Below are 143,879 nucleotides of genomic sequence, written 5' to 3'. Positions count from 1 at the left end.
CAAGCAATTAAGTAATCTGTGTTTGTCCAATGCCTGAATCAACAATGTAATGGCGCATAGAGACAGATAAATCATAACTACAATTCAATGCGATAAGTGTATACAGTAGTACAGAGTATGAGACTCTCATGAACTTTCCTGTCCAGACTGGCTTAGATTTGTGATCCTCAGATCTCATCCTCCTGAGTAGCTAGTATTATAGGCATGAGCCACCAGTGCCTGACTCCAAGAAGTGATTTCTGTACACCTATCACATTGAAGGCATCTACCTAGGTGGTAGAGCACTAATCTTGAGTGAAAAAAGCTAAGGGACAGCATCTAGGTCCTGAGTTCAAGCCCCAGTACTGGTGTATACACACACACACACACACACACACACACACACACACACACACATACACACATACATCACTTCTTTTTTCTTTTTGGTCTGAGACTAAAATTCATTACCTGATGCTTTTACTCATTTACTAGCACTCTTCCAACTGAGCCACATCTCCAATCCCCAGTAATTACTTCTTGAGGAAGGAAGAAGCCAGCTTTTAGCGATGTCAAGCTGGCTTTGGCTGACCTTATGGAATGCTAGACAAGCAAGGCATGGAGAGAGCAGTGCAGCTTTGTGATGGTGTCTCAGGTGCTCAGGTAATCTGTATCTCTCTATTTTGTCAGTCCCCTGAGAAACAAGTATTTCTACTATGTTGGGACAAACTAGGTAGTTGAGTACTGGTTGTTGGGTGTTAGATATGATGGTGACTCAGTTCACAAGGGATTAGGCCAGCACCAAGGAAAAGTTCCTGGGCCTTGGGATTCACAGTTGTCTTTGTTCCTCAGTATTCTCCTTTCTAGGAGTAGGACTGAAAGCACTGACTGGTCCTGGAATTCTGGAACAGTTCTGTACCTTTTGGGTGGGGTAAAACCTGCTCTCAGGAATAAGAGAGTGTTGCCCTCTAGTGGTAATAATAATGATGATGACGATAATGATCATTAGTGGCTATGGCCCTTGCTAGGATGAGCAACCTTTGCAGTTTACCTAGGATTGCTTTAGTACCAAAAGTCCTCCATCCCCAGAAACCTGAGTCCCAGGAAAACCACTGGTCAGCCTACCTCTTGATGGTGTTTGACACACTGTGTAAACACATGATCTCACTAGATGGCTCCTGGTTCCCAAGATGGAGACTCAGGATTGCCGTTTGCACAGATCTACAGAGCTGTTAGAGATCCAACTGATTTGTTTTCCAGATGAAGACATAAAGAGAAAGAAAAGAACTTCTTTGTTCAACATCATATTACCAAATAAACAGCCGAGCCATGATCCACACATAGGTATCCACAACCACAGCCTCTTGTTCTTTGCTCCTGCCTGGCACCTCCTCAGCTACTTAGGCTGTCTTCTTGCATCTTCCTGGAAGCCTTTTCTAAACCACCCACCCCCTTCAGCCTTTCAGAAAGCTCCCCCCACCCCCCTTGTAAGCCTGAAACATTCATTTGGCACTTAGCGTGTGCTACAGGTACTGTTTTTTTAATCCTTAAATGTATGGGGAAAGGAGGAAGGGGGGAGAAGAGATAATCCTTGGTTTCCAACCCTCATCATCAGAGATACAGAGGAGGAGCCCAGCTTCTGCTAGAGTGTCAGGTGAGTTCGCTTGTTCAGGGCCCTAAGGAGGGGTATCTGGAACTGGAGAGCAAGGAGAGAAGCTTCTGTGGTCACCAGGTGGGATAGATTTGAGAACCTGGAGCTAAGGAGAGGTGAGAAGGTAAGCCCTGTAGCAGCAGGAAGAAAGGAGAGAGGTGCCAGACTTCCTCGCCCCAGGGAGAGCCTCGGGAAGTGAATTCTCCTCTCCTAGGTGCCTACATTTACAGTGTCCTTCTCTGTTCTTCTGGTCCCTGACAAGGATCCCCCCCTCCCTATATCAGCTCTTGCCTCTCCCCTCCTCTGAGACAAATTTGCAAACTCCCACATCTCTGTGGAAACGGCAGAGAGCAGGAGAGAAGAAAAAAAAAAAGAAAGAAAAATCCACCCACATGCCAACAAACTGGAAAAAAAATAACCCAGGCCTTGTCTCACTCAGCTGTTGGCTTGCCGCTCCCTCCCACTGTGGCGGCTGCTCCTGCCTCCTGGACAGGGACCTACATCTGTTCAGGTCTTCGTTCCATCCTCAGCTGGCTTTCGTCAGTGTCCCCTGCAGCCACCCTACTCCAGCTACCAGAAGGACGACTGTAGTCCTGGAGTCCAGGTGCAAGAAAATGAGGAGGACTGCCAGAGCCAACAAATCCTTGTGGTCAACCACACACTGCATCCACCACTGTACCCCCAAAGTATGCATGGGATGGGACAATCACAGGGAAATAGAGACATGGGACAACTCTCACAGGCTTTCCTTGCCCAGGCTGCTTTTCCCTTGGAGGCTGTTCCCAGCCTCTTCTCTTCTCCCTCCCCCACAACTCTCCTCCTCTCCACCTTTTCCTAGCTCTCTTTTCAGTTAACCTCTCTGCTTCCATCTTTTTGTGTCCTTGCCTTTCTTCATTGTCTACCCAATTCTGCCATATATAAATATATATTTATATATTCCAAAACAATATATATAAATATATTTATATATTCCAAAACAAAATAGAGTCAGGTGTAGTGATGCATATGTGAAATCCCAGAACTCAGGAGACTGAAGCAGGAGTCTTCTGAGCTTGAGGGTAGACAGCTAGTGCCTGTATCAACAACCAAAGCAAAATAATGCAAATGGACTGTGTTGCTAGGAGAGGAGCGATCTGGAAATCATCACTCTTAGGAACTATTGAGGGCCAAGTGGTGGTGGCTCACAACTGTAATCTTAACTACTCAGGAGGCTGAGATCTGAGGATTGCTGTTTGAAGGGCAGAAAAGTCCATAAGACTCTTACCTCCAATTAGCCAGCAAGAAACCAAAGTAGAGCTGTGGCTCAAGTGATAGAGTACTAGCCTTGAGCAAAAAAGCTCAGGCACAGCCCCCAGACCCTGAGTTCAAGCCCCAGTGCTGGTACTCGCATATATACCAAGAGAAAAAAGAAAAACAGAGAGAGAAAAAAGAACCATTGAGGAAAATGGAAATACTTAGCTTGTAAAAAAGAGACTATAATCTGAGAGAAGCACAGAAAGACAGAGCCACAAATTTTTGGAGATAACTTTGTCTTACAAATGAAGTGATTAAGGGCCCAGAGAAGGGCTATTATGCAGAAGATTGTAAACTCTGTTTTGAGAACCTCCAGAAAACAGGAGCAAGGGAACAATGGAAGGCAGCAGATTTAAATGGCAATTTTGTTTCTTCCAAGTCCCTTTTCCCATTACTTTGTTTCCTTGTCTTACTGTATGGGCCCTCCACTTCTGACAATGGAAGCAGACCCAAATTTTATTCTAGGTATCGTGAATAAAAGGGACAAAGTGAGCATCCTTGTCTGATCATTCATCTAGAATAGACAGATGCTACTAGGAAGCTGAGAACTGAGGATCCCAGTTCAAAGCTGGCCTGGATAGACAAATCTGACAGACTTATCTCCAATTAACCAGGAAAAAGCTGGAGGTGAATGTGTGGCTCAAGTGGTAAACCTCCAGCCTTGAGCGAAAAAGCCAAGCAAGAGCATGACACTTAGCCGGGCACCGGTGGCTCACGCCTGTACTCCTAGCTACTCAGGAGGCTGGGATCTGAGGATCACTGTTCAAAGCCAGCCCGGGCAGAAAATTCCTTGAGACTCTTATCTCCAATAAGCCACTAGAAAACCGGAAGTGGCGCTGTGGCTCATGAGGTAGAGAGCTGGCCTTGAGCTGAAGAGTGCAGGGACAGCGCCCAAGCCCAGAGTTCAAGCCCCATGACCGACACAAAAAAAAGACACTTTGAGTCAAACTCCAGTATCAGAACAAATAATAATAATAATAACTTCAAAAAAGAAAGATGTCATTTTATAGGATTTTGGAGGATACTTTTTACCAGGTTAAGCAAGTTTCTTCTTTTTTTGGGGGGGGGGGGGAGGTGGGATCCGGTCGTGGAGCCTGAACTCTGGGCCTGGGCACTGTCCCTCAGCTCTTCAGCTCAAGGCTAGCACTCTACCATTTGAGCCACAGCGCCACTTCCGGCTTTTTTCTTTTTGCTTATGTGGTGCTGAGGAATGGAACCCAGTGCCTCATGCATGCAAGGCAAGTGCTCTACCACATTCTAGGTCATAAAGCACACCTTGACAAATTTAAAAGACCATCAATTATGCAAAGTATGTTTTCCCATCACAATGGAATTAAAATATAAATCAAAGTTGGACACAATGTCGCACGTTTTTAATCTTAATACTCAGGAGGCTGAAGCAGGAGGATCATGAGTTTGAGGGCAGCCTGGGCTATAGAGCATAATCTTTTTTTTTTTTTTTTTTTGGGGTCCGGTCGTGGGGCCTGAACTCTGGGACTGGGCGCTGTCCCTCAGCTCTTCAGCTCAAGCGCTCTACCACTTGAGCCACAGCGCCACTTCCGGCTTTTTTCTTTTTGCTTATGTGGTGCTGAGGAATCGAACCCACGGCCTCAGGCAGGCAAGGCAAGTGCTTTACCACTGAGCCAACTTCCCAGCCCCTATAGAGCATAATCTTATCTCAAAATAAAATAAATAAGATAGAAATCTGAAACAGAAAGATTGCTGGGTAATCTCCAAATATTTTGAAATTAAACAACACACTTTTAACTAACACTGGAACCAAAAAAGATGTCTCGAAAGAAATTATATGATACTAAATTAAAATGAAAATCGAATTTATCAAAAATTTGTGGATGATAGAAAATTCTCAGTTTACAAAAAAATCAAATTAAAACAAAACCTCTAGGAACTAATAAGACATAGACCATTATCATTACAAAGACTGGAGGCATAGCTAAAGATTGCCAGTCAGAAGCAAAGAAGCCAAAAGGTACCAGGCACCAGTGGCTCACTCCTGAAATCTGTGCTATTCAGGAGGCTGAGATCTGAGAATCACTGTTCAAAGCCAGCTGAGGCAGGAAAGTCCATGAGACTATTATCTTCAATTAACCACCAAAAAACCTCTGCCTGGTACCAGCAGCCCATGCCTGTGATTTTAGCTACTAAGGAGGCTGAGATCTGAGGATCCCTGTTCAAAACCAGCAGGAGAGGTAAACTCTGTGAGATTCTTATCTCCAAGTAGCCACCAAAAAAAGCCAAAAGTGGAGCTATGGCTCAAATGTTAAGCAGAAAAGCTCAGGGACAGTACTCGGGCCCTGACTTCAAGCCCCAAGACCAGTATACACACACACACACACACACACACACACACACACACACACACACACACACGACAAGAGGCCCTAAGTTCAAGCTCCAGTACCAACAAACATATTTAACAGAAAGATAGCAGGATACAAAGTCAATATGCAAAACATTAGTTGCTTTCCTGTATACCAGCAATAAATAATTAGAATTTAGATTTTAAGAAAGCCACTATTGTCAATAGCAGCAATGAAATACTTAGGTATAATTAGAAAAAATCTGAACAGGAGATCTGAGTGGAAAAAAAACAGAACACTGATAAAAGAAATCAAAGAAATATAAAGGAAGAAGTATTAAGTGTTTATGGATAAGAAGATTGGATATTGTTAAGGAGGTCAATTCTTTCCAATTCAATGTCACTTTAGTCAAATTCCCATTAAGCTATAATTGTGGGCACCGACAAAACTCTAAAGTCTCTATGGAAAGGCAAAACAAAGGCATAACCAAAACAATACTGACGAACAAAATTTGAGGACTCACTCTAGTTGATTTTAAGACAGCTACAATAAACAAGGGAGTGCAATATTAAAGAAAGAAGGCACAAATACATCAATACAACAGAATGAAACATATTTGTGCCAGTACTGGGGCTTGAACTCAGGGCCTTTTCTACTCATGACTGGCACTCTACCACTTGAGCCACAACTCCAGTTCTGGCTTTTTGCTGCTTCACTGGAGTAAGTATCTCATAGACTTTTCTTCCCGGGAGGACTTCGAACCTTGATCCTCAGAGCTCAGCCTACTAAGTGGCTAGGATTACAGGCATGAGCCATCTGTGCCAAGCTTGGAATATATTTTGAGATACAGAACTTGTTGGAAATATGGGTTGAGGAAAAGAAAGAAGCAAGGACCATCTGTAAGAAATAGAAGGAAAATTCAGGATAAGAACTTAAAATTTGTTCCAAACTTTCATTTTTACAAAGGATTATAAGAGCTATAATAATATTTTGATCTACTTGCACATAATTCTCACACTCCAGCTATTCTTGGTGTTGGGGTCTCGCTACTTACTAATACCACACCTGAAAGCTGGTGCCTCCATCCCTCTTTCTTCCTCTATGGAAGAGTGCTGGGGATGCTGCCAGTGGCAACTAATAAGCAAGGTAAATGCTATCTTGGTTTTAAGAGGCTTCAAGCTTTGTGTGTCAAAAGATCTTCTTACCTTATAATTAGTGTATTAATAAACATAATATAGAAGTTGAGGGAGGCTCACACCTGCTACTCAGGTGACTGAGATCTGAGGATCACTGTTCAAAGCCAGCCAGGGCAGGAAAGTCCATGAGACTCTTATCTCCAATTAACCACCAGAAAACTGGAAGTAGAGATGTGGCTCAAGTGGAAGTGCGGTAACTTTGAGTGAAAAAAGGTAAGAGACAGCACCCAGGGCCTGAGTTCAACCACCAGGATTGGCAAACACACACACACACACACACACACACACACACACACACACACAAGTTGAGAAAGGGAAAGAGGATGAATGAAAAAGAAAAGGGAAAGATGAAGAGAAAAAGATGAGGGAGGGAAGGAAAAGGAACAGGAGAAATGATCTGCTGACAGAAAGGGGGTCCCCAAGGTCAGGAGTCCCTTAGAGCAGAGTGCACCTAGCAATGGTAGTTTTAGTCTGTAGTCTCAGCAAGATCTCCTCCTGATTTGCAACCAAAGGAGAGCAGAAAGACTGTTCTAAGAAGAAATAGTCTGTGTAGTGGCTACATTTGGTCAGAGTGGGAGGGTGGATAGAGGCAAAAAAAATGATGTATTTAGAAAATGGTTCTTAACTTTCTGTTGAGTCATCATGATTCTGCAAATAATGATCAAGGCTATGGTCTGCACACCCTCCCCAGAAAAAAAGCTACTCACACATCACACCAAATTTTTATATACAATTTGTCATATTGGGCTATGCTCTGAAAGCTTCCAAGATCCATAAGTACGGCTTGCATAGAATTGGAATTAGAAAATTGAAATCAACCTAAGTGGGGGCACAATGGCAAATGCTTGTAACCCTAGTGACTCAGGAGGTTGAGGCAAGAGGATGGTTTGACCTAGGAGTTCACCACTAGCCTGAGCAGCATAGTGGCAAACCATTGCAATGAAAAAAGAAGCCAATGGGCTGAGAATATGGCTTGGTGGTAGAGTGCTTGCCTAGCATGCATGAAGCCAGTGGGTTTGATTCCTCAGTACCACATACACAGAAAAAGCCACAAGTGGTGTTGTGGCTCAAGAAGCTCAGGGACAGTGCCCAGGCCCTGAGTTCAAGCTCCAGGACTAGCTATATATGTATATAAAGCCAAGTCGGGCACCACTGGCTCATGCCTATGATCACAGCTATTTGGGAGGCTGAGATCTGAGGACCAAGGTTCAAATCTAGCCCAGGCAAGAAAGTCCACGAAACTTTTTTTTGGCAGTTTTAGGGCTTGAACTCAGGGCCTAGGCATTGTTCCTGAGCTCTTTTACTCAAGAATAGTACTGTACCACTTTGTGCCACAGTTCTGATTTTTGAGTGGTTAATTGGAGATAAGAGTCTCACAGTGACTTTTCTGCTTAGACTGGCTTCGAACCACGATCCTCAAAGCTCAGTCTCCTGAGTAGCTAGGATTACAGGCATGAGCCACCAGCACCTGGCTTCATGAAACTCTTATCTCCAATTAATCACATACACAAAATAAAACCACAAATAAAGCTATAGTTCAAGTGGAGGAGCATGAGCCTTGAGCACAAAAGCTTAGGAACAACATCCAGGCCCTGAGTTCAAGCCCCAGAATGGGTATTTAAAACACACACACACACACACACACAGAGGCACACAAATATCCATGAGCCAATATCTCATAATTATAATCCTAGCTGCTCAGGCGGCTGAAATCTGAGGCTTGCAAGTCAAAGCCAGCCTCAGTAGGAAAGTCCCTAAAACTCTTATCTCCAATCAACCAGAAAACAACAGGAAGTGAAGGTATGGCTCAAGCAGTAGAGCATAAATCTTGGGCAAAATCCAAGCAAGAGTATGAGGTCTTGATTTCAAGTCTCAGTACCAGCACACACAAAAAGACCAGTATGACCAGTGACTAGGGAGTGTTGTATGCAGTGGTTAACATCTGGGTGGGTAATTGGAACCATTCACCTAAAAAGGAATAGATTCTGGGGAAAAACACTGTGTGCCCATTGTAGCTCCTAAGGGGAGATAGCTAGGAGGCATAGATCTGAAGTTCAGGAAAGAAATGTAAGCTGGAGCTAGAGTAGGTATCTACCAGATAGTTATTAAGTCCATAGCAATAGATAGAGCATGCACTAAGAGTACACAGTAAGATAATGAATACACAAACAGGCAATGGGTCAGACCATATATAAAAATAGAATTATGCCAGGCCCTGGTGGCTCACACCTGTAATCCTAGCTACTCAGGAGGCTGAGAGCTGAGGATTGTGATTCGAACTCATCCCAGGAAGATAAATCCATGAGACTCTTATATTCCAATTAGCCAGCAAAATGCCAGAAGTGAGCTGTGGCTCAAGTGGTAGAGTACCAGCCTTGAGCAAAAAAGCTAAGGGAGAGCACAAGATCTTGAGTTCAAGCCCTAAGCATCAGCACACACACACACACACACACACACACACACACACACACACACATCACCGCCACCACCACCACCACCAAAACCAACAAAAACCTCTGACCCACAATTTTCAGCAACTTGGCCAGGAAATGAATCTTTTGTCAACAATAAACTGCCAAGGAGCCAGTCTGCTGTAAGTGAGACTTGGAGGAAGCCAGATTGTTCTCTTTTTAGAAGCTAAATAACAACTTCTGTAGTAACCAGCCCCAAATAACCAGGACTTGATCAGACAGTTTCACAAACTTTCGCCCCTGCTTCCACAGGAAAGCAAACATGCACCCCTAATCAATGACATAAAGATATCCTGCTTTTATGCCAGGCCCTGGTGTGATCACCAGGGCTACTTGGGAAGCTAAGAAGCTAAGTTCTGAGGATCTTGGTTCGAAACCAGCCTGGGCAGGAAAGTATATGCAACTCCTATTTCCAATTAACCTCTAAAAAGTAGGAAGTAGAGGTGACTCTTAAGTGGTAGAGCACTAGCCTTGAGGGAAAAAAAAAGCACAGGGACAGCATTCAGGCTCTGAGTTCAAGTCATAGGATGCGCACACACACACACACACACACACACACACACACACACACACACACACACACACACACACACACACACACACACACACACACCTGTTTTTAGTTAGCTGTTTCCAGCCTCCCCAGGCCAATGGCTTTCAATGGCCTCTAATTGGAGCAGACCTGAATCCCTCCCAACAGCTATGGAGCTCCCGCCACCCCCACCCCCACCCCCGCCTCCTTCTGAGTCTCTGCCAAAACACATGCAATGTGACAGTGACCAATTCCCTTGCTATATAACAAGCTCTAAATAAATAGCCTTTTGCTGTTTTCATTTTGGTTAGTCTTTGTATATTTCCATCAGAATGAGAGGAGACGAAGGCTCGAACATAGCATTATCTAACAAAACCATCGAAGAAAAGGGCAGAGAAAGATGGGCTCACAAGTGACTGAGAAATGGGGGGCCAAAGATGTACAGAGAAAATCCAAACCAAGGGCAAATTCTGTTCCACATGGAGGGAGTGGTCCACAGTACCAAATGTTACGCAAAACAAGGTCTGAAAAGCAGCCACCAGATTTAGCAACAAGATCGCTGGCATTCTGCAGACAGCAGTTTCCATGGAGTAGTGGGAGTGGAAGGCAAATTACAATGGGGCAAGAAGGAAGGAATGGAAGGCAAAATACAGTGGGTTAAGAGGTGAGGTAGGAGAAAGGACTGAAAGGAAAAGGAGAGATAAGAAGTGGACAGTGAGTAGAAAGACAGGGCAGAAGCTAGAGAGCAGAGAGGCACTAAGGCAGTCTGTGTGTATGTGTGTCTGTCTCTGTGTGTGTCTGTGTTTGTGTCTGGGTGTCTGTCTGCCTGTCTGTACTGGGGTTTGAACTCAGGACCTGGATGCTGTCCAAGACAGCATCAAGAGTGGTGCTCTACCACTTGAACCATAGCTTAATTTGTGGCTTTTTGAGACAAGTCACAGATTTTCCTGTCTGAGCTGGTTTTGAATTGCAATCCTCAGATCTCAGCCTCCTGAGAAGCTAAGATTACAGGCGTGAGCCACCTACATCTGGCTGGATTATTTTGAGTCACAGCTTTTGTTTTTAATTTTTAAAAATAAAATCCAATTGTTCCCTCCCTCTTTCCTTCCTTCCTTCCTTCTTTCCTTCCTTCTTTCCTTGCTCTTTGACTCCTATTCTGTCACCTGCTCCTTGCAGTTTTGGGATTGAACTGCATATCAGACAAGTGTCGTACTACTGAACTGTTTCCATGCCCCAAATCCATTTTTTTGTTGATTGTGCTTTTTGTGTTATATATGAGAATATACTACCAATGGGCTAGGAAGGTGGCTCAGTGGTAGAGTGTTCACCTAGCATGCATGAAGCCCTGGGTTTGATTCCTCAGTACCACATACACAGAAAAGGCCAGAAGTGGCACTGTGGCTCAAATGGTAGAATGCCAACCTTGAGCAAAAGAGCCTCAGGGACAGTGCCCAGGCCCTGATTTCAAGCCTTAGGATTTGCATAAAAAACAAGAATGTACTACCAAATTTTAGTTCATGAAAACTTACCCCTCTGGTTTCTTCTAACTCCTTGCTTCAGTTTTGTTTTGTTTTTTTTTTTTCATTTAAGTTTGATCCATTTTTAATTAAGTTTGTATGTGGTGTGAGGTAGAGGCCCAAATTTGTTCTTTTATGTATTATCTATTTGTTCCAGCTCCATAGTTGAAGAGACTATGCTTTCTCTCATTAAAAAAAAGATCATTATACAGGTGATGAACAGAGGGGTTACAGTTACATAAGTCAGGGAATGAGTACATTTCTTTTTAGACAATGTCATCTCTTCAATTGCTCTATGTTTTCTCCATTAAATGGCCTTGACATTCTTGTTGAAAATCAGCAATTGATTTATAGGTCTGTCTTTATACCAATACTACAATTTTATTAGTGTCAATTTATAGTATGTTTTAAAACTGGGACATGTGATTTCTCCAACTATGTTGGATTTTTTTTCTTTTCAAAATTGTTTCAAGCTTTGGGCTGGGAAGGTGGCTTAGTGGTAGAGCGCTTGCCTTGCATGCTTGAGGCCCTGGGTTTGATTCCTCAGCACCACATAAACAAAAAGTAAAAAGCTGGAAGTGGCGCTGTGGCTCAAGTGGTAGAGCGCTAGCCTTGAGCTGAAGAGCTGAGGGACAGCGCCCAGGCCCAGAGTTCAGGCCCCATGACCAGACCCCCCCCAAAAAAAATTGTTTCAAGCTGGGTGCCAGTTGTTCATGCCTGTAATCCTAGTTACTCAGGAGGCTTGAGACCCAGAGGATTGTAGCTCAAAGTCAGACAAGGTAGAAAAGTATGAGAGAGTCCATCTCAAAAACAAACAAAAAAAGGGCTGGGAAGGTGGCTCAGTGGTAAGAGCGCTTGCCTTGCATGCATGAGGCCCTGGGTTCGATTCCTCAGCACCACATAAGCAGGAAAAAAAAGCCAGAAATGGCACTGTGGCTCAAGTGGTAGAACACTAGTCTTGAGCTGGAGAGCTGAGGGACAGCACCCAGGCCCAGAGTTCAGGCCCATGACCGGACCCAAAAAAAAAAAAAAAAACCACTCAAAAAACTAGCAAAAACAGTCCTGAAGCTCTTTTGCTCAAGGTTAGCACTCTACCACTTGAGTCACAGTGCCACTTCTGGCCTTTTCTGTGTATGTGGTACTGAGGAATCAAACCCAGGGCTTCATGTATGCTAGGTGAACACTCTGCCACTGAGCCACCTTCTTAGCCCATTAGTAGTATATTCTCATATATGACACAAAAAGCACAATCAACAAAAAAAAATGGGTTTGGGGCATGGGAACAGTTCAGTAGTACGACACTTGTCTGATATGCAGTTCAAGTGGCAGACCACCAGCCAAGCAAGTGTGAATCTCTGAGTTCACAAAAAGAGATTGGTTTTTGTCTACTTAGGGTAGCCAAGGGGTTTTGCATTTCATATGAATTTTAGGTTCAGCTTTTCAAGTAATTGAAAAGAAGGGAAACCGGGATTTTCATATGGGTTGCATTCAATCTGTAGATCACCGTGGGTAGCACTGCCATCTTAACAATGCTATATCTTGCAATCTATAAACATAGGATGTCTTTCCATTTATTTGGGTCTTCTTTAATTTCTTACTGTGATGTTTTATAATTTTTTTTTCTTGGGGGGGTCTGGTTGTGGGGCCTGAACTCTGGGCCTGGGCGCTGTCCCTCAGCTCTTCAGCTCAAGGCTAGCGCTCTACCACTTGAGCCACAGCGCCACTTCTGGCTTTTTTCTTTTTGCTTATGTGGTACTGAGGAATCGAACCCAGGGCCTCGGGCATGCAAGGCAAGTGCTCTACCACTGAGCCACCTTCCCAGCACTTTTATAATTTTTAGTATGTAAGTGTTGCATCGACTTGGCAAAAAATGATTCCTGAGTAGTTTATTCTTTTTGATGTTATCATAAACATGGCAAAGTTTGTTTAAAGAGACTTGAGGATTTGGAGTCGTGGTTCAGGTAGTAAAGCACCAGCGAATGAGCAAAAAAAGGCATCAGATAGAGTTTGAGTCTCAATCTTGGACAAAAACAATAGAGAGGGCTGGCTAGGTGTCTGAGTGGTAGAGTGCTTGCCTTGCATGCATGAAGCCCTGGGTTTGATTCTTCAGCACCACATAAGCAGAAAAAGCCGGAAGTGGCGCTGTGGCTCAAGTGGTAGAGTGCTAGCCTTGAGCTGAAGAGCTGAGGGTCAGCGCCCAGGCCCAGAGTTCAGGCCCCACGACCAACAAAAATAGAGAGATAGACTTGAGACATGAGGGAGGGAGAGAGCGAGAGAGAGCAAGAGGAGGGGGAGGACCAAAGATTGCAGGAGCATGAGAGGAAATTGATAGACCAGGGCTCCTAAGGGAGCAATGGGATAATGGAGAATATGGAAAATGTGACACAGCATCAGTGGATGGATTAGTCATCAGGAAAAAGGGCACAGGTGAGAAGAATGAATAGAAAATAGGCAGAGATGTTTGTGAGTCTGTATGCACTTTATGGCAAGAAAGTATGGACTTTTTTGGAAGATGGAATGTTGGAGTCTTTTCTTTTTCAGTCATTGGACTTGAACTCTGGGCCTGGGCGCTGTCCCTCAGCTCTCCAGCTCAAGACTAGCACTCTACCACTTGAGCCACAGCACTACTTTCTGTTTTGTGGTGGTTTATTGGAGATAAGAGTCTCATGGACTTTCCTGCCCAGGGTGAACCATGATCCTCAGATCTCAGGCCCCTGAGTAGCTAGTATTACAAGCATGAGCCACCAGCGCCTGGCTATTAGAGTCTTTATTACACAGTTAGCGGGCTGCATACAGCAAGTTGTTACAAAGGCTTTCAGTCCCCAAATACACATAACACAGTTAGGACACAGGCCAGAGAGAAAAGAAAGAACAAAAACAATACCAACAAACCAATTCAGCTCCAATGGAGAGCTGAATTGGGATGCCATGATGACTGGAGACGAGCCAGGAGACAGGACATGAGACAGGATCATGGAGACACATGTGGCATAGTGTCCAGTGTGGACATTTTTTACCATGATCTTCTATGTTAGGTGCACTACTAGGTAAAGGAAGATGTAGGAGAGTTGAGGAAATGGGAAGTTCTCAAACCTGTTGTGAAAACTTGGAGAACTGTCAGGGAAATGAATTGCCCTAAACAGAATAGAGGTAGAGAGTGGGCAACAGAGAATGGAAGTGGGGGGGGGCATGAGATTTTTAGTAGCTTCCATCTAAGAAATTGTATGGGTTCCGGATTGACATAGCGCTGTGATAGAAGAACGACTCAATATATGAATTGAGGAATAATATTGGCTAGAAAATAGTGAGGAAATATTAGGAGGAAAGGTAGAGGAGATGGGAAAGAATGAAGGAAGGGTGATTCTGATCGAGGAGCACTGGATACATAAATAGAAATGTTCAACTGTAAACCCCTTGTACAATCATTTTAAATTTAAAGATTTATATTTGAAAAAAAAAATTTAAAGGGCTGGGGATGTGGCTTAGTGTAGAGTGTTTGCCTAGCATGCATGAAGCCCTGGGTTCCATTCCTCAGTACCACATAAACAGAATAAGCCAGAGTAGGCACTATGACTCAAGTAGTAGAGTGCTAGCCTTGAGCAAAAGAAGCTCAGGGACAATATCCAGGCCCTGAGATATTGTCAGGGCCTGGCAGGACTGGCAAAAAAAAAAAAAAAAAAGACAGAAATTTGAAGATTAGACAGATTTTTCTCTTTTCAGGCAGGGGCATGTTTCCCTTAAACTAGTGAAGGAGAGGTAGAATGGCGTGGACAATAGACTGCTCAGTGTTCAAACACGTTTTTTTTGGTTCTTGTTGGTCATGGGGCACTGCCCCTGGCGTTTTTTGCTCAAGGCTAGCACTCGACCACTTTGAGCCACAGCTCTACTTTCAGTTTTCTGGTGGTTAGTTAAAGATAAGAGTCTCACAGACTTTCCTACCCTGTCTGGTTTTGAACCATGATCCTCAAATCTCAGCCTCTTGCTAGCCACTGGGGCTCAGCTTGAAACATTCTTTTTATTTGGCAAGAATCCCAAGCGAGCTTAGAGGTCAAAACTAGGGAGATGACATGTATTCCTTTTCCCTCTTCCCAGGGTTGGAGGTGTATCTCAGTGGTAGAGAGTCTGCTTAGTGTGAGGCCCTAAATTCAATTCTCAGTATCAATCCAAAAAGGTAAAAAAAGGACTTTCTTTTATCCCCTAGTGGCTGGTGAATTGGCATGTAGACTGAGCATGGTCACTCACATGACCCTGCCTAGAATTTTTTTTTTTTTTTTTTTTTGGCCAGCCCTGGGGCTTGAATTCAGGGCCTGATCACTGTCCCTGAACCTCTTTTGTTTAAGGCTAGCATTCTACCACTTGAGCAACAGTGCCACTTCTGGCTTTTCCTGTTTATGTGGTACTGAGGAATCAAACCCAGGGCTTCAAGCATGCTAGGAAAGCACTGTACCACTAAGCCACACTCTCAGCCCTGCCTAGAACTTTTAAATGTTGGGGAAATCACACACACATACACACACACACAAACACAAACACACACTCACACAAAACTGTATGCTTTCTTTAAGTGATTTTTTCAAGGTACCTACGACAGAGTCAAGAATCTGATAGGGAGATATGACTCAAGTGGTAGAGTGCCTAGCTAGCAAGTGAAAATCCTAAATTCAAGCCTCAGTACTGCCAAGAGAAAATCTAATAATACAGTGATTAAATAGAGTTCAGTCTATACAGGTAAGTAAGTATTCATTTGACCATTGGAAGAAAGGGGGAATTATCCTTGTTAGTATTATGCTCACCTTTGGTCCTCAGCTCCACCCACACCTGGGCCCCCTCCCATTCTTGGAGTTCTGGCCATACAGCTGGCCCCTCCCTCTCTGCCCAGATTCACCTGAACTCTCCCTCAGACCCTCCTACTACCTGGATGGTGGCAGAGGCCATGTGCTCCCTCTTGGGGGAAATATGGCTCCTCTAATAAACCTTTTAATAATCTTTCTCCTGTGCCTGCCTGCCTCTGTGTGGTCCCCTGGGAGGGATATGTGGGATCCTTCAATCCTATGAAACCATTCCTAGAGCAAAATCTTAGCTGTCATTTGTCCCTTAGGGTTTTGTTATGCCCTTACTGGTTTATGACCCTTCCTGGTTTTTCAGGCATCTCAGGAATCCCAGGGATTATCTGACATACGTTTCTATTAGTCAGGATATGCTGGCTTATGTTTTGGTAATTTAAAAAATTTATAGGCTGGGAATGTGGCTTAGTGGTAGAGTGGTCACCTAGCATGCATCAAACCCTGGGTTCAATTCCTCAGCACCACATAAACAGAAAAAGCCAGAAGTGGTGCTATGGCTCAAGTGGTAGAGTGCTAGCCTTGAGCACAAAGGAACACAGAGACAGAGCCCAGGCCCTGAGTTCAAGCCCCATGACCAGCAAAAAAAAAAAAGTTATGATGACTTGATGTGTCCAAGCATTTTTCTTTTCTCTCTTCCTCCCTCCCTCCCTCCCTTCCTTCCTTCCTTCCTTCCTTCCTTCCTTCCTTCCTTCCTTCCTTCCTTCCTTCCTTCCTTCCTTCCTTCCTTCCTTCCTTCCTTTCTCCTGATTTTTTACCTTCCATCCTTTTCTCTTGAGACAGGGTCTCACTATGTAACCCAGGCTAGCCCCAAACTCCCACGTTGTCAGTGGGAAGATAGCTATGCACCATCATGCTTGGCTATTGGCAGTCTACTGAGTTACTTTGCTTATACAAAATCTACTGCAGGTCTAGCAGTTTTTCTGCATCGTTCCATTCCAAATAGTAACTCTGGGATCCAGACTGATAGAAGCTCCGCCATCCTGTGGGCTGCCACAGGAAGAGAGATTATGATTAAGCACTAGCCCTTAAATGCACTGTCCAGTGATCAGAATCACTCAAATGGCTTCCTCTAACGCCTTTACAAGGACTTTAAATACTACATGATTCTGCCACATTTTGCAATCATTCCAATTCCAATTTCTAATAATGAAATTCCAATAATTTCATTTTCTGATACAGTTAACCAGAATCTTGGCTGATCCATTTAGAATCAAGAACCATGACGGAGCTAGATGCTAGTGGTTCATAACTGTAATCTTAGCTACTCAGGAGATTGAGATCTGAGGATCTCAGTTCAAAGTTAGCCTGGACAGGAAAGTCTGTGAGACTCTTACCTCTAATTAACCATAAAAAGAAGAAGGAGGGGCTGGGAAGGTGGCTCAGTGGTAGAGCACTTGCCTTGCAAGCATGAGGCCCTGGGTTCGATTCCTCAGCAACACATAAGCCAAAAGAAAAAAGCTGGAAGTGGCGCTGTGGCTCAAGTGATAGAGTGCTAGCCTTGAGCTGAAGAGCTGAGGGACAGCGCCCAGGCCCAGAGTTCAGGCCCCACGACCAGACCCCCCCGCCAAAAAAAAAGAAGAAGGAGGAGGAGGAGGAGGAGGAGGAGGAGGAGGAGGAGGAAATGGAGCTGTAGCTCAAGTGGAAGAACACTAGCCTTGAACACAAAAGCTCAGGGACAGAGCCCAGGCCCAGAGCCCAAAGCTGCAAGAGTGGAAAAAAGAAAGGCAAAACGAAAAGAAAAAGAAAAGAATCATGACTAGCTGGGCACCAGCGGCTCACACCTGTAATCCTAGTTACTCAAGAGATTGAGATCTGAGGATTGTGGTTAGAAGCCAACTGGGGCAGAAAAGTCCATGAGACTCATCTACAATAAAGTACCAAAAAAACAACCCCCCCAAACAAAACCCCAAACCAAAAGTGGAGCTGTGGCTCAAGTGGTAGAGTGCTATCTTTGAGCAAAAGAAGCTCAGGGACAGTACCCTGAGTTCAAACTCCAGAACTGGCCGGGGGGTGAGGGGGGAGCGGAAAGGGTGGGGTATAGGGGGGAGAAAAGAACCACAACCAGTAATGGATAATGGATATAGGAATGAGAATATTTTAGAGCATATATCTTTGGGTTTTCTGATAATGAAAGTGATACATATTTTTAAAAAATTGAACATTATATTATTCAATGAAGAGAATGGAATAATTATTCCTAAGATAATTAGTAGTTTGTTACATATGCTTTTTGTGTGGCAGAACTGGGCTTTGGAACTGGCTAGGCTGGAGCTCTACATTTGAGCCATGACTCTAGCTCTAGTTTTGTGCCAGTCCAGGGGCTTGAATTCAGGGCCTGGGCGCTGTCCCTGAGCTGTTTTGCTCAAGGTTGGTGCTCTACCAGTAGAGCTACTGCCCCACTTTTTGATGGTTCATTAAAGATAAGAGTTTCCTGGGCTTTCCTGCCTAGGCTGGCTTTGAACTACGATCTTCCTGAGTAGCTAGGATTACAGGCATGAGCCACTAACACCTGACTTCTAGCTCTGTTCTTGCTAGTTTTTTTTTTTTTGGTTGTTTGTTTATTTAGGGTTTGTTTTTCAGAGTTGAGGACTGAACTCAGGATATTCCAGGCAAGTGTTTTTCCACTGGGCTAAATCTTCAACACTTTTGCTGGTTATGTTTGACACAGTCTCAATTCCCACCTGAGGGCATGATTGACCTGCAATCCTCCTACTGTAGGCTTCCATTATTTTTGCTGAGAAGATATGCATGCCACCATGTCACCACATCCAGCTTCCCTTTGTAGAGATGAAGTCTCAGACTTTTTTGCCTGGGCTGGCCTTGAACAGAGACCCTCCCTCCCAATCTCAGCTTCCCACATAGCTTGGAATGGCAGGCTTGTGTCACCTCACCCAGCTATAGATTGAGAAGGGGTATAATAAATGTTTTTGCTTAGACTGGCCTTAAACAGAGATTCTCTTGTTCTTAGCCTCTCAGGTAGCTAGGGTTCCAGATGTGAGCCAACAGCTTCTTCTTTCTCTCTGTATTTTTCTATGCTAACAGTAGTTACTTTATATAAATAAAAGACATACTACATATTGTTTTGCAAGTGTCTTGTTTACTTAATACTATATATTTCATATAGTTCCATGAATATGACATAACTTACTTTTCTACCAATGACCACCAGCCTTTCTTTCTTTCCTTTCTTTCTTTCTTCCTTTCTTTCTTCTCTTTCTTTCTTTCCTTCCTTCCTTCCCTCCTTCCCTCCCTCCCTCCCTCCCTCCCTCCCTCCCTTCCTCCTTCCTTTCCTTCCTTCCTTCCTTCCTTCCTTCCTTCCTTCCTTCCTTCCTTCCTTCCTTCCTTCCTTCCTTCCTTCCTTCCTTTTTTGGTGTGGTCCTAGGGCTTGAACTCAGGGCCAGGGCACTGTCCTTGAGCTATTTTGCTCAAGACATTTTTTGTTTGGTTAATTGGAGATAAGAGTCTCACAGACTTTCTTGCCCAGGCTGGCTTGCAGAAGGAGGGGGCAGTGGAGGCGGGGGGGGGGGGGCGCGTGAGTTGTACTCAGAGCCCTGTGCTTGCTAGGCAGGCATTCTACCATTTGAAGTACACCTTCAACCCATCTTTTCATTTTTAATGTGAGTTGCACATGAACATTTTCCAAGTTGTTTTTTGAAACCATGCCTCTACTTCTGGTTTCCACTGTTTTTTGAATTAGATTTATAAAGAACCTTTTGGACCTTTCTGCCCAGACTGACTTTGAACTGTGATCTTCAGACTTCAGTCTTCTGTGTAGCTTGAATTATAGATGTGGGCCCCTAGCACCTGGCTGTAAATACCATTTTATCCTTTATAGTTTCTGAATTCTGAGCTACATGATAAAGGCCTTCCACAATTTAGACTATAAAAATATCTATTCGTATTTTCTTCTAAACCTGAGTGATGTTGTAACTAATAATAGTAATCACAGTTTTGTATTGAGGTATAATTTACACACAACAAAATGTTCTGCTCTTAAGTGAAAAGTTCAGGTTTGACAAAAGCATGAACCCACGTCACCTACATCTCTATCATGATACAGAACACTTCCATCATCGTAATGACCTTTCAACATCAATCTTCTCTCAAAAGTACCACTGCTCTGACTTCCATCAGTTTTATACTTTTATGTGGCTTTACCTGTTCATGAATAGCATCAAAGTGGAACAATATAGGATGTTCTGAGTTTTGTCTGGTTCATTCATTTGGTATAATGATTTCAAAATTCATCTGACCTGTTGCTTGTATTTCTGGGTAGTCCTCCCATGTGTGGCTGTTCCACAATTTGTTTCTCCATTCACCTGCTGATGTACACTTGGCTTTTCCTCCTTCTTTAGTGACTATAACTAAAAATATGAATGACTTCTGAATATTTATATCTTTGAAACATCCTAATCTATTTTAATGTAAACATGGAAATAGAGATGCAACTTGATTTTTGCAAATCATATGCCAAGTATCCCAATATCTCGTTTTTGTTAAATCTACTTTTTTACTAATCATCACCAATGTACTAAATTCTCCCCAGACTTAAGTTTTTTTCTGAATAGTCTATGGTATTCCATTGATTTAATTGTTAGCTTTCATATTGTACCACTGTGTTTGTTGCTAGTACCAGTGCTTAAACTCAGGGCCTTGTACTCTCCTTAGCTTTTTGTCTCAAGGCTGGCACTCTTCTACTTGAGCCATACTTCCACTCCTGGCACTTTGTTGATTGATTGTAGATAAGGGTCTCTCAGATTTGTCTGCTAGGGCTGGCCTCAAACCCAGATTCTCGGATCTTTGCCTCCTTAGTAGGATTATAGGTATGAGCCACCAGCACTTGGCTTCCTTCTTTCCTTCCTTCCTTCCTTCCTTCCTTCCTTCCTTCCTTCCTTCCTTCCTTCCTTCCTTCCTTCCTCCCTTCCTTCCTTCCTTCCTTCCTTCCTCCCTCCCTCCCTCCTTCCCTCACGCCTGCCTTTTTTCCTTCCTTTGTTTCTTCTTTCTTCTTAGCTTATACTATTATGCAGAGGGTGGATTCTATTGTATTGTTACATTTCCACACATGTCTACAATATATTCCAACCAATTTCACATCCTCTATCATTCTCCCTTCTTCCCTTTCCCACTTCCCAAAACAATAAAAATGTTTTGGAGGAAGTGGGGCAATATAAGGTTGGTTCAAGGGAGAGAAAATGAAGTTGTATGAAATAAAGGTGAGAACAAATGATTAGCGAAGCATACATAAAAAGATGATTACTGTATTTGTTAGCTAATACTGAGTAACAAGCAATCACAAATTTAGTGAATTAAACCAATATTTATTTATCTCATAGTTTCTATGGGCCAATAATCTAAGCACTTTTAGCTCAGTCCTCTGCTTCAGAGTCTCTCACAAGGTTTCAATCAAAGTGTTAGCCATTGGTCTCTTCAGAAGGCTTGACAGAGGTTTTATTGACTGGCTACCTCACTTTCAAGATCATCTGGTTATTAGCAGATTTTCCATTTCTCAAAGACTGTTGGATAAAGGGCCTCAGTTTCTGGTACACAGACCTCAACTACCATGGCTATTTGTTTCATCCAAGGAGGCTGAGAGTAATTCAGAGTTAAAGCACATGCCTAGCACACACACACATACACACACACACACACACACACACACACACACACACACACACACAGAGGCACACACCCATGTACATGCATCTGCCAACAAAGGAAATAATTATGTCTAGCAAGGTAGAAGTTAGTCTTTGTAGCCTAATTAAGTGAAATCTTATCACCTTTACCGCATCCTATTGGTTGGAAACAAGATCATAGATTAGCCCATACTTAAGGAAAAAAAAATCACAGAAGAAGATGAACACTAAAAGTAAGAATCCCTGGCTGGGGGCGGAGGGGTCATCTTAGAGGCTACCTATTACCAAGGTAAAGTAAATAACTCAAAATTTGCCAAAAGATTGTCCTAGAAAAGTGCACAAGAAAAAGAAAAGGCATAGGTCATTTCTATAACCTAGATCAACTATGATTGGTAGCATTAGCTAATTCAAAAGTTACCAAAGGAAGCAGGGCGCCTATAATCCTAGATATTCAAGAGGCTGAGATCTGAGGATTGCAGTTCAAAGCCAGTCTGGGCAGGAAAATCTGTGAGACTCTTATCTCCAATTAACCACCAGAAAACTGGAAATGGAGCTGTGGCTCAAGTGGTAGGGTGCTAGCCTTGAGCTGAAGAGCTCAGGGACAGTTCCAAGGCCCAGAGTTCAAGCCCCATGACTGACCAAAAAAAAGTTATCAAAGGGGCCAAGGTCATGCCTGTATCCTGGCTACTTAGGAGGCTGAAATCTGAGAATTACAACCCAGATAGAAAAGTCCATAGGAGGGGCTGGGAAGGTGGCTCAGTGGTAGAGCGCTTGCCTTGAATGCCTGAGGCCCTGGGTTAGATTCTTCAGCACCCACATAAGCAAAAAGAAAAAAGACGGGGCTGGGAAGGTGGCTCAGTGGTAGAGCGCTTGCTTTGCATACCTGAGGCCCTGGGTTCTAATCCTCAGCACCATATAAGCAGAAAAAGCCGGAAGTGGTGCTGTGGCTCAAGTGGTAGAGCGCTAGCCTTGAGCTGAAGAGCTGAGGGAGAGCGCCCAGGCCCAGAGTTCAGGGCCCAGAACAGACAAAAATGAAAGAAAGAAAAAAGAAAAAAGACCGATGTGGCGCTGTGGTTCAAGTGATAGAGTGCTAGCCTTGAACTGAAGAGCTGAGGGACAGCGCCCAGGCCCAGAGTTCAGGCCCCACGACCGGACCCAAAAAAAAAAAAAATTTAAAAAAAAAAAAGAAAAGTCCAAAGTCCATGGGAGGGCTGGGAAGGTGTCTCAGTGGTAGAGCGCTTGCCTTGCATGCATGAGGCCCTGGGTTCGATTCCTCAGCACCACATAAGCAAAAAGAAAAAAGCCGGAAGTGGTGCTGTGGCTCAAGTGGTAGAGCGCTAGCCTTGAGCTGAAGAGCTGAGGGACAGCACCCAGGCCCAGAGTTCAGGCCCCACGACTGGACCCAAAACAAAAACAAAAACAAAAACAAAAACAAAAACAAAAAAAAGTCCATGGGACTCTACCTCCAATTAATCAGCAAAAAGCCAAAAGTTGAGACATAGTTCAAGTGGTAGCGCACCAGCCATGAGCCAAAAAGACCAAGTGAATGTGAGGCCCTAAGTTCAAGATCCAGTACTAGCACACAGATAAAAAAAAAAAAATCTACCAAAGGTGGATTGCCAAAGGCTCAGTGTTAGAGCACTCATCTACTCTGTACAAGACTCTGGGTTGGGGGCTGGGAAGGTGGCTCAGAGTTAGAGCGCTTGCCTTGCATGCATGAGGCCCTGGGTCCGATTCCTCAGCACCACATAAGCAAAAAGAAAAAAGCCGGAAGTGGTGCTGTGGCTCAAGTGGTAGAGTGCTAGCCTTGAGCTGAAGAGCTGAGGGACAGCACCCAAGCCCAGACTTCAGGCCCCACAACTGGACACAAAAAAAAAAAAAAAAAAAAAAAAGACTCTGGGTTGGAGTCATTAGCACTACAATAAAACCAAATGCAACTTGCTAAAAGAATGTCCTAGAAATGCTCTGGTACATGTTGAAAAGATAGGAACTCTTGAGGCCTCCTGAAACTTAGATCAATTGCATTTATTTTTAAATTTTTTTATTATAAAGATAAGGTACAGAGGGGTTATAGTTACATAAGTCAGGTACATAGTACATTTCTTTTTGGACAATGCCACCCCTTCCCTTACTCTCTCCCAGCCAATTGCATTTCTAAGAGAAATATGGGCCCTGGTCAGAGAGAACACTCCCGGTTCCTGAGTAACTATTTACATTTTTATAGCACTTCAGGGCTAACAAATCTGCTCTTGGTATTATTATTATTTAATTTGATTCTCAAATCAACCCTAAGAGGTAGCCAGAGAATATGTGGCTATCCCAGATCTCATTGGTTGGCAGATCTGGGACAATGATCTCTTCTTCAAAGTCCTAGAAAATTACACCAGAGTGCCTGCTCCAAAAGCCAGAGAAAAGTTACTTTCAATAGTCTCTCCCATCATCTTCCTTCCTCTCTGGGTTCTTATCCTAGCTCAGTTATTAATAACCATCTTCCAGAATTACTTTAGGAATCAGAGAAAATGTAAAGTTCCAAGTGCACTATCTGATAGACAGTGAGTTCTTACTAAATAGAGCTTCTAAGTTGTTATTATCCTTTCAACTGTTCCAACCCAGTCTTGTGACCAATCATTTTCAGTACTTAGCCTTTTCCTTTACCTTTCTGATGACATCAATGTCCAATACCCTCTAAAGGCAAACATTGGCCATGTGCCAGCACTTCCAACAAAGGATGGATATTTTTTAGATTAAAAAAAACTGTTAAGAATTACTATAACACCCAAATCTTTAATTCTAAATTCCACTGTCTCCTAAAAATAGTTAAGGGTTCTTGTGTATGGGGGGCAGGGGACTGATGATTTCACAGCTGAGTCAGAGAAATGATAAGAGGGATGAAAAACTTGTGGGACCAGGAAGTAAGAAACTTTTCAAAGAAAGATGGAGTCACAGTGACTAAAAGGACACAGGAACCAGCCTAGAGGAAATGATAGTTAAATTTAAGTGCCAATTTAACTGAATTATAAGATGCCTAGAGCCGGGCACTAATAGCTCATGCCTATAATCCTAGCTAATCAGAAGGCTGAGATTTGTAGTTTGGAGGAAATGTCTATAAAATGCTTATCTTTAATTAACCACCACAATGTCAGAAGTGATGCTATGGTTCAAGTGGTAGAGTACCAGCCTTGAGTGAAAAAGCTGAAGGAGAGTGTCCAGGCTCTGAGTATAGACACACACACACACACACACACACACACACACACACACACACACCACACACACACACACACACACACACACACATACACACAATGATGCCTAGAGAAGTCATTATTTGTAGATGTGTCCAAAGGTCTTTCCAGAGAAGATTGGCTATAAGACAGAACACTGAGTGGGGGGAGGGGCAAAGGAGGGGGGAAATGGGAGGGCAGGGATGGTAAGGGGAAACAGGAGGAGGCAACAATGCTTGATAAGATACGTACTCATTACCTTGCCCATGTAATTGTAACCCCTCTGTATGGTACTTTCACAATAAAAAAAACTTATTAATAAAAAAAAAGAAAGTCCCACAATTGTAGACTCAACCCACTATGATTGAAAATATTTCAGGAAAGAAATTGCATCTGTTATGAATATATAGACATTTTTTTCTTGTCAAGATTCTTCAAACAATAAAGTTTAACAACTAAAAAAAAACTGAGTGGGGAAAACTGACTGAATGTGACCAGGCACCAATCAGATAGAATGGAAAGAAGAGGGAAGCACTGTATCTTGCTGCCTCTCTCTTCTGGAGTGGGTATATATTCTGCTGTCCTTTGACATCAATCAGACTTCAGGTCCTTTGGACTCTAATCCTTTAGATTAGAGGGACTTGCACAAGCAGCATTTGGTAGGCTCTTGGGCCTTTGGCCTTGGGCAAAGGCTGGATCATGGGCCTCTTGTGTTTTGAGGCTTTCAGATCTCTAGCTTACAGATAGCCATTATGGAACTTATAGACCAAACTAATAACTTCCCACATATACACATAATATGAACACTTATTTATATGAGTATATTTTATTTGTTCTGTTTCTTTGATGGTTTTACTAGTCAAATATGAGATGTTTAAATGTCAAAATATTAGCCTGGTGCTGGTGGTGATCCTAGCTACTCAAGAGGCTGAAATCTGAGTATTGCAGTTTGAAGCCAACCTGGACAAATCTGAGACAACAATCAGCAAAAAATCCAGAAGTGGAGATGTGGTTCAAGTGGTGGAGTGCCAGCTTTGAGCAAAAAAGCCAAGTGAGAATGCAAGACCATGGGTTCAAGCTCTATACCAGCGCACACATACAAAATAAATGTATGTCAAAATAAGGAATAATATTAATGTTACAAGTCATTGAGTAAAATAAAAACTATTAGTCTACAAGGATATAAAAAATAGATTCAGGAGGAAGTAAGTTCTTCTTTGTATTAGAAAACCAATGAATACATGTTGAAAGAATGAAGGTGGGCTGGGAAGGTGGCTCAGTGGTAGAGTACTTGTCTTGCATGCATGAGGCCCTGGGTTCGATTCCTCAGCACCACATAAACAGAAACAGCCAGAAGTGGTGCTGTGGCTCAAGTGGTAGAGCACTAGCCTTGAGCTGAAGAGCTGAGGGGCAGTGCCCAGGCCCAGAGTTCAGACCACACGACCAAAAAAAAAAAAAATGGAAGCATCTGAAAATCACTAATGTCACATTTGGTGACATCATCAATAATAATTGCCTCAGGTAATAATCATCAATGGATGTGAAATCTGTTGGGTTCAAGAAACTTACTAATTACATAACTAAATAGTAAGTGGAGAAACCTGGTGGATATTACTTTAATCAAATTATCATCATTAAAGGGACAAATAAACTATCATAGGTCTCTTGATACGATGCTGAAAAGGTCACAGCATCAATTCTGTAAGATTCCCACCAAATGCATAACCCAGATTGAATTGAGGGACAAATTGAGGGACAGTATAAAAATAATTGGACTCTACTTTCCATAATTGTCACTGTCAAGAAATACAAAGATCCTGAGGGCTGGGGGCTCATGCCTGTAATCCTAGCTGCTCAGGAGGCTGAGATCTGAGGATCATGGCTTGAAGCTAACCTGTGCAGGAAAGTCCATGAGATACTTAGCTCCAATTAACCACACACACACAAAAAGCCAGAAGTGGAAATGTGGCTTAAGCCTTGAGCAACAAAGCTCAGGAACAGTGCCCAGGCTCTGAATTTAAGCCCTAAGACTGGCATATATATATATATATACACACACACAGATACAGAGTGAGAGTGAGAGTGAGAGTGAGAGACAGAGACAGAGAGACAGAGAGAGAGAAACAAAAAGAAACACTAAGGAACTCTCTATACTTAAAGAATTAAAAGAAAAGCTATGGAAAGGAGGTGAGTTTACAATATGTTTGTTTGAAAGCAAATAGGACACTGAGACTGAGGAGGCCGTTCTGGTTGACAGTAGGATTCAGTCATGGCTGCACCCATGGTGATATGCACTTTCTTTAAGAACGAGACTTTTTACTGGTTGGTGAATGTTCCTTTGGTCTGCATAGGTTTTCACAAGTCCATTATGATTTTGTGAAGATAAAATTGATCCTGAATTGGAAAAAATCCTGAAAAATGAATAAAATACCTTTAGAGTCAGAGTATGAGGACTCTCCTTTTGAAGACTAGAAGAATATTTGAGGGCTCAGACCTTGGGAAGATGTTGATCTCTTCCAAAGACAAACTTGAAAAAAACTAAGACTACCTGATAATGGTCATTTTTTTTTACCAACTGGAAAAAAAGAACCTAAAGTGATATAATAATCAAATGAACATTATTCATAGGATTCTTTTGCTATAAAAGACAGGGTTGACTCTATACATCACCTTTATAATAAATTTCTTTTGGTCAGTCATGGGGCTTGAAATCTGGGCCTGGGTGCTGTCCCTCAGTTCTTCAGCTCAAGGCTAGCACTCTACCACTTGAGCTACAGTGCCACTTCTGGTTTTCTGGTGGTTTATTGGAGATAAGAGTCTCATGGACTTTCCAGTCCAGACTGTCTTTGAATGGTGATCCTCAGATCTCAGCCTCCTGAGTAGCTAAGATTACAGGTGTGAGCCACTGGCACCCAGCACAACAAAAAAATTTTTAAACCAAAAATTAAAAAGACAGTGTCGAAGTAATTGGTTTTGAATAAACTTTTTTTGAGTAGTCTTTAGATTAAATATATAATACTATTATATCAATATGAATGTACTGATTTTTGATAATTGTCCTATGGTTATGGAAGATAACTCCATATTTTAGGAAATTTACACTGGATATTTATGAATAAAAAGGCATTATAGGGGCTAGGAAGGTGGCTCAGTGGTAGAGTGCTTGCCTTGCAAGCGTGAGGCCCTGGGTTCGAGTCCTCAGCACCATATAAGCAGAAAAAGCTGGAAGTGGCTCTGTGGCTAAAGTGGTAGAGCACTAGCCTTGAGCTGAAGAGCTGAGGAACAGCACCCAGGCCCAGAGTTCAGGCCCCATGAGCAACAACAACAAAAAAAAAGGCATGGTAGGGCTGGGAATGTGGCTTAGTGGTAGAGTGCTTGCCTAGCATGCATGAAGCCCTGGGTTCGATTCCTCAGTACCACAAAAACAGAAAAGGCCAGAAGTGGCCCTGTGGCTCAAGTGTATCTGCAATTGTAATCAATAAAGACAAAAAGGAAATAAAATAGCATAAACAAATATGATAAACTGTTAACATTTGAGGATCTAGATGAAGAGTATATAACAATTCTTCGTTCTATTCATGAAAATTTTCTTTAAGTTTGGAATTGTCAGAATAAAAATTTTTAAAGAAAATTTCTAGGAAAAAGAACGTGGAAAAGAAAAGAAAGCTGAGCACTAGTGGCTCATGCCTGTAATCCTCAGTAATCAGGAGGGCTGAGATCTGAGGATCACAATTGGAAGCCAGATTGAGCAGGAAAATAGGTGAGACTTGTCTTCAATTAACTACCAAAAAGGTTTCTTTTTTACCCAAATGGTTTCTTAGATAGCACCAATGAACAGTTAGAATTTGAAATAAAAATAATAGTCTATTATGTTAATTAGCACCAAGAAAGGAAATATATTGGTATAAATTTAACAAAATACATACAAAACCTATATGAGGAAAACTACAAAACTCTGATTAAAAAAAAAAAACCACAAATCAAGAATATATTGGGTACCAGTGGCTCATACCTGTAATCTTAGTAATTCAGGAGGCTGCTATCTGAGGACCAAGGTTCAAAGCCAGCCCATGCAGGAAAGTCCATGAGACTTTTTTTAAAAATATAATTATGCCGGGCACCAGTGGCTCATGCCTGTAATCCTAGCTACTCAAGGAGGCTGAGATCTGTGGATCAAGGTTCAAAGCTAGCCTGGGCAAGAAAGTCTGTGAGACTCTTATCTCCAATTAACCACCAAAAAACCAGAAGTGGCACTGCGGCTCAAGTGGTAGAGTGCTAGCTTTGAGCTGAAGAGCTGAGGGACAGCTCCCAGGCCCAGAGTTCAAGCCCCACAACAACAACAAAAAAATAAAAATAAAAATATAATTGTATTGTTATTATTAAGTGTTGTACAGAGGGGTTACCATTTCACAATTCAGGTAATATGTACATTTCTCTTTTGAACAATATCACCCCTTCCTTCGTTTTCCATGATTCTTATCTTCAATTAACCACCAAAAAAAGCCAGAAGTGGAACTGTGGCTCAAGTGGTAGAGAGAGCACTAGCCTTGAGCAGAAAAGCTCATGAACAATGCCCAGGCTCTGAGTTCAAGCTTTGGGACCAGCACAAAAAAGGAAAGAAAGGAAGAAAAGAAAAAGAGAGAAAGAGAGAGAAGAAAGAAAGAAATGAAGGAAGGAAGGAAGAAAGAAAGAAAGAGGGAGAGAGAGAGAAAGGAAGGAAGGAAGGAAGGAAGGAAGGAAGGGAGGAAGGAAGGGAGGAAGGAAGGAAGGAAGGAAGGAAGGAAGGAAGGAAGGAAGGAAGGAAGGAAGGGAGGGAGGAAGGAAGGAAGGAAGGAATAGTGTAAACAAATGAGATATCCCATATACTTGAATAGGAAGACTCAAGCATATGAATATGACAGTTCTCTAACTATGGGGCTATTTAGGGATACAGGGGAGAGAGGAGAAAGAAGAGAAATGATGGAAGATAATTTCGAAATGCATTTCAACCATATGTGAAGAATTTACTTGCTTATTTATTTAGGTGTCAGTACTGGGGCTTGAACTCAGGGCTTCAAGTTCTTCCCTAGCTTTTTCTCAAGGTTAGCAATTTGTTACTTGAGCCACATCTCCACTTCTGTCATTTTGATAGTTAATTGGAGATAAGAGTCTTGAGGAAAGCTGGGCGCTGGTGGCTCATGCCTGTAATCCTAGATACTCAGGAGGATGAGATCTGGTGATGGCGGTTCAAAGCCAGCCCAGGCAGGAAAGTCCTTGAGACTCCTATCTCCAATAAAACACTAGAAAACCGGAAGTGGCGCTGTGCCTCAAGCGGTAGAACACTCACCTTGAGCTGAAGAGCTGAGGGATAGCACCCAGGCCCAGAGTTCAAGCCCCACAACCGACACACACACACACACACACACACACACACACAAAAAGTCTTGAGGATTTTTCTGTCTGGGCTGGTTTTGAACCATGATATTCAGATCTCAGCCACCTGAGTAGGTAGGTTTATGGGCATAAGTTACTGCTGCCCAGCATTGAAGAATGTATAAGTAATCTCAATGAAAGCTTTTGATCAATGGGGGATTGGAAGGGACAGGCAAAGAGAAACAATATAAAGGGTACTCAGAGCAAAATATAATATATGTATATCTGAAACACTTCAGTGAAACCCCTTTATGCAATTAATACACACTAAAATGAATGATAGGAAAATAAACCAGGTTCTGTTGGAGGGTAGTGCCAGCAGGAGTATGGAGGGTTAAGAAATAGGAGTACAGTTGAAGTGGTTTGTTCACATGTATTTAATAGGAGCAATGAAACCTACTAAATTTGTTTTAAGATCAGAGGAAGAATAGAGTGATGGAGGGGATGAGGTTGATTGGAATATATATATATATATATAGGCAGAAATGTCTCAAAGCAACTACCTTTATATTACTAACGCATCGTAATAAAATCAACCAACCACATAGCGCCAGTGCCTCATGCCTGTAATCCTAGCTGCTCAGGAGGCTGACATCTGAGAATCCTGGCTCAAAGCCAGCCAGGGCAGAAAGCCTGTGAGGCTCTTATCTCTAATCACAGATAAAGCTGGAAGTGGTGCTGTGGCTCCAGTGGTAGAGTACTAGCCTTGAGCAAAAAGCTCAGGGACAATGCCCAGCCCCAGAGGTTAAGCACCAAGACCAGCAAATAAACAAAACAACAACAACAAAACCAGTCAACTGAACAACAACAACAAAAAAGGTGTTAGTTCCCTCTAGATAATTCATTGAACATCAACAAACTGGTTCAGAAATTTATCTGGAAAGATAAAGTATTTAAGGAAAAAAGCAGTGAAGACTAATTCTACCTTCCTTCAAAACTTACTATAGCTGAGCAATGGTGGCTCACGCCTGTAATCCTAGCTACTCAGGAGGCTGAGATCTGAGAATCGCGGTTCAAAGCCAGCCTGGGCAGGAAAGTCTGTAAGACTCTTATCTCCAATAAACTGCTCAAAAAACTGGAAGTGGTGCTGTGGCTCAAGTGGTAGAGTGCTAGCCTTGAGCTGAAGAGCTGAGGGACAGTGCCCAGGCCCAGAGTTCAAGCCCCACGACCGACAAAACACAAACAAAAAGAAACCTCATCAATCAGCCCAGTGCCAGTGGCTCATGAGTGCAATCCTAGCTACTCAGGAGGCTGAAATCTAAGGTTGGAGATTCTTCCAGAGCAGGAAAGTCCATAAGATTCTTACTTCCAGCTAACCATCAAAAAGGCTGAAGTGAATCTGTGGCTCAAATGAGAGAGCCTAGGCCTGAGCAAAAAAGCTCAGGGACAGTGCCCAGATCCCAAGTTCAAGCTCCAGGATGAGCATACATGCACATATGTGTGAGTGTGTTCACATACACACAAAACCAACTCAACAATAAGAAGGCCAACAGACCAATTTCAAAATTGGCAACAGATCTGAACAGACACCTCATCAAAGAACACACACAGACAGCAAAAGAAGCATATTAAAAGATGGTCAACATCATGTGTCATTAAGCAACTGCAAATTAAAATGAGATACCAACACACACTTATTAGAATGGCGACATTCCAAACACTGACAGCACCAAATGTCAATAAGAATGTGAATATACACGATTTCTCATTAACTGATCATGGCAATGCAAAAATTGAACAACCATTTTGGAATACAGTTTGGCAGTTTCTTACAAAAATAAACACACTCTTACCATATCCAGCAATTGTGCTTCTGGGTACTTAACTAAATGAAATATATGTGTGTGTGTGTATGTGTGTACACATATATATGTATACACGCATATATAAAAATATATACATATATAAAAACCTTTAGCCAGACACAGGTGGCTCATACCTATAATCCTATAATCCTAGTTACTCAGAGCACTAATCTTGAGCTAAAAACCTAAGGGAGAACATCGAGGCACTGTTAAAATGCCAAGACTAAAAAAAAAATCCCAAGACTGATACACACACACACACACACACACACACACACACACAAAACACAAACCTACCTTACATCCACACAAAATTCTGGAAATGAGTGTTTATAGCACATTTTATCCTTTTATTTCTTTTTGCCAGTGTGGGGCTCGAACTCAGGGCCTGGGCACTGGCCCTGAGCCTCTTTTGCTCAAGGCTAGCACTCTACCACTTGAACCACAGTTCTACTTCCGGCTTTTTCAGTTCATGTGGTACTGAGGATTTGGACCCAGGGTTTCATGCTAGGCAAGCACTCTACCACTAAGCCACATTCCCAGTCCAAGTTTTTTGTTTTTGTTGTTGGTGGTGGTGGTTGTGGGGCTTGAACTCAGGGCCTGGGTGCTGTCCCTGAGCTTTTTTTTTTTGGGGGGGGGGTCCAGTCATGGGGCCTGAACTCTGGGCCTGGGTGCTGTCCCTCAGCTCTTCAGCTCAAGGCTAGCACTCTACCACTTGAGCTACAGGGTCCCTGAGCTTTTTCCGCTCACGGATAGTACTCTACCTCTTTGAGCCACAGCTCCACTTCTCATTTTCTGGTGGTTAATTCGAGATAAAAGTCTCACAGGGGCTGGGAAGGTGGCTCAGTGGTAGAGTGCTTGCCTTGCATTCATGAGGCTTTGGGTTTGATTCCTCAGCACCACATAAGCAAAAAAGAAAAAAGCCAGAAGTGGCTCTGTGGCTCAAGTGGTAGAGTGCTAGCCTTGAGCTGAAGAGCTGAGGGACAGTGCCCAGGCCCAGAGTTCAGGCCCCACGACTGGACACCCCCCCCAAAAAAAAGTCTCACAGACTTTCCTGCCCAGGCTGGCTTCAAATGCAGTCCTCAGATCTCAGCCTCTTGAGTATCTAAGATTACAGGTGTGAGCCACCAGCACCCAACTAGGAGATTTTTATCGTAATTACTCAAACTTGGAAGCAATCAAGATGTACTTCAGTAAGGATAAACATACTGGTATATCTATACAATGGAATATTATTCAGCAGTGCAAGAGAATGAGTGAGCAAGCCACCAAAAGGCATGGACAAACCTGAAATGCATTTTTATTGCTAAGTGAAGGAAGTCAAGCTAAAAATAAGATACTGCATGATTCCAACTATTCTGGAAAAGACAAAACTATGAATATAGCAAAAATACCAGTGGTTGCCGGGGTATGATGGTCACATTTTGTATGATTCCATTTATATGAACTGTTAAGAATATGCAGATATAAATACAGAAAGTAGATTACTGGTTGCCTAGGGATGTGGACATGGAGATACTGATGGGTGACAGCTGAGAGGTGTAGGATTTCATTCTGGAGAAATAGAAATATTCTAAAATTGATTGCAGTGAGCAGTGCACACTGTATGGATATACTAGAATCCACTGTATTATATGGCACGTGAATTATATCTCAATTAAGACATTTAAAAGCTGACTAGGGCTATAATCCTAGACACTCAGAAGGCTGAGATCTGAGGATCTCATTTTTTTTTTTAATATACCAATCCTGGAACTTAAACTCAGGGCCTGGGAACTGTCCCTGAGATTTTTTTGCTCAAGTCTAGTGCTCTACCACTTGAGCCATGGTGCCACTTCTGGCTTTTTTGGTAGTTAATTGGAAATAATAGTCTCATGGACTTTCTTTCCTAGGCTAGATTTGAACCACAATGCTCAGATCTCAGCCTCTTGTATAGCTAGGATTATAGGTGTGAGCCACTGGCACCTGGCAGAGGATCTTGATTTGAAGCCAGTCTGGGCAGGAAAGTCTGTGAGACTCATCTCCAATTAACTACCAAAAAGCTGGGAGTGCAGCCATGACCTTGAGCATAAAAGTTCTGGGACAGAGCTCAGGCTCTGAGTTCAATTCCTCCAGGACCAGTGTGTGTGTGTGTGTGTGTGTGTGTGTGTGTATGTGTGTGCGCACACACACACACACACACACACACAAGCTGGGTGACTGAGCACTAATGGCTTAAAGGCCTGTAATCCTAGCTATTCAGGAGGCGGAGACCTGAAAGATCATAGTTTGAAGCCAGCCCAATACAGGAAAGTCCTGGAGACACCATCTATAAATGCTGCATTGAGGATTGAAGGCATGGTTCAAATGGTAGAGCAGCAGTCATGAGCAAGAGCTGAGCCAGAGTACAAAGCTCTAAGTCCAAACCCAAGTACTAGCACACACACACACACACACACACACACACACACACACACACACACACACACACCCTCATTTATTCATAGCCACACACATATCCATATCCTAATCTCTGCAACTTGTTAATACAATTAGTTTTCATATCCATGGTTTCCACATCTTCAAACTTAACAGAATTGTAAATATTTTTGTGTGGGAGCTGGGGCTTGAACTCAGGGCCTGAGAGCTATTCCTTAGCTCTTTTGCTTCAGGCGATTGCTCTACCACTTGAGCTACAATTCCACTGCCTTTCCCATCTGAGATGGCTTCAAACGAGGATCCTTAGCTTTCAATCTCCTGAATAGCTAGGATTGCAGGTGTGAGCCACTGGTTCCAGAAAGAATTGCAAGTGTATTTTATTTTATTTTGTGTCTGTTCTAGGGCTTGAACTTGGGGCCCAAGTGATTTTCCTGAGTTTTTGTGCTCAAGGCTAGTGTTCTACCACTTGAGCCACAGCTCTACTTCCGGCTCATTTTTTCATGGTTAATTGGAGGTAAGAGTCACATGGACTATGCTGCCTGGGTGGCTTTAAACCATGATCCTCAGATCCCAATCTCTTGAATAACTAGGATTATAGGCGTGAGCCACTGGCACTCAGTGCAAATGTTTTTAAATGGTTTCTGTGTTGAATATGTACAGGATATTTTCTCTGACTTTAGTCCCTACAAAGTACAGTGCTGCAACTATTGACATAGCATTTTCATTTTATTAGGTATAAGTAATCTAGGGATGATTTAAATATATGGAAGGATTTCATGTATGCAAATACTACAGCAATTTATACAAGGAACTCGAATGTCTGTGGGTTTCCATATCTAAGGAGAATTCTGGAATCAAATCTCCTCAAATACTGAGGGACGACTGTGTGCACTTAGGCAATCCACACAAGCCATACAAGGAAGAGACAACATTGGAGATCCTCCATGGAGAACTATATCATTTGAAGGCTTTCTCCTGTACATGTAATAAAATAGAGAAATATATGTTCAAAACCTTACCAGACAAATTTAAAGAAAGCAATAAAATAAATGTCAAAACCTACCTAGAAAGAAATTTTGGGGCTGAAAAGGTGGCTCAGTGGTAGAGTGCTTGCCTTGCATGCATGAGGCCCTGGGTTCAATTCCTCAGCACTACATAAGCAAAAAAGAAAAAAAAAAACAGAAGTGGCACTGTGGCTCAAGTAGTAGAGCGCTAGCCTTGAGCTGAAGAGCTGAGGGACAGAGCCCAGGCCCAGAGTTCAGGCCCCACAACCAGACCAAAAAAAAAATTTTGTACCTATATTGGTTCCATGAAATATTTTGTGGCTATTTAAATGTTTATAAAGAATTTTAAGCTAGGCATAGGTGGCTCATGCCTGTAATTCTAGCTACTCAGGAGGCTATAATCTGAGGATTATGGTTTGAAGTCAGCCTAGGCAGACAAATCCAAGAGAGCTTTACCTCAAACTAAGCAACAAAAAGCTAGAAGTGGAGCTGTGGCTCAAGTGGCAGAGTGCCAGTCTTAAAGCTAAGCAAAAGCACAAGGCCCTTAGTTCAAGCCTCAGTACAGTGTGTGTGTGTGTGTGTGTGTGTGTGTGCGCGCGCGCGCGCATACACACACACAAATTAGAAATGTTTATGTAAAAATGGCAGTATAAGCCAGGAGCTGGTGGCTCACACCTGTAATACTAGCTACTTAGGAGGCTGAGATCTGAGGATCACGGTTCAAAGCCAGCTGAGGCAGGCTAGCCCGTGAGACTCTTATCTCCAATTAACCACCAGAAAATCAGAAGTGGCACTGTGGCTCAAGTGGTAGAGTGCTAGCCTTGAGCTGAAGAGCTGAGGGACAGCACCTAGACCCAGAGTTCAAGCCCCACAACCCACAAAAAAAGGCAGTATAATGGTAACCCCTCTGTACAACATCTTAATAATAACAATAAAATTACATTTAAAAATGGCAATATAGAATTTAACACATAGCATGACCCCAAATATGCTTGTTACAAGTATAATTATTAAGATGTGCATCTCTATTGCTTTCTTAAATCAATAGCTTTTATTGAATTTCCTTACATGCTATATTCACACATAGTTGTTCTGTGTTTTGAAATTATTCACATCCAGCTTTTTCTCCCTCTCCTCTTCCCCTCATTCTCTTACATAGTCTCATAGTCAGAATCATATTCTCTGTATTTATATGCATATATATTTATGTTTTAGATATCTGTACATATGTACATGCCCATACATATGTATATCTTTTAGATCTAGGTTTCATATACGAGTGAAAACACAATATTTGGTTTTCTCACTCAATATTATGATGTTCAATTACATCTATTTTCCTGAAAATGCCATGATTTCATTTTTTTTGCAGGTATGTAATATTACATGGCATATATATATATATATATATGTATATATATATATATATATCATCTTCTTTATTCATCTGTTATCAGGTACTTGAGCTGATTTCCACTGTTTGGCTACCAATATTTTTTTTAATCTGGGAGCCAGTGGCTCATGCCTGTAATCCTAGCTACTCAGGAGGCTGAGCTCGGAGGATCACAGTTGGAAGCCAGCCCAGGCAGCAAAGTCTGAGTCTCTTATCTACAATAAACTACTCAGAAAAAGCCAGAAGTGGTGCTGTGGCTCAAGTGGTAAAGCCTTGAGCACAAAGAGGCTTAGGGACAGCACCCAGGCCCTGAGTGCAACCCCCAAGACTGGCTGGAGAGGGGGAGTTATTTTAGACTCACACCCAGATGCTAACACTGATTATGTTTTGATGGGAAGCTGTTTTCATCAGAGATGAGCTTAAATTTGGGACTCCTGGCAGAAGATGCAGTCATATATGCTCCTCCAATTACACACATTATTATCATTAATTCTTTCAAGGTCTGTGTGGTCTTTTATTTTGGGGCAGTGCTGGAGATCAAACTTAAGGCCATGTGCATGCTAAGTAAGAACTCTACCACGGCGGTAAATGCTTACTCCCTAGCTTCTTTGAGACAAGGTCTTGGTGCATAGTCCAGGCTGGACTTCAACTAGCCATCCTCCTGCCTCTGCCTCCATAGTGCTGGTCATGTACCACTTCCAGGCTCACAGTCCTGCCCCAACTCCTTTGATCATTTATGTATTCTTCAGTATAGCATCCTCACATCTTGCTCCTTTCCCCTCCTTCACAAAGACAGTTTTTGCTTTGACTTTACTTTTTGTGCCTGTCCTAGTGCATGAACTCAGGTTTTAGGTGCTGTCCCAGAGCTTTTTTGCTTAAGGCTAACACTATACCACTTTAGACACAGCTCCACTTCTGGCTTTTTGGTAGTTACTTAGAGATTAGAGTCTCATGGCCTTTCCTACCTAGGCTGGCTTTGAACTGATCCTCATATCTCAGCCTCCTGAGTCACTAGGATTATATGCATGGCACTGGATGTGCTTTAACTTTTTTTTTTTTTTTGAGTGCTGGGGATCGAACCCAGCATTCTTCCAGGATCTACCTTGAGTGTTTGAGGTATGCACTGTATCACTGGCCTATTTCCCCAGAATCTCATTGAATCATATTCAATCAATTTTATTTTTAGTGTCAGAAAACATTATACATCTATATGAGTTGAAATATACAAAAGATGCTTGGTCTGGCCTCATAGTCTAGCTCTACATAAGGTTTGTTGCTACAGAAGGTCATAGCAGGTATTCAGAATATTATATCTTCTCTCTCTTTTGACATGGCAATTGTTTGTCTAAGTTCAAGGCCTGACTCCAACATTAATTACCCTGTTGTCCAATGAGAATGTTAGGAGAGGCCAGGACAATGTGTAAATTATTTGAATTGATCAGTTAGTTCCACCACACTTGAACTTAGCTGTATGGCTTTAGCAAGTAGTCTAACTTTCCCTGGGCCTTAGTAGGCAAAATAATAGCACATACCTCAGAGAGTCCATTTATTTTCTACCCCATAGGTGTGGTTGGTCAGACTTAACTGATTTGGACTGCTGGGTCTTGATATTTCATGCCCAAGCCAGGCCTTCTTCCAGATAAGCCATGCCTTGGCGTGGAGGGGAGACTGCCAGGCAACAAATGACATCAAGGAGAACCTCTTAGGCAAGCGTGTAATCTTCCAAAGCTGAAACCAACTTTCACTCAATCATTCATACACTTGAATTCATTCACTTCACTGACTCTTCTTTTAGGAAGGGCCAGGTGCTGGGCTCTGGTGGAGTTACAGTCTGTGGTTGCACCCTAGAGGAGCTTTCAGTCTGGTAGGATAGAAACCTAGACATCAGATTCATGTAGTGCAGAGACAAAGGGGAACTATAGAGGCTTCAGAGAGCTCAGAGAAAAGAATTAGATCCAATTTTGGAATCAAAGAAGAAGACTATGTACCTGAAGTGACACCTGAATCCAGTGGATTGGAGAGTCAGTATAATGGTCTTCAGTACAGAAGTACTGTAGTAGATGAGGTGTTGGCCTTTATGTCAGTGCCCTCTTGCTGCTGGTGTGAAGCATTAGTAGGTTGAGTAGGAGCATGCTGAAAGCCTTGGAGTAGATTTAGGGTCATAAATATGAGGGATCTTGAGATTGGAGCAGGCAGTCTCAAAAGATGGGTGGAAAAGGTAGACTGGACAGATAGAAAGAAAAGCAACTGGACTTGGTGAGGGATCAGCTCTGAGGAGACAGGAGGCATTTAAGCTGCATATAAGAGAGAGAACACAGAGGAAATGTACTGCACAAGTTTAAGAGGGTGAGTAAGACAAAGGTAAGTGCCAGAGTAACTTTGAGGGCTGAGAAATCAGTGTGGGATCAAACGGGCAGAAACACCTTTTCTGGAGGAAGCCAAGGCTCACTATGTGACTCAGGGCCAGTCACATCATCTTTCTTGAATCCTTTAGGTTTCTACCTGCTAAACTGTGACATGGAGAATGATCCTAGAGAGGACAGAATTTCCCAAGAGAGTGCTCAGGAAGTGCCTAAGCCTGTAGGTGATTTGGAGGAGGAAGTGAGTGGCAGGTGGGTTTGGCTCAGGGCAGGGTGAGACTGGACTGTCACTTGTGTAACAGTGTGGTCCTTACTGCAGTCAGGACACCTCTAGCTGCTGATAAAGGGAGTGTGGGGAGGAGAAATGGGACCAGAACACACATATGGTGAATTTGGGGGATCAAAGAACAAAGTAATCGAATTAGTGTTATCCTGGAAGGCCCTATCCTGGCAGTCAGCTTGTGAGGGCTGGGGAGGGATATGTGTGAACTGGGAAGCCTGCATTGTCACTTCCTCAGGAAATACCCAGGCCCGGGAAGCCAGAGGCCTTTGGGGTCTGATCTTAAGTCTGCATCAGACTTGCTGTGTGATGACAGTCACTTCTAAACTACTCCAGGTCCCAGGTTTCCTACATAAACAAGAACAAAAAAAAATGATGTGCATATTGGCAGGGTACTGGGTAAGATGTTTCCAGAGGCTTTCTACAGGTGTGTTGTACTTTAATCCTATGATCCTGAGTCCTTTTTAAAAAACATCTTGTGCTGTTTCTGTCCCTGACTTGCTGTGTGGCCTTCAGCCAACTACTGGACCTCTCTAGACCTATTTTCACATGTGAAATATCTGATTAGAAAGTCTCAAACATCTAATGATTCTCCCTAGAGGAAGCTCATCCTCATATCCAGCTCAAAGCTTCAGAGAAATTAAGAGGAAATTGTGGCACTGGTCACAGACAAACCCCCTTCCAAATCTTTCCTCTTCTCCCACCGCCCTCCCCTCCCCACTGTCAGGAGCTTACAGCACTAGTTAGCTTGCCAAACTTGTTGCCATGACAACGGGTTACAAATAACTCAGATGCAGAGGAAGATTTTAACCCAAGAGCTGCTGGGGCCAAGGGCTTCTTGCTCCTTCTCCATATCACACTGAGAGAAAATTTGAAAAATTCTTTAGTATTAATTCAGTTCTCTACAGATAAGCTTGCCAAGGTTCCTCGGTGTTACAAGTCCTGGCATTGTAGGCCCTCTGAAAACTGGATTCTAACCTTTCCAATCACATTTGCTATTTGTTCCCATTAAAAGTGAGTGCTCCTATTCTTTAATACCTCCTGTCTGCCAAGCCCTTTATTGGACACTTTAGTAAGGAAATTATCCCCAAAGTATTTTCAGGTAGATACTTTTATTCTACATTGGACTATATTTTTACCCAGGAGACTCACTATATTATAGAGGGGAAAACTGAGGATGTGATGATGTCAAAGTTTTGGAATTCAATCTCAAATCTCTGAATCCCCAACCCAGGCTTTTCCCATTACCAGTGTTTCACAAATGTTGGTCTACAACTGGTATAACTAGATAAATAGGGAACAGTTAAAAATTCAGATTCTAACTTCTATTTAAGAAGATGGAATGAAGTAAGAGTGTGGCTCAGGTGGTACTGGGGCTGCATGTGCAAGGCCCTAGGTTTGATCTCAAGTACTACAGAGAGAGAGAGAGAGAGACTAGTTTTAAAAAATACAGATTATGGAATATAGCTAGGCATGGTGGCACATATGCTGTAATCTCAGCTACTTGGGAGGTGGAGGCAGGAACATCACGTTAGTGGGCAACTGAGATTGTCTCAAAAACAAAAGAAAACTGGTGATGTAGCTCAGTGCTAAAGCACATTCCTAGCATGGAAAAAGCCCTGAGTTCAATACCTAGTACCACACACACACACACACACACACACACACACACACACACACACACACACACACACGGGCATGTTATCTCCTCTAATTCTAGAAGCTCCATAAAATAAATGAACTAAAGGTAGAAACCTGAGCTGGGAAGGTGGCTCAGTGGTAGAGCGCTTGCCTTGCATGCCTGAGGCCTTGGGTTCGATTCTTCAGCACCACATAAGCAAAAAGAAAAAAGCCGGAAGTGGTGCTGTGGTTCAAGTGGTAGAGCACTAGCCTTGAGCTGAAGAGCTGCGGGACAGCACCCAGGCCCAGAGTACAGGACCCACGACTAGACCCAAAATAAATAAATAAATAAATAAAGGTAGAAATCTACCACTCAAATGAGTTTCATTGGAGAAGAAATTTCTACAACTTCCTGGGAAATGGAAAGGGATAGAGAGGTGGTCACTGAGAATCCAGGCAGGGAAAGGAAGAAACAAAGTCTACACCTGGGCAAAGATCCAGCAGGAGAAAGCTGATCTCCTCTGCAAAATCCTAGAGAGGTTCAAAAAGGTACCCTGGTGGTGGGAGTGAGACCTACAACCCCAAATGGGATAATTTAAAGTGCATTTTGGCTCCAGTAACCTCTCCCATTTCCCTGGGTAGAAAAGTCAGGAGCCAAGCATCATCGTTCCAGCAGACTATCAGAGGGTTCTCCAAGGACTTCAATCCGAGAGCAAAGGCCTCTACTGTCTATATCTACAGGTTGTCTGGCAGATGGTGCAGGTCCCCTCCAGCTACTTTAAAAGGAGGTTTGATAGTAGACTTGAAAAACCCTTTGCCTCTTACACAGGATTCCAAATCAAGGTTTATTTTTATTGATTTTTTCTTCAATAAATGAGCTAACAGATTTTAATATTCGTGAAAAATATGCTATTATTTTATGAGCCCACTGATGGAACAAATGGGAAAATTGAAGCTAGGTATGGTAGGAATGAAAAATACTAATCCACTATTAAATCCAGGAAAACAGAAAGTAATCCAGGTAGTTCTAGCACATTCCTTGCATCAGTACTGATTTTGGAAGATTTGAGGAACTGGAATGTAAATATATTAGAAAAAAAGAAGGAAGATAAATCAAAGGTGGTTATGAAAACAGACAAAACCCTCTTCTATTTAGGGACTTGTGGTGTAGATGAGGGGTACAAGACTTGCCTAGCAAGTGTGAGGTCCTAGGTTCCATCCACATCCCCAAAAAATAATAAAGTAAAATAAAATAAATGCTCTTCTGACTGAATGAGATATCCAGCGATAATGTTTCAGGATGTTAAGATAGTATAAGCATATGATGAAGAATCATGGTGATCCATTAGTTAAAAATCCTTTCAGCAACCAGTCACAAAAAGGAAAAACAAAAACAAAAGGAGAACCAGCTGACAGTGGTTTAAACACATATGAGTTCATTTATTTACTTTTTCAATTTAGAAGTGTGGCATGGGTCCCACTGCCTGATGAGGCACAAAATTCCTGCCATTTTCTGGTTTTCTTTCTTCTTTTCTTTTCTATACAGGATCTCATTTGTAGCCCAAGGCTGGCCTGGAATTAAGAGATCCTCCTGACTCAGCCTCCCAAGTGCTAGGATTACAGATGTGCACTCCCACATCCAACTCAAACTTCTTCTTAATGTTTATCTTCATCCTCATGTTCATCTCCTCATGGTCACAAGACACTATCATGGCTCCTGGCAATGGGACTGTACTCAAGGCAGAATGAAGGAAGAGGACAAAATCAACTGTATGTGTCTTTTTGCTCAGGAAAGCAAAAAACAATTCTGCAGGAAACATCTCATTGGCCAGAACTAGATCACAGAACCATCCTTAGCCATAGGGGGATGAAGAAAGTATCTGGTTCCTCAGCTCCTGAGTGGGAGCTAGCCATGAAGAATGAGGTTGCGAGTGGTAAATGACAGAAACTGCCCAAAGCAACTAAAACAATGAAGAGGAGTCACCTCCAGAGAGCATAGATTAACAGTGGGAATGAGGGACATGATATTGTTGGGTTTTATTAGGCATCCTTTAGCACTGTTTTGTTTTAAAATGATATGTATGTATGACTTTAATAACGTATAAAATTAAAAAATTAAGGTGTTATGGTTTTTAATGAAAAAACATTCAAGAAGTAAAAGCTGGCCATTTTCTGTCTCTGGAGCAATAGACATCAATTACCATAGAAGCAAACTTACCAGAATAGGCTCTTTACATGGGCCAAGGAATCTCAGGTGTGCAGCCACCAACCATAGAGGCAATTGTGCTATCACTATTGGCCCAAATGTGGCTGGTGGAAACCAGGATGGCTCTGTGAGGCAGTTACATGGGTTGACTGTGGTTAGACGGGCTTGCTGCAATTTCCTGTCTGCCATTTATTAGCTCTGTGACCCTGGGCAAATGACACTTGGGAGCCTCTTTCCTTCTTTATGAAATGAAAGTAATTCAAGTGCCTGCTGCCGAGTAGAAAATGTTACCCACTATGATTTAACTGTTAACTGTTTTGTGTAGATACACAATCTCAGTGTAGTTTATTTATCATTATTATGCTTCTATCGAGTTGATTACTTTATACTAAACAAGGGTTTGAACTAGACTGTCACTGAAAATTGTTTTTGAGAGAAGCATGCACATATTTTTTGCCAGGACTTTGTTCACAGAAGATGCTCAGTTGAGACTATGTCTGGAGACATGCAGATTTGAACTGCTGTTGACTCCTACTGGAGAAAATATTGTAAAGTGGAATTGAGACTGGACTGCTGGTAACAATTATCATTGATCTTACTTTAAAAACAATCAACTCTGTGAAATGTACAGATGAGCACTGTGCTTGTTTCTGGTGGACCTCTGGGATCAGGGCACTGCTGTGAGACAGGTGTGAGAATGTCCTAGGAAGAAAATGAATAAAGCTTGGTATGGTCATACATGTCTGCAATCCTAGCATTACTCAGTAGGTAGAGAGGCAAGAGGATCATGATTTGCATGACAGGTTGGGCCACATAGTGAGACCTTGTCTTAAAAAAAAAAAGACAAGGGCTGGGAAGGTGGCTCAGTGGTAGAGCACTTACCTTGCATGCATGAGGCCCTGGGTTCGATTCCTCAGCACTACATAAGCAAAAAGAAAAAAAGCTGGAAGTGGTGCTGTGGCTCAAGTGGTAGAGCGCTAGCCTTGAACTGAAGAGCTGAGGGACAGCGCCCAGGCCCAGAGTTTAGGCCCCACGACCGGACCCAAAAAAAAAAAAATAAAGACAATTGAAAAAAAAATCAAGGGGGCTGGGAAGGTGGCTCAGTGGTAGAGCGCTTGCCTTGCATGCATGAGGCCCTGGGTTTGATTCCTCAGCACCACACAAGCAAAAAAAAAAAAAAAAGCCAGAAGTAGCGCTGTGGCTCAAGTGGTAGAGTGCTAGCCTTGAGCTGAAGAGCTGAGGGACAGCGCCCAGGCCCAGAGTTCAGGCCCCACAACTGGACCCAAAAAAAAAAAAAAACTACTTTGGTTCTTAAGAGTACCTTTGAGTATAGAGAATTCTGGGCAAATGTAATCAAAATAAAATCTACTTCACTCCTTTTGTATCATTACAACAAAATGAATAAGAATGCTTTGTATATATTTAAATCTTTTTATTTACTATCACAGTTGGCTTTTCAAATAAATAAAACTTAATAACCTCCTTTCCCCCCAAACAAACAAGAAACCAAAAGCCTGTAATCCTAGCTACTCAAGAGGCTGAGATCTGAAAACCATGGTTCAAAGCCAGCCCTGGCAGGAAAGTCTGTGAGACTCTTGTCTTCAATTAACCACCAAAAAGCTGCAAGTGGCACTGTGGCTCAAGTGATAGAGCACTAGCCTTGAGCAAAAAAGCTCAGGGACAGTGCTCTGAGTTCAAGCCTTAGGACCAGCACAAAAAGGAAAAAGGAGAAAGGAGAGAAAGGAGAGAATAGGGAGTAGGGAGGAGGGAGGAAGGAAGAAGAGGAGGAAAGAATATTCAGAGTACTTATGTCAGAACAGGAAATGCAGTGGGTCTCAAATGGGAAATAGAAAACTGACCTCCTGTCTCTGATGCCAAGGTGATAGCTGGGGCTCTACATTGCTGAAGGGAGCACATAGTTTGTTCATAACTTGTTCACACATGATATCAGATTAGGGATCATGGAGAGGGACTGCCAGGAGGCAGCCTTCATCAGAGAGGTAAAAGTAACAATGCCTTGGAGAGGTAATAGAATTAATATATATTCATATTTTTCTTTTCTGGACTGATAATTTCTGTTAACCCCAAGACTCCAGTAAAGTTCAATTAGGCACACATACAAAGAGGACAATGCATCTGTTTGAAAAATAGTAAAAAAGGAGTCAGCTGCCAGTGGCTCATGCCTGTAATCCTAGCTACTCAGGAGGCTGAGATCTGAGGATGGAGGTTCAAAGCCAACCCAGGCAGGAAAGTCCCCTAAGACTCTTATCTCCAATTAACCACCAGAAAACCAGAAGTGGAGCTGTGGTAGAGTACTAGCCTCAAGAGGAAGTGCTCAGGGACAGCCCTGAGTTCCAGAGAGAGAGGGTGGGGGTGCTATGAAAAAGGTATCTTTGGCTTACCAGAGACAAGGAAGTGAAGGAAGTACATAGAAAGGATGGTTAACAGGTACAGGAACATAGGTGCATGAAAGAGAAAACTTTTATTGCTCTATAGGACAGTAGGGTAACTATGATTAAGAAATTTAATTGTATATTTTAAAATAGCTAGTAGAAAGGATTTTGACTGTTCCCAACACAAAGAACTGATGAATGTTTGAGATAACAGATATGCCAACTACCCTGCTCTGATCATTACACATTGTATACATTTATTAAATGTCACGCTGTACTTAATACATTTGTATAATTATCATATGTTAATTAAAAATAAGTTTTAGGCTAGAATGTGGTGGTACATGTCTGCAATCCCAAAATTCAAGAGGCTGAGGCAGGCAGATCAGGAGTTAGAGACCTGCTTAGAATACACAGTGAAAAAGACCTTGTCTCAATTTTTCTTGCCAGTCTTGGGGCTTGCAGTTAGAGCCTAGACACTGTCCCTGAGCCTCTCTGTGCTCAAGGCTTGCACTCTACCACTTAAGCCACAGCTCCACTTCTGGCTTCTGTTTATGTCGTACTGAGGAATTGAACCCAGGGCTTCATGCATGCTAGGCAAACACTCTACCACTAAGCCACATTCCCAGCCCTCAAAAAAAAATTTAAAAGCCAGGTGCCGGTGGCTCACGCCTGTAATCCTAGCTACTCAGGAGGCTGAGATCTGAGGATTGCGGTTCAAAGCCAGCCTCAAAGCCAGCCTGGGTAGGAAAGTCCATGAGACTCTTATCTCCAATAAACCACTAGAAAACCAGAAGTGGCGTTGTGGCTCAAACAGTAGAGCGCTCGCCTTGAGCTGAAGAGTGAAGGGACAGTGCCCAGGCCCAGAGTTCAAGCCCCATGACCAAAAAAAAAAAAATTAAGGCAACTTTGAAGAATAAGAAAGAGGGCTGGGAAGGTAGCTCAGTGGTAGAGCGCTTGCCTTGCATGCATGAGGCCCTGTGTTCTTATTCCTCAGCACCACATAAGCAAAAAGAAAAAAGCCGGAAGTGGCACTGTGCCTCAAGTGGTAGAGCACTAGCCTTGAGCTGAAGAGCTGAGGGACAGCGCCCAGACCCAGAGTTCAGGCCCCACAACCGGACCCAAAAAAAAAAAAACAAGAAGAAGAATAAGAAAGAGCATTTAATAATTTTAAATAACTATTATGGGCCGGGGCAGTAGAGCACCTGCCTCGGAAGCATGAAGTCCTGAGGTCAAACTTCATACCACACCTTAAAAAGAACCTGCTTAAAATTTAAAAGTCCAATTATGTAAAAAATGAACTGTGTAACTTGAAGGTAGAGGCAAGAGGGGGAAAAGGAGATCAAACAAAGGAAAAAGTGACATTGACTAAGAAGCACTGTACTCAACCCAACTTATGTAATTGTAACCTTTCTACAACTACTTAATAATAATAATTTTAAAAGAAAATTTGAAAAGTCCAGAAGTTAGTGCATGGCTAAAATGGTAGAGTCCTTGCCTAGCATGCTCAAGGTCCTGAGTTCAGTCTCCAGTATCACCAAAAAAGTCCTATAGAAGATAAAAATGAGGGGCTGGGAAGGTGGCTCAGTGGTAGAACACTTGTCTTGCATGCGTGAGGCCCTGGGTTCAATTCCTTAGCACCACATAAGCAAAAAGAAAAAAGCACTGTGGCTCAAGTGGTAGAGTGCTAGCCTTGAGCTGAAGAGCTGAGGGACAGCGCCCAGGCCCAGAGTTCAGGCTCCATGACCACCCCCCCCCCCCCCCGCAAAAAAAAGATAAAAATGAAAAAAGGTCCCACAATAGAATAAAAAAAAGTGAAAAATGAAAAAAGGTCCCACAATAGAATAAAAAAGTGAAGACATTATGAGAGAAATGGGCAGTCAAAACCACACATAATGCCAGGGACTGGTGGCTCACTCCTTTAATCCTAGCTACTCTGGAGGCTGAGATCTGAAGATCATGATTCTACCAGTCCAGGCAGGAAAGTTTGTGAGACTAATCTCCAATTAACCATCAGAAACTGGAGGTGGTACTGTGGCTTATAGTGGTAGAGCACTAGCCTTGAGCAAAAAGACCTCAGTGATATCACCCAAGCACTGAGTTCAAGTCCCACAACTGACAAAACAACAACAAAATAAAACCCACTCATATATGTTGGGAGGAGGTACTAGCAAGAGGGAGTTGTGCTAATGAGGGTAAAAGAGGATTGATATTGTGGGAGGGAAGGGATGGTAGGTGAAAAACAAAGGAGGAGGCAACAATGCTTGATAAGAAATGTACTCACTACCTTGCTCGTGTGATTATAACCCCTCTGTACAGTATTTTCACAATAAAAAACTTATTTAACAAAAGAGGATTGATATTGTCAAAATAGATTGTTGGCAAGTATGAAAACTGAATTAATAAAAACCTCTTGAAATTGTATTAGGAAGGCAGAAGCGGAAGGTAGAGTGATTGGGGGAAGATTGCTTGGAATACATTTTATACAGTGTGGAAATGTCACAGTGAAATCTCTTCTTGTACAGCTAATGAATGCTAATAAAAAGAAAGGAAACACACATACTGCTCACCCCAAAGAGATAAGAGAGATCTAGACAGATAAGTAGAGAAGATAGTATAAGATAAAAGAGATCAAGTCAAGCAATCATCTAGGAGCTCTGACATCCAACTAATAGGAATTCTAGAAAGAACAGAGAAAATAAAGGAGAGAAAATTAGCAAAGAAATAAAAGCGATTTCTCAGAGCAGAGGGACGTGAGTCTTTAGACTAAAAGGAGAAACCAACATCTGAGTATATTATTGTGACATTTCAAAACACCAAAAGTGAAGAAAAAACTTGTAACCTTCCAGAAGTGGGGAAAACAGGTCACTAGCAAAGGAATGAGAATAATATTAGCACCTGACTTCTAATCAGTAATACTACATGTTAAAAGTAATACCTTCAAAATTCAGAGTTCTCAGGGCCTCACTTGCTAAGCCCACCTGTCAGATCCTTTTTGTATTGGCTATTTTTGAGATAAGGCCTTTCCCCCCACCCCACCTCAGGCCAGCCTGGACTGCATTCCTCCTATTTGTATTTCCTTTTGTCACTAGAAAGAGTCATGTATGGTCAAGCCTAGCATTAGTTGAGATGGAGTTTCACATTTGTACCCAGGCTGGCTTTGAACTGTAATTCCCCCAATCATCCCAAGTAGTAGGATTGTAGGACAAAACCATCACACCTGGCTCAAACAGAATTATAAAGGCAAATTACCACTGAAATACAAAGGCAAAATACATGTACATTTTCAGACACGTATTACCTTTCTTAAGTTTTTTGAGGGCTGGGAAGGTGGCTCAATGGTAGAGTGTTTGCCCTGGGTTCAATTCCTCAGCACCACATAAGCAGAAAAAGCCGGAAGTGGGCACTGTAACCCAAGTGGTAGAGCCCTAGCCTTGAGCTGAAGAGCTGAGGGACAGCGCCCAGGCCCAGAGTTCAGGCCCCACGACCAACAACAACAACAACAAAGAAGTTGTTTGAGGATGCTATCCCAATAAAATACATAGTGTAGCAGTCAGGATTCTGCAATCCAAGTAACAGAAATGTCCTCTAGGAAACTTAAGCAGAAAAAAATTTTATTATGAAGTTATCAAGTAGCTCAAAAAAGACCCACAGATAAGTCCTACTGCTGTAACAGCCTGGTTAAAAGGCAGTTATTAATAATGTTCTCATAGGTGTTTCCAGTGTTGTTCCACACATTTCCATGAAGCTATAATGATGTGTTATTGCAAATGAATTCTATATCCTTCTGTCTGTGGCTTTGGCTTATTTGCTGTGGACTTCAGGGTTTACTTAAGGGTGAATTATTATCATTGATAATAAGAGTAGCCATTGAAACTTAGTTTTTATTATTTTGTCCCTTTAGTATAATTAATATGCATATTCTTTTGTTCCATCTTTCCTTTGTTTAGATGGATATAGGTATAACTATGGAAATTTACATTTACATAAGTGGTATTTTGATATAAATTTCATTCTGTGACTTTTTCATTAGATGTGAGATTTGGGGGAAATCCCCCAAATCCATATAGCCATATGTAAATCTGATTTATTGCTTAAAATTTTGTTTTTAGCTTTCCACTCTATGAATTTACTAGTTTGCCTATTGAGACATCTAAGTTGCTTCCAATTCCTCACTACAACAAAGAAGAGCTAAACAAACATCATCTCCATTTCCTTAGAATCTGTGTGAGAATGTTTCTGGAATGTGTTACTAAAATAGGGTTGGTATGTTATAGAATATATACATACTTAATTTCATGAAGAACAGATAAGCTGAAGTCTGGAATATCTGTCCCAGTTTACAGTTGTTGTTTATCACATTCTCATAAGTACTTGACATTTAACTTTTTACATGCTGCCACTCTTGGGGTGGCTTCTGTTTTCATTCATCTAATTGCTAGCAGAATTGAAGTTCTCTTAATATAATCGTTTCCCCTCATATAAATTACTCTTCATATCCTATGCCAATCTTCTATTGGGTTTACTATCTTCCAGTTTAGTATCGCTCTTTTTGTATACCAGTACTGGGGCTTGAACTCAGAACCTCATACTCTCACTTGGTTTTTGGCTCAAGGCTGGTGTCTGCTTGAGCCATGCCACCACTCTGGCTTTTTGATGATTAAGTGGAAATAAGAGTCTCTCAGACTTGTTTGCCTGTGCTGGCTTCAAACCTGAACCTTCAGATCTCAGTCTCTGAGTAGCTAGGATCACAAGCATGAGCCACTGGTGCCCAGTCTCATTCTACTTATGTGTATATGCCTAGCTTTTTTTGTGTTGCTGACTCCAATTTCAAAGCCATGAAGAGTACTCAGCCTGGTGAACAGAGAGAAACCTTAAGTTTCCACATTATGAAGTGTGTTTCTGCTTCAACCAACACATCCACTAGTGGAAAATTCCTCAAAATAATATGGGGATTGAGATGCTAGACATCTCAATACTATAGTTGAGAACACTAGGGCTGGGAAGGTGGCTCAGTGGTAGAGCGCTTGCCTTGCATGCGTGAAGCCCTGGGTTCTATTACTCAGCACCACATAAATAGAAAAAGCCAGAAGTGGCGCTGTGGCTTAAGTGGTAGAGCACTATCCTTGAGCTGAAGAGTTGAGGGACAGGACCCAGGCCCAGAGTTCAGACCCCACGACCAACTGACAAAAAAAAGGGGGGGGGCTGGGAAGGTGGCTCAGAGGTAGAGCACTTGCCTTGCATGCCTGAGGCCTTGGGTTCGATTCCTCAGCACCACATAAGCAAAAAGAAAAAAGCCGGAAGTGGTGCTGTGGCTCAAGTGGTAGAGCGCTAGCCTTGAGCTGAAGAGCTGAGGGACAGCGCCCAGGCCCAGAGTTCAGGCCCCACGACTGGATCCAAAAAAAAAAAAGAGAGAGAACACTATAGTTCATTCTTTTTTTCCTTTGGTTGGTTGTGTGTGGGTCTTGAACTCTGGGCCTGGGTGCTGCCCCTGCGCAATTCAGTTCAAGGTTAGTGCTCTACCACTTGAACCACAGTGCCACTTCTGGTTTTCTGGTGGTTTACTAGAGATAAGAGTCTCATGGACCTTCCTGCCTGGGCTGGCTTTGAACCGTGATCTTCAGATCTCAACCTCCTGAGTAGCTAGGATTATAGGTGTGAGCCACCAGCACCCACCTTTATAGTTCATTCTTTTGGTTATCCAACATCCACATATATTCTTCGTCCCATGCTTACATTTTGAAACAAGCAACAAAAAATCTCCCACTTAATATAGTGAAAATATACTTATCATCAAGCATGCACTCATCTCCCTTTCCCAAAGAGAGACAAGCAAAAAAAATTATAACGCTTTCAAACAATAGAAAATATAATGCTTACAAACAATAGAAAATCCACCTCAAACTGGCACAAATAGTAAATGTAATTTATTGGCTCACTTAACTGAGGAGTCCATGTGCAGGGAGACTTCATGCATGGTATGATCTGGAATATGGTTCCATCTTTCTATGATTGTCTTGTCTCTGCCTCCTCCAGTTGTTAGCGTCGTCTTCAGGCAAGCTTTCCATGTATTCACAAGATGGTAAACCATAGCAATAAGGCCAAATGCTCCTTTGTTCAGGTACAGGGAAGACAGGTCACTTCTTCCCTCTCTCCTTAGTTAAAGTCCTAAGCCTCAGTATAACTGGATCATCCCTGAAATAATCATAGTTGTGGCTGGGGGATGAAATTATTCAGGTCAGTTTATAACAAGGGAGGCCTACAACTTAAGAGCTGTTGATGAGATCAATCCCTTTCAAATTGCAGTTGTTATACAATGGAGAAGGAGTGGAATGGATGTTGGAGAACAATCACAAGGTCCATAATAAGGGAGTAAATAAGAAAGAAGATATGGGGTCCTAGAAAGATTGGGTCTAACCAAGAAGAATAATGAAGGGACATCTCAGGATGACAACTGTGCTGCAGGCCTACATAGCAAACAGTCCAAATTGGAGCAGGAAGACGAGGGCTCCAAGAGGAAGATATCTGGGAAAAAAAGGGGATTCCAATGACTTTATACTTTCCATGAGACTTTGGAATAAGTTAAGAAGGTGATAAAGTCAGACAGACAGTGCAAAGGAAAAAAGAAGAGCAATTAGAAACTCCAGGAAAAAAATAAAACTATATAAGGAATATAATTCTGGTGCATTAATGGGATCTGTGCAGAATAATATTTACATAATTATAATAGCATAAATACTTTACTGACTTTTAACTTTTAGAATAACCAATCAACAAACTATTGATGAGTTAATTATGGTTACAGACAGAATTTAAATGTTAACTAATCTTGTTAATATAAAAGCATGATGCGGGCTGGGAAGGTGGCTCACTGGTACAGCGCTTGCCTTACATGCATGAGGCCCTGGGTTCCATTCCTCAGCACCACATAAACAAAAAGAAAAAAGCCGGAAGTGGCGCTGTGGCTCAAGTGGTAGAGCGCTAGCCTTGAGCTGAAGAGCTGAGGGACAGCGCCCAGGCCCAGAGTTCATGCCCCACGATAGGACCAAAAAATAAATAAAGCATGATGCCAGAAGATGAGAGGTAGAAAGAGAATAGAAGGTTATTAGTTAAAGGTACAAAAGTAAAGAGGATATATAACTAGTGACCTGACTGTATAGAGGGCAAAGGAGGAGGCTAGTTAGGTGGCATAAATAGTAGGAAGTTAATAGATAACTGATCAATAAGTTGATAAATAAAAAACCCTTATATTAGAGACATGAAAATACTTGCTAGAAAAATGACTAAAAAATTTAAGCAGAAACAGACTAATTTCCAGGTCAAGATGACAGACAACATATACATATCTCCACTTCCTCCCAAGATCCTGCTAAAATGATCATAAAGGGATTTTTTTTAAAGGCATAAAACCACAATGATGACAAAAATGGGAGCAGGTCCATTACCAAAACATCAGGAAGATAGGAAGTAAATGGAGGAATGGTGACTGTGAAGAATGGTGGAGGAAGGCATAGTTTGGAGTATGCATGGAGGTAATGCCTCTGAGGAAGGAGTTAGTTTTATCTGCAGAAGCCAGGAGTCTTGGGTATTGATAATACCAAGTATAATGAAGGATGGAAGTGAAATGTTTGGGAAAAGAGGAAGTTTAATGGGAAGATCTATATACCAAGCCATCCACCCATCTCCTTGTGCAAAATTCACAGAAGCCAAGTGTCTGTTTATTAGGCAAATTCCATAGGCTCTTCGCTAAAGAGATTGCAGGAATAAAAATAGTTTGCATGTTGACATCAGAGTTTTGTAGCAAAGGAGTCAGCTCTTGATCCGATATTTGGCAAAGTAGCAGGGTATAAAATTAACCCTCAAAAATCAATGGCTTTAGCTGGGCGCTGGTGGCTCATGCCTGTAATCCTAGCTACTCAGGAGTCTGAGATCTGAGGATCATGGTTCAAAGCCAGCCCAGGCAAGAAAGTCTGTGAGACTTTTTTTTGGGGGGGTCTAATCGTGGGGCTTGAACTCTGGGCTTGGGCACTGTCCCTTAACTCTTCAGCTCAAGGCTAGCACTCTACCACTTGAGCCACAGCACCACTTCCAGCTTTTTTCATTTTTGCTTATGTGGTGCTGAGGAATCGAACCCAGGGCCTCAGGCATGCAAGGCAAGCGCTCTACCACTAAGCCACCTTCCCAGCCCCTGTGAGACTTTTATCTCTAATAAACCACTCAGAAAACCAGAAGTGGCACTGTGGCTCAAGTGGTAGAGTGCTCGTCTTGATCTGAAGAGGTGCCCAGAGTTCAAGCCCATGACTGACAAGAAAAAAAAAATCAATGGCTTTTCTATATGCCAATAACAAGAAGAGCGTGGCTGAAATCAGGAAAGTAACTCCTTTTGTAATAGCACCACAAAAAATAAAATACCTAGGAGTTAACTAAAGAAGTGAAGGAACTTTATGATGAAAACTTTAAAAACCTGAAAAGGGAAATTAAAGCAGACCTAAGGAAGTGGACAAACCTCCCATGATCCTGGATTGGGAGGATTAATATTGTGAAAATGGCAACACTGCCAAAGGCTATCTACAAGTTCAATGTGATACCTATCAATATCCCAACCTCATTCTTCAATGAAATTGAAGAAGCAACCCAAAAATTCATATAGACCTGAGGACCAATGGAATAGAACTGAAGACTCAGAAATGAACTCATAGACCTATAGCCACCTAATCTTCAATAAGGGAACTAAAAAAATAGAATGGAAGAAAGCCTCTTCAGTAAATGGTGCTGGTAAAATTGGTTAAACACCTATAGAAGAATAAAGCTAGATCCATATATATCATTCTGCACCAGTTAGAATGGCTATAATCAAGAAATCTAAGAAAAACAGATACTGGAGGGGATGTGGCCAAAAAGGGAATCCTACTGCATTGTTGGTGGGAGTATAAACTTGTTCAACCACTTTGGAAAGCAGTATGAGGTTCCTCAAAAGAGTACACATAGAGCTCCTCTATTTTTATTTTTGTTTGTATTTTTGTCGGTCGTGGGCCTTAATTCTGGGCCTGGGCTCTGTCCCTCAGCTCTTCAGCTTAAGGTCAGCACTCTACCACTTGAGCCACAGCACCACTTCTGGCTTTTTCTGCTTATGTGCTGCTGAGGAATCAAACCCAGGCCCTCATGCATGCAAGGCAAGCACTGTACCACTAAGCCACCTTCCCATCCCCTATAGAGCTCCCCTATGACCCAGCAATCCCACTTGTAGGCATTTACCCAAACGATCGCAAACAAGGCCATTCTAAAGAACAACTATGTTTATCACAGCATTATTCACCATAGCTATGATATAGAACCAATCCAGGTGCCCCTCAGTAGATGAATGAATTCTATGCCTCCATCAGAAAGAATGACATTGCCCCATTTGTTAGGAAATGTAAAGACTTGGAAAAAAATTATATTAAATGAAGTAAGTCAGGCCCAAAGAAACAGAGGTCCCATGAATTCCCTTATTTGCAATAACTAGTATATGTCTAGGACAAGCAGAAAAGGTCAAAAGCTATGTACATATGACCATATAAGATGATGCTAAGTGAAATGAACCCCAAGATAGGCACAAAAGAGGTTTTATCTTTGTTGCTGTTGTTTTTTATGTACTTATAATATACTATGTGATTTTTTTTTGTTTCTTTTGTATGCTCTTCCCCCATGGTATTACCCCTGTTTTCACTGTATTTGATTTCGGTGCTCTGCATCTTGTATGTACATTTTTCTAATTTGGGAGGGGAAGGGAAATAACAAAATGCTGAAATAAGGATACAGGTTGACTCACTGTTACAAGGAAATGCACAAGACACTGTTGAAAACGAACTTTACAACTTGGGAAGGGAGGGAAGAGTTGGGGAGGCAGGGAGGGAAAGGATGGTAGGGGAAAAAACAAAGGAGGGGGTAACAATGCTCTATAAGAAATGTACTCATTACCTTACTCATGTAAACGTAACCCCCCTGTACAGTATCTTTACAATAAAAAATACATTAAAAATAATAAAAATTAGTCAGCTCTTTCCTAATCATCCTAAAGGCCTGCCTGCATATGCACAGAGCTTCAAACCAGATTTTCATCACTACATTTTAATCATTTTGTTGTTGTTGTTGAAAGACTGGGACCCAAACACGGTAACCAATTCTTTGCTCATTGGCTGGCATGCTACCAAATGAGCCAAGCCTCCAACCTGGATCACTACATTTAAAAATAACAAATCATCATGGATCACCAGGTTTTCTTTTTCTCTTTTTTTGGGGGGGGGGAGGGGGGAGTCCGGTCATGGGGCCTGAACTCTGGGCCTGGGCGCTGTCCCTCAGTTCTTCAGCTCAAGGCTAGCGCTCTACCACTTGAGTCACAGTGCCACTTCCGGTTTTTTCTTTTTGCTTATGTGGTGCTGAGGAATCGAACTCAGGGCCTCATGCATGCAAGGCAAGCACTCTACCACTGAGCCACCTTCCCAGCCCCTCACCACCCTCTTTGAGGAAAAAGACTACAACTCAAAACACATCAAAATAAACAAGAGTAAAAACTATCACAAGATTGTTTTTGTGAAATAGGTATTTCAAAGAATAGAAGTAAATCCAAAAATACATATGGGAAAGTGCATCCATAAAATAAGAACAGGCTGCTGCTGGGCACTGCTGGCTCATGCCTGTAATCCTCACTTCTCAGGAGGCTGAGATCTGGGGATCATGGTTCAAAGCCAGCCTGGGAAGGGAAGTCCATGAGACTTTTTTTTTGTTGGTTGTGGGGCTTGAACTCTGGGCCTAAGCACTGTCCCTGCGCTCTTTAGCTCAAGGTGAGCTCTCTACCACTTGATCCACATTGCCACTTCCAGTTTTCTAGTGGTTTATTGGAGATAAGAGTTTCACGGACTTTCCTGCCCAGGCTGGCTTTGAACAGCCATCCTCAGATCTCAGCCTCCTGAGTAGCTAGGATTACAGGCGTGAGCCACCAGCTCCCTGCTTCCATGATACTCTTATCTCCAACACACCACCAGAAAACCAGAAGTGGACCTGTGGCTCAAGTGGTAGAGCGCTCACCTTGAGCTGAAGAGCTGAGGGACAGCACCCAAGCCCAGAGTTCAAGCCTCACAATCCACCAAAAAAAGAGAGAGAGAGAGAGAGAGAACAGGATACTAAAAGAAAAAGGGAATATGAATAAATACTTCAAAATTTAAAATGTGATTTTCAAATAAAGAAATGTAACACAGAAAGGATGAAACTAATCTCCCAGAAAGTGGGAACAAAGAGTAATAAAGCTAGGAAGGAAGGAAATAGGAGAGAGGGGAAAGAGGGATGAGAAAGAGATGGAAAACAACAAAGAGTAAATGGAAAGTTATAAAAGATAAATTCAGGGGCTGGGATGTAGCTCAGTGGCAAAGTGCTTGCCTAGCAAGTGCAACGTCCTGGGTTCGATCTCCACTACCAAAAAAGAAAGGACAAAAAAAAAATACAGTTTAAAAAAAAAACCCAAACAAAAAAAAAAAGATAAATTCAGGAGTCCCAACATCCAACTTTAAGAATTTCAAAACAAAGCAAATAAAATGGAGAAGAGGAATATACCAAGGAAATAATATCTTCAGATTTAAATAATTTCCAAATGAAAAGATGTAACAACCCATACAATGACTAATGTAAGGTCCCAAACCTAAACACATAATTATGAAAATTTAGGAAATCAGAAATAAAATTTTTGGGGCTGGGAATGTGGCTTTGTAGTAGAGTGCTTGCCTAGCACGCATGAAGCCCTGGGTTCAATTCTTCAGTACCACATCAACAGAAAAAGCCAGAAGTGGCATTGTGGCTCAAATGGTAGAGTGGGCAAAAGAAGCTCAGGGACAGTGCCCAGGCCCTGAGTTCAAGCCCCAGGACTGGCAAAAATAAATAAAATTATTAAAAATAGAAAAGTGGGGTGACCATATGGAAGTACTTTTCATCATTCTTGATGTGCTGGGAATAGAACCCAGGGCCTCACACATGATAGGCAAACACTCTACCATTGAGCTACATCTCTATTCCCTAGTTTTCTGTATCGTTCCTACCAAGTATACTTAAAATCCTGGGACATCATATGCATGTCTTACATGAGAAGACTCTTGTAGGTGGAGACATGATGGCAAACTAAATTAGAGAACTTGGTAGTAGAGAAGTGGCACATGACTTCCCCAAATTTGCTCATCTTAAAAATCCCTGACTTAATGCCAGAAAAGTCATCACTTAGATTCTAACTACTCCACTCCAGTTAAATAGAAACACCAAAACTCATAGCCCTACTTCTAAAAGCAAAGACCAAGAAGGGTCCCTAGACTTCTTACCATCACAGGTTATAGTGGTTCACCATTCTTTTTTTTTCATTTTTTTATTGTGAAAATACTGTACAGAGGGGTTACAATTACATGTAAGGTAATGAGTACATTTCTTATCAAGCATTGTTGCCTCCTCCTTTGTTTCCCCTTCCCATCCCTTCCCACCCCGCCCCCTTCACCATTCTTTTCCCACTAGGATGCTATCAGAGAAGGCTTCCCAGGCAGATAAAACACCCACCCCCCCACCTAGCAGTATTGAAGAAATCCTCCTCATATAATAATGGAGATTGAGTAGAGAACCACCTGGTATTAATGAGGAAGTGTTCCCTCTTCCATGGCCATAGTGGTATCTGAGGATGGAAATATCTTCAGATGTCCTAAACAAGATCTAAATAAGATCTAGCATCACATAATTTAATACTCAAAATGCCCAGGTTTCAGTTGAAAATCACATATACCCAGGACCAGGAAAGAACTAAGACATACAATATACATAAAGATGACTGAGATGTTAAAAGGATCTGACAAAAGTTTTCAGCAATTAGGAACATGCTTAAAACAAAAGTAGAAACTGTTAGCAAAGAAATAAAAAACTATTTGGGACATTTAGAACTAAAAAAATACAAAAATTTCTGTGGATGTATTAACAGCAAAATGGGCAGGACAGAGGAACCTGAAGACAGAACAAATAAAAATTAGTCATCTGAAGAACAAAAAAAAGTAGACGGGAGGATGAACAGGGGAAACCTGTGACACTGTTAAAAAAAATAACTAGCACTTATATTTTGTGGTCCAGGAAGGAAAAAAACTTATCTATAAAGCAATTTAACTCATGTCTTATTATCAAATTGGATATCAGAAGAAACTGGAGGCAATGGGGTTGTGCCCGTTAACACTTGGGAAGCTACATCTACATCTACATGGGGAATCAGTTGAGCCCAGGAGTTAGAAACCAGCTAGACCAACAAAGTGAAACAAACAAAAATGGAGTGCCGGTGGCCAGTGGCTCATGCCTGTAAACCTAGCTACTCAGGAGGCTGAGATCTGAGGATCACAGTGCAAAGTCAGCCCAGGCAGTAAAGTCTGTGAGACTCTTTTTTTTTTTTTTTTTTGGTCCAGTCGTGGAGCCTGAACTCTGGGCCTGAGCACTGTCCCTCAGCTCTTCAGCTCAAGGCTAGCGCTCTATCACTTGAGCCACAGAGCCACTTCCGGCTTTTTTCTTTTTGCTTATGTGGTGCTGAGGAATAGAACCCAGGGCCTCATGCATGCAAGGCAAGCGCTCTACCACTGAGCCACCTTCCCAGCCCTGTGAGACTCTTATCTCCATTTAACCACCAGAAAACTGGAAATAGTGCTGTGGCTCAAGTGGTAGAGCACTTGCCTGGATCTGGAGTTGAGGGACAGCGCCCAGGCCGAGTTCAAGCCCCACAACCAAAGGGGGAGCAATTTCCTCAAAGGTGTGTGGTAAAGTGATAATGAGCTTCAAACTTTATAGCCTAATGTGAGGATGGAATATTTTCAATCTTTCTGAGAAAGTTACTTCAAGATGTTTCCTATCAAAAACAATGGGAAAGGAATTAGGGCTGTGGTTCAAGTGGTAGAATGCTAGCCTTGAGCAAAAAGCTCAGGAACAGTGCTCAGGCCCTGAGTTCAAGTGCCAGGACTGGCCAAAAAAAGGGGAGAAATAATCAAAACAAAAATTTTGACTGCAGGGGTGGGGGGGTGGTCTGGGGGGGTGGAGGAGTGGGGGGGGGGAGATGGGAAGGGATGGGAAGGGGATACAAAGGAGGAGGCAACAATGCTTGATAAGAAATGCACTCATTACCTTGCCCATGTAATTGTAACCCCTCTGTGTGGTATTTTCACAACAAAAAAAATATTTGACTAGGCATTGGTGGCTCACACATGTAATCCTAGCTACTCAGGAGGCTGAGATCTAAGGATCGCAGTTCAAATCCAGCCTGGGCAGGAATATCAGTGAGACCTTATCTCCAATTTACCATCAGAAAACTGGAAAGTGCTGTGGCTTAAGTGGTAGGGCTGAAGAGCTGAGGGACAGCACCCAAGCACAGACTTCAAGTCCCACAACCAACCAAAAAAATGCACGTTCTGTTTTTTTTTGTTTTTGGGTCCGGTCCTGGGGCCTGAACTCTGGGCCTGGGCGCTGTCCCTCAGCTCTTCAGCTCAAGGCTAGCGCTCTACCACGTGAGCCACAGTGCCACTTCCAGTTTTTTCCTTTTTGCTTATGTGGTGCTGAGGAATCGAACCCAGGGCCTCAGGCATGCAAGGCAAGCGCTCTACCACTGAGCCACCTTCCCAGCCCACGTTTTTTTTTTTTTTTTTTTGCAACTAGTAAATAGTGAATATAATTACAGAAAGCAGTGAAGGGAACCCAAAAATGATAGCTTGTGTATTAAGTCTTAGAAAGCAACTAGTCCAGAAGTGGTGCTGTGGGGCTGGGAATGTGGCTTAGTGATAGTGCTTGCCTAGCATGCATGGGGTCCTGGGTTCAATGCCTCAGCAGCACATAAGCAGAAATAGCCAGAACTGGCAGTGTGGCTGAAGTGGTAGAGAGCTAGCTTTGAGCTTTGAGCTGAGGGACAGTGCCCAGGCCCAGAGTTCAGGCCCCACAACTTAAAAAAAAAAAAAAAAAAAAAAAAGCCCTGGATTCACTTCCTCATACATACACAGAAAAAGCCAGAAGTGGTACAGTGGCGTAAGTGGTAGAATGCTAGCCTTGAGCAAAAGCAGCTCAGGGACAATGCCCAGGCCCTGAATTTAAGCCCCAGGACTAGAAAAAAGAAAAAGAAAAAAAGAGACTATTATTAAAGATTATTAGTGGAATTTTTAGTGTAATGGAGACTTTGAAAAGAAAAAAAAAGGAATATATGATAAAACAGTAACAGAGGGGAAAAGGAGTTAAAAAATCAGGAAAAAGATTTACTACAAGGAAGAATTATTACATTTACTTCTAGAAGGAAGCATACTAGTCATGTTAATATTAATAGCTGTTTGTTGCTTTTCCAACTTTTAGGATCATCGACAAAATACAAAAACATCAATCATGATTACAGAATATAATTTAATGTTATCAGCTTTTACTATAGAAGGGCAGAAGACAGGGCTGGGAAAGTGGCTCAGTGGTAGAGTGCTTGCCTTGCATGCATGGAGGCCCTGGGTTCGATTCCTCAGCATCACATAAGCAGAAAAAGCTGGAAGTGGCGCTGTGGCTCAAGTGGTAGAGCGCTAGCCTCGACCTGAAGAGCTGAGGGGACAGTGCCCTGGCCCAGAGTTCAGGCCCCACAACCGGCAAAAAAAGGGCAGAGGACAGAAGTTGGTTGGCTAATGGTAAGAAAGGGGGCTAATAAAAGAATATTTTCTTATCAAACAAAATTTTGGTCATGATAGTCTCTTGCTCATAGAACAAAAAATAAAGGTGCTACTTGAACGTTATCTGATAGGAAAAAATTATTTGAATTCTCATGTGCCACAGAGAACTTCGATGTGTAATGTCTGAAATTGGCAATTTAAAAACAATGACCACAGGGGCTGGGAAGCTGGGTCAGTGGTAGAGTGCTTGCTTGCATGCATGAGGCCCTGGGTTCAGTTCCTCAGCACCACCACATAAGCAGAAAAAAGCAGAAAGAGGTGCTGTGGCTCAAGTGGGAGAGCACTAGCCTTGAGCTGAAGAGCTGAGGGACAGCGCCCAGGCCCAGAGTTCAGGCCCCACGACTGGACCATTAAAAAAAAAAAAAAACAATTACAAGAAATAACTGAAAGTGGGAGCCAAAAGTGAGAGTGGAGATGTAGATGTGTGGGACGGTGGACACTTCATTATACTTTTGCACTGATGTCTCCTTAATAATATGTATGCATTCTTTTTAAATGAACATTTGAAAAAAATATTTAAAAGCACAAAAAGGACACTTATGCCTTATCCCTTTCCTCTTCCCTAACTCCCCTTGCCCATATCTGTCATTGGAATATAGTATTTAGGAAGACTTACAGCCTGCTAATCCTTTAACTACACTCCCTGCTAGAAACTGGAATACTCATAAACCCCAATAGGGAATATTTATTCCCCATTTCTTGTCTCCCAATCTTGGAAAACCCTTCATCCCCACATTTGAATCCTCCCTTTAAACCTTATTTGTAATTCTATCTGCTCAAAAAACTTGTTCCCCTGGTAGAATTTCTTTCCATTCTCAAGATTCCAGAAGTCCTAAGTCATGCCTCTTCAAATATTTAATCCTAGCTACTCAAGAGGTTGAGATCTGAGGACTGTGGTTCAAAACCAGCCCAGGAAGGAAAGACTGTGAAATTCAGCTGGGCGCTAGTAGCTCACGCCTGTAATCCTAGCTACTCAGGAGGCTGAGCTCTGAGGATCATAGATCAAAGCCAGCCGGGGCAGGAACATCCCTGAGACTCTTATCTCCAATAAACCACTAGAAAACCAGAAGTGGAACTGTGGCTCAAGTGGTAGAGCACTCGCCTTGAGCTGAAGAGCTGAGGGACAACACCCAGACCCAAAGGTCAAGCCCCACGACTGCCAAAAATAAAGACTGTGAAACTCTTAGCTCCAATAAACCACCAGGAAACTGGAAATGGCTCTGTGGTTCAAGTGGTAGAGCGCTAGCCTTGAGCTGAAGAGCTGAGGGACAGGGCTGAAACCCAGAGTTCAAGCCCTGTGACCCCCTCCCCCCCCAAAAAAAATTAGGCCAGTATTTAATGCCCCCAACTTTCTTTTGCACTAATTACCAGAATGACATTCCTAATACACCTGCCATTTCCTTACCTGAAACCCTCCAACATGCTTCCTACTGCTTATAGGATTAAAACTAGGCTTTGTTGCACTTTACTGAATGGAACAATGCTAAGTTCCCTCTAAAATCCTTATACTTCCACATTCTTCACATAACTTTGCTTAGGCAGCTCTTTGCTTGATATGTTCTTTCCTGCATACATAGTGAACACCAATTCCTTTGAAAACTCAGTTCAAGTATTCCCTCCTCTATTAAGGCATCCTAATTCCTCCAGACCACCCACCCCACCCCACCCCAGGAAGAACCCTCCAGTGCTTCCCATATGTCTCATCTAGGCTGCTGTTTTATCAGCTGTCACATTTAGAGCACTTGAGTCCCTAACTGAATTCTTTGAGGGTAGGGAGTACATTTTCCATAAAAATGACTGATATGCAGAAAATATTCAACATATGCTTGTCGCTTTGTAGAACAAATGGATGGAAAAAAATGATGTGAGTGAAGATAGGAAAGAACAAATGAACAACTGAGTAAGTGCTGATATTGATGCATAAGTATACAAGCCAATCAGTTATGAGTTAGCACATGATTAGACATATGCGGAAAATAAAACCAGTAATTGCATGTAAGGTGCAAGTGCCAGTGAAGTCATAAGAGAAAAAAAATAAATTCCTACCTCATCTAAATTGCACACCAGTGCTAATCTCTTTCAGGTTACAAGAAACAAAGACACAATCAGGTTAGTGATTGGGATTTATTAAAGCACTCAAAAGGAAATAAGAGAAGAGTTATACAGGCAGCTTCCTGGAAGACCAAAAACTTGAAAATGGTTCATGATCCAAAGCAGCTCTAAAGCTTGGTTTATCTTGTCACCCTCAGCTAAAGGCATCTGTTGCCCCTTTTCTAGTGCTTCCCAAAATGGTGACTCAACTACTTTCTTGCTGCATTTATACTCCTACTGCTGACTAACTTCTTTCTGCTCGCTTCATTGCTAGCCCATGATGTTTGCTGCCTCACAGTTGCTAGGCCTCCTGGCTCCTGCAGCTTCTTGGCTTTTAGGATTCTTTGTAGTTTCCTCTTGTTTTGGAACTCCTGCTGCTTCTTCCCTTCCTGTTGCCTTGCTGCCACGTGGTTTGTTGCCTTGTGGTACTTGTCTCATTGTTGTGCTGCCTCATGGATCTTGTCTATTAAGCGTTCTGCTGCTTCATGGATTGCCCATGCTTTGTCTTATGGTTTCTTTTCCTCACGGCTCTTATTGCTTCATAGCTTCTCCATCCTTCCAGCCCACTGTTGCCTTTTAGTTTCACAGCTTCTGCTACCTTGTGGCCCCATGACCTCATGACACAAATATTGAATGACTTAAGATCTCTACAGCTTTCCCTCTGCTTTTGTTGTTTAAGTTTCTGGACACCTTTCAACTGCCTTCTGTCTTAATATACTCTATAATCAGCAGTTCACTTCTTCTGAATACCACATTTAGCCTCCTGAATGATGTTTCATGCATTTACCATTAGATATATATCACCCCTATGAAGTGGGTGATATATACACAGTCTACCTAATATGTTGCTTACAGTGGTAAGCCACTACCTAATAGGCTGCTGGCCAGACTAGAGATCAGTTGCCATGCGTCAGATGCTATCCCAATCTAGTCATCTATGGTCAGGACAGTGAGGTCACATGGTACAGAGCGTAGCAAATTATGTTAAAGTAACCCTTTAAAAGGGATTGCAAGTATGGTAGGCTTGTTGAGCGTTTCCAGGAGGTGGTGGTGTAATTGGCATCTTGTCTGGACTATTCCAGTATACTGACCTTCAAGGTTCAATCTATGTCTCACCTCCCTGACCACCTAAGCCTGCTATGAAACAGATTAAAGTTCTAGAGGAGATAGAGAAAGAGAATTTGGGTTCCAGTCCTGGCTCCAAAACTGCCTAGCAGTGGGACCTGAGGAAGTTAATACTTTCCCTGGGCCTCAGATAGGGAGTTGGGCAGTCTCAGACTTTCCAGGAACCTTACCATATATTATCGGATAAGGGATATGTCTTACCTGGGAGAGCCCTCAACATCTCTTGAGGTAAGAGGGAGACAGACTCCTAGCTTGAATAGAGACTCATATCACACAGGAGGTACTGAGCCAAGATTTATTGAACTGGATGAATCAGTAACTGGGGCTTGAGGAGTAGAGATCACATAACATACAGAATGTTTAAATTGACAGAGGGGTTCTGGGTGCTGAAGCTAGGAAATTCTAATTCAGAGACAGATGAGGAAGAGAAAGAGGAGAGACAACGGGGATAGGGGTAAGGATCTTGGCTGTTTGTGTATTCATTCTGCCCAGTCACCTTCCACATTCAAGTCCAGTTCACCATCTTAATAGCTCAAAGCTTGTCACCTCCAATTTATTCCTACTGCCCTTGTCCGTCTTTTCAAGTCTCCTAATCTCCATCTCCATTCTCTTCCTCACAAATACATTCATTCATGCATTCATTCATTTACTCATTCAGAAAAACCAAATGCCTGTTGTGTCGGGCACTAGACTCATTACAGGGGTATGTTAGTATCTCCAGGCCTAGTGCTGTCATGCTTACACTTATTCAGAGATAAAATAAGCAAATACAATAGTGAGAGGTTGAATATTAAGAGAAATTGCAGGCCCAAGTGCACACACCATGAACATCTAACCTAACCCATTCCCACCTGGGCTAGCTGGCCAGAAATGGGTTAAATCCGTATCTGATCTAAAGCTCCCTCCTAGGTCTCTTAGATCCCTCCCTGCCTTCAAGCTATGGTTGTTAAACCTGCCACACAGTAGTCAAATGGCAATCTTTATAAGTACTTAAGATTGACACCCAACCCCATTTAAATGTTTACTGAGGTTGGAGCACAGAATGGCCATGTTTCTTCTGATGTAGACAGTATGAAAACCACACTGTTCGATTTTGGTAAATCTAAACTCTAGCCAGGAACTTAACCCTCTTACAACCTGGTTCCTCACTACTTTTGGCTTTTTCTTGCTGTTCTTCCCCTATTCTAAAAAATTTATGCTTCAGCACTCCTAAATTGTTTTGTTTCTAGTCTTCAGGTCTTTGTGAATACTGCTCCCACATCTGGAATTCCCTACTTCATCTAGCAAATTCCTCGGTAGTCTCTCAAATTTCAGTTCAGATGTCAACCTCTAAAGAATGCCTTTCTTACCTAAGCTAAGATGCCCCTGCCAGGCCTCTAGCAGAGCTGATTACATGGTATGGGTAACAGCTGTCACGAATTCCTCTCCAACTAAGACAATGAGCTTGTCAAAGGCAGAATAAAGATTTGACTACTATTGTGTTCCTGGTGTGCAACACTTCTTTCCAGAGTAAAAGGCCCAATTAAAGACACTATTGTGGAGTACTTTTCAATGCTCTAGAGATCAAAGTAACTGGATCCAGAGTCTAAGGGAGTCAACCTAGTTAGTTCTTCCAACAAGCCATAGGGATTCTACTTGCCCTTAGAAACACATGATGTCTGTCCTTCCCTGACATTTTGCCTTGCAATGACAGAAGATGGGAAACAGAACAGTGGGCAAGCACTAAGGAGATCCGGGTGGAAGTACTTCTAGGCCTTGCCTCTAGAATCTCTTGACAAATCATCTCACCTCCCTGAGCCTAAATAATTAAGTCCTCAAAGCTCCTTTGTGGCATTATTTCCTATGCTCCAGGGTCTTAGCCCAAGGTATGTCATGTAATTTTTAGCTATCCTGTGAGGTAGGGGGTTAATTATCTGGGTTATTATCCATACCTATTGAATCAGATTTCCAGAGGTAGGACCAGAGAGCAATACATTTTTAAAGAGTGCTACATCCTTTGATGTGGGGGTGCAACAGGGAACTGCTGCTTTTCACTTTAAGCCCTTCTATACTATTTTTTCAAATAAGTGTACCTACTGTTTTATTGAAAAAGAAAAAAATTCATAAATGATTCTGATGTATAGCCAATGTTGAGAAACACTTTTATAATGGAAAAAGCAATAGAATTAATCAGAAGACCTGGCTTCAAACTTATACCTGGCAAGTAGGTCACTTAACTCTTTTTGGGGCTTCAGTTTTCTCATTTTTAAAGGAGATGAATAGCAAGCTCTATGTTTACAAAGCTGTGGTCTAGCCAGTCACCGGTGGCTCACACCTATAAATCCTAGCTACTCAGGAGGCTGAGATCTGAGGATTGCGGTTCAAAGCCAGCCCCGGCAGAAAAGTCCCTGTGAGACTCATCTCCAAAAAGTGGTGCTGTGGCTCAAGTGGTAGAGTGCTAATCTTGAGCACAAAGACAGCACCCAGACCCTGACTTCAAGTCCCATGACAGACAAAAACAAAAGCTGTGGTTTAGATATAACAGCCAAATGGCTTCAAATACATTATACATTATCTTCCCTTCACTGTCCCAAGGTAGGTCTCTATTATCTCCTTTTATAAAATTAAGAAACTGAGGCACAGGTGAAGTAATTTGCCCAAGTTTCTACAAACTGTGCCAGCATTTGCCAAATTATGGCACATGTACCACTGGCTTCATGTGACTTCTTTGGCTGACTGCAAAAAAACTTCTTTTGTTTAGCTATATTCTTTAGTATGTATTAGAAAACACATAATTAGCACATCAAATCCTTGATTTCATGGATGTCACTACTTTAGAAAAAAATGGATGTTGATGGATACTGTTAGACTTTGGGTCATCTTGGGGAAAATACTGAGTAAATAGGACAGAAGGGTAATTTGGAAATATCTATTAGGAACCAATATATAAATATCCTATGACTATGCAAATTTCACTTCTAGGAATCAATCCTAGGTAAGCTTTCATACATACACAAATTCAGAGATATAGGGCTGCTCCTATGTAGTACTTTGTAATAGGAAATTGAAAATAGTCAATATCCACAAGAGAAATGGTAACATGATATTGTCACATTATAGAAACGACACATGAATGAAGAGGATGCATTGATCTTAACATGCATAAGTCTCAAAAACATTATTAAGCAAAGAAAGCAATTTTGTGAACAACTCCAAAGTAGCATTTGCATTACACACAATACTTTTAGAGAAGCGACCTGTGTATGAATATTAAAGTCTAGAATAAAGTACAATAAACAGGTGTTTAAAGTAAAAGAACAGGTGAGAGTGGTAAGCAGTCAAATGAGGCTACTTTTATCTCTAACAATCCAATTTTTTAAAGAAAATTGTATCATTAGAACTTCTTCTAGGGGGTGCTAGGATCAAACTCAGGGCTCCTCACACCCTAAACATTCACTCTACTACTGAGCAACTTCCCTAACCCTGATTTAATTTTTAAAAAGCAAAAAAGCAAAATACAGATTACACTAAGACAAGTGTGATAACATATTTGAATGTGTTGAGGCTGAATTTATGACACCAGGCTTTGCCACCTCTGCATAGTCCTTACCACTAATGAAGACAGTTCTAAAAAGGAACTTAGAAGGCTGGAAAGGTGGCTCAGTGGTAGAGCGCTTGCCTTGCATGCATGAAGCCTTGGGTTCAATTCCTCAGCACCACATAAGCAAAAAGAAAAAAGCCGGAAGTGGTTCTGTGGCTCAAGTGGTAGAGCGCTAGCCTTGAGCTGAAGAGCTGAGGGACAGCACCCAGGCCCAGAGTTCAGGCCTCACGACCGTACCCCCACCCCCACCCACAAAAAAAAGAACTTAGAGAGGCTGGGAAGGTGGCTTAGTGGTAGAGTGCTTGCCTTGTATGCATGAGGCCCTGGGTTCGATTCCTCAGCACCACATATGCAGAAAAAGCTGGAAATGGGGCTGAGGCCACACACACACAGACACACACAAGAACTTAAGACATTTAGGCTGGGATATGGACCAGGCTATCTCCTATCTCTTCCCCTAGTTCCTTACAACCCAGGTTGGTGAGGACACACACACACACACGCACGCACACACACACACGCACACACACACACACACACACACACGAACTTAGACATTTAGGCTGGGATATGGACCAGGCTATCTCCTATCTCTTCCCCTAGTTCCTTACAAACCCGGGTTGGTGAGGACACACACACACACACACGCACGCACACGCGCACGCACGAACTTAGACATTTAGGTTGGGATATGGACCAGGCTATCTCTTCCCCTAGTTCCTTACGACCCAGGTTGGGGACCTGGCACCGAGTTATCATATGTGGTTGAAGCTATAGGTTTCCTCAGGCCTTCCACTTACCAGGTAAGCACCCTGGAACTTTTCCAGTAACCAGGGAAATCAGCATGTCCCAGATTTGGGGGGCATCTGTCTCTAACAGAATTCCTCAGGGGTCCAGGCACGAGAAGGTTGTATTCTGAGGGATTGGCCCCTAGTGGGCTCCATACACAGATAAGACCTCCAGTGAGGAGCTTGACATCATCAAATTCTATGAGGTAGTAATATTTTAGCCCCATTTTACAGATGAGGGAACTGAGGCACAGAAGGGCCAGTGTCAAACTAGTGATAAGAAGAGGGACTGGAGCTCATAACTTTCTGTCCACAGAGCCATGCTCTGCTCCTAGTGCCTGATCAAATCCTACCAATTTGTCAAGGTCCAGCTCAAACATGACCTTCTCCAGGAAGCTGGAGATGATCATCCCCTTCTCAAAGTACTTATGAGATTTGGCTAACCACACTAATTTATTGACACACTCCCATCTCCATACCAGGTAGACAGACATTGTATCTGATTCAACTCAGTATTTGAAGCACAGAGCCTGACAAATAGCATGCACAGTATGGGTTTGAAGAACACATGAATAAATGAACAAGAACACGAATGACTGCCTGGTGACTGCCTAAGACTCTTTTTTTTTTTTTTTTTTTTGGGGGTCCGTCGTGGGGCCTGAACTCTGGGCCTGAGCGCTGTCCTTCAGCTCTTCAGCTCAAGGCTAGCACTCTACCACTTGAGCCACAGCGCCACTTCCGGCTTTTTTCTTTTTGCTTATGTGGTGCTGAGGAATCGAACCCAGGGCCTCAGGCATGCAAGGCAAGCGCTCTACCACTGAGCTACCTTCCCAGCCCCCTGCCTAAGACTCTTATGAGGTCCTGAGTACCTTTGCCCATATCTGGGGTGCTGTCATCCTAAGCTCTCTTTGAATCAAATTCAGCCTAGGTTCCTTCTAAAACAGGTCTCAAATGACTTATTTTGCAAACACACACACACGCACGTACGCACGCACGCACACACACACACACGCACGCACGCACGCACATATACACCGCCACACACACTATGGTCAAGGGGCCCAAGAGATCTATGATGATGGGTAAAGAGGGAGAGGTCCAGGAAAGGATGGGATGATGGACAGATGGCCCTGTTCAACTTAGGCTACCTCAGCTCAGCACCTCCTTTCAGAAGCTAGGATGTTCCCTGTAGCTCAGGATATTTGCCTCCAGATAGACCTAACATCACCTCTGTTCCTCTTCGTGTTTGATAGCTGTACCTAAATCCCATGACTATAACAAAGGGGCCAGGAGGGAAGGGAAGATCTGGGATCTAAATTATCCAGAGATGGGGAGGGGGAGGCTTAGGGATCCATTTAGGGTGAGAGGGCAGTACTGTTACTGCTCGTTGGGGTTGGGGTTGGCATCTGGGTACTTGGTGAGGTCGAAGGTCAAGACTTTGCTGATCACACAGTCCCCTTGCTGAAGGAGGAAGGAAAAAAAAGAAAAATACAATTGTAAGTAGAGAATTAAGAGGGGTCTAGAGCCCCATGACAAGAGTCTCAAACCCTCCTCCCTACATGCTTTCCCAAAGCCCAGGCAATGGTTCTCTCTGGGTATGAGAGTGTGTGCTTGGTCCCATGTGCCTTCTCTCCCTACTTGCCTCTGTATTCACCGTTCTCCACTGCCTGGCTGCCTCTGCTGGACTCTCTGCTTATCCCCAAATGGAACAGCCCTACCTGAAAGGGTTGCCTAAACTGCTGGGGCAGGACTCCAAGAAGCCCAGATGGCTGTTCAGGACCTGATTCCCAATGTTCTGCCACCCCTTGCCCCTTCACTGAAGCTTTCCCTTCCTGCCTTGGGGAGTTAGGCAGAGAATGGGACTGGCTCCTGAGCCAGGCCCGCCCTACCTCAGGATAGACTCCAATGAGGCTTTCAGCCTTGGTGTAGAATTCCTCCTTCAGGGAGATGACAATGGCCTGGAAGTTGCAAGTTGACTGCTCCTTGATGTAATTTGCCACCTGTGGGAGGGCCACCAGGCACTTAGCAGGGCTCAAGCCCTAACACTCCTGTGTCTTCCATCAGAACTAATAGGTAGAGGGGGTGGGGGAGGCGATGGATGGTATGGGAAGAGAGGCTGAGAAAATACTATCAACTACTACTGAGTGAATGACCCTGGGCCCAGCCTTCCTGGGCCCAGAGAACAGGCAGCAGGAACAGCTATAGCACATTCAGATGTTCCATAAAACCCAGCCCCAATTTGGGGGCCTCCCTCCCAGGCCACACCTTCCTTGCACCCACCTTGCCGATGTTGGTGTTATCCAAAGCAGCATCAATCTCATCCAGGACAAAGAAGGGGGCTGGCTTGTAGCTGGGAAGGAACCAGTAGGTGAGTTGATACCGAGAGGGGGATTGGGTGGCAAGGCAGGTCGTGATAGCCCCAATGCCCTTCAAATAAGCCAGCTTCCCCCTCCAACTCATCTGAGACCAATAACCCAATTTTTAATGTTGTCTGAGCCCTTAAATGCCCTTTTCATCAACCAAGTCCACCTCTGCACTCAGACCTATACTCCAGGATCCTGTAGAACCATGAAAAACATGTTTCTCTCAAGATCTTCTGGGTTAGCTAAGGAGGCAGACAGAATTGTCCTCAGATTTGGTCATACTACACAAACTATCCAAAGATCTATTCCACCCCCAACACACATCATGTTACATGCTTCTTGCCTCTGCACATGCAGTATCCTCTGTCTAGAATGCCTGATAGGCTCCCTGGTAACCTTTTATTCCTGCTTGTGTCACTTGCCCTTAAAAGTCTTCCCTACCCCATATATACCTTCCCCCAGATTGGGCTAGGTGCCTTTCCTCTGTGTATTCACAGCATCTAAGCTCACCAAGATACAATACTTAGCATACTGTGTGTCTGGTTTCCAATAGTCTGTGAGCAAATCCAGGCCAGAGACCATGTCTGACTCATTGTCTCCAATCCTTCCATAGGGTCTGGTATAGAGAAGCACTTTAAAAATGCCTATGGAGCTGGGTGTTGGTGGTTCACACTTATAATCCTAGCTACTCAGGAGGCTGAGATCTGAGGATTGTGGTTCAAAGCCAGCCTGGGTAGGAAAGTCTGTGAGATTCTTTTTTTGTGTGTGAAGGTCATGGGGCTTGAACTCTGGGCCTGGGTGCTGTCCCCCAGCTCTTCAGCTCAAGGCAAGCACTCTACCAGTTGAGCTACAGTGCCACTTCCGGTTTTCTGGTAGTTTATTGGAGACAGGAGTCTCACGGTCTTTCCTGACCGGGCTGGCTTTGAACCTCGATCCTCAGATCTCAACCTCCTGAGTGGCTAGGATTACAGGCCTGAGCCACCGGCACCTGGCTGTCTGTGAAATTCTATCTCCTATTAACGACCAGAAAACTGGAAGTGGCGCTGTGGCGCAAGTGGCAGAGTGCTAGCCTTGGCTGAAGAGCTGAGGGACAGCGACCAGGCCCAGAGTTCAAGCCCCAGGACTGAAAGAAAAATGCTTATGGATGATGCTGTATAAACAAGCACTCCATTGTAGGGGTCAGAGTCAAGTATTACTGGCATTCAGGAGGGGGCAGTCAGGGTATTCTATAAAGGTCCAACATGGCTTCCTAGAGGAAGGAGAAAAGTCATGAAGGGGTGGAAAGTAATAGTCAAACTAGAGTTGCATAGAAAAGGCTTATTAGCAGTGATCATGTGAGTAAAAGCCAGGAAGTAGGACTGAATACATGCAAGGGCCAGTGAGGACATGCTGAATGGGTGAGCATAGATGAGGAAGACAGTCCAGGAAAATCAAGGCCAGATATACTGTAGTAAATAGGGAAACAGAGATACAATCCAGATATCACTAGAACATCTGCACCTCTGAGATCTCTGCACATCCGTGGCCCCCAGTACTTCTGGTAGTCTCAGTTTAGTCTTCCACCAATGCCCTGGGAGGGCAGGAGCTTTACCTATGGATGGCAAACAGCAAGGCCAGTGCTGCCACTGTCTTTTCGCCACCTGACAAGTTATCCATAGGCCGAAAGCGTTTGCCAGGAGCCACACAATTGTAGTTGATGCCATCCAAGTAGGGCTCTTCAGGGTTCTCAGGGCCCAGGAATGCCTAGGGGAAGATAAAAGGGATCCAGATTGGATCTCAATCGTCGGGCAGGGAGACAAGCAGCCTTGAGAAGAGTGACTGGAGGATAGCAGGAGCTGGTTAGGAAAGGGATTCCAGCCTACCTGGGCACTGCTATTGCGGGACAGAGCCTTATAGATCTCATCAATGTTGGTAGCCACAGATTCAAAACAGGCATTGAAACGGTCAAAACGCTCCTTCTTAATCTGTTCAAACGCCTGCTTGGCCTTCTTTGCTCGCTTTCGTGCTGCCTCAAACTCTGACAGAAGGAAGACAGAGATGAACCCTCAGTGCCTTGGGTTCTGCCAAGGGCTGAGGACCATACCCTATTGAGAATGACCTGTGAACAATCCAGAGCAGTGACCTCCCCACAAATGGAAGGGAATGACTGCAGAAGTTCTCCCTTTCACCCAAGAATCTGAATCCAGCAGGCTGGAGAAATAAATACGGGACTAGAATTGAATAAACATCGGAGTCACCAGGTTCTACCAGCAAGCAGCTGTGTGACCATGGGGAGGTCATTTATCCTCTATAAAGCAAGTACATATCCCACACAGTTTAGGTACCTGAAAGTTTTAATTATAGGAACATGTCAAATCAGGAGCTATTATAACCTAACAACAGGTGCTCCAGTTTTCTGCCCTCATCTAAAACCTTAAGAGAATGCAAATGTTACCATCTGAAGTCTCCTGGAACTTGTCACGAACACTTTCCAGCTTTTCCATGGCCTTCATGTTGGGAGCAGCAATACGCTGAAGTACACTCTGCTGCTCATTTAGCTTCTGTTGTAATGTGTTCATCTCCTGCTTGATCTCTTCCTCGGCCTGTGCATCCTATAAACCCAGGCCCAGCAACAGTTAGGAAGAATAGTGTCTAGGCCCTTTGACATGATTGACCAAGTGGGAGCTCCTATTCCCACAAAAGAAGAGGGCAGATTTTTTTCCAGCTCACCTATTTGCACAAAATCTAGACAATACTAACAGTTTCCACCATCACTGGAAATTATAGACTAATGTTGCTTTCTCACTTCTAGCCCTTTCCCCAGGCTCTGCCAATCTCTGTCACTAGAGAAGCAGCTGGTAGTACCCTCTCTGGCTCTTAGCCTAGGCCACGAGCCAGTAGCATCTCAGGATGGCCCAGAGTCTCCAACTCAGACTACTCTGGATTCCACTTGCAGTTCCATAATAACTAAGGCAACTCACATTTTCTGCTTAGATCACTATATCTGAGCAAATCCCACTTGATTATGGCTTTAAGCCATTGGAATACACATTTGGGCTTATTCCTTCTTTACTGAAATATGTTATACACTGGGTGCCTACCAAGTATCATGTACTATGAGCTATGATGGAGGGCTAATAGAAAGGAACATGTATGTTTAAGTAAATAACCAGAATAATATAGAATGAAGTCAATAATAAGTGGGCAGTGGTTGAATTAGCACAATGGTACCTAACAAACTCTAAGGCCCAGGCAAGACTTTAAGGCTGAATGTACAAGAAAAGAGAGAAGAACTATTTTTCTATACAGCTGAGAATATCACAGGTAAAAGTCAGAATTTTTTTTTTTTGGATGGGGACTATGTGGCATTGTTCATAAAATTAAAAGAAATTCTAGCCAGGCGCCGGTGGCCCACGGCTGTAATCCTAGCTACTCAGGAGGCTGAGATCTGAGGCTCATGGTCCAAAGCTAGCAGGAAACTCTGTGAGACTCTTATCTCCAATAAACCACTAGAAAACTGTAAGTGGTGCTGTGGCTCAAGTGGTAGAACGCTCGCCTTGAGCTGAAGAGCGCAGGGAAAATGCCCAGGCCCAGAGTTCAGGCCCCAAGACCAACCAAAAAAAAAAAAATCTAGAGATAATAAAGTTCTTTTTCTTTTTTTTGGGGGGGGGGGGGGGGTCCGGTCGTGGGGCCTGAACTCTGGGCCTGGGCACTATCCCTCAGCTCTTCAGCTCAAGCTAGCGCTCTACCACTTGAGCCACAGCGCCACTTCCAGCTTTTTTTTTCTTTTTGCTTATGTGGTGCTGAGGAATTGAACCCAAGGCCTCATGCATGCAAAGCAAGCACCCTACCACTGAGCCACCTTCTCAGCCCCTAAGAGATAATAAACTTATAAAGACAAAAGGTCACTATGATACTACTAGCAATTATGTGGATAGACGTATGAACATGCTCATGCATTCATGTAAGTTCTTCTTAGGGAGAGGAAAAAGGTGAATAGACAAAAAGCCAGGTTATATATTTTTCTTACTTTGAGCTAGATAGTTCTATTCAAAGGCCTTCACACACACACACACACACACACACACACACACACACACACACACACACACACACACACACACACACACACACACACACACACACACACACACACACACACACACACACACACACACACACACACACACACACACACACACACACACACACACACACACCAAAAACCTAGGTTAGCCAGGCACCAATGGCTCACGTCTGTAATCCTAACTACTCAGGAGGCTGAAATCTGAGGACTGCGATTCAAAGTCCAAGCAGGAAAGTCTGTGAGATTCGTATCACCAATGAACCACCAGAAAACTGGAAGTGGCACTGTGGCTTAAGTGGTAGAGCAGAACACTAGCCTTGAGCTGAAGAGCACAGGGATAGCACCCAAGCCCAGAGTTCAAGCACCACAACTGACCAAAAAAAAAAATTCAAATACAAGCAGAAAAGGTCAAAAGCTATGTACATATGACCATATAAGATGATGCTAGCCGGGCGCTGGTGGCTCACGCCTGTAATCCTAGCTACTCAGGAGGATGAGATCTGAGAATAGCGGTTCAAAGCCAGCCCGGGCAGGAGAGACCGTGAGACTCCTATCTCCAATAAACCACCAGAAAAAAAACGGAAGTGGCACTGTAGCTCAAGTGGTAGAGCTCTCGCCTTGAGCTGAAGAGCTGAGGGACAGCGCCCAGGCCCAGAGTTCAAGCCCCACGACCGACAAAAAAAAAAAAAAGATGATGCTAAGCGAAATGAACCCCAAGATAGGAACACAAGTGGTTTTATCTTTCTTGCTGTTATTTTTAATGTACCTATAATGTACCATGTGATTATTTTTTTTTTGTCGGTCATGGGGTTTGAACTCTAGGCCTGGGTGCTCTCCCTTAAGCCCTTCAGCGTGCCATTTCCTACCATGTGATTTTTTTTTTTGTTTCTTTTTTATGTTCTTCCCCCATGCTATATACCTGTTTTCACTGTATTTGATTCTGGTGCCCTCCATCTTATATATACATTTCTTTCTAATTTGGGGAGGGGAAAGGAAATACCGAGATGCTAAAATAAGGATACAGGTTGACCCACTGTAACAGTGAGATGCACAAGACACTATGTTGAAAACGAACTTTACAACTTGTGGGGAGAGGAAGGAGGGAGGAGTTAGGAAAGTGGGGAGGGAAGGGATTGTAGGGGGAAAAACAAAGGAGGAGGTAACAATGCTCAATAGGAAATGTACCCATTACCTTACTCATGTAATAGTAACCCCTCTGTACAGTATTTTTACAATAAAAATATACAAAAAAGTCAAATAATTACAAAGCAAATTAAATCAAAAGCTGGGGCATGGCTCAAGTGGTAGAGTACTTGTCTAGGAAGAACAAGGCCCTTAATTTAAACTACAGTACTTCCACACACAACAACTGAAATATAAAGACCATTGAACAAAAATTTGTTAAGGAACAGATGTTTTTAAGATGCCAAGACATCCTCCTAAATATTACTAATTAATGACAAAAATAAAAGTGTATGCTTGCCATGCACTGGTGGCTCACACTTGTAATTCTAGCTACTTAAGAGGCTGAGATTTGATGGTCATAGTTCAAAGCCAGTCCAGGCAGGAAAGTCTGTGAAATTCTTAATTTAATCAGCAAAAAGCCAGAAATGAAGCTGTGGCTCAAGTGGTAGTGCTCAGCCTTGAGTGAAAAAGCTAATGGTTGGTGCCTAAGGCCTGAATTTAAGCTCCATTATTAGACACAAAAAAGTGTATGTTTAGCTAGGTATGGTGGTAAGACATTTATAAACCCAGTATCAGGGAGGCTGAGTCAGGAGGATTACAAATTCAAGGCCATCCTGGATCATACAGTGAGACTGACTGTCTCTCAAAAACAACAAAATAGTGTGTGTTTACCATTGAGAGACCTAGCAATTAACACTTTAACTATGGAATCAAACTCAGTATCACTAATAATGAGCAAATGCTGGACCTTCAACTTGTGTTCCTCCTGTCTTTACCTCCCAAGTACTGGGATTACAAGCAGATCAACTGCCTAGCAAATGTAAGGCTTGGCTTCTTGTACACTGACAATGTACAAGCAGAAAGGGAAATAAAGGAAGCAATCCCATTCACAATAACCTCCCCCAAAATAAAATATTTAGGAATTAACCTAACCAAAGATGTAAAAGAACTATTTAATGAAAGCTATAGAAACTTAAGGAAATTACAGAAGACACTAGGAAATGGAAAGACCTTCCATGCTCTTGGATAGGCAGACTTAATACAGAAAACAGTCCAAAAATTCATATGGAACAACAAAAGACCTAGAATAGCCAAAACAATTCTAGAGAATAAAGACAACATGGGTGAGATATCCATGCCGAACTTCAAACTGTACTATAGAGCTGTAATAACAAAGACAGCATGGTACTGGCACAAAAACAGACTTGAAGACCAATAGAATAGAAAAGAAGATCCAGAAATAAATCCATAGGCCTACAGTCAGCTGATATTTGACAAAGGAGCCAAAGACATACAATGTCTTCAACCACTGGTGCTGGGAAAACTGGGCGGACACATGCAGAAGACTAAAAGTGGACCCAAGCCTATCACCATGCACCAACATCAACTCAAAATGGATTAAAGACCTTAACATCAAACCTGAATCTCTGAAACTACTGCAGGACAGAGTAGGAGAGACACTTGAACTTATAGGCACAGGAAGGAACTTCCTGAACAGAGTCCCAGGGTCACACAAATTGGAGAGAGACTTGACAAATGGGACTACCTTAAAAAAAAAGCTTCTGCACAGCTAAAGCTATCGCAACCAAGCTAGAAAGACAACCAACTAATTGGGAAAAAATATTTACTAGCAATATATCAGACAAGGGGTTAATATCCAGTATACACAGGGAACTCAAGAAACTAATCCCTCCCAAACCTAACAAACCAATTACTAAATGGGCAAGGGAACTAAAGAGAGACTTCTCAGATAAAGAGAGAAAAATGGCAAAGAAACACATGAGGAAATGTTCACCATCCCTGGTTGTGAAGGAAATGCAAATAAAGACAACCCTGAGATACCACCTTACCCCAGTCAGAATGGCCCACATCCACAAGTCAGCCAATGACAAATGCTGGAGGGGATGCAGAGAAAGAAGAACCCTATTACACTACTGGTGGGAATGTACACTTATACAACCACTTTGGAAAGCAGTCTGGAGGGTCCTCAGAAAGCTAAATATTGACCTCCCTTACGATCCAGTCATACCACTTCTAGGCATCTATTTTGAACAACAGGAACCAATATACAAGGACACATGCACCTCCATGTTTATTGCAGCACTATTCACAATAGCTAGGATATGGAAACAACCCAGATGTCCTACCACAGATGAATGGATCCAAAAATTGTGGTGTCTATACACAATGGAATATTATGCAGCCATTAGAAATGACAAAATAATGACATTTGCAGGGAAATGGATGGAGCTAGAAGAAATCATGTTGAGCGAGGTAAGCCAAGAGCAAAGATACAAATGGTACATGGTCTCCCTGATGAGTGGATGTTAAATCCAAAATGTTAGGTGATACGACAAAATTAACAGGACTTAAGAAACAAAGAACTTCCACTCATCTGGTCGAGCCACTACTAAATAACTCCATGCTGCTGATCAGATGTATGGTATATATGTGTACACCGGAGGGGAACCAGGAAGACGACACAGAACTAGAGGGAATCAGGGGAAAACATACAACAGTGGGACCCATCAGCTGCACTGGACATTGACCAAAGTGAACTAAGCAACTTAATGGCAGCGATGGGAGGGAGGGAACAAATGGGAAAGAGGGAACAGCTGACACTATGCAAAACAAAAGAAATGTACATACCACCTAATGTGGAAGAAATAACTATCGCAAAGCTCATAGAACTCATAAATGTTATAGACTGTGATAGACAATTTGCTCCAGGAAAGTTAGAATGTGTTTGTGACTTTAAGTGAGCATCACTATCCCACAATACTGTTGAGATTTGGGAAATTATGTAATCACTTAATCACAATAAAAAAATGCAAAGCTTGGGATTCAACCCCCCAGTATTGCCAAACAAAATAAACTCCTGGAAAAAATTTCCAAAATTGGCTGGGCGGCAGTGGCTCACGCCTGTAATTCTAGCTATTCAGGAGGCTGAGATTTGAGGATCACAATTCAAAGCCAGCCCAGGCAGGAAAAGTCGTAAGACTCTTATCTCCAATAAACCACTCAGAAAACTGTAAGCGGCACTGTGGCTCAAGTGGTAGTAGAGTGCTAGCCTTCAAGCTGAAGAGTTCAGGGACAGTATCCAGGCCCAGAGTTCAAGAACCATGAAAAAAATCCCCCAAACTTAGAGATAACTACCAAAGTAATGCATCAATCTTCAGTGGATCCTATGTTTTAGCGAGGGAGGGAGGGAGGGAGGGAAGCAAGGAAGCAAGGAAGGAAGGAAGGAAGGAAGGAAGGAAGGAAGATTTTTGGGCCACCTAAGGGAATTCATCCATTCATTCATTCATTCACCCTTTAGGGAATGAAATTACTTTTCAGCTGGCTGAATAGTGAAAATATAAAATATTTAAAAATTTTTTCATCAGTGTAATATGGAATTGTGGTTATGTAGAATCCTTGGCTCTTAGCATGCTAAAGTAATTAGAGCTAAAATATCTTCACGTCTATACTTTTTTCAAAAGGTTCACAAAAAAGTACACATATAAGCCGGGTGCTGATGGCTCATGCCTACAATCCAAGCTACACAGGAGGCTGAGAATTGAGGATCACGGGCAGGAAAATTCTTGAGACTCATCGCCAATTAACTACCAGAAAACCAGAAGTGGTGTTGTGACTCAAAGTGGTATAGTGCTAGTCTTGAGCAAAAGAGCTTAGTGACAGTGCTCAGGCACCAAGTTCAAGCCCAAGTTCAAGTACACATATAGTGTGGCAAAGGGGAGGCAGTGACAAGATGAGAGAAAACAAATATAATAAAATATTCATTGGTGAAAGGTATATACACGCATATATATATATTTATGTGTTACTTGTTCTGTTCTTTTGACTTTTCTCTAAGTTTAAACTACTGCAAAATTAAATTATGGAGCTCTTTCCACCATCGTGGAGCCTGTGGAGGATTGCTGGAATGAGGATTTCTACAAGGAAATGTGTGTGGAAGGTTTTGGTGTAAGGCCATTTTTTTTTTTTGCTGGCTATCAGCAGGGTTTCTGGAACCAAAGGGAGCACATGATATTTCTTCAAGTTGAAAGTGTTTATGCTTGAGGTGAAATTTAAATTCTTGGGCAAGAGATGTGCTTATATACAAAGCAAAAATACCAACAACACAGTGACTCCTGGCGGCAAATTGAACAAAACCAGAGTAATCTGGGGAAAGGTAACTGTGCCCATGGAAACGGTGGCGTGATTCTTGCCAAATTCTGAAGCAATCTTCCTGCTAAAGTCATTGGATACAGAATCTATGTGATGCTGTATTCCTCTAGGATTTATACTAATGAAAATTAAATAATACAGATGTGTGCTCTTGTATTTTAAGAAAATTATAAAGTAGGGGGCCAAAGTAAAAATATTAAAAACAAAAGGTAATTTTTAAAAATAAAAAATGAAGCCAGGTGCCAGTGGCTCATGCCTATAATCCTAGCAACTCAGGAGGCTGATATCTGAGGATCACAGTTCAAAACCAGCCCAGGCAGGAAACTCCATGAGACTCTTATCTCCAATAAACCACTAGAAAACCGGAGGTGGCACTGTGGCTCAGGTGGTAGTAGAGTGCTTACCTTGAGCTGAAGAAAGAGCTAAGGGACAGCAGTCAGGCTGAGTTCAAGCCCCATGACTGACAAAAAAAATACACTGGGACATGATAAATTATACATGTCTCTAGGCATTCACATACTGTGAGACCAAAGAAAGATACCCTTAGGAGAGGAGCATCTGATCATATGAGGTAATATTTTTTAAAACAAACTCCAGGAAATGGAAACAGGGTTTTTTTTGCCTTTCTTTCCCTTTTGTCTGTTCATTTATCTGTCTTTGGGAGGGTAAAGGGGGCAAAAAAAATGGTAGGACAAAGGGTGAACAAATGCAGCAGTGGCACTCACTAGATACTAAGTTGAAAATTATACAACTTGTGGGTGGAGATGGGAGGGAAAACTCTAAGGGGGTGAGGGAAGGGGTGACATTGTTTAAAAAGAATGTACTCTTTATCTGACATATAACTGTAACCCCTCTGTACATCACCTTTACAATAACAATAAAAATGCATAATTTTTCCTTTTTTTTTCTTTTTGGCAGTCATGGGGTCTGAACTCTGGGCCTTGGTCCTGTCCCTCAGTTCTTCAGCTCAAGACTAGCGCTCTACCACTTGAGCCACAGCACCATTCCAGCTTTTTGTGCTTATGTGGTGCTGAGGAATCGAACCCAGGGCCTCATGCATGCAAGGCAAGCACTCTACCACTGACCACTTTCCCAGCCCCTGCATAATTTTTTAAAAGAAAGCAAGCTGGGGCTGGGAAGGTGGCTCAGTAGTAGAGCGCTTGCCTTGCATGCATGAGGCCCTGGGTTTGATTCCTCAGCACCACAAAAGGAAAAAGAAAAAAGCCGGAAGTGGCACTGTGGCTCAAGTGGTAGAGTGTTATAGAGTGTTAGCCTTGAGCTGAAGAGCTGAGGGACAGTGCCCAGGCCCAGAGTTCAGGCCCCACAACCGGACCCCCCCCAAAAAAAAGAAAAGAAAAGAAAGAAAAGAAAGAAAGGAAGGAAGGAAAGAAAGAAAGAAAAGCAAGCAAGCAAGCAAGAAAGCTAAGGGATAGTGCCTATGACCTGAGTTCAAACCCCAGGACCAACACCCAAAAAAATTAAAATACACCTATACATTTCCTCAAGAAAATCTTCAAACTATTTAAAACTACATCCAATCATCAAATTTGTGAATAATACATTATAGTGATTTTCAAGCTATTAAAGACTAGGATAGTAGGCACTGGTAGCTCATGCCCATCATCCTAGCTACGCAGGAGTCTAGGATTTATAAGGATTGAGGCCAACCTGGGCAGAAAAATACACGAGACTCCTTCCCCAAATAACTAGCAAAGACAGGTGCCAGTGGCTGATGCCTGTAATCCCAGCTATTTAGGAGGTTGGGATCTGAGGATCACTGTTCAAAGCCAGCTCAGGCAGCAAAGTCTAGGAGACACTTATGTCATATTAACTAGTAAAAGGCTGGAAGAGGAGCTGTGACTCAAGTGATAGAGCATCAGCCTTGAGCAAAATGGCTGAGACAGCATCTAGGCCTTGAATTCAGGCCCTAGGACTGGTATGTGCAGGCGCGCGCGCGCGCGCGCGCGCGTGCGCGCGCACACACACACACACACACACACACACACACACACACACACACACACACACACACACACACACACACACACACACACACACACACACGAAATAACCAAAATCCAGGATAGCCGGGTATCAGTGGCTCACACCTGTAATCCTAGCTACTAAGGACACTAAGATCTGAGGATTGTGGTTCAAAGCCAAGCCCAGGCAGGAAAGTCCATGAGACTCTTATCTTTAATAAAACACCAAAACACCAGAAGTGGCACTGTGGCTCAAGCGGTACAGTACTAGTCTTCAGTTGAAGAGCTGAGGGACAGCACTCAGGCCCAGAGTTCAAGCCCCATAACCAACCAAAAAAAAAAAAATCCAAGATAAAGCATGGCTTAAGCAGTAGAGCATCAGCCTTGAGTAAAAAAAGCTAAGGAAGATCCTTCTGGCCCTAAATTCAAGCCTCAATACTGGCATACACACACACACACACACACACACACACACACTATGACATTTAGAAAATAATGCAAGTCTAATCTGAAATTTAGAAACACTAACCCAGTAATCATAAGCACTCTAGTGTACAGATGGTAGTTGCTAAATAATACCATTTCCCACTAAAAAGAAAATCAGAGCTTCTCTGAGAAATGGCTGATTTCAGGTCAGGGCAAAAAATAGAGGAGATAAGATGGGACATTACAGGAAGCAAGGAAGATGATAAACTAAAATTATAAGTGTTGTACCAAAATGATTCTGAAGTGGATTTAAATGTATTCCCACTGGCCAAAGACAGAACAACCAGAGCACCAAGGATAATAACACAGCAGACTGAAACATACCAAATGTATTTAAATTCATAACTTCATAGTGAGAGAAAAACAACCTAGTGGACAAAATCTTTAGGATGCTTAGTCAACTCATTATTTCATGAACTGATAAATAAAGGGGAACAATCAAGCATATAAATTCTGCCTTTTCTACATAAACTGTGTCTCGGGGTTGCCAAATAACGAAAGCAGCTATGTATTTTTTCTTTTCTTGTTGGTCGTGGGGCCTGAACTCTGGGCCTGGGCACTGTCCCTCAGCTCTTCAGCTCAAGGCTAGTGTCCTACCACTTGAGCCACAGCATCACTTCCGCCTTTTTCTGCTTATGTGGTGCTGAGGAATCGAACCCAGGGCCTCATCCATGCAAGGCCAGCACTCTACCACTTAAGTCACTTTCCCAGCCCAATGTATTCTAGCTAATAACAAAGAAATTAAAGAATAAGGCCCTGTTTTCAACTCCCAATGGAATTCATGGCTACAAACGACATGAAACCCACAACCAGACATTATAGGTTACCAGATGGACATAATACCACCACTTGTAAAAAAAAAATCACAATCATACCAAACCAACTTCAAAACTTGCAACTAGGGAATGTGGCTTAGTGGTAAAGTGCCTGCTAAGCATGTATGAGGCCCTGATACCACCTAAAAAAATAATAAATAAAATTAATAAAATGAACAAAAAATTCTGAGGAAAAAGAAAAACAGAGCCTATAGATTAAGTACACTTAAGAAACATACCAGTTGGGCACTGGTAGCTCACACCTGTAATCTGAGCTACTTAAGGAAGTTGACATCTGAGAATTGAAGTTCGAAGCTAGTCCAGACAAGAAAGTCTGTGGAACGCTGTCTTCAATTAAAACATTGGGCTAGAAGCATGGCTCAAGTTTTAGAGCACCAGCCTTGAGCAAAAAAGCCAAGTGAGAATGAAAGACTCTGAGTTCAAGCCCTAGACAGGAAGGAAGGAAGGAAGGAAGGAAGGAAGGAAGGAAGGAAGGAAGGAAGGAAGGAAGGAAGGAAGGAAGGACTTAATCATCCTTATCTATCAATCACTTTGATTCCTAATTCAAGCAAGCAGAGAATATGTATATGTGACAATCAGGTACATATAATACCAATCATCATCACATCAAGGAATTTTTCTTTTCTCTTTTTCTTTTCCCCTCTATTCCTCCCTATCCTCATCTCTCTTTAGTGCTAGAGATTGAGTTCAGAGCTTTGCACATGATAAGCAATCTTTCTACTAGTAAGCTAAAAGAATCTCTGCTCAGGAATTATTATTTTCAAGTATTTTATATCTTTTACAGCAGGGGTGGGGAACAACTAGCCTATAGGCTGTGTAAAGCCCACAAAATCATTTGGTATACAAAGAGACAGGCACATGTATTTCTCAGTATCTGAAGGCTCAATGGACTGTATTAATAATGTTCTATTGCCTTGTAATATTATAATATCCAAATGGCCAATGGCAGAAAAAGTCAAAATCTGTTTTAGATACATAATCTGTAATATTATTTAACAAGATATGATGTCTAAATTTTAACACAGAGTGTGTTGAGATACACATAAAACTAGTTTGAGAATGAGCTGATATTTGTTGAAATTGGTGATGACTATGAGGAAACATTTTACTATTTTACTTTGGCTCTGAAATTTTCCATAATAAGAATCCAAAACTAGCTAGGTGCTGGTGGCTCATGCCTGTAACCCTAGCTACTCAAGAGGCTGAGATCTGAGGATCATGGTTCAAAGCCAGTCTGGGTAGGAAAGACTGTGAGATTCTAATCTCCAATAAACCACCAGAAAAACAAAAAACTGGAAGTGGCGCTGTGGCTCAAGTAGTAGAGCACTAGCCTTGAGCTAAAGAGCTGAGGGACAGCACGCAGGCCCAGAGTTCAAGCCCCTTGACTGACCAAAAAAAAAAAAACTATGGACAAAAAATCAACTTTCCCATCCTTGCTGACACTGACCAATGGGACAATATGAACATTACAAGGACAATGATTACAACAGATCAAAATATATCTAAAACACTGTATGTGCTTTTTCCTATATGTACATACCATAAAGGTCAATTTCAAAATTGGGCTCAGTAAAAGATTAACAATTAATAACATAGAACAATTGTAATGCACAGTATTAAAAGTTATGTGGGCTGGGAAGGTGGCTCAGTGATAGAGTGCTTGCCTTGCAGGTATGAGGCCCTGGGTTCAATTCCTCAGCACCACATAAGCAAAAAAAGCTGGATGTGGCACTGTGGCTCAAGTGGTAGAGTGCTAGCTTTGAGCTGAAGAATTGAGGGATAGCGCCCAGGCCCAGAGTTCAGGCCCCATACAAAAGAAAGAAAGAGAGACAGAGAGAGAAAGAAAGAAAGAGAGAGAGACAGAGAGAAAGAAAGAAAGAAAGAAAGAAAGAAAGAAAGAAAGAAAGAAAGAAAGAAAGAAAGAAAGAAAGAAAGAAAGGAAGGAAGGAAGGAAGGAAGGAAGGAAGGAAGGAAGAAAGGAAGAAAGAGTTGTTGAAAGTTGTTGAAATTGGTGATGACTATGAGGAAACATTTTACTATTTTACTTTGGCTCTGAAATTTTCCATAATAAGAATCCAAAACTAGCTAGGTGCTGGTGGCTCATGCCTGTAACCCTAGCTACTCAAGAGGCTGAGATCTGAGGATCATGGTTCAAAGCCAGTCTGGGTAGGAAAGACTGTGAGATTCTAATCTCCAATAAACCACCAGAAAAACAAAAAACTGGAAGTGGGGAGAGGGAGAGGGAGGGAGGGAAGAAAGAAAGAGAAAGAGAAAAGAAAAGAAAGAAAGGTTATATAAGCTGGGTGCCAGTAGCTCATATCTATAATACTAGTTACTCAGTCAGAGGAGGCTGAGATCTGAGGATCATGGATCAAAGCCAATCCAGGCATGTAAGTCTGCAAGGCTCTTCTCTCCAATCAATCACCAAAAACTAAAAGTGCAGCTGTAGCTCAGGTGGTAGAACATTAGCTTTGAGCAAAAAAGCTCAGGGAGAGTACCCAAGCCTTGAATTCAAGACCCAGGACTGGCACATACACAAGTTAAGTGAATGCCATCTCTAAAAATGTTTATGACATAGGTATGTAGACACTGTGACATGGCATTAGACTACTACAGTAGTTGAGGAAAGGGTGAAGGAGGGTGAATATGTTCAAAATATTTCACGTTTACATGTAATAATGAAACAATGTACCTTGTAACTGGAATGAGGTGGAAAAAGGGCAAGTGACAGGAGGTGAGTCTAATCAAGGTCCATTTTATGCATATATGGAAATGTCAAAATGAAACTCTCAACACAAAAATAGATTAATGTCTAGTTAGTATTCAAATTTATAAATTTGAATTTTATAAATCATTTTTTCACAAGTTGTCCAAAGCTAGCTCAAATTGGATGTGATTGTCTAATACTTCTTTTCCAAATCACTCTAAGTTCCCTCTCACTTCTCTACAATGGATTATAGTGATCTACACACACCTCAATAGGTTGACTGGTCTTTTGCGTCTATAGCAGCTCCAAGTTCCTCTTTATTTTTTCTTATTTATGGAAGAAGTCAGGTATTTTATCCATTTTTTTTCTTCTTTTTTTTTTCATTGCTAAGAAATGAACCCAGGGCTTCACATGTGCCCTACCACTGGGCTAAATCTTATAGTTTCCCATATGTACTCTAAGCTACTAGGAAAATGATTCTTGAGGAAGAGGGAGAGGTAGAATGAGGAAAGGCAGAGGGAGGAGAGAAAGAGGCAGAAGCAGAGGGCAGAGGGCAGAGGGCAGAAGCCAGGGGGAGAGGGAGAGAGGAGAGGAGAGGGAGAGGGAGGGAGGGGAGGGGGGAGGGAAGGAGGGAGAGGGAGAGAGAGAAGAAAGAATGGATGTATAGAGGGAGAGGAGAGGCAGAGGGAGGAAGGAGGAAGAATGAGGGAAGAGGGGAGAAACAGGGGGAAGGGGGAAGAGGGAAGAGGGAAGAGGGAAGAGGGAAGAGGGAAGAGGGAAGAGGGAAGAGGGAAGAGGAAAGGGAGAGAGGAAAGGGTAGAGGGAGGGAGGGGAGGGGGGAGGGAAGGAGGGAGAGGGAGAGAGAGAAGAATGGATGTATAGAGGGAGAGGAGAGGCAGAGGGAGGAAGGAGGAAGAATGAGGGAAGAGGGGAGAAACAGGGGGAAGGGGGAAGAGGGAAGAGGGAAGAGGGAAGAGGGAAGAGGAAAGGGAGAGAGGAAAGGGTAGAGGGAGACAGACCTTGTCACAAATCTGTAAGTAAAATGTTTCCCATAGTCTGGACTTGGCCAACTATGCTCCTGTGCTTTTGTAGTTCACAGGTTTCTTAGGCAGAAATCAACTCTCTGTACCCAGAGGTTCAATCAAGCATAGATGGAATTTTTGGGGGAGTCGGCCCTGGGGCTTGAACTCTGGCCTGGGAGCTGTCCCTCAGCTCTTCAGCTCAAAGCAAGCGCTCTAGCACTTGAGCCACAACGCCACTTCCAGCCTAATGTGGTGCTGAGGAATCAAACCCAGGGCCTAATGCATGCAAGGCAAGCACTCTACCACTGAGCCACCTTCCCTGCCCACATGGAAAATATTTTAAACAAGCTGTCTGTGCCAGGTATTGGAGGCTCTCACCTGTAAGTCTACCTATTCAAGAGGCTGAGATCTAAGGATCAAGGTTTGAAACCAGCCCAGGTAGGAATGGCTCTGAGACTCTTATCCCCAATTAACCAACAAAAAGCTGGAAATGGATCTATGGTTCAAGTGGTAGGGCATCAGCCTTGAGCAAAAACACTAAGGGATAGCACACAGGCCAAGTTCAAGACCCCACTAACAGCATATAAACAAAAGTTGTCTGTATGGAACACATATACATTTTCCTTGTCATTATTCCGGATAACAACTATTTATGTTGCATTAATTATTATAAGTAATCTATATATGATGTAAAGTATAGAGAGGATGTGTGCAAATTATACCCAAATTGTATGTCACATTATATGAAGGACTTCAGCATTCGTTGATTTTGATATCTTTGATGAGGGGATCCCGGAACCAATTTGAGTAAGAGTGAGGAAGCACATTTATCTACTTTACCATATCAAATATCTACTAATATGGAGCTGGGGGTGTAGCTCAAGAGGTAGAGATCCTGCCTAGCAAGTTCAAACCCATATATAGCACAATACTATGATGCGAAAGTTCATAAATACACAGTACCATCCATGATACATTCTCTCATACACAAAATAAAAAATCTGAATCAAATCATGTGTTATATTTGCTTACACATTTAGAGGAATATAGAGGATGAAAAACACTCAGTAACATCATAGGGATAATCGATAGAATGCAAAAAATTCCATAGGACAAATGACCTAGATTTTTCCAGAAATAGGAAGGAAAAAAATAAAAAATAGGAAAATGTAACAGACTAAGAGACCAATTTTAACATATGAACCTCACTTGAATCTTGATTTCAACACACAAACTACAAAAAAGGGAGGATAGGTTTTAAGAAAATCTAAACAATGAATACTAGATGTTATAGAATAAAATTTTTAGGTATGACGTTGGTTAATGTGTTCTTTAGTGTCCTCATATTCTAGATACATGCTGAGGTAATTATGGATGCAACAGTGTCTGGAAATTGTTTTAAAATAGTCCAATGGTGGTGGCAAGGGATGGGGAGGTATAAAAAAATTAAACTGACCATATGTTGCTAACTACTGAGTGAGGAATGCCTGGCATTCTTTATATCATTCTTCTTATTTCAATATATGTTTGAAAGTTAACATAAATTTTTTTAAAAGATCAACCCCTCCCCTGGATATAACAATAAGGTATAGATTGGAAAGCATCAGAAACTACTTTGGAGGCTCTTGTATAAGTCTATGTGAGTTAAAAAGTGGCCTTCACTGGACATGGTACAACAGAAAAAATGAGATCACCTATCAACAAATATTTAGAAGGTAGAACCAACCAATAAGGTGGAAATTAATTGGATATGTAAAGTGAGAAAGGGAGGAATCAAGTATGAGGCTCAGATTTCTGGTTGAGCATGTAGGCAGCACTGAGAACAGGCAGATAGGGGAAAGGGGGTTGGGGTTTGAAGTAACCTGCGGGACAGAGCATAGAGACAAGGACCTGAAGAGAGGGGAATGAAAGATGCTCAGGATGAAAGAATGCCAAGTAAGGAAGAGACTACCCGAGACAGAGCCCTGAGGAGCACTAAGGTCTATCTAATCACTGTACAGGAAGGAGCCTTTACTTTGTATATCTAGACATAAACACATGCAAGGGAAGGACAGAACCAACTCAGGTATAAGCAGAGAGATTGACACACAACTCACTCCTTTCCAGCCAGTCTTCATAGGCCCCCAGATAGATAGGCTGACCCTTTTCTCAGGGCACCTGGAAAGATATAGAAGCCTCGGGGGCTCCGTGGTTGATCCTTACCTTGAGATCCTCACACAGGTCGCCATAGTCAATTTCAATGAGGGCCTCTCGTGCATAGATATTGGAAGTTCTCTGGGAGCCACTTACTGAATCCTCTCCCTGGGAGCCACCCTGCAATGGAAAGAGGGAGTCAAACCAAGCAGATTAGTGTCCCTTGAGGAGGAGAGCAGAAACTACCTATAGGCTTTAATGTCTTTGAGGAAGCACCTCTGTAGAATGCACTGAGACAAAAAGGAACAGAGCCTTTGCATGCAGAAAGCAGACTCTACCTCTTAATAACAAGATGATCCTGAGCAAGTCTTATGCTCAGATCCTCAGTTTCTTCATCTGGAACAAAGGGACAAGGCCCACTTGACAGGGCTACAATTATGAGTAGAATTGTGGCTCAGGTGGTAGTGTGCCAGCCTGGAGTGAAAACCAAGGGAGAGTACACAGGCAGGCCTTGACCTCTAGCGTGAGTACTGGCACCCAAAAAAATAATTGGGGGTGGGGGGGAGCTGGGAAGGTGGCTCAGTAGTAGAGTGCTTGCCTTGCACGCCTGAGGCCCTGGGTTCGATTCCTCAGCACCACATAAGCAAAAAGAAAAAAGCCGGAAGTGGTGCTGTGGCTCAAGTGGTAGAGCACTAGCCTTGAGCTGAAGAGCTGAGGGACAGCGCCCAGGCCCAGAGTTCAGGCCCCATGACCAGACACCCCCCCCCAAAAAAAAAGAATTAGGGGTGATTAGATCATGATCTACCATGCTACCTGAAACATTCCTACTGTTCAAAGTATTTTACTAAATTGTAGAGGGAAGGGTAGAGGAAATGGAAGAGGGGGGAGGGGGTTGAAAGGGATTGAGGTACATTACCTAGATGTATACAAATAGCATAAAGAAATGCACCAGGGATGGGCTGGGAAGGTGACTCAGTGGTAGAGCGCTTGCCTTGCACGCATGAGGCCCTGGGTTCGATTCCTTAGTACCACATAAGCAAAAAGAAAAAAACCGGAAGTGGTGCTGTGGCTCAAGTGGTAGAGCGCCAGCCTTGAGCTGAAGAGCTGAGGGACAGTGCTCAGGCCCAGAGTTCAGGCCCCACGACCGGACCAAAAAAAAAAAGAAAGAAAAAAGAAATGCGCCAGAGGCTGGGAAGGTGGCTCAGTGGTAGAATGCTTGCCTTGCATGCATGAGGGCCTGGGTTCAATTCCTCAGCACCACATAAGCAGAAAAAGCCAGAAGTGGCACTGTGGCTCAAGTGGTAGTGTTAGCCTAGAGTTGAAGAGCTCAGGGACAGCACCCAGGCCCAGAGTTCAGGCCCCACAACCAACAAAAAAAAAAAAGAAAAGAAAAAGAAATGCACCAAAGATGGTTTATACAAGAAGGTTAAGGGAATGAAAGGGGGTGATTTTGCTCAAAATATATTGTGTGCATATACTGAATTTTCACATGAAATCTCTTTGCACTATCAATGAATCCTATATAAACTTGGGAAGAGCAAGACAAGTGGAATTGAGATACAAAACCAGGTTGAAGGCAAGATATACACAAACTTCCTGTCAATTATCATTCCCTACCCCCTCACTTCCAATAGGTAAAATGACTTGTCTCCTCTATTGACTAATGTTCTTGCTTTTCCTGTGTCCAAGCTTCTTTACTTCTTATGGTGCTGATGGCCCTTCCAATCCTCCTCAGACCAACCTTCTGCACTGTAGTGAGCTATGATCCTTCAGGCCCTCCAGCTTCCTGCCTTCCTTTTCTCTTGGCTAATGTCCCTCAATTCCCACTCCTACCTATATGCATTAGTGCAGCTAACATAGCTCAAGCCCTTAAAATAAATGAATTACTTCCTTAACTCCTGGATGCAATGTCTAAGGCTATCACTCTTCCCTATCTCCACCTTACCTCATCTCTCTCATGTCCCACACCACCCTTTGCCCATTATTCTCTATTACCTGCCCTTCCTGACCACTGTATCCCTCGTCATTGGGTAACACTGGTCACAGCCCATTTCCACCACCAGCCACAATACTCGCCTCTTCTTGACTGATATCATCCATGGTGCCCTTTGACAGTGGCAACTTGATGTCTTGCATCTTGCAGGCCTGTAGCAAGTTGTGGCGGTCACTGCGCTTCTGTTCCAGCTTAGTCTCAATGGCTGTCACCTCCTTCTGTAAATGGGTCATTTCCCTAAAAATGTCCAGAGCTAGGTAAGACTCAAACTGGTAGGCTGCTTGCTTGACCTCCTTCCTCCCGCACAGGCCCAAATATACTCACTTATTGGCACCACCCAGTTTCTTACGAATCTCCTCCATTTCATGGTTCTTGTCATTCACTTCAGACTTCTTGGCCAGGTGCTGATTCTTCAGATCTTGTAGCTGGGCCATGGTCTCATCTATGATCTTCATATGTCTTTGTTCTTCCTGGTCCCAGTAGGAGGAATAGGACAAGAGGTGAGGGCTTTTCCAATTCATCTTGGGATCTTGTCTCACCCTTCCCACTAGGCAGTTGTTTGGAGCCACTCTGAGTTCTGCTTTCATATACTTCTCATTACCTTCAGGCTTCTTTTCTCTTTTTCTACATTTTTTGGTTTTCCCATTCACACATACACATACCCAAATACATATATTGCCTGCTATAGAAAAATTCAAACTATAGAAAAAGAATGAAGGATGGAAGTGTTACTTGTAATCCCACCAGCCAGCCAATCAATTAACACTCTAGCATCATTTACACATAGCTTTACTAGACTGCAACTATATTGTCACTTAAGGATGTTATCTGAGCATTTCTTTCTAAATTAAAGCTCTATTGTGTGTAATATTTGCGTTTTCAAAAACCCATACAAATAGCACTATGTATTCTCTGTGAGGATACATATACTATACAAATAAAAATACTCACTGACCCAAGACCAACACTAGAAAGAACAATATGACTAAGTAGCCAGGCAAAGGAAAATTACAGCCTTACTTATAATCTTCTGATTTTTTTTTTTTTTTTACAAAGGTTCAATTTTCATTTTGATCTTAAAAAACACACAACATGCAAAAAGGGGACATATCTGCAACTTCCTCTCAAATGGCTCATAAAAATAATAAGCATAGGGCTGGGAAGGTGGCTCAGTGGTAGAGCCCTTGCCTTGCATACCTGAGGCCCTGGGTTCGATTCCTCAGCACCACATAAGCAAAAAAGAAAAAAAAGCCGGAAGTGGCGCTGTGGCTCAAGTGGTAGAGCGCTAGCCTTGAGCTAAAGAGCTGAGGGACAGCGCCCAGGCCCAGAGTTCAGGCCCCACGACCGGACCCAAAAATAATAATAATAATAAGCATATACAAAGAATGAAAAAGCAAATATGACAACATTATGATGAAAGATGAATCTTGGTGATGGGTAGATAGTTCTTTGACAGTTGGCCTTCTGTATCTACAAGTTCTGTATCCATGGATTCAAATAACTTGAGGGTAAAATATATTTGAGGAGTCGGGCGCCAGTGGCCCACGCCTGTAATCCTAGCTACTCAAAAGGCTGAGATCTGAAGATCAAGGTTCAAAGCCAGTCCAGGCAGGAAAGTCCATGAGACCCTTATCTCCAATAAACCATTAGAAAACTGGAAGTGGCGCTGTGGCTCAAGCGGTAGAGTGCTCGCCTTGAGCTGAAGAGCTGAGGGACAGCGCCCAAGCCCACAGTTAAGCCCCGCGACCGACAAAAAATAATAATAAATAAATATTTGAGGGGCTGGGAAGGTAGCTCAGTGATAGAGTGCTTCCCTTGCATGCATGAGGCCCTGGGTTCGATTCCTCAGCACCACATAAGCAGAAAAAGCCAGAAATGGTGCTATGGCTCAAGTGGTAGAGTGTTAGCCTTGAGCTAAAGAGCTGAGGGACAGCACTCAGGCCTAGAGTTCAGGCCCCACGAATGACAAAAGCAAAAAGAAAAAGAAAAAGAAAATTGTGCCTGTACTGAATGTACAAACTTTTCTAGTCATTATTTCTTACCTAATAAAGTATAACAACTATTTACAAACTAGTTACACTGCATCAGACATTCTATTCACATACTAGTTACACTGCATCAGACGTTATAGTATAGAGATGATTTAAAGTATAAAGGAAGACGTGTATAAGTTATATACAAATAATACACCAACTCATACAAAGGATTTGAGCATCCTTGGATTTTGATGTCCTTGAAGGGGAAGGGGATTTTGTAGAACCTAGAATCTCCTGTGGGTATGAAGAATGATTGTACTATTCTTGCAACTTTCTCCTAAGCTGAAAAATATTTCAAAATAAAAAGTCAAAAAGTCACATAAAAACTATCCTAGATTTATATCCTAGTGTAAATCTAGTCCCACCCCCAGGATTTTACTGCCCTATCTCCTGTGTTTAAGACTGCCAAGACACTAAAGGAGATTACTTTATCATTATGAGTTAATGAAGAAAATACACAAGCAATCAACAGATATAAGCCAATATAAAAAATCAAATAATATGTTTAAACCAAAGAGAAGACTAAATCACCTCAGAAGAGAATGCTGGAGGCTGGAGGTGTGGTTCAAGTGGTAGAGGGTCTGCTTAGAAGGCTTGAGGCCCTAATTTCAAACCCCACTACCACAAAAAAGGAACAAAGGTTTCATGGTAATTTCAAAAGGATATAAATAAATACAATGAGTGACTGGTACAGGCATGCTAAACTTAAAGGAACTAAGCTATAGCATTCACTAACAGTCAGATGGAAAAGTTGCTTTATTTCAAGCAAAACATCATCTGTGGGCTGAGAAGTTGGCTCAGTGGTAGAGTACTTACCTTGCATGCATGAGGCCCTGGGTTCAATTCCTCAGCACTACATAAGCAGACAAAGCCAGAAGTGGTGCTGTGGCTCAAGTGATAGACCACTAGCCTTGAGCTGAAGAGCTGAGGGACAGGGCCCAGGCCCAGAGTTCAGGCCCCATGACCAACAAAAAAATTTTTTTTTATAGTTGCTTTTTTCAGAAATGTGAATTTTATTTTACATTGCTCCTAATTTATTTGGAAGTTTGTGTGGATTTTTTGGCTGTTTTAAGTATATGTTTATATATATATCTAAAGTAACATTAAAAATTTGGGCCAAGGGCTGGGAAGGTGGCTCAGTGGTAGAGCGCTTGCCTTGCATGCATGAGGCCCTAGGTTCGATTACTCAGCACCACATAAGCAAAAAAGAAAAAAAAAAGCCAGAAGTGGCGCTGTGGCTCAAGTGGTAGAGCACTAGCCTTGAGCTGAAGAGCTGAGGGACAGCGCCCAGGCCCAGAGTTCAGCCCCCATGACAGGACCCAAAAAAAATTTGGGCCAAGCCGGGCACTAGTGACTCATGCCTGTAATCCTACCTACTCAGGAGGCTGAGATCTGAGGATCACAGTTCAAAGCCAGCCCAAGCAGGAGAGGCGGTGAGATTCTTATGTCCAATTAGCCACCAGAAAACCAGAAATGGAGCTGTAGTTCAAAGTAGTGGAGCACTAACCTTGAGCAAAAGAGCTCAGTGACAGCGCCCAGGCCCCAAGTTCAAGCCCCACAAAGGATAAAAAACAAAACAAACTTAAGCTAATACTGGAAATTCTAAAAATAGCTCTACTTTAAATGAGCTCTATGATGGAGGGAATGTGATCCTACACAACTATAATCCAGCATTTGAAAGGTAGAGGCAAAAATAACAAGTTCCAGGCCAATCTGTGGTACGTATCAAGACCCTGTCTCAACCAACCAAAATGAAAAAAGGAAGAGGAAAACAAAGAATTGGTCTGTGTTCTATAAAAAACCATTAAACCATACAAATACTTACATGAATATAGCAATGGCTTGTTAAATTCCTACATCCCAAGGGCCACTGATAGTTTCTAATTTGAAGCCATAAATAATGCTTGTAATAAACTTCAGCCTGTTTGCACAAAGCTTTTGCCAATATTCTGTATTATCTCAAGAATTACTGAGCTAAGAGAGTATTCTGAAACCTCTTGATTGATGGTACTACACTGCGTAATACTGGTCTCCTGTATGATGCTTACTATTGAACATTGTTTTTTCTTTTTTTTTTTTTGTCGGTCGTGGGGCTTGAACTCTGCACCTGGGGACAGTCTCTCAGTTCTTCAGCTCAAGGTAAGCACTCTAACTCTCAGCCACAGAGCCACTTCCAGTTTTCTGGTGGTTAATTGGAGATAAGAGTCCCACAGACTTGCGTGTCAGGGCTGGCTTTGAACTGCAATCCTCAGATCTCAGTCTCCTGAATAGCTAGGATTACAGATGTGAGCCACAGGCCCTTTTTTTGTTTTTAAACCTTGGGTAATATGATAAGAAACAAATTATGCTCAACTGTTGCTTCAATGTATATTTCTTTCATTTGCAGAATGGCTAAATTATTTGTATGGGTTTATGGGCTATCTGAATCTCTTAAACTTTTGTGCCACACTTACCTACTTCCTATTTAGGTCTTGATGGGTTTTTTTTTAAAGTTTGACATACATGAGATTTATAAATTATGAATATTATCCTTCTACCATTTTCCCCTCCCAATATTTTGTCTGTCTTTTTAAATTTTCTCCTTTCTTACCTTCTTGAGCTTTTCTATCTCATTTTCATCCTTCTTCACTGTCTGTTCCCACATGTGTACTTTATCCTGGTCCTCCTTCAATTGGTTCTTTTCAAAATCCAACTGGATGCCCAAGCGAGTCTTCTGATTTTCAAACTCCAAACTGTAGAAAGAAAGGGCAACTAAGCCCATAGCTCAAGGTCTCCAAGTTACTCCTGAATTTCAGTCACCCATATACACATAAAATTGTGCCCAGAAGTTAGAAAACAAAGTTCCTTAACCTAGCCTTATGGACCTGGCACAAGACAGGTGATACCACACTCCATTTATTTCCTTTAAACACTGAATAGTCTAGGTACCTTTCCAATTTTCTAAAAAGAGGCATAAAAAGGTCCACCTGAGTTGGCCAGCTATGTTTAATTCCTATTTGTTAAGCTTCTATATACATATAACATCTCCTAATCATCTAACCACAGCCCCCAAAAGTCATTATTATCCATATTTTACAAAGTAAACTTATGGTTAAGAGGTAAAGACTCTCCACAAGGTTATACAGCTAATAAATGGCAGATATTAATATTAAAACCAGTTAGGTGCTGGTGGCTCAGGTCTATAATACTACTCAGGACGCTGAGAGCTGAGAATCATGGTTCAAAGCCAGCCCAGCTGGGAAAATCCATGAGACTCTTATCTCCAATTAACCACCAGGAAACTAGAAGTAGAGCTGGGGCTCAAAGTGGTAGAATACTAGCCTTGAGGGGGAAAAAAAGCTAATACTTAGGCTCTGAGATTAAGTCATATGATTGACAGAAAGAAAAAAAAGATTAAAACCAAAGTCTAGCATCAAAACCTAGGCTCTTTCTAGTATATTACCATTACAATTAATGCAATGAGCTAAGAACAAAAATATTTCAACTCTGCCATCAAATAGTAGTGTGATCTCAAGCAAATTAGTTATATTTTGCATTCCTCAGATTGCTCTTCTGTGGAAATGGTAGTAGTATTTACCTGTGAGTCCTTAGAAGAAGTAGAAGTGCAGTTCAAGTGATATATAGCCAGCCTTGAGTAAAAAACCTAAGCAAGAGCTCAGTACCAGCACGAAAAAAAAAAAAAAGTTCTTTTTTTTTTTTTTGGGGGGGGGATCTGGTCGTGGGGCCTGAACTCTGGGCCTGGGTACTGTCCCTCAGCTCTTCAGCCCAAGGCTAGCACTCTACCACTTGAGCCACAGCGCCACTTCCGGCTTTTTTCTTATGTGGTGCTAAGGAATTGAACCCAGGGCCTCGAGCATGCAAGGCAAGTGCTCTACCACTGAGCCACCTTCCCAGACCAAAAGTTCCTTTTCTTAGCTGGTGGCTCACACCTGAAATCCTAGCTATGTAAGAGCCTAAGATCTGAGATTCACAGTTTGAAGCTTGGGCAGGAAAGCCTAAGAGATTCTTATATCCAATTAACCAGCATAAAAATGCCAGAAGTGGAGGTATGGTTGAAGTGGAAGAATACTAGCCTTGACTAACTAATGAAGAATACAAGGCACTGAGTTCAAGCTCCAGTCATTAGAACCACGCATGGCATATAACTACTCAGAACAATTTAGGTATCATCATCATTAGCAGATACACTAGCTATGTTCAGTTCATTTTCCCCATGGACTTTGATTTTTTCCAGTATCCCAACCTCTGCACCAAGAGTTTAGGGCCTCTTAAGGGGCAGAGCTTAGGTAGCACCGAACATAAATACTGGATTCTGGGCTGGGAAGGTGGCTCAGTGGTAGAGTGCTTGCCTTGCATGCATGAGACCCTGGGTTCGATTCCTCAGCACCACATAAGCAAAAAGAAAAAAACTGGAAGTGGCACTGTGGCTCAAATGGTAGAGCGCTAGCCTTGAGCTGAAGAGCTGAGGGACAGCGCCCAGGCCCAGAGTTCAGGCCCCACGACTGGCAAAAAAAAAAAAAAGGAAAGAAAGAAAGAAAAAAGAAAATAGTGGATTCCTATTACTGCCCTCCCGTCCTATCCTCTTAAAAATTTCAGAAGATATAATCAGCATGCAGACTGGGTAAGACTAACGCTAAACTGCCCTTCTAATGTCCAATATGGTGTGACAGATGCTGACTGATAACCTGCTAGTAGCTAAAACCTATTAGTCACTATAATCCAAGTGGAATGTAATTAACTCTACAATTTTGAGCTATACAATTTTAAGACCAATCTCCTATGATTCATAAAGCCCTCTGTGATCTGGCCCCTGCTCACCTCTTCACTACCTCCACCTTTCTTCTAACCCTGTTTTTATGCTCCAGACATTCAAAACTACTTAGTTTCCAAACAAGGGATGTTTCCTCACACTTTCAAGCATGCTGTTTTCACTGCCTGAAACTGTCTTCTGCTTTTGCCTGGTTGGCTAAATGCTATCCACTATTCAGGTCTCTAGTTCATCATTCCTTGTTTTGTAAATCCTTTGCTGACACTTCATTGTAGGTTCTTAAAAGTTTCTATTACAGGGGCTGGGAAGGTGGCTTAGTAGTAGAGTGCTTGCTTTGCATGCAGGAGGCCCTAGGTTCGATTCCTCAGCACCACATAAGCAGAAAAAGCTGGAAGTGGCACTGTGGCTTAAGTGGTAGAATGCTAGCCTTGCGCTGAAGAGCTCAGGGATAGCACCCAGGCCCAGAGTTCAGGCCCCATGACTGGCAAAAAAAAAAGTTTCTATTACGCCAGGCACCAGTGGCTCATGCCTGTAATTCTAGCTATTCAGGAGGCTGAGATCTGAGAATTTCAGTTCAAAGCCAGCCTGGGCAGGAAAGTCCAAGAGAATCCTATCTTCAATAAACCACCAGAAAACCGGAAGTGGCCTTGTGGCTCAAGTGGTAGAGCGCTAGCTAGCCTTGAGCTGAAGAGCAGAGGCACAGCGCCCAGGCCCAGAGTTCAAGCCCCATGACCAACAACAACAAAAAAAAAACCACGTTTCTATTACACTTTGTTGGGCTTCTCCCTTCATTAATTTTTAGATGTAGAGTCTAGCCGAGTCAGTTAAATTCTACAGCTCCTAACACACTTATCATCCCTATTTATGCAAGATCCTTCCATTGTCTCTTATTTCAATCTCTAATTTCCATTACCTTACCTAATATGAATACATACCCCAAAGTGACATATACATACTGAAAAAATGCATATCCTAGCCAGGTGCCCAGTGGCTCACGCCTATAACCCTACTCAAAAGGCTGAGATGTGAGGATCATTCAAAACTAGCCCAAGCAGGGGAGCCAGTGAAACTCATATCAATTAGCCAGAAAGAACTTGGAAATGGAGCTGTGGCTCAAGTGGTAAAACACTAGTTTTGAGTGAAAAAGCCAAGGGACAGTGAAAAGTCCTGACTTCAAGCCCCAGTACTGGCACCAAAAAAATGCATTTTTGGGGGGTCAATTGTAGGGCTTGAACTCAGGACTGGGAACTGTCTTTGAGCTCTTTTTTGCTAAATGTTAGCACTCTACCACTTGAGTCACAGCTCCACTTCCAGTTTTTGGATGGTTAATTGAAGATAAGAGTTTCATGGGGCTGGGAAGGTAGCTCAGTGGTAGAGTGCTTGCCTTGCATGCATGAGGCTCTGGGTTCGATTCCTCAGCACCACATAAGCAGAAAAAGCTGGAAGTGGTGCTGTGGCTCAAGTGGTAGAGTGCTCATCTTGAGCTGAAGAGCTAAGGGAAAGTGCCCAGGCCCCACAACTGACTAATTAACTAATTAATTAAAAAAGAGTTTCATAGACTTTCCTGTCCAGGCTGGCTTCAAACTGTGATCCTCAGATTTCAGCTTGCTGAATAGCTAGGATTACATGCTTGAGACACCAGCACCCAGCTAAAATGCATATTCTTGGAAAATAGCATGTTTTAAACTTACATTAATGCAATTGCAAATTTCATTCCATTTTTAGTCTACACTAGGCTTATATTTTATCTGTATTACAGCTTATAAATCTACTCTTGCTTTGAAATGCTCTACAATATTCCAAAGTCTGTGTATTATTCACTTCATTACTTTTTGGGGAAGAAGACAAGGTCTCCCTATGTAGCTCATTCTTTTTTTTTTTTTTTTTTGGCCAGTCTTGGGGCTTGAGCTCAGGGTTTGGGCACTGTCTCTGAGCTCCTTTTGCTCAAGTTTAGCACTCTATTACTTGAACCACAGCACCACTTTCGGCTTTTTCTGTTTATGTAGTACTGAGGAATTGAACCCAGGACCTCATGCATGCTAGGCAAGCATTCTACCACTAAGCCACATTCCCAGCCTTGTAGCTCAATTCTTAATCTTTCTGTTTTAGCCTCCAGAGTGCTGGAATTACAGGTGCACAGCACAATACACAAGTATTCATCACACTTAATTTATACTTTCCCCCAGTGATGGCCAACTATATTGCCACCAACATTCCACTACCACATGGTACCAAGATGAACAATCCTAAATATTTTTATTTATGATCCTAAGAAAGTCTCTTTGAGATATAGAATACATATGTGTACATGTGTGAAATTTCCATAAGTCATATGACATTTATATGACATGTCACAGACAAATGTGACATAGTCACATTCATCTCTATCTTACTTCCTTCTCCCCCACCTCTTCTAATACTTAGCACATGACAACCTGACACAACTCAAGTAAGGCTTATTGAAAATGAAGAAAGGAAAAGCTTGTTTTATTCTGGCTATTCTTCCAACCTAGAACTTCTTTTCCATCTCCACTTTTATACATCAGTATAAAGACAAAATAAAAGCTATGTTTTACTCTTAGTAGGTACTAAGAATTATGCTAAATATTTCACAAGGATTATTCCATCTATTCCTCCCAACAATGTAACAAGATAGTTTATTATTATTACCCACTTCATAGGAACTGTGGTTTAGAGAAATCAAGTTGTATAATGAGTTGTATACTTGTGTTTTAATCAGGTAAATTAAATGTAAGTACTCCCACACACTATCCTATGTCACACTGTCTCCCTGATCTCCCTATCTTTAAGGCCTATCAACAATAAATATGGTACTAAGAGGCAGTCCCTGCCTTTTGAGAGCATCTGACTTTCAGGATGTCAGGTTGGAGGTTCAACCAAGGGCACCTTTATTATCTTCTTCCAACATTCTACTTACCGCTTCTTGGCAATTTCATTCTGCCGCTTCACCTTCTCTTCTTCAAACTCCCGGATGTTGCGCACACCAATCTCCCGACAAAACTCTTCAAACACCTCATCTTCTACCTAAGGGAAGAAGTCCTCTTGATCAGAATCCTGCTTCTAACACCAGTCCTGCCTTGATACACATGTTGGTATACTCATCCCATTACAAACCTGGTTCATCTTCTCCTTCAAGTCCTTCATTTCTCTCTCGCGGCTTTGAATGATTCTCTTGATATCATTAATGCGAGGCCCAAAGTTGGCCAGCTCACTCTCCAGCTTAGACTTTTCCTGTAAGCAGTGTGTTGAAAAACAAGATACTGAGTTCCTTAGACAAAAAGATCTACCCTGACAGCACCAGCCTCATGGTCAAGAAGGATTAGCTCTCCCCACACTGAGAAAACCTGACTTAACACTACCGCCCTATACTCTAAAATTTCTCACTGAAGCCATCACATGGCTTCCCCAGCCTCCAATTCAATCAGGGATGAACACACAGTAAATATGATTAAGTTATAGGTCCAAAGTCCCTTATCTATAATCTCTGGAAATATTTTAGTATTTACACTTTATTTTATAAAAAAGGTGAAGTTATACATATACATGAACCCATCATGTATGCACATAATGTACATGTAGATATATACACACACATGAATACTTACATGCATGTATACCTAAATACACATACATATACTACATATATACATACTATATACTACCTCCAAGGAAAACTAGGAAAAGTACCTAATAATCTAAAAAAAAAAAAACTCAGCCAGGCGTCCGTGGTTCACACCTGTAATCCGAGCTACTCAAGAGGCTAAGATCTGAGGATCCTAGTTCAAAGCCATCCCAGGCAGGAAACTGTGAGTGTTTTTTTGTTTTGTTTTTTTGCCAGTCCTGGGGCTTGAACTCAGGGCCTTGGTACTGTCCCTGAGCTTCTTTTGCTCAAGGCTAGCACTCTGCCACTTGAGCCACAGTGCCACTTCTGGCTTTTTCTGTGTATGTGGTACTGAGGAATCGAACTCAGGACTTCATGCATGCTAGGCAAGCACTCTACCACTAAGCCACATTACCAGCCCTTCCATGAGACTCTTATCTCCAATAAACCACTAGAAAACCAGAAGTGGCACTGTGGCTCAAGTGGTAGTAGAATGCTCACCTTGAGCTGAAGAGCTGAGGGATAGTGCCCAGGCCCAGAGATCAAGCCCCACGACTGACAAAAAAAAATCATAAAGGGGCTGGGAAGGTGGCTCAGTGGTAGAGCGCTTGCCTTGCATGCCTGAGGCCCTGGGTTCGATTCCTCAGCACCACATAAGCAAAAAGATAAAAGCCGGAAGTGGCGCTGTGGCTCAAGTGGTAGAGCGCTAGCCTTGAGCTGAAGAGCTGAGGGACAGTGCCCAGGCCCAGAGTTCAGGCCCCACGACCGGACCGAAAAAAAAAAAAATCATAAATAGCTGAATGTTGGTGGTTCATGCCTATAATCCTAACTATTCAGGAGGCTGATATGCAAAGGCTTATGGTTCAAAGTCGACCCAGAAAAGCCTACAGACTAAATTTCCAAAATAACGAGCAAAAGGCAAAGCTGAAGCCAAGTACCAGTGGCTCCCACCTGTAATCCAAGCTGCTTAGGAGGCTAAGATCTGAGGACTGTGGTTCAAAGCCAGCCCAGGCAGGAAAGTCCATGACTAACTCTCATCTCTAACGAATCAATAAAAAGCCAGAAGTAGAGCTTTGGTTAAAGTGGTAGAGTACTAGCCTTGAACAAAAAATAAACTAAGGGATAGCATCCAGGACTAGTTCAAGCCCCAGGAATGAACTTGGAAAAAAGGAAAGGAAGAAAAGAAAGCAGAGCTGGAGGCATAACTCCAAGGACAGAGCACCAAATTAGCAAGCCAAGCAAGCCTAAAGCTGAATTCAAACTTCAGTACCATAATACAAAAATACATCTATCTATTAATAGTACCCCCACCAGTAGGAGCTGGTTTATTTCATTAAATAACCTATGATAGCCACAAACTCTTGATCCTCTTGCCTCAGCCTCCCAAGTACTAGGAAGATAAGCATGACTGTCACAAACTTGTAGGTTACTTTTAATTTACCCTTAGAAATTTAAATATTTTTGAATGAATTATGCTAATAATAGCTCCTAACATTTACTGAGCACTTACTACTAAGCTATTTGTATTAGCTCATTCTGTCTTCACAATGACCCTATAAAGCAGATACTAATTCCAATTTATGGGTAAAGATGAGAAAACTGATGCTGAAAGTTTAAGGTGCCTACTGTCATAAAGATAAGAACTACACCTATGGTTATCATGCTGTATACTGTGCTTATTAGTTCCTTGGACCAGGCTGAGAGAGAAGAATAAAACAAGTTCCCCACCTCCAGAGAAATCTGGGCTACGAATATGAGAATGGCCTTTGGAGAACAGGGCTAAAAGCCAGGTCTCACCTGGAGATTTAGGGCCAGATGTCTTGTCTTAGTCTGTTCCAGGTCACTCTGTGAGTACTTGAGTCGCATCTGCAGTCCATGGGCCTGAGACTGCACCTGACGCAGCTCTGCCTCTTTCCTCTTTGCTTTCATCTGTTCCTAAAAGTGACAAGAAAGAAGGACTTGATAAGGTGGCTAACCTGGGCTCAGGACCTTTACCTCTAAGGACTAGTATTTCCCTTGACTTACTTTCAGCTCCTCTGTCAAACGTTCCTTCTTTTCTTTCAACTTGTCCACTGCTTTCTCATCCCAGCGCCTTGCCTTGGCCTTCAGGTCACTGGCCCCACCAGAGATGACTCCTGACTTCTGGAACAGGGTCCCATCGAGTGCCACCGTCTATACAGTACGAAGAAAATAAGAGGAAGCCAGGCGCTAGTGGCTCACGCCTGTAATCCTAGCTACTCAGGAGGCTGAGATCTAAGGATCATGGTTCAAAGCCAGCCCGGGCAGGAAAGACCGTGAGACTCTTGTCTCCAATAAACCAACAGAAAACCGGAAGTGGTAGGTTGCTCAAGCAGATCACTCCCCTTGAGCTGAAGAGCTGAGGGACAGCTTCCAAGCCCAGAGTTCAAGCCCCATGACCGACACACACACACACACAAAAAGAAATTAGGAGGAAAAGCTGAACATTGGAATCTCCAGAACTGAGTCTATCCAGTTCCAACCTGGAGAAGAGAATCCACACCTTGTGGCGCTGGTGGCCTCCAAAGGCAATCCGACGGGCATCTTCCACATTGTCACAGACAAGGGCATTGCCACAAGCATACTGCAGGGCTTTTTTAATATGAGGTGGCTCATAGCGGATCACATCAATCACTAGCTTGGCTCCCTTGAGCTCCCGAAGTTTCTCATCTGTAGGTTTCACCTGTAGAGAAAAGCTTAGTAAGTAGCAGAAAATATTACTGAGGTGGGAGGTAGTGATTTGAATAATACCCTGACACCATCCCCACTAGCCTCACCTCTAGGTAGTCAAGAGGCAAGAAGGTCTCAGGCTCCCCACGCTGCTCCTTGATATACTGAATACAGTCTCGGCCTGTTTTCTCGGAATCTACAATAATGGCATCCATGTTCTTGCCCAAAACCTTTGTCACCGCTATCTGGTATTTCTTTTGTGTGGGCTGGCAGAGGTCAATGAGGCGGCCATACTGAAAAAGGAAAAGGAGAAAACTGATGTATGAGGCTTTTGGAAGCTGGCTCAAAAATCTCAGTTACCAAGCTGGGCAATGATGGCTTGCCTGTAATCCTAGCTACTCAGGAGGCTGAAATCTGAGGATTGCAGTTCAAAGCCAGCACCGGCAAGAAAGTTCGTGAGACTCTTATCTCCAATAAACTACCAAAAAGGTTAGAAATAGAGCTATGGCTCAAATAGTAGAATGATAGCCTTGAGCAAAAAGCAGCTCAGGGGCAGCACCCAGGCCTTCAGTTCTAGTCCCAGAACCAGCACCAAAAGAAAAATCTCAATTACCAATTCACAAAGAGGGCAGCCTAAAATGTGTACCAGGAACAATGAATGTAGCTATACTGCCTAGTGAATAAGCTTGACTGTAAGACCTGCAGTTTTATAACCCTGACATGAATAGGAATGGAGTGAGAGGAGACATTTGCTGGATAAATATTGCTGCCAGTTATTAGCCAATCTGAATCTTACTTCCAAAAGTAGAAAAGTGGGCTGGGGATGTGGCTTAGTGGTAGAATGCTTGCTTAGCATGCATGAAGCCCTAGGTTCAATTCCTCAGTACCACATAAGCAGAAAAAGCTGGTAGTAGTGCTGTGACTCAAATGGTAGAGTGCTAGCCTTGAGCAAAAGAAGTTCACAGATAGTGTCCAGGCCCTGCGTTCAAGCCCCAGGACTGCCAAAAAAAAAAAGGAGAAAAGTTTGGGTAAGAGAAGGCTTAAGGAATGAATAAACAGGTTATGTAAAAAGGGAAATCCAATATTATATTAATATCTAGAAAGAGCTCAGAACAAGAGATTACACTGTCTCTTAGCTCAATTATACCAGATGCCTAAATGGGTGAAGTTAAGTTTTCCAAGACTACTCCTACTTATAGAACCTGACAAGATTAATGGGAGCTTAGAAACCTAGCAGCCTCAGCCCAGGAGACATTTCATATATAATATGATGATGAACTAGATTAATTACTAATTAATGGATGAATAGGATTCTAGTAATATGTGCCAGTATAGTCTCACTTATATGATTATTTGATATAAAGGATTTGTGTTTAAAGATAAGGTGAAATACACATTTAGTCATCGTCTCCAGTTCTTGATACTCAGTTCCAAACACTGGAGTGATAACGATGAGCTCAATAATCACTGGCCATTCATTTTTAAGTAGTTTTAAGATGGCAGCTAGTTACTAGAAAGACTCAGGGCAAGACTGAGGATGGGACTTTCAGTACCATCCCTCAACTTCTGGGGAAAGATGGCTGAAGGTTGAGTTGAGCAAGAATGGCCAATAATTTAATCAATTATATCATGCCTATATACTGAAGTCTCCATAAAAACCTAAAAGCTACAAGAGCTGGTAGCATGGCTCAAGTGCTTAGCCTAGCACTTAAGTTCTTGCTCAGCTAGTGCAGGACTGCAGAACAGCAAGAATAAAATAGAACACTAAAAGCTGTACTGTTCAAGGTGCTTCTGGATGGCTGAACAAGAGGAGGTGCCTAAAGGGTGGTGCACTTGGACACATCATAAAAATTGCACACCTCCTTCTTGCATTTGGCTATTCCTCAGTATCCTTTATTAAAAAATTGGTAAATGTGTTTCTCCATGTTCTGTAAGCCATTCTAGCAAATCAGTCAAACTCAGCGAAGGGTCAAGGGAACCCAATGTCAGTCACAAATCTGGGGTTTATTAACTGGCATATGAAAAATCTGATGGGACTGAGTACTTAAACTGTGGAAATCTGATGATACCTCTAGGCAGACAGCAGAATTGAACTATACTATACGACATCTGATGAAGAATTCCTTGGTGTATATGGAAGACTCCATTCCACCTCTCCTACATAAACACATCTAGTATCAGAAGTGAAGTGCTATACTGGCTGTGTGAGAATACGAAAAGCACTTTGAGCAAGGCCCTGATTTCAAATCCCATTACTGCAAAAAAAAAAAAAAAGGAAAAGCATTTTGTTTCTTTCCTTACAGAGGAACATAAGCATGGACCTCCATGCTATGCAGAAGACAAAAAAATTCTTCTCAAGCAACAATTTCAGGTCATGTTTGAAACCCCAATCACCTATTTCACAGAAGAGTGACACCAAGATACTATATAAGATCCCTTATAGATACTATCTCAAATTCTCACCAGTACCTAACAAAATAAATCTTTGCCAATTCTCTTCCCTCCTACCCAAGTATGATTCCCTGAGAAGTACCAGGTTATAATAGGTAAGGTCTTCAAGGACAGGATTGATTCTAATTCACAACTATTTTCACAGCAGTACCCAGTACCTAAGAGTGCTCAAGAAATATTTATGGAGCCAAATTAAGTTGAACCTAGTATAGGATAGTATAACATAAATGGATAATATTCAGGGAACCTGGGAACTCAGCATTTGGTCAAAGAGGCCTAAGGTATGAGATGTGAAGCCAATTAAAAATTTATTTTGTAGGCCGGGTGCCGGTGGCTCACGCCTGTAATCCTAGCTACTCAGGAGGCTGAGATCTGAGAATCGCGGTTCAAAGCCAGCCCGGGCAGGAAAGACCATGAGACTCCTATCTCCAATAAACCACTAGAAAACCGGAAGTGGCGCTGTAGCTCAAGTGGTAGAGCGCTCGCCTTGAGCTGAAGAGCTGAGGGACAGCGCCCAGGCCCAGAGTTCAAGCCCCATGACCGACAAAAAAAAAAAAAATTATTTTGTATATTCACAATAAAATTTCCAAAGTGAGCAGGATGCCAGTGGCTCATACCTGTAATCCTAGATACTCAGGAGGCTGAGATTAAGAATAGTGGTTCAAAGTCAGGCCAGGAAAGAAAGTCTGTGAGATTCTTATCTCCAATTAACTACCAAAAACCAGGAACTGGAGCTATGGGCTTGAGTGGAGTGGCAGAGTGCTAGCCTTAAGCAAAAAAGCTCAAGGACAGTGCCCAGGCCCTGAGTTCAAGCCCAGGACTGGCACCAAAAAGAGATATGACAATGTCCTATGTGTCCCTGAAAGCTATGGGTTGGCTAGTTTGTGCCAAGGGACCTTAAGTCTGCACAAAGCTACTTCCTTGAAGAGCAAAGCAGACCCATCATCTCTGCACATTCCATAGGCTTCCTTGGTCTCCTCATTCCACTAAAGGAGTACACACACAGCAAGAAAAATCCTTCAAGACGGGCGCCGGTGGCTCACACCTGTAATCCTAGCTACTCAGAAGGCTGAAATCTGAGGATCACTGTTCAAAGTCAGCCTGGGCAGGAAAAGCTGTGAAACTCTTATCTCCAATAAACCACCAGAAAACCGGAAGTGGTGCTGTGGCTCAAGTGGTAGAGTGCTAGCCTTGAGCTGAAGAGCTGAGGGACAGTGCTCAGGCCCAAAGTTCAAGCCCCATGACAGACAAAAACAAAAACAAAAACCATTTAATAACATGTGATTGGTGCAGTGAAAACAGCATAAGCTTAAGAGTCAGGACAACCGGGGGCTAAATTTTAGTTCTCCCACTTATAAACTGTGCTTCTTTGGGCAAGCCATTTAATCTCTCCACGTTGCAGTTTCTCTAGCTACACAAATATGATTAACCCCCTTGTCCTCACAGGTCTGCTGGGAAAAGCTTGATAGTGAGTCTGAATAAGCACTTGGGAAACAGGTTTCTTCTCCAGTCTTACCACAGAGCCAGGGTAAAGGCGCTTGATGCTTTCCATTATCTCTGCCTTTCGCTGCTGGCGACTGCTCTCCTGGCGGTCAATACGGGCATCTCCCAACTGCTCCATCACCTGATTTAGTTCCTTATTGATCTCATCAATACGCCGTTTGGCCATCTCTACTTCCTCTGTCAGTTCTCCCTCTAACTTCTTCTGCTCCTCTAGGGATTGCCTATAAAGTGAGAAAACACAGGAGTTGTACACTGACTAGTGATAATATTCCTAAATTGAGGGCTGGGAAGGTGGCTCAGTGGAAGAGCGCTTGCCTTGCAAGCTTGAGGCCCTGGATTCGATTCCTCAGCACCACATAAGCAGAAAAGAAAAGCCAGAAGTGGCGCTGTGGCTCAATGGTAGAGTGCTAGCCATGAGCTGAAGAGCTCAGGGACAGCACCCAGGCCCAGAGTTCAGGCCCCACGACTGGACTCAAAAAAAAAAAAAAAAAAATATATATATATATATATATATATATATATACACACACACACATATATATTCCTAAGTTGAAAAACTCTGGTAGTCTTCCTGAAAGAGAGGCCTGGAAGAAAAGCAGACAGGTTGGGGCTGGGAAGGTGGCTCAGTGGTAGAGCGCTTGCCTTGCATGCCTGAGGCCCTGGGTTCGATTCCTCAGCACCACATAAGCAAAAAGAAAAAAGCCCGAAGTGGCGCTGTGGCTCAAGTGGTAGAGCATTAGCCTTGAGCTGAAGAGCTGAGGGACAGCACCCAGGCCCAGAGTTCAGGCCCCATACGGAAGGAAGGCAGGCAGGCAGGCAGGCAAAGCAGACAGGTGCCAGTAGCTCACACCAGTAATCCTAGCTACATAAGAGGCTGAGATCTAAGAATCATGGTTCAAAGTCAACCCAGGCAGATAAATCTGAGAGACTCTTAACTCCAATGAACCAGCAAAAAGCTGGAAGTAGAGGTGTGCCTCAGGTGACAGAGAGCCAGCCTTGAGCAAAAAGGTAAGCAAGAATGCAAAGACTTGAGAATTGAAAGCCCCAAAGCCTGAGTTTCAAGGCACAAAAAGGGGGAAGAATAGAAAACAAAGGAAAGGTTATAAAACCACATACTTGCTGGTCGTAATGTATTCTTCCAGCTTCTCAATCCGTTTCTGATTCTCTTCAATCTCTCGAAGCTTTTGCTTGATCTTGGCCTGAGCAATAAAAGTATTCATCATCAAGGGCTGATCTAGTAAGCTCTAAGACCATGGTGCCCTAGCTTATATTCCCAATGTGCCTAATCACCCAAGGGCCCAACAATCCAAGACAATTTGTCAACAATGCAGGAAGCCTACTAAAAATGCAGATATACAGTGTTCTATTTGGCCTGCTAACTCCTAGGACTCCAGAACTTCTCATCAGTATTACAGCCAGCCTAAGTTTTCAAACCAAACAGAGATTCAAACCAAGCAAGGTCAAGTAAAGCCTTTTCTGAACCTGTTAGTTCATCTGTAAAATGTGGGTAATTTCCATTTCATAGAATACACATTAAAGTACTAACTACAGGATAGTTAATATTTATGGCCATCACATTCTTTTAAATATTTCAAAGACATTCTTAGCAGACTGCCTGGAATGCTGTAGGCTTTTAGCATAAGAGAACTTTTTTTTTCTTTGGCCGGTCATGGGGCTTGAACTCAGGGCAACACTTACTTTTTTGTAGTGGATAATTGGAGGTAAGAGCCTCACAGACTTTCTTGCCTGAGCTGGCTTTGAACTGCAATCCTCAGATCTCAGCCTCCTGAGTAGCTAGGATTACAGGCATGAGCCGCCAGCATCTGGCAAGAACAACTTTTTAATCATCATTATTATTGACATTAGAGATGAAGTACGTGAAGTACACATGGTAAATACATGTGCTTTAGAGCTAGATGGTTCAAGTTAATATCCTGGCTCTGCTTAGAAAAAGTACCACATCTCTATGCTACAGTTTCCACATTTGAAAGAGAGTACAATTGTAGGCATCTCAAAGCTTTAAATGTGTAAATATATGCAAAGAACAGTGTCTAGAATAAGTACTCAATACATGTAAAGTACTATCATTCTTGTTATTATTTCCTTTTCTAAGGACTATCATTCCGTTTAATAGTTGGCTGGTTGGTTGTGGTGCTGGGGCCTCACATATTTATGCTAAGCAATTTACTCAGCCACTGAGGTATATTCGAAATCCTAATCTTGTAACTCTTGCCTACCTCTGTTTCTACTTTCTTCCGCTCTTCTAGATCCAGACGGTCCTGATCAGCTTTCTGGTCTCTATTGAACTTCTCTAGCTCTTGGGCCAAAGTAGCTGCTCTCTTGCTGGCTTCTTCTTTCAACCGATGGTATTTCTTCACCTGTGTTAGGGACAGAAAGGACAGGGATGAATAAGTTAGCCCATGTCAACCCAGTCATTTCTTCACTAATTCTTTTCAGGCTTGCCTGGTTCTCTTCCAGGGTCAAGTCTCTGCCCTGACTCTGACTCTCCTCTTCCATCCGTTCTTCAAACTCCTGTCGGGCCTTCTCCACAGATAACATCTCCTTCTCCAGCTCATCCATATCACCTTTACGCTTCTTATAGTGCTTCTGAGCATTCTGAAGAGATTTTTTCGCTGCTTCCAGCTTTTTAATCTTGTGGGAGGTATTCTCCTTAGCTTTGATGTACTGAGGTCGCTTCTGATTCAGCTCTGAATCCTTCTCCCTGTTGCCACAGAAAAGGAGACAACCAGTAGGCACTGAGATGGGGGGGGGGGTTCCCCTAGGCTTTTTACAGAGCCAACTTTAGAGAATTGCTTTTAAAAAAAACAATGGCCTGCCGGGCGCTGGTGGCTCACGCCTGTAATCCTAGCTACTCAGGAGGCTGAGATTTGAGGATCACGGTTCAAAGCCAGCCCAGGCAGGAGAGACCTTGAGACTCCTATCTCCAATAAACCACCAGAAAACCGGAAGTGGCGCTGTAGCTCAAGTGGTAGAGCGCTCGCCTTGAGCTGAAGAGCTGAGGGACAGCGCCCAGGCCCAGAGTTCAAGCCCCACGGCCGACAAAAAAAAAAAAACAATGGCCTGCCAGCTTCTGGTGGCTCACTTCTATACTCCTAGCTACTAAGGAGATTGAGATCTGAGGATCTCAGTTCAAAGCCGACCTAGGCAAGAAAGTCCATGAGACTCTTTTATTTTGGTTGGTCATGGGGCTTGAACTCTGGGCTTGGACGCTATCCCTCAGCTCTTCAGCTCAAGGTGAGCGCTCTACCACTTGAGCCACTGCGCCACTTCCGGTTTTCTAGTGGTTTATTGGAGATAATTGTCTCACGGAGTTTCCTGCCTGAGCTGGCTTTGAACCTTGATCCTCAGATCTCAGCCTCCTGAGTAGCTAGGATTACAGGCGTAAGCCACCAGCACCCGGCTTCCATGAGACTCTTATTTCCAATGAACCATCAAAAAGCTGAAGTGGAGCTGTGGCTCAAGTGGTAGAGCACTAACCTTGAGCAAAATTACCTCAGGGACAGTTCCCAGGCCATGAATTCAAGCCCCAGATGGTCATAAAAAGAAAAAAAAAGAATAAGGGCCTAAGTCTAACATCAGTGACTCATACCTATAACTTTAGCTACTCAGGAGGCTGAGATCTGAGGATCAAGGTTCAAAGCCAGCCCGAGCAGGAAACGCCATGAGACTCTTATCTCCAATAAACCATTAGAAAACCAGAAGTGGCGCTGTGGCTCAAGTGGTAGAGCGCTCGCCTTGAACTGAAGAGCTGAGGGATAGCACCCAAGCCCAGAGTTCAAGCCCATGATCGACCAAAAAAAAAAAGAAAGAATAAAAAAAAAGAATAAATTTTTTTTTAAAAAAAGTCTGTAAGTCTTATCTCCAACTAGTTAGCAAAAAAAACACCAGCCATGTGCAAGAGAGGACATGAAACCCTGAGTTGAAGCTATGATACAGATAAAAAAAATGGGGGGAGGGGTCTTGATACACATAGATCCTCAAAAAAGGGAATCGACATCAGCTGCACTGGACATTGATCAAAACAAACCAAGCAACTCGATGGCAGCGATGGGAGGGAAGGAATGAGTGGGAAAGAGGGAACGGCTGACACTATGCAAAAGGAAAGGAATGTACCTATCACCCAATGTAGAAGAAATAACTGTATAGTCAAAGCCCACAAAACTCATAAACATTATAGAGCACCATAGACAATCTGCCCCATGAAGGTTAGAATGTCTTTGTGACTTTAACTAAGCACCAACATCCCACAATACTGTGAAATTTGTGAAATTATATAATCACTTAATCACACTAAAAAAATTTGCAAAAAAAAAAAAAAAAAAGGGGGAGGAGGTCAGTCTTTAATACAGTTTCAGGGGGCTGGGAAGGTGGCTCAGTGGTAGAGCACTTGCCTTGCATGCTCAAGGCCCTGGGTTCGATTCCTCAGCACCACATAAGAAAAAGCCGGAAGTGGCGCTGTGGCTCAAGTGGTAGAGTGCTAGCCTTGAGCTGAAGAGCTGAGGGACAGCGCCCAGGCCCAGAGTTCAGGCCCCACGACCGGACCCCCAAAAAAAAAAAAAATACAGTTTCAGTGTGGCATTCCAGCCACACCTAAGGCAAATCTACCATCCCTGCTAGGCCAGGCCTCACATATGTCCTTCACCTGATCTAACCATTTCAAATTCCTGTCCTTTACCTTCTAGACTTAACATTCATTTTCTAGGATAGCTTTCTTTCTTTTTTTCTTTTTTCTTTTTGTCGGTCATGGGGCTTGAACTCTGGGCCTGGGCTCTGTCCCTCAGTTCTTCAGCTCAAAGCGAGCGCTCTACCACTTGAGCCACAGAGCCACATCCAATTTTCTAGTGGTTTATTGGAGATAAGAGTCTCACGGATGGGCTGGGAAGGTGGCTCAGTGGTAGAGTGTTTGCCTTACATGCCTGAGGCCCTGGGTTCAATTCCTCAGCATCACATAAGCAAAAAGAAAAAAGCCAGAAGTGGTGCTGTGGCTCAAGTGGTAGAGCACTAGCCTTGAGCTGAAGAGCTGAGGGACAGCGCCCAGGCCCAGAGTTCAGGCCCCACAACTGGACCAAAAAAAAAAAGAGTCTCACGGACTTTCCTGCCTGGGCTGGCTTTGAACAGCGATCCTCAGATCTCAGCCTGAGTAGCTAGGATTACAGGCATGAGCCACTGGCACCCGATATTCAGGATAGCTTTCTTAGTCACTCTAGTGGCATACTTCTCATTGTTTCCTCTCACTTGACAAGGCCACCACCCCTTCCAAATTCTTCCTCCTCTGACTACTTGTCTACCCTGAGCTTGAGTACTTTCTACTTGTATTAAAGTACAAGACAAGAATTCTGGTCAAAGCAAGCCAAAGAGAAGATAGGGAAATTGTTATCACTACTGGAGTCTAGGCTCAGGAGCCCAAAGGAACAACATAGCCTCTTGGTTGCCCACAAGTTACAGGCCCACATCTGCTTCTTACTTGATCTCCTTCTCAATCTGCTGCTGCTCCCGCATCATTTTGCCCAGCTCTTTCTTCTTCTCCTTCAGCTCATCCTCTACTTTGTCCATCCGTTTCTTGTCCTTCTCAATCTCTTTGTTCTTAGAAGCCAGTTCCTTATTGAGTTTTTCAATTTCTACTTCATTATGGTAAAGCTTGAAGAGCTGCAACTGTACTTGAGCACGTACCACCTCGTCCTTCAGGCGCTGGTAACGATCTGCCTGTGCAAATGGGAATGAAGATGAATACATTAGTAAGGCACTGGCCCCATCCTGGCCCCAAAGAGGTAGCACATAGAACATACCTCTTCTTTCTCCTGTTTGGCCTCCTTACGTTCAGCTGCAATATTTTTCTTACGATGATAATTAAATTGTGTATCTTCTTCAGCCTTTACCATTTCCTTCTTTCGCTTATCATACTCCTGTGCCAGCTCCCCAGAGCGACTAATCTCTTCAAATAGAGCTGTCCTCTCCTTGGGGTTCTTCATGGCAATAGACTCCACAGCACCCTAATAAAGGTCAAACAACTCTTCCATTTAGAGTTTAACTGGCTCAGCTCCCCTTGTTTACTCACTTATTCAGGGAAAGTTCAGATTCCCCTCTCTATAACCAATGCCATCTGTCACCCTGGACTTTAAGGGCATAGTCTGCTTTTGAGTAGCACAGGGAGCAGAAGAGACAAACACACAAGTAATATAGTATGTTATATGCAGTGACAAAAGCCAACACCCAAAGAAAAACTAAATGAAGGGGCTGGGAAGTTGGCTCAGTGGTAGAGCGCTTGCCTTGCATGCTTGAGGCCCTGAGTTTGATTCCTCAGCACCACATAAGCAAAAAGAAAAAAGCCGGAAGTGGCACTGTGGCTCAAGTGGTAGAGTGCTAGCCTTGAGCTGAAGAGCTGAAGGACAGCGCCCAGGCCCAGAGTTCAAGGCCCACGACCGGACCCAAAAAAAAAAGAGAAAAACTAAATGAAATTTGGCAGGTAATATACTGGTAGGGATGCTTATCTGGGAAGGATTCCTACAAGTGACTTCTAACTTGACTTTGGAAGATGGGGGAAAAATTAAACAGGAAAATATGAGAGGGGACTGGGGATATAGTTCAGTGGTAAAACACTTGCTTAGTATCATGCAAGAGGCCCTGGGTTTGATCATCAGCACATCTAAAGAAAAAAAGAAAGTAACTAAAAATCAGAAAGGTTGGGGCTGGGAAGGTCACTCAGTGGTACAGTGCTTGCCTCACATGCATGAGGCCCTGGGTTTGATTCCTCAGCACCACATAAACAGAAAAGGCTGGAAGTGGCACTGTGGCTCAAGTGGTAGAGTGCTTGCCTTGAGCTAAAGTAAGCCAAGGGACAGGCCTAGAGTTCAAGCCCCATGAGTGACAAAAAAAAAAAAAAAAAGAAAGAAAGAAATGTTGTTCCATGATTTTTTTTGGTTGGTTGTAGGGCTTGAATTCTGGACCTAGGCACTATCTCTGAGCTCTTCAGTTCAAGTAGAGTCCTCTACCACTTGAGCCACAGCACCACTTGCGGTTTTCTGATGGTTAACTGGAGGTAAGTCCCACAGAATTTCCTGCCGGAGCTGGCTTTAAACCTCAATCCTCAGATCTCATCCTCCTCAGTAGCTAGGATTACAGGCATGAGCCACCGGCGCCTGGCTTATTCCATGATTTTTAAGTAGAGAAAAATTAACACACAAAGGCTACATGCCAAAGATAGCAATGAATTTGGGAAATGCAAATGGTTTAATAAGCCTTCAGTTTAAGGTTGAAAAACAAATGAGGCTAGTAATGTAGGCAAGAGGGCTGGGACTGGGGCTTGTGGTAGAGTGCTTGCTTAGCATGCATGAAGCCCTGGGTTTGATTCCTCAGTACCAGGTACACAGAAAAAGCCAGAAGTGGTGCTGTGGCTCAAGTGGTAGAGGGCTAGCCTTGAGCAAAAAAAGCTCAGGGACAGTGCCCAGGCCCTGAGTTCAAGCCCCAGGACTGGCAAAAAATGGTAGGCAAGAACCAAATGATGGTGTTTTCTGAATGACAGTTTTAGGAGTTTTTCATCCTAAGGCAATCATTCTCACACTTCAGCAGACATCATTATAAACTGCAGTGCTTCACCCAAGTCTCTTTCTTTCAGCCTATAGGACTAGAATGGGGCTTGATGATGAAATGCTGGTCTGGAAACTGCAATTTGAAAATAACCATCTAAGGTATGAATGAATGAATGAATGAAATTCTCTAAAGAAAGAAAGGTAGCCAGGTGTGCCAGTGGATCATGCATACAATTCTAGCTATTCAGAAGGCTGAGATCCAGAGGATAGAGGCTTGAAGCAAGCCCAAGCAAAAAAGTCCACAAGATTCCACTGCCAATTAACCAGCAAAATACTGGGCTAGAGGTATAGGTGAAATGGTAAAGGAACAAATGTGAGCAAGAAAGCCAAGGAAGCATGAGGCCCCAATTTCAAACCCCAGAACCAGGTAGGGAAAGGCCAGGTGTCATGGCTCATGTCTATAATCCTACTTACTCAGGAGGCTGAGATCTGAGGATCTTGGTTCAAAGCCAGCCTGGACAGGAGAAAGTCTGTGAAACTCTTATATCCAATTAACCATCAAAAAGCCAGAAGTGAAACTGTGGCTCAAGGAGTGAGTAAAAAAAGATAAGGGACAGAGCCCAAGCTCTGATTTCAAGGCCCAGCATACCAGCATACACACAAAAAAAAGAAGGAGGAGGAGGAGGAAGAGGAGGAGGAAGAAGGAAGGAAGGAAGGAAGGAAGGAAGGAAGGAAGGAAGGAAGGAAGGAAACAGTGTTCTTGTAAAACTAGCCTTAGCCCATGGATTAAATTAGAAGGGGTCAGATTAGAATTAGGCATTCCATCAAAAAAGGTGAGTCAGGCACCTGTGGCTCACGCCTATAATCCTAGCTACTCAAGGCTGGGAAGGTGGCACAGTAGTAGAGTGCTTGCCTGGCATGCATGAGGCCCTAGGTCTAATCCTCAGCACCACATAAACAGAAAAAGCCAGAAGTGGTGCTGTGGCTCAAGTGGTAAAGTGCTACCTTGAGCTGAAGAGCTGAGGGACAGAACGCAGGCCCAGAGTTCAAGCCCCAGGGCTGACCAAAAAAAAGTCCTAGCTACTCAGCTGAGAGTCTTATCTCCAATTAACTACTCAAAAAGCAGAAGTAGTGCTGTGGCTCAAAGTGGCAGAATGCTAGCCTTGAGCATAAGAGCTCAGGGACAACGCCCAGGCCCTTAGTTCAAGCCCCACAACTGCCAAAAAAAAAAAAAAGGTGAGACGTTAGTAAGTCCAGAATAAGAGAACCTAGAGGTGATGGTACAAGGGCTTAAAAAAAAGCAGACACCCAATAACAGTTTAAAATGCCCACCTGGAAGACGAGGAAGTTACGAGCTTTGATGAGAATGCCCAACTTCTCTAACTCTTCACTGTATTCATGTAGTTGGACCACTTTGTTGTTGATCTTGTATTCAGAAGAACCTCCTATAAGACAGGGATCCGTTTTTCCCTCCTATTCCATTAAGTAGTTTAACCACCTCCTAGGACTCAAGGAAAGCCTTCTGACCAGCCTTACTCACCTACAATGACACGGGCAAAGGTGCGATCTTCAGCACCTTCCTCAGAATAGACCATGCTGACAAAGGCCCGATTGGCAGCTGGCTTGCCCACAGGAGCACCATGAATCAGATCCCGTAGGGTCTTTACTCGAAGGTTGCTGGTTTTTTCTCCTAGTACAAAGCTGATGGCATCCATGAGATTTGACTTACCTAAGAGAGGAGGGACCAAAACAGAGGAAGGCAAGTCAGGAAGAAGAAATGCAATAAAGGAGATACTGAGAACAGTTATGTCTTCTAGTCATTTAGTGCTCAGACTATTGGGAAGAGAGAATATTTCTCTACGCTCTGAAAATCTGAGTCTTAGAGTGTTATACACTTGTAATCCCAGCACTTAGGAGGTTAAGACAGAATGAAGTTTAAGACCCTCCTGAAACTGTCTCCAGAAGGAAGGGAGAGAGTGAGACAGGAGGGAGGGACAAAAAAAAGGAGGGGAGGGGCTGGGAAGGTGGTTCAGTGGTAGAGCGCTTGCCTTCCATGCCTGAGGCCCTGGGTTCAATTCCTCAGCACCACATAAGCAAAAAGAAAAAAGCCGGAAGTGGCACTGTGGCTCAAGTGGTAGAGCGCTAGCCTTGAGCTGAAGAGCTGAGGGACAGCGCCCAGGCCCAGAGTTCAGGCCCCATGACCGGACTCAAAAAAAAAAAAAAAAAAAAAAACAAACAAAACAAAACAAAAAAAAAAGAGGGGAGGGAAGAAACCTGGATACTGGGTCCAACCAAGCTCTGGGTCAAAAACTCAAGAAAAACAGTCTCCATGGGGCTAGGAAGGTGGCTCAGTGGTAGAGCGCTTGCCTTGCATACATGAGGCCCTGGGTTCGATTCCTCAGCACCACATAAGCAGAAAAAAAAAAGTCGGAAGTGGCACTGTGGCTCAAGTGGTAGAGCGCTAGCCTTGAGCTGAAGAGCTGAGGGACAGCACCCAGGCCCAGAGTTCAGGACCATGACCAGATCCAAAAGAAAAAAACAGTCTCCTTGAATTTACTATCTATAGCAGCCAGAAACTAGAACATCTACGGAAACAGTAAATTCATAAAATAGGCTGTTCTGCAACCTTTAATAGCATGGACAAACGCAGATAAAGAAACCAGGTAAACTATACTATGAGAAAACCTCAGGATGAGGAGGTTATGTTTACAAGACAAATGGCCTGGTCCTTTTTCCAAAATTCAATGTAGCATCAGTGGCTCATGCACACAATCCACTCAGGAGGCTGAGATCTGAAAAACTTAGTTCAAAGGCATTCTGAGTAGACAAATCCAAGACTTTTTTTTTTGTCAGTTGTGGGGCTTGAACTCTGGGCTTGGGCGCTATCCTTGCGCTCTTCAGTTCAAGGTGAGCACTCTACTACCACCTGAGCCACAGCGCCACTTCCAGTTTTCTAGTGGTTTATTGGAGATAAGAGTCTCATGGACTTTTCCTGCCCGGGCTGGCTTTGAGCCGTGCTCCTCAGATCTCAGCCTCCTGAGTAGCTAGGATTACAGGTATGAGCCACGGGTGCCCGGCTAAATCTAAGACTCTTATCTTCAATTAGGCAGGAAAAAGCAGGAACTGAAAGTATGGATTCCAGTGGTAGAGTGCCAGCCGTAAGCAAAAAAGCCCAGTAATTGGTCTTGAGTTCAAATCCCATACCAGCACAAAAACCTCAATGTATGGACTTGGCTAATAGAACACTTGTCTAGCAGACAAAAGGCCCCAGGTTTGTCCCCAACACTGCAAAAAAATAAAAATAGCAAAGTCTAAAAGGATAAAAAAAAAGCCATTCTAGATCACTTTTTTAAGGTGAATACTTTTTTCCTTCCTTTATTTTTTCTTCTTTGTGAGATAGGATCTCATTATTTAGCCCAGGCTAGTCTGGAACTCACAATCCTCCAGCCTTGCTTTCCAAGTACTGGGATTATATTACAGGTGTGCAATACCACCCCCAATTTCAGAGCATGAATTCTGACTGGACTCTAGCTCCACAAAATATCAAAAAACTTTCTGAGAAGCAATCAAGGAAGTTTAAATAAAAACTGGATAATTAATGACATCAAGAAATTAATTTTCTTAGTGATAACAATAGTAATACAGGAGAAAGATGATTATAGGAAATGAATACTAAAGTACTTACGAGTGAAATGTCATTAAGTCTACAGATTCTTTTCTGGTGTGAATAATTATAATTAATCCTTTCTAAAAGAAAAGGTACATGTAACAATACATAACAGAGTAACAACAGAATGCAAATCTTCCGCTCTTTTATTTATTTTTTTTCAGTTGTGGGACTTGAACTCAGATCCTGGGCACTGTCCATAAGCTTTTTCACTGAAGACTAGCACTCTACCACTTTGAGCCATAGCACAACTTCTGGCTTTCTGGTGGTAAACTGGAGATAAGGATCTCAAAATTTTTCCTGCCTGGGCTGGATTTGAACTGCGATCCTCACATCTCAGCCTCCTGAGTAACTAGGATTACAGGTGTTGAGCCACCAGCACCCTGCAAATCTTCTTTTTACTCAAAGCATAAAATAGACAATACTTCACATTGGGTCAACATGCAACTTAAAAACTGTTAATATGCATATTAAATATGGATATCCAGGGGCTGGGAAGGTGGCTCAGTGGTAGAGCGCTTGCCTTGCATGCCTAAGGCCCTGGGTTCGATTCCTCAGCACCACATAAGCAAAAAGAAAAAAGCTGAAAGTGGCACTGTGGCTCAAGTGGTAGAGCGCTAGCCTGGAGCTGAAGAGCTGAGGGACAGCGCCCAAGCCCAGAGTTCAGGCCCCAAGACTGGACTCAAATAAATAAATAAATAAATATGGATATCCACCATTAATTTTTTGTACCAATAACATAGCTTAAACTAAGGGCCTCACACTTCCATTCTGGTGCTCTACCACTTGAGCCAAACTTCTAGTAGTGCATTCTTGGGGGTTATTTTGGAAATAAGAGTTTTATGAACTTTTCTGCTTGGGCTGACTTTAAAACAAGGTCCTCAGATGTCAGCCTCTTTTTTTGGTGATGGTTGTGGGGCTTAAATTCAGGGCCCACGCACTGTCCCTGAGCTTTTTCACTCAAAGCTAGCACTCTACCATTCTGAGACACAGCAGTACATCTGGTTTTCTGGTAATTAATTGAAGATAAGAGTTTCACAGACTTTTCCCAGGCTGGCTTTGAACCAGGATCCTCAGATCTCAGTCTCTTGAGTAGCTAGGATTAGAGGTATGAACCACCTGTACCCAGTCCCACCATTAAAATTTGATTTATGCTAGGCACTGGGGGCTCACTCTTATATATAATCCTACCTACTTAGTAGGCTGAGATCTGAAGATTGTGGTTTGAAGCCAGTGGGGCAAGAAAATCCATGAGACTCTGATCTCCAGTTAATCACCAAGAAGTGGAAGTGGAGTGGCACCTCAAGTGGTAGAGTGCTAGCCTTGAGCACATAAGCTCAGGGACAGTGCCCAGACACTGAACACAACCCTAGTCAAAACCGGAGTCCGCTTTTAAAGTACTAATTTCCAATCTTTGTGCTCTCCCATGATATTCAAGGATGACAAGAACATCTCACAATCAAAAGCTTCTTTACTCACAATTATACAATACTGTCAACATTTTTGTGATATATAGTCTGAATTGTACATGGATAAAACATTTTCAGGAATGTCTTCTTTAAGGACCACACAAACCAGTAATGAAGATACAAAAACATACACCATGAATATAATTCCTAGAGGAGAATCAAGAGAGGTGGCCTTGAAGAACAGGGAATGATGGGGGTGTCAAGGAGCTTTTTACAACAGTTAGATAGAAAAATATACCAATACAGAGGGGACTCTGAGTGCCAAGAGGTGCATCCTTCCTTTTTCTATTACAGGTACAACACCAAAAGCGTAAGAAATTGGTAGAACTAAAAACAGTAACCCTCTAGGCCTGTGATTCTTAAGAGGTGGAAAGGGAGGGTGATTATGTTCCCCTCAAGACAAATGACAATGTATGGAGACATTTTTGATGGTCATACCTGAGGAGTGCGGGTATTGCCATCTAGTGGGTAGAAGCCAAGAATGCTGCCAAAGCACACTACAATACACAAGACAAACCTCATAGCAAATTGAGACTGCAGTGCCAAGGTTGAGAATTCCTGCTCTAAGCAGAAAGCCAAACACTGGAAGACCCCAGGGGACCTTCACAGCAAGGGCAGCCTCTCAGGCTAATGATTCAGCTAGAATATTTCTGGAGTGAAGGAACGGAGCAGGATTCCCATTAAACCACTTCTGGGGATAGGTGAGAGTAATCCATTTAGAGATGAGAAATTAAGATAGGAAATAGAAGCCCGGTGCCGGTGGCTCATGCCTGTAATCCTAGCTACTCAGGAGGCTGAGACATAAGGATCACAGTTCAAAGCCAACCAGAGCAGAAAAGTCCGTGAGACTGAAGAGCTGAGGGACTGTGCCCAGGCCCAGAATTCAAGCCTACGACCGACAAAAAAGAGAGAGAGAGAGAAAAAGAGAGAGAGAAAAAAAAGACAGGAAATAGAGGTCTTAACGGACCACTCATCCAAAGGACACCACTTAAGTAACTCTATAATTTCCATTTGACCCTTTTCCTGCACAGCACTTATAACGGCCTAAAATTAACTTATTTTCTACTTTCCTCAATATACATTTTCTAAGTGCATGGGTTCGGTGTATTCTATGCTCCACAAATTGCACAACATGAACAACTCTTAATAAACATTAAAGCAATCAACGAATAGTAAGCGAAAGACTTTCAGACTTCTGACGATTTCGGCGGTAGCAAAGGGCAAGTTCAAGCAAAAATGTCTGAGTAGGGGATCAGAAGCCTTTGCATTCTAAAGACTGGAGCGCCAGGTTCGAAATTCAAAAATGCCGCCACCCAAGGAGCTTTTACATGGCATTGGAACATACCAATCTAACATTAGTGGGAGGGGACACTGGGTTGAAATAAGTATGCCATTAGGGACTAGAGGGCACGTATAAATTATCCGCAGTCCCAAAGTTTCCGTTGGGTTCAACTAAGCCTGGGAAACCTAAACTAGCCAGACGGGCTGGGAGCCGTCCTGAAAGCAGTCACCAGTTGGCTCCAGACGCGCCTCGTTTGGCGGGAGGGGCCAGTGGGCGAGGCAATTTTACAGTTTGGCCCCATCACTCCCGCCACAGAGGGTGCCGCACAAAACACGGGCAATCCAGGGAACATGTTTTAGGCCAGTGAGTACGAGGGCCAACTCTCTAAGTAGGGGCAAGAAACCTTTTTAGCTTTCAAGTAGCTTCAGGTGGCAGGGGATGGGTTGTACTACTTTGGGGCCGTACAAGGGGAAGGGAGGGGTTTCCAGACCGGGACGTGCGCAGAGCCACAACCGGGTTAATCTCACCAGAGCCATTGGGTCCAATGATGGCGGTGAACCTCTGAAATGGTCCGATAATCTGTCGACCCTTGTACGACTTAAAGTTCTCGATCTCAATCAGTTTCAGGAACCCCATGGCGGCGGCCGCGGCGGCGCGGCGTAGGAGAACTGAGGTACCCCGCGCGGGAAATATCGCAGTGCAGGCCGGGCTTTTGGTAAATATCGCGAGAACAAGTCCAAGCCGCTAAGCGGGACTTCCGGCTTCCGGCACCGCTGGAAGTCAAGGGCGGGGACTGGAGTCTGACGTGGGAAATTTGATTGATCTGTTGAGCACGCGTGCGGGCCCCACCCCCCTTTCTTGTTCCCAGGCAACCACAAACAAATGTACAGAGTACTTGGGACATAAAACTGCTGGTGACAGAAGACTCAGAGCAGCTTTGGGTACCCGAGAAAGCAGGCGGGGCTTGAGCCCAGGTTTGCTGAGACAAGTCAGAAGTCACAGCAAGGTTATGCCCCGCAGGGCAAATACAGGTGGGAATTTTGCTGTGACGTTTTAAGACTGACCAGCCTGAAGGACAGGGTCCTTGGGAGTGGAGGGCTGGACTGGAAGGAGGGAACAGGGGGAGGATTCGGTTGTGGGTAAACTCAGACTGGGTTGGGAGTACTTCCAAACGACGGGAATATAAACTGAGGGGTGGGGGAGGCTACAGCCTGAAAATTTGGTCCCTCTCTCTTCCACCAAGCAGACCTGAGCAACTGTCGTTGTGACCCGAGAACATACTTGGACCCAAACCAACCTAGGAAAGTCAAAATCGGGATTCATTACTGAGAAAGGTATCTTGTGTGAACTCCCAGGAGCCAGTAATGTCCCAAAGCCTCGTCCTTTCCCCTTCTTCCCTCTCTGTTCTCTGCTTTCCAACTCTTCATTCCTTTGTTGCTCTTCTTCATCTTCTCTATCATGGTATTTCTCCATTCTTTCACCCTCTATATAATCTTTACCTACTCATTACTAAGGTTATGGTCATAGCTGTCCAAGAAGCTGAAAATGATATCCGAATCTTCCTCACCACTGACTTTATATTGTTGTGGCAGGTTTGGAACTGATAGGTTAGAGTTGATGCCATTTTCAGACTTACATACAGAAAGTATCTGGTAACTATAGTAGCCATTCCTGTTAGTGTGTGTGTGTGTGTGTGTGTGTGTGTGAGACATGGAGTTTGAACTCTGGGCCTGGGTGCTGTCCCTCAGCGTTTCAGCTTAAGGCTAGTGCTCTACCACTTGAGCCACAGAGCAACTTCTGGTTTTCTGGTGGTTTATTGGAGATAAGTCTCAAGCCCTTTCCTGCCTGGGCTGGCTTTGAACCATGATCCTCAGATCTCAGCCTCCTGAGTAGTTAGGATTACAGGTGTGAGACACCAGCACCCAGCTCCTGTTAATTATTTTAAAAATTATCTCTGGCCAGGTACTGGTGGCTCATGCCTAAAGTCTAGCTACTCAGGAGGCTAAGATATGGGAATCAAAGTTTGATGCCAGACTGGGCAGTGTAGCCCATGAAATACTTCTCCGATTAACCAGCAAAAACTTTAGAAGTGGAGATGTGTTTCAAGTGGTAAAGTGACTTCCTTGAGAAAAAAAGTTAAAGGAGAATATGAGGCCCTGAGTTAAAGCCCCAGTACCAGCACATGTGCACACACACACACACACACACACACACACACACACACTCACACTCACACACAACTGCTACAAGAAAATGTGTGTACAAGTTTGCTAGTCCTAGGACTTGAACTGAGGGCCTGGGCACTGTACCTGAGCTTTTGTGTTCAAGGCTAGTGCTCTACCACTCAAGCTACACCTCTACTTCCAACTTTTTGGGTAGTTAATTTGAGATGATTGTCACAGACTTTCCTGCCCAGTTCGTCTTCGAACCACAATCCTCAGATCTCAGCCTCCTGAATAAGATTACAGGCATGAGCCTCTGGCTCCTGGTGAAGAAAGGATTTTAATGTTTTCACTATAAAGAAATAGGGCTGGGAAGGTGGCTCAATGGTAGAGTGCTTGCCTTATGTACATGAGGCCCTGGATTCGATTCCTCAGCACCACATAAGCAGAAAAGCCAGAAGTGGTGCTGTGGCTCAAGTGATAGAGCACTAGCCTTGAGCTGAAGAGCTGAGGGACAGCGCCCAGGTCCAGAGGTCAGGCCCCAAGACCGACAAAAAAAAAAAAAAAAAGGAAATGATAAATGCTTGAGAAGATGTTTACCTATTTGAACATTATACAATGTATATGCATATATATGCATATGTAAATATGTTTAATTTTTGTGTTTATTGTTTTTTAATGCAAATAAAATAAACAAAAGAAATAAATGAGCCAGTCCCCTATGGCTCACATCTGCAATCTTAGCTACTCAAAAAGCAAAGAGCTGAGAATCACGATTCAAAGCCATATTGGGCAGCAAAGTTGATGAGACTCATCTGAAATAAATTACAAAAAGAGCCATAAGTGCAGCTGTGGCGCAAGTGGTAGAACACTAGCCTTGAGCAAGAAAAGCTGAGGGACAGCGCCCAGGTCCTGAAATCAAGCTCCAGGACTGTCAAAAATAAAAATTAGGGGCTGGGAAGATGGCTCAGTGGTAGAGTGCTTGCCTTGCATGCCTGAGGCCCTGGGTTCGATTCCTCAGCACCATATAAGCAAAAAGAAAAAAAGCCAGAAGTGGCGCTGTGGCTCAAGTGGTAGAGCGCTAGCCTTGAGCTGAAGAGCTGAGGGACAGCGCCCAGGCCCAGAGTTCAGGCCCCACGACCGGACCCAAAATAAATAAATAAATAAAATAAAATAAATAAAAATTAAAGAACTAAATGGATATTTCACAGTAGGAGTAAGGAAAAAATGATCAAACGTTTGGAAAGATAAGCTTCAATAGCAATGGACCTAGAACAAATCATGTTGTATTTGGTAAGCCACATTCAGAGAGAAATGGTGCATGTTTTTTCTCATATGCAGAAGCTGTGGCTCAAAGTGATAGAGCACTAGCCTTGAACAAAAAGATCTCCAGGGACAGCGCCTAAGCCAAGCTCTAGTTCAAGTCCCAGTACCAGCATATATACAAATAAAATGAGGACCAGCACGCATGCGCATGCGCACACCCACCCACCACACACACACACACACACACACACACACACACACACACACACACACACAACCAGATAATATCCTTTTTTTTTTTTTTTGTCGGTCATGGGGCCTGAACTCTGGGTCTGGGCACTGTCCCTCAGCTTTTCAGTTCAAGTCTACCACTTGAGCCATCGCACCACTTCCAGCTTTTTCTGCTTATGTGGTGCTGAGGAATCGAACCCAAGGCCTCATGCATGCAAGGCAAGCACTCTACCACTGAGCTACCTTCCCAGCCCTGGTAACATCCTTTTATTTACTTCGTCTGACTGTTAAAGAGATAAAATGATCAATAAAAATTTGCCTTTTTTGTGCTGGTCCTGGGGCTTGAACTCAGGGACTGAGTACTGTTCCTGAGCTTGTTTTGCTCTAGGCTATCACTCTAACTCTTGAGCCACAGCTCTACTTCTGGCAGCTTTTGTTGTTAATTGGAGATAAGAGTCTCACAGACTTCCTTGCCCTGGCTGGCTTTGAATTGAGATCCTCAGATCTCACCCTCTTGAGTAGCTATGATCATAGATGTGAGCCAAGGGCACCCAGCCTGGCAGGTTCCATCTTTCTTCTCTATCCACAGTCGACTAGCTGTGAGTGGCTAGTAAGTAAAGGGCATAATTTTATTGTCTGGCTTGCCAAAGTCAAAACCGGGTTTTTAGACCACAAGCCCAAGCTCTAGGAGTCCCAAGTTAGGTCACCCCCATATGACAAAGAGACATGGTGAAGGGCAGAGAAAGGAGATTTATTACATGGCAGACATGAGAAGACAGTACTTTAGTACATTCTCAGCTATCTTCCCCCAGCCTAATGGTTTATAAAGTTCAAAAATAACAATATGGTCTGGGAAGGTAGCTCAGTAGTACAGTCCTTGCTTTGCAAGCATGGGTTCGATTCCTCAGCACCACATAAACAGAAAAAGCCAGAAGTGGCCCTGTGGCTCAAATGGTAGAGCGCTACCCTTGAGCTGAAGAGCTGAGGGACAGCTCCCAGGCCCAGAGTTCAGGATCCACAACCGACAAAAAAATAAGAAGAATAAGGATAGCTGGGTGCTGGTGGCTCACACCTGTAATCCTAGCTACTCAGGAGGCTGAGATCTGAGGATCACAGTTAAAAAGAAGCCTGGGCAAGAAAGTCCATGAGACTCTTATCTCCACTTAACCACCAGAAAATAGGAAGTGGCACTCTGGCTCAAAGTGGTAGAGCACTAGCATTGAGCTGAAGAGCTGAGGGACAGTGCCCAGGCCTAGAGTTCAAGCCCCACAACCAACAAAGAAAAGAAAAAAGAAAATTTCACCAGGCACTGGTGACTCACACCTGTGATCCTAGCTACTCAGGAAGCTGAGAACTGAGGATTATGGTTTGAAGCTAGCCAGGGAAAGCCTATGAGACTCTTATTCCAATTAAGCACCAAAAAATGGTTGGAAGTGGTGCTATGGATTAAGTGGTAGAGCTCTAGCCTTGAGGGAAAAAAGCTCAGGGACAGTGCTCAGGCCCTGATTTCAACTCCACTATCAGCAAAACCAAAAAGATGTTATTTGGAGAGTTATACACATACATACATATGTACACATACACAGTATGTGTATAATCAGTGCTATTTTTGAAAGAAGTGAATGAAGGAAAAGTAGGGATTAAAAGATGCTTCTGACTGAGTTGGTGAATAGTAATGCCAAATTTACTTACTAATAGGAATTGACTGGAGCATAACAACAAAAATGGCCATGTAACCTGGCACTAGTGGCTCTCACCTATAATCCTAGACACTAGGAGGCTGATCTGAGAATCACAGTTTGAAGTCAGCACCTACTCTGAGCAGGAAAGTCTGTGAGACTCTTGTTTCCAATTAACCACTAAAAAGCCAGATGTGGAGCTGTGGCTCAAGTGATAGAGCAAAAAAAAAAAAAACTCATTGACAGTGACCAGGCCCTAAGTTCAAGTCTCAGACCCAGCACAAAAGAATGGCCATATTGGGGCGGGGGGGGGGGGGGGGGGGGGGGGAGGGGGAGGGAGGCTGAGTAGGGATGTGAAGGGTAAACAATGGAGGAGGCTACAATGCTTGATAGGAAATGTACTCATTATCTTGCCCATGTAATTGTAACCCCTCTGTACAGTATGTTCACAATAAAAAAAAAATGGCCATATTATCAATGGCTTTGAGGCTGAGAAAGGTAAGCAGGGGTCACATTATAAAGAACCTTATAAATCTAGCAAAAGGGGAGACAGACTTTATCCTAAGCACTAGAGAGCCATTTGCTTTAAAAATGATTTTTTTTCAGACTACAGCTGTTTTATTTAAACAGGCTGCAGCTCAGGCCTCGTCCTACACTCTGACACAGCGGAGCCTAGGAGGAGAGCCCCAAGCTAAGGATTTGCAGGTCTTATATAGGCACACAATCAACCAGGTGTTTTGATTACCACCACGTGTTGCTTTGCTAGACAGAAACAAGTAACACGTGGTGGTCACTGCCTCTTTCATATTTGTTTGCCTTCCCAAAGTCTTGGGGATGCCTGAAGCAGCAGGACCAGTCCCGTAGTCCTACCAGATTTCCAAATTGTCTCCCATAGACACCCCATTGGCTTGCCCATGGTCTAATCTTAAGGTTCTCTGGCTGACTAGTTTACAATCAAAGAAAACTGGCTTGTTTGCCTACCAAAATCTGGCCTCACTAAACAATGGCTACCATTGGCCTAAATTCAGAACCTTCTATTTTACTGGTTTAAATAATTCTCCAATGAAATGGAGAGGAGTCCACGGTTCCCCTCAGCCAAGCCCTCCTCCATCTCTACTCCAGAGACACCCCTCCCCTCTACTGGTCCTGCCCTGTTCACCAAGTTCTTCCCTGCCATAAAACTCCTAGTCATCTCCTCTAACTTTCCTTGTCTTGTAGCAGGTCAATCTGTCCCTCCCTCTCCCCTTTTGTCTAAGCCTTTTTCCACTTTGCTCTAGTAGCTACATTCTTTCCCTCTGCAGTCAGTAAACTGTCCTCTCTAAGCAAACTCCCTTTGTGCCTAAAAATGATTTTTTTTCTAATACTGGAGTTTGAATTCAGGGCTTCACTCTCATTTGCTCAGCAGGTGCTCTACCACTTGAGCTATACCTCCAAGACTCAAAGTTTTTAAGCTGAGGAATGCCATGTAGTACCAGGCAAAGAAGAGAGAAGTGGAGTAAGGAAGTCAGCAAGACTCCTGGAAATATGCTTGATATTAAGACTATGTATGCCTGAATTAGGGTAGTGACAGAAGATACGCAGATAGGACATTTTTTTTTGGGGAGGGGGTCCGGTTGTAGTGCCTGAACTCTGGGCCTCAGCGCTGTCCCTCAGCTCTTCAGCTCAAGGCTAGTGCCCTACCACTTGAGCCACAGCGTCACTTCCAGCTTTTTTCTTTTCGTTTATATGGTGCTGAGGAATCAAACCGAGGGCCTCAGGCATGCAAGGCAAGCGCTCTACCACTGAGCCAACTTCCCAGCCCCAGGAAATTTTTATTAGGAAGTAAAATTAGAAGAATCTTTTCTGTGTGTATGCTGGTACTGGGGTTGAATTCAAGGCCTGGATGCTGTCCCTGAGCTGCTTTTGCTCAAGGCTAATGCTCTACCACTTAAGATACAAGTCCACTATCTTTTTTTTTTTAATAGGTTTTCGGGAGGGGGGGGGTTGTTTTTGTTTTTGTCGGTCATGGGGCTTGAACTCTGGACTTGGGCACTGTCCCTCAGCTCTTCAGCTCAAGGTGAACGCTTTACCACTTGAGCCACAGCACCACTTCCAGTTTTTGGGTTGTTTATTGGAGATAAGAGTCCCATGGACTTTCCTGCCCAGGCCGGCTTTGAACTGCGATCCTCATATCTCAGCCTCCTGAGTAGCTAGGATTACAAGCATGAGCCACTAGAGCCCAGGTTTTAATAGTTTTATTGGGGATGAATCTCATGGACTTTACTGCCAGGTCAAGCTTTGAAACTCCTTAGATCTCATCTCCTGATTAGCTAGGATTACTGGTGTGAACCACTGGTGCCTGGCAAAACAAAAAACAAAAAACTATGCTTTTTTCTTTTGTAGTAATGGGGATTGAACTCAGGGCTTTAAGTTTGCTAGACAGATGCTCTACCAATGAGCTATTCCTCTGACTTCAGTAGGAGTCTTAATTGGTGAGATATTGTAGGGAAAAAGGAATGGAGATGGGATGTAGTCAAGGTCAGCCCTGATGGGTCATTCTATCTCCTCCTCATTCCAGATGTATAAGGTAGACCTTTCAGTGGATCCCAAGGAGGTGGCAGCTATCATCGCTCGAAGAAATCGAGAAAGAGAGAGGCAAAGCCGAATTTTCAATGTGCGGAACCGAACTATAGGGGTGAGTGGGTAATGGTGGGCTATTTAACAGGATGGAAGCCACCGTACTCTTACATTTAGGAAGGAACGTAGCAGTGTTCATTACAGGCCTTCTCCCTGATTCAAGCAATCCTAAAGGCTGGACAGGAAGTGGAGAGGACATACTCACAGACCTGGAAAAGGGTTTAGAAGAGGGATGTGGCAGTACAGAGGAAGAGACAGCTGGCTCTTTTCTGGTCAGTTCTGAGCCATGTGGCCTGGACTTTGAGAAACGGGCAGTATGGAGTTCAAAAATGCAAAAGGAATAATTGGACGAAGCTGGGCACTGGTGGCTCACACCTGTAATCCTAGCTACTCAGGAGGCTGATCTGAGGATAGTAGTTTGAGACCAGCCCAGACAGGAATGTCTGTGAGACTCTTATCTCCAATTAACCACCCCAAAAAAGGCCAGAAATGGAGCTGTGACTCTAGTGGTAGAGCACTAGACTTGAGTAAAAACAAGTTCAGGGATAATGCCCAGGCCTTGAGTTCAAGCCCCAGGACTGACACCATCCTTCTACCCCCCAAAAAATTAATATTACATATGCCTAAGATATTTCTGCAAGGCTAAATAAGATAACCCCAGCATGAGAGATAGAGATTATACTCTTTAGTATTCCCCACCCCCTTTTATAATATTCTGAATACAGCTTTTTCTTTTTTCTGTCCCACTGTAGTTTGAACTCATAGCCTCGAGCCTGCTAAGCAGGTACTCTATGATTTGAGTCACACACACCCAGTCCTTTACAGTGCCACTTCCAGTTTTCTGGTGGTTTATTGGAGATAAGAGTCTCGCAGACTTTCCTGCCCAGACTGGCTTTGAACCATAATCCTCAGATCTCAGCTTCCTAGGTAGGTAGGATTACAGATGTGAGCCACTGGCGCCTGGCTACCCAGTCCTTTTTATTTGAAATTTTTCAAATAAATTATGATTAAAAAAGAAAATATTGATATCTTAAGAAATCAAACAGGAAGCCAGATGCTGGTGGCTTATGCTGTAATCCTAGCTACTCAGGAGGCTGGGATCTGAGAATCTCTCTCGGTTTGAAGACAGCCACAACAGACAAATCAGAGACTCATATTTCCAAAGGAAGGAAGGAGGGAGGGAGAGAGGGAGGGAAGGAAGGAAGGAAGGAAGGAAGGAAGGAAGGAAGGAAGGAAGGAAGGAAGGAAGGAAGGAAGGAAGGAAAAAGAGAAAGAAAAGTGAAAGAGGAAGAAAGGAAGGAAGGAAAGAGAGAGGGGGAGAGAGGAAGGAAGGAAGGAAGGAGGCAAGGAAGGAAGGGAGGGAAGAAAGGGAAGGAAGGAAGGAAGGAAAAAGAGAAAGAAAAGTGAAAGAAAGAAGGAAAAGAAAGAAAGAAGAAAGGAAGGAAAAAAGAAAGGAAGGAAGGAAAGGGAGGGAGGGAAGGAAGAGAAGGAAGGGGAGGGAAGAAGAAAAGAGAAATCTGGGCTGGGAAGGTGGCTCAGTAGTAGAGTGCTTGCCTTGCATGCATGAGGCCCTGGGTTCAATTCCTCAGCACCACAAAAGCAGAAAAAGCCGGAAGTAGTGCTCTGGCTCAAGTAGTAGAGCTAGCCTTGAGCTGAAGAGCTGAGGGACAACACCCATGCCTAGAAGTCAGGCCCCACGATCAACAAAAAATTAAAAAAAGGTAAGGGACAATGCTAGGCCCTGTGTTTGAAAGATGTCAGGTGCCTGTGACTCACACCTGTAATCCTACTCAGGAGGTTGAGATCCTCAGATCACAGTTCAAAGCTAGCCCAGGCAGGAAAGTCTGAGACTCTTATCTCCAATTAATTACAGAAAAAGTCAGAGGTGGCACCGAGGCTCAAGTGGTAGAGTGCCAGCCTTGAGCAAAAAAGTAGCATAGGGACATTGCCCAGGCCCAGAGTTCAAGCCCCAGGACTGGGGGAAAAAAGGAAGAAAGAAATCCAGATGGCAAGTATTTCTTCAAAACCTGTGCCAAGAACTGTCTTGGGCAGTGGAGATACAAAGGTAACTAAGACCCAGGCCTCTGCTGTGAAACAGCTTGCAAAATACAAGAGGCAAACTTCAACATAATGTGGACAATAGGTCCAACATTATGGGAGTAGAACCTGCTCAACTGGATTTTTTGTTGTTGTTGTTTTGCTTTGTTTTCTGCCAGGCCGGGGTTTGAACTCTGGGTCTGGATGCTATTCCTGAATTTTTATGCTCAAGGCTAGTGCTCTACCACTTCAGCTACAGTTTCACTTCCAGCTTTTTTGGTGGTTAAATGGAGATGAGATTTTCCTGCCCAGGCTGGCTTCAAAGCACGATCTTCAGATCTCAGCCTCCTGAATAGTTAGGATTACAAGTGTGACCCACTAGTGCTGAGCTCTGAGTGTGTGTGCATGCGTGTGTGTGTGTGTGTGTGTGTGTGTGTGTGTGTGTGTGTGTGTGTGTGTGTGTGTGTGTGTGTGTGTGTGTGTGTATACACACTGGTACTGGGGATTGAACTCGGGGCCTGGGCACTGTCCCTTAGCTTTTTCCCTCAAAGCTGAGCACTCTACCACTTGAGCCACACACAACTCCACCTCTTCTGGCTTTTTGCTGGTTAATTCACAATGTATCTTATGAACTTTCCTTCCTGGGTTGGTCTCGCTCTCTAGAGTAGCTAGGATTGATTACAGGCGAGCCCACTAGCATCCAGCCCTCAGCTGGTCTTGAACAGTGAATTGTAGTTTGAATAAAGAAGGATGGAAAGTGTCCCAAGGAAAAAGAGTAACTTAAACAAAGGTTATAGGTTTAAATTAGCCTAGCATGTTCAGGGAATGGGAACCAAAGTTCCTAATGCTAGGGTGAGGAGAGAGATAGAGGAAAAGGTGACAAACAGATGAAGGAAGAGGAGGTGAAGAGGTTAGGCCATAGAGATTTACAAGCCACTTATTTTTTTGGTCGGTCATGGGACTTGAACTCTGGGCCTGGGCACTTTCCCTCAGCTCTTCAGCTCAAGGCTAGTGCTCTACCACTTGAGCCACAGCGCCACTTCCAGCTGTTTCTGTTTATGTGGTGCTGAGGAATCGAACCCAAGGCCTCATGCATGCAAAGCAAGCACTTTACCACTGAGCCACCTTCCCAGCCCTTACAAGCCACTTTCAGGAGTTAGAACATGGAGTTCTACAACTGCTAAGAGGATTTTAGGTTCCAGGGAGTTTTCAAAGGATTTTCAAAGAAGAAAGATCTAAGTAGCTCCTCTTAGAGCACTCAAAGTTCCCTGTTGAGCCCCTACTCTGACTTAGCACCTTTCTTTGGGATTCAGGTGGATGTTGCAGCTTTAAACCAACAGGTGGAGGAACGAAGACTCCGGGAAGCAAGAGAACAAAGCAAAGATGTTGCTTATGGTAAATACCCAAATATAGGGCAACACAAGACAGTAAACCAAGAACCTGAGTGGGCTGGGATAGGGCAGTTCTGCCTCTGAATGGTCCTTGAGAACAGAGGCCATGCTACAGGGCTCTGTCTTTCCAGTAATTCCTTCTCCATGCCCCTACCCATAACCCCTAGGTACCATGCAGGTACAGAATGACCTAGTGGCCCAGATGATTGAAAGGCAGGAGGCAGAAAGAACACAGCAAATGGCCAAGAAAATGCTGAATTTTTGGGAGCAGAAACAGCAGGCCGAACAACATAATTATGCACATGAGTTTAACCTTTGGAATACAAGTGCTCCCTTTGAATTATCTGCCTGTCTCAAAAGCAATGATCGCAACCGTGGCCAAACCAATATGCAACACTCCTACTTTGGGGATAACATGAATAGAGCCTCATGCCTGAGAGCACATCAGGAACACCTCAAAAATGAACTGGATAAGCAGCTGCAAGATCAAGAGCGAATCAGAGCTGAGGAGGCTCGTGTGGGTAAGCAGAAAGTTTCCTGGACTCAGAGACTTAGTAGGGAGCTCACCTAGAGCTGAACTGTGTGGGAAGGTGGTTGCCCATAGGGCTGATGATGAGAGATTTAGGATGTGGTGATTATTTATGATCAGCCTGGTATTCCATTACCTGAGTACAACAATGTGCTTAATAGCTTTGCTATTGTTAGCTGATTTGGACAAATGAATGTTCCTCTTTGCACTTCAGTTTCTTTGGTGGGGGGGGGCACAGCATTGAGACAGTATCTTGCTATGTAGCACAGGCTAGCCTTCTGCTACATAGCCTTCAATTTGTTATCCTTCTGCCTCAACCCTTTGAGTGCCGAAATTACAGACATGTACACCACATCCAGTTCAGTCTCTCCATCTTTAAAATGGGAATTATAAAAAAATAAAATGGGAATTATAATATGTGTTGCATAGAAGAGCTACTATTATATTTTTTTGCCAGTCCTGGGACTTGAACTCAGGGCCTGGGTACTGTCTCTGAACTTCTTTCACTCAAGGCTAGCACTCTACCACTTGAGCCAATGTGCCACTTCTGGCTTTTTCTGTTTATGGTACTTGAGGAATCAAACCCAGGGCTTCATGCATGCTAAGCAAGCACTCTACCACTAAGCCACCTTCCCATCCCTACTATGATTTTTTTATTTATTTTTTGTTGGTCATGGGGCTTGAACTCTGGGCCTGGGTGCTATCCCTGAGCTCTTCAGCTTGAGGTGAGCACTCTACCACTTGAACCACAGCACCACTTCCAGTTTAATTGGAGATAAAAGTCTCATGGTCTTTCCTGCCCGGGCTAGCTTTGAACCGTAATCCTCAAACCTCAGCCTCCTGAGTAACTAGAGATGTGAGCCACCAGCGCCCGGCACTATTATGATGTTTTTGATGGCCACATGCTTCTATTTCATTAGAGAAAGCCCTTTAAGGCTAAGGACTATAGCTTATCTATTGAAACTGTTCACCTCTCACATCATCACAATGTCAGGCCCTCAAACAGGAGGATCAATGTGTGACTAGAATGGAATGAAATGTTAGTACCTTTGCTAGTGCTATGCCCTCTGCCTGTTATTTGCTCTTTTTGCCTGTACACAAAATCTACTTCAAGATTACCTTCTAAGCTGGGCACCTGTGCTCATGCTTATAATCCTAGCTAAGATCTGGAATCTAGCAGCTGGAAGCCAGCTCAAGCAGAAAAGTCCATGAGACTCTATTTTCAATTAACCAGCAAAAACTGGGCTGCCAGGGTGACTCAAATGGCAAAGTGGGTGCTGGGAAGTTGGCTCAGTGGTAGAGTGCTTGCCTTGCATGCATGAGGCCCTGGGTTCGATTCCTCAGCACCACATAAGCAAAAAAAGCCAGAAGTGGGGCTGAGGCTCAAGTGGTAGAGTGCTGGTCTACAGCTGAAGAGCTGGAGGACAGTGCCCAGGCCCAGAGTTCATGCCCCACAACCGACAAAAAAAAAAAAAAAATGGCAAAGTGCCTTCTGTGAGCAAGCAATCCAAGAGAGGGCAAGGCCTGAGTTCAAGCTCTGGTAGTGACTGGCAAAAAAAAAAAAAAAAAAAAAGGAAAAAGAAAAAAATATATCATCTTTTGGAAGCCTTCTACTATCCAAAGTCACTATCCAAAGTTTTTGTGTTTTGTTTTGATGCTCGGGATTGAACCCAGAGCCTCACACATTCGAAGCATGTACACAGTCCTAGAAGCCTTCATAATAATGCCTTTGTATACACGTCTGCTATTGTCCTTATTAGACTGTAATCTGATTGTTTGACCTGTTTCCCCCACTAGAGAGAGGGCTCTCTAAATACAAGATCTGATTCCATGGTGTCCTAAGAACCTAACACATGGCCATTAGACTAAGGGTCAAAAAGATGAAATGATTTACTCAAGGTCACACAGCTTATAAGTCAAAGCTTTATTTTGTCTGAAATTTCTGAAGTTTGGCTATCACTAGGCTTCTCCTAAACATTTATACCAGAACACAAAACTTTTTGAATAAATAGCTGTAGGAATATACCAGGAATGTAGTTAGCCAGTATGGTGCTGTGACCATATTTTTCTATGTAGATATGCTCAGTGACCAGCTTCGTCTGGCCATGGACAAGCAGGCTGCTCATATGGCCAAACTGGAAGAGTCCTATCGTGTGGCCCTTATGACTGCCACAGCTAATGCCAACAAAGCCCAGGTACGGCCTGAATCAGCCAGTGCACTGGGCCCCTCCCCAGTTCTCTGACCAAAGTCCTGGGGAATCTTAGCCACATCTTTCCCTTCACAATTCTCAAAGCAACACTAACTTTCTCATTTGCCTGAGGACTCTCCCTCTACTTAAGTTCCTCCTTAGGGCACAAGTAGCCTCTCCCTACCTCCAGACCAAGGATGACATGAGAACAGAATATGACCCTTTCATGCCTAGCCTCTTGTCTAACAAGCTGCCTTCCTAGATGTAGAGAAATTTCCTCATTCTAAGCTTCCTAACCCCCACCCTTAGGGTCAATAAAAGACTATACAGAGGCCTTCCTTCCCTCTGAGATGGAGTAGAAACAAGTTTTGCCCACCTCTGTGACTGACAGTTCCCTGAAGTTGGGCACCCCAATACTGACATTTGGAGTTCTCACCAGGCAACTAAGATAGCAGATCGGCAGCACCGTGAGCAATGGTACCAACAGGAAACCAACCGAATGGAGATCCAGAATCAAGTCACCAGTGATATGCTGACTGAGAACCCTCAGGTGGCTCAACATCCTACGAATCCCAACCGGGTCCTGCCCTATTGCTGGAAAGGTATGACTCCAGAGCAGCGAGCTGCTATCAGGAAAACACAAAGGATTCAATCCTATGAGAAGGAGGTGCAGCGTGAAGCTGAAAAACAACTGACTAATGAATGGGACAACCAAAGAATACATTTGGCACAGGCAGCACAGGAGCTCGAAGAGCAGGAGAGGGAATTATGTGCCGAATTTCGACGAGGACTAGGTTCCTTTAATCAGCAGCTGGCCAGCGAGCAAAGTACTCAGTGAGTTCTAAGGGGTAGCAATGGGCCATGAAGTTAAGGGAGGGTGGAGTGAGACTGAGGATCAGGGAGAGAGGGAAAGCACATGAGCTGAACTTATTTTTGAACTTCCTTCACAGCCAAAATCATTTGAATTCAATGATATATGCCAGTCAACCAACAGCCCAATATTACATGCAGTTCAACAGCAGCAGCCGCTGAGCTCAAGATGGTCCTCTCTCCCTTTTTCCTACCACATTTGGTGACGGTTAGGAGTCGAAAAGAAAAATGCTGCATAAATCACTTCAATCCATATCCCAATGGGAGAGAGAAATAAGCCAATACCCCCACCTTCTACCCTAGGTAATAAAGTTATTCACCAAAAATCAAGGCCATGTGTTGTTAACGGGATGCTGTTTTTGTGTGTGGCAGTATGGGGATTGAACTCAGGCCTGGAGTGCTAGCCCTTAACTTTTGTGCCCAAGGCTGGCACTCTACTACTTGAGCCACAGCTCCACTTCTGACTTTTTACTGGTTAAGTGGAGATAAGAGTCTCACAGATTTTCCTGCCTAGGCTGGCTTAGAACCATGATCTTCAGATCTCAGTTTCCTGAATAGCTAAGATTGCAGGGGGGAGAGCCCCCAGAGCCCAACTTAACAGGATACTTTTTGTAAAGTATGAGGTACTGTCTTTCCCACCCCATCCTTGGGCAGTGAGCATCCGACCCTGTCAGAGCATTTATTTTTCTTCCCCAGGTCAGTTCCCCCAGCACATAGCACTGCTCACATCATGTGAAAAAGAATTTATTAGGCACAGAAGGTGGCTGGTGGCCAGTTACAAAATGGTTATCAGGCTTCTTCCAAGCTGTATAGAACTTCAGGGGAAAGTGGAAGCCTGTGTTTCCCTTCCTGCTCCCTTCATGGCTGCATGCGAATAGCCCCATCCAGTCGGATGACCTCTCCATTGAGGAATGGGTTCTCGATTATGGTCTGTACCAGATGAGCATACTCAGCAGGGTCCCCAAGTCGGCTGGGAAAGGGTACTTGGCTGCCCAAGAAGTTGCGCACCTTCTCTGGAAGGGTGGCCAGCAGTGGGGTGCCAAACAAACCTAGACAAGACAGCCAGAGTCAAAGACCCACCCTTGGTTTTTTTGTTTTGTGCTAGTCCTGGAGCTTGAACTCAGGGCCTGGGTGCTGTCTCTGAGCTGCTTTTGCTCAAGACTGGCATTCTACCACTGAGCCACAGCTCTACTTCTGGCTTTTTCAGTAGTTTATTGGAGGTAAGAGTCTCACAGACTTTTCCTCCCAGGCTGGCTTCAAGATCACAGATCTCAGCCTCCTGCGTAGCTAGGATTACAAATGTGAGCACCTAGCACCCAGCCAGACCCTTGTTTAATATATTTACTTAATTCTTTCTCACCTTACCTCTCTACTTCTTAGTATTTCCCTGTGGCCCAGAGATATAAGACTGCTGTTGCTTAGGTGGTGAATACCTTCCCCTCCCAACTATGTATGTGTATCAGGAAGAGAGCAAATGCCTACCTGGAGCAATGGTCATAACTCGGATGCCAACAGGAGCCAGATCCCGAGCAATGGGCAGTGTCATGCTCACTATGCCCCCCTTGGATGCAGAATATGCAGCTTGTCCAACCTGGGAGAGACAAGGTCATAGTTGGGAAGAGCCCCAACAAGTCTCCGAGGAGATACAAGCCCTGCCCACGTACCTGACCCTCAAAGGCAGCCACACTGGCAGTGTTGATGATAACCCCACGTTCGCCTCCTTGGTCTGCTTCATTCTGGCCCATCTCACTAGCAGCCAAGCGGATCACATTGAAGGTGCCTACGAGATTCACCTGGAGGGTGAGGAAAGATATGTACAGAATCTTTTTTTTTTTCCCCTTTATGCCCATACTGGGGCCTAAACTCAGGTACTCGTGTCCTGCTTAGCTTTTCCACTCAAAGCTGGCTCTCTGCCACTTGAGCCAAAACTCTACTTCTAGCTTTTTGCTGCTTAATTGGAGATAAGAGTGTTTTGAGTTTGTCTGCCTGGGACTGGCTTCCAACTATGATCCTCAGATCTCAATTTCCTGAGCAGCTAACAGCTGTGATTTACCAGAATCCAGCTAAATTTCTTTCTTTTTTTTTTGGGTCCAGTCGTGGGGCCTGAACTCTGGGCCTGGGCGCTGTCCCTCAGCTCTTCAGCTCAAGGATAGTGCTCTACCACTTGAGCCACAGTGCCACTTCCGGCTTTTTTCTTTTTGCTTATGTAGTGCTGAGGAATCGAACCCAGGGCCTCAGGCATGCAAGGCAAGCGCTCTACCAGTGAGCCACCTTCCCAGCCCGGAGCTAAATTTCTTATACATAGGTGTACCAGACACTTCTTATTCTTACCCCTGGAGAACCTCTAAGGCCTTACATTAAGAACTCGCTGGAAGTCCTCCAAAGTATGGGCCATGTTCTTCTTTGCATTGTATGTCTTAATGGCCACTGCAATACCTGCACAGTTGACCGCCACATCTACACGGCCAAACTTTTCTTTTGCTAGATTCAGAGCTGCTTGAACATCCTTCTCAGAGGTTACCTTCAAAGGGGAGAAATGGAGAAAAAAAATCATTTCCCAGCATACACACCACTTAACCTGGGAGAGAGGAAGGCAATTGGATGGGGTTAGAATTGTGAGCAAAGGAAGAGCCAATAAAAAGATCTGGTAAAGTCTGAGAGTGAGGTCAAAGTAAAAATGTTAAGTACTGTAGAGAAGTATTGCAAAACTTTTCAAATCTATATACTGTTTTGATAAGTTCACATATCCTTAGCAATTCTTAATTGTTGTGTATGAGCATTAATACAGCCCTGTTTTGAGAATGTTCAATATGAACATAAACTACCCTTTTATTTTGTGCTGGTACTGGGGCTTTAACTCAGAGCTGTTCCTTAGCTCTTTTCCACCCAAAGCTGGTACTCTACTGCTTGAACCACAGTTCCACTTCAGGCATTTTTGGTGGTTAAGTGGAGATTAGAGTCTTACAGACTCTCCTGTCCAGGTTGGCTTCAAACCTTCATGCTCAGATTTGAACCTTCTGAGTGGCTAAGATTACAGGTATGAACCATGGCACCAGGCTTAATGTAGCTAAAAAACAGGCTGGGAAGGTGGCTCCGTGGTAGAGTGCTTGTCTTTCATGCATGATGCCCTGGGTTTAATTCCTCAGCACCACATAAGCAGAAAAAGCTGAAGTGGTGCTGTGGCTCAAGTGATAGAGCGCTAGCCTTGAGCTGAAGAGCTGAGGGACGCACCCAGGCCCAGAGTTCAGGCTCCACGACCGACCAAAAAAAAAATATATATATATATATGTGTATATGTATATATAATTTTTCAAAGTGTAGAATATTCTTTATAGAATTTATTTTTTACCCAGATGATGGTTCTTTTACAGACCAATAAAATAGTTGAACATTTTCACAAATAAAGTGTAACTATATCTGTGGAGAAAATTCTTATGTACTAAGATTTGATCAAAGATTTTTTTTTCAATTCTATAAACATAAAATTGCAGAACACAATGTATCCCTTCTCCAAGTGATTCTAGTATATCTAATCCTCATCTCTAGTGTGAATGTCAACTCTGGAGAGTCCTTATGCAGGTGCTCCCAAAGTACTAAAGACTCAAGCCAAAAGGGACAAGGAGTTCACGGGATGCCAGGTAGGGCAGTGGTGACCTTATTATGCACACCCTGGGAAAGAACAGGTGACCCTACTTACATCGGCTGGGGCGAACACGCAGCCCTTTCCTAACTTCTTTGCCTGGGCCTCACCATCCGAGTCCGACAAGTCCAGAAGCACAGCAGTGGCCCCCTGTTTCACCAATCGCTCGGCCGTGGCCAGGCCAAGGCCAGAGGCTCCTCCGGTTATGATAGCAACCAAGCCCTGTGAAAAGCGGCACAGTCAGCCCCTACACTTTCCAGACCACCCACACCCTTTCACCAGCCCATTCCCGACTTCGGCGGGAAAGGGGGCGTGGAGACCTAACTAAGTTCCCGGTATTCAGGGACAAGACCTCCGGGCGGACCTCATCCCCCGACAGCCTATTCCACTGATCCCACTCATATTTAGCGGAGGATTCGTTCTCACTTACTGAGCTGCAATACTGGGTTTAGTTAAGCATGATTCTTTTAGTGCCGAGAACTTCCATCTCGTTCGCTCCTACGAGGGTTCCACCTCGCATCCACCCAGCCCACATAGCAGAGTAACCGTTAAATGCCTACAGCAGAGTTACCTTCACGCTCCGGCACGCTGCAGCCATCTTGCGCCGCCTCACCACCTAGAGGTTTTTTTCTCTCCTCCTTAAATACTTCCATAAGGCGCTCGCTGATTGGCCGAGGGCGGGGCGGATCTGTGCGGCAGGACGTTTCTCAGGACGTAAGGGCGTGGCCTGCTGCGCCAGCGCTCTATCAACAGTTCGAACTCCTAATGGAACAATTTTCTCTTGGAGAAAGAGCCCTACAGCAGCTACGCGACATTACAACATTCCCTTCGCCTCACTCTAGCTGGCTATTTGGTAGGTGGCCTGTTTCACCGGGAAAAAGGAGAAGGGAAGTTTAAAGTGAGCGTCTCAGAAAAAACTTTGAAGTATAAATAAATCTGAACTTTCTAGGAAGTGGTGCTGTGGCTCAAGTGGTCGAGTGTTCACCTTGAACTGAAGAGCTCAAGGACAACGCCCAGGCCCAGAGTTCAAGCCCCTTAACTGACCCCCCAAAAATCTGAACTTCCTATATGCTAGACTGCAGGACACTAAGTATACCCAAAGGAATAATATAAGACTCATGGAAAAAAGAGAATTAATTACACTACAGATGTACACAGGCACTTCGGGGACAGAGAAACTTAAAAAAGAAAGAAAGAAAGAGAAAAGAAAGAAAAAAAAAACAGTACTGCGATCAAATCCAGGGCTTTGTGAGTGCTATGCAAGCGTTCTGCCATTGGGCTACAACTCCAGCCCAAGAAATAGATTACAGCCAGGTACTGGTGACTCATGCCTGCAATCCTAGCTACTCAGAAGGCTGAGGTTTGAGGATCACAGTTCAAAGCCAGCCTGAGCAGGAAAGTCTATGAGACATATCTCCAATTAATCACTAAAAAGTCAGAAGTGGAACTATGGTTTAAGTGGTAGAATGCTAAAAAAAAAAAATGCTCAGGGACAGCAGCCAGGGCATAAGTTCAAGCCAAGGACTGGCACAAAAAAAGAACTAGATTCCAGAACACACAAAAGGATTTTTAAAAATGGAGAAGGCTGGTACCAGTGGTTCACACATGTAATCCTAGCTAGTTAGAGAGCTAAGACCTGGAGGATCTTGGTGCGAGGCCAGCCTAGGCAGGAAAGTTTGTGAGACTCCTTCTACGATTAACTAGAAAAATGTTAGACTGAAGGCATGGCTCAAGTGCTGGAGACATGGCTCCAGTGGTAGAACAAAAAAGCCATTCAAGTGTTCCAAGTCCTAAATTTAAACCCTGTACACACACACACACACACACACACACACACACACGTGCATGCATGTGTGTGCACACACAGAAAGACACAAACACGCAGAGATTATGAGATACAAAGCTGCATCAAAGAGAAAAATATGTTGAAGTAGAGATAAATGACATTAGATATGTACGTGGAGAACCACCAAGAGACAAAACCAAGAGACAGTCTGAGAGAGATATACTGAGATTTTGTCAATGTATATTTCTGTGTTAGGGATTGGTCCTGGGGCTTGAACTCAGATCCTGGACACTGTCCCTGAGCTTCTTTTGCTCAAGGCTAGAGGTCTACCACTTAAGCCACAGCCACTTCTGGCTTTTTTTGGTCATTAATTGTAGATAAGAGTTTCACAGGAAGTGGCGCTGTGGCTCAAGTGGTAGAGAGCTTCCCTTGAACTGAAGAGCTGAGGGACAGCGCCCGGACCCAGAGTTCAGGCCCCACGACCAACCAAAAAAAGAAAAGTTTCATGATCTTTTCTGCCAGGGCTGGCTTTGAACCTCCTGGGCTAGCTTCAAACCGTGATCCTCAGATTTCAACCTACTAAGTAGGTAGGATTACAAACATGAACCACTGGTGCCCATACCAAAATCCAGATGACACAATATAG

The 143,879-nt window shown here is 43.2% G+C and overlaps 3 protein-coding genes, 1 long non-coding RNA gene and 1 pseudogene across 4 annotated transcripts; 2 read left to right on the top strand and 3 right to left on the bottom strand.

Annotated features, from left to right (window-relative positions):
• Nucleotides 1-63,534: 63,534 nt before the first annotated feature.
• Nucleotides 63,535-69,495, bottom strand: LOC122112010. The gene is made up of 3 exons (XR_006148084.1): nucleotides 68,469-69,495; nucleotides 67,142-68,099; nucleotides 63,535-63,545 (listed from the first exon to the last, which is right to left on the bottom strand). It is a non-coding gene; the product is annotated as an uncharacterized LOC122112010 (long non-coding RNA).
• A 148-nt stretch (nucleotides 69,496-69,643) lies between these two features.
• Nucleotides 69,644-123,546, bottom strand: Smc1a (structural maintenance of chromosomes 1A). Its single transcript, XM_042684824.1, has 25 exons — nucleotides 123,365-123,546; nucleotides 117,960-118,148; nucleotides 117,752-117,864; nucleotides 114,680-114,883; nucleotides 114,358-114,596; nucleotides 111,336-111,594; nucleotides 111,110-111,250; nucleotides 109,989-110,071; nucleotides 108,886-109,093; nucleotides 105,026-105,211; nucleotides 104,752-104,931; nucleotides 104,256-104,402; nucleotides 104,028-104,165; nucleotides 101,744-101,860; nucleotides 101,547-101,653; nucleotides 96,431-96,572; nucleotides 92,129-92,274; nucleotides 91,888-92,041; nucleotides 89,881-89,991; nucleotides 73,659-73,815; nucleotides 73,087-73,241; nucleotides 72,816-72,967; nucleotides 71,142-71,211; nucleotides 70,751-70,861; nucleotides 69,644-70,322 (listed from the first exon to the last, which is right to left on the bottom strand). Exons 1-25 carry the CDS (start codon nucleotides 123,471-123,473, stop codon nucleotides 70,239-70,241), a joined length of 3,702 nt encoding a protein of 1,233 aa, XP_042540758.1. The 5' UTR covers nucleotides 123,474-123,546; the 3' UTR covers nucleotides 69,644-70,238.
• Nucleotides 77,207-80,777, top strand: LOC122112012 (annotated as a pseudogene).
• Nucleotides 123,547-123,712: 166 nt separating the features above from the next.
• Nucleotides 123,713-138,127, top strand: Ribc1 (RIB43A domain with coiled-coils 1). Its single transcript, XM_042684894.1, has 8 exons — nucleotides 123,713-123,868; nucleotides 124,084-124,171; nucleotides 130,733-130,849; nucleotides 134,142-134,223; nucleotides 134,387-134,740; nucleotides 136,825-136,943; nucleotides 137,377-137,771; nucleotides 137,888-138,127. Exons 3-8 carry the CDS (start codon nucleotides 130,733-130,735, stop codon nucleotides 137,967-137,969), a joined length of 1,149 nt encoding a protein of 382 aa, XP_042540828.1. The 5' UTR covers nucleotides 123,713-123,868; nucleotides 124,084-124,171; the 3' UTR covers nucleotides 137,970-138,127.
• Nucleotides 138,128-138,535: 408 nt separating this feature from the next.
• On the bottom strand, nucleotides 138,536-142,080 carry Hsd17b10 (hydroxysteroid 17-beta dehydrogenase 10). The gene is made up of 6 exons (XM_042684840.1): nucleotides 142,019-142,080; nucleotides 141,505-141,669; nucleotides 140,164-140,328; nucleotides 139,472-139,600; nucleotides 139,290-139,398; nucleotides 138,536-138,856 (listed from the first exon to the last, which is right to left on the bottom strand). The coding sequence occupies exons 1-6, from the start codon at nucleotides 142,043-142,045 to the stop codon at nucleotides 138,666-138,668; spliced, it is 786 nt and encodes a 261-aa protein (XP_042540774.1). The 5' UTR covers nucleotides 142,046-142,080; the 3' UTR covers nucleotides 138,536-138,665.
• Nucleotides 142,081-143,879: the final 1,799 nt, after the last annotated feature.

Source organism: Dipodomys spectabilis, unplaced genomic scaffold (assembly GCF_019054845.1).
Source record: "Dipodomys spectabilis isolate Male_0828 unplaced genomic scaffold, ASM1905484v1 ptg000091l, whole genome shotgun sequence".
Classification (NCBI taxonomy): domain Eukaryota; kingdom Metazoa; phylum Chordata; class Mammalia; order Rodentia; family Heteromyidae; genus Dipodomys; species Dipodomys spectabilis.
Note: the sequence above shows the minus strand (reverse complement) of the source record. Positions and strands in the feature narration are given on the sequence as shown.

Bases quoted from the DNA above. Each gene is read 5' to 3' on its own strand.
- Smc1a (XM_042684824.1), bottom strand. From the start codon at position 123,473: ATGGGGTTCCTGAAACTGATTGAGATCGAGAACTTTAAGTCGTACAAG. The intron at 114,597-114,679 runs GTATGTTCTATG...CCATTTGCACAG, and splicing joins CCAAACAGGAGAAAGAAGAG to GCAGATCGTTACCAGCGCCT. The intron at 96,573-101,546 runs GTAAGTAGAATG...TTCTTTCTACAG, and splicing joins AATGAAATTGCCAAGAAGCG to TTTGGAGTTTGAAAATCAGA.
- Ribc1 (XM_042684894.1), top strand. From the start codon at position 130,733: ATGTATAAGGTAGACCTTTCAGTGGATCCCAAGGAGGTGGCAGCTATC. The intron at 134,741-136,824 runs GTAAGCAGAAAG...TTTTCTATGTAG, and splicing joins AGCTGAGGAGGCTCGTGTGG to ATATGCTCAGTGACCAGCTT. The intron at 136,944-137,376 runs GTACGGCCTGAA...AGTTCTCACCAG, and splicing joins CTAATGCCAACAAAGCCCAG to GCAACTAAGATAGCAGATCG.
- Hsd17b10 (XM_042684840.1), bottom strand. From the start codon at position 142,045: ATGGCTGCAGCGTGCCGGAGCGTGAAG. The intron at 141,670-142,018 runs GTAACTCTGCTG...CGCTTTTCACAG, and splicing joins CAGCGTGCCGGAGCGTGAAG to GGCTTGGTTGCTATCATAAC. The intron at 139,601-140,163 runs GTAAGGCCTTAG...CTCACCCTCCAG, and splicing joins ACTTCCAGCGAGTTCTTAAT to GTGAATCTCGTAGGCACCTT.